Here is a 143753-nt window from a genome sequence, read left to right as displayed (position 1 = left end):
GTAGTTATGGGTGTTGTGGTTATGGTTGTTGTAGTTGTGGGTATTATGGTTGTGGTAGTTATGGGTGTTGTGGTTATGGTTGTTGTAGTTGTGGGTTTTATGGTTGTGGTAGTCGTGGGTGTTGTGGTTGTGGTGGTTGTCGTGGGTATTGTGGTTGTGCTAGTCATGGGTGTTGTGGTTGTGGTGGTTGTCATGGGTATTATGGTTGTGGTAGTCATGGGTGTTGTGGTTGTGGATGTAGTTGTGGTGGTTGTAGTTGTGGGCATTATAGTTGTGGTAGTAATGGGTGTTGTGGTTGTGGTTGTTGTCGTTGTAGTAGTTGTGGGCTCTGGGGTTGTAGTAGTTGTAGGTGTTGTAGCTGGCGCTCTAGTTGTGGTTGTAGTAGTTGGCACTGTAGTTGTTGTAGGATCTATAGTAGTGGTAGCAGTGGTTGTTGTGGTGGTGGTGGTAGCAGGTGTAGTAACGACGACTTTGAACCCTTGATCTCGTACTGGTGGTGATTCTGAAGAAAAAAGGAAGTAATTAAAAATATTGTTAAATATTGATTATACAAGTAGAATAATATATATTCCCATGGAGAAAAAAATGGGACTTATGTATTCAAAAATTGTCCTAACTTTTTGTGTAATCCAAGTTCAGCTCAAGAGTTTGGGGTGTATAATTTTTTATATTTTCAAGAAAGATTGCAAGGACAATGAAATGATTGATTGAAGTTGTGTGGAAGACGACAGTTGCATTCGCGATTACTGATCCAGGTCTGTGAAGGAAAGAAATGAGGACAAAGCAGAAGTAATAAACAACTTAATTTTCCATTGTTGATATATTATAATACACCAGGTTGTGAAATCAACAATATTTAGGATCTCATACTTGAAAGTCATTGCTGCAACACCTCCATAGAAGACATATGTTGGACATATACAGATGTCATGGCAGTTGTAGATGACGTTAAGCTGCAGAATCAAAGACAAAAAAAAAAGGTTTCTAGTATGACTACTTTGAGTAAAACAGAAACTGAAGCATGCTGAGTCATTGTTATTGTCATTTACGACCTGAAAGGTGTATCATTACATACTCAGTGATTACTGACACTTACTGATTACTGACACCAATTACAAACATGTTGGGGTGCAACAATACAAGGTAATAACCAAATGTATTTACTGATTTGACCAGCCACATCCATAAAATCAGAATTAAAATCCCTGATAACAGACACACTGATCATTTGAGTATGATTTTTATGAAATGATTTTTTTCCTTCCCTTTCATTTGATTGAAGAGACAATTAACCCATTTTGAAAAATGTGATATTATTTCATATTATTATTCATATATTATACCTTAACACTTGGCTGTTATGTAGGAGTGGTGTGTAGTGGCTCTATCTTCCTCTCAGTGACTGTGTTTACATGGTCTTTAGTATCCCGGTTTTGAGGCTTATCCCGGCTTTGAGCATATCCGGGATATGATGTTTACATGGAACACAGAGAAACCCGGTTATCCATATCCCTGTATACATGATAAATACCAGTAACCCGTTTTCTGATCACTGCATCCTATCTGCGCAGGCGCGTGTTGCGTCTTTTACGTCTTTTATTTACAACAGATTGAGCGGGAAGCGTGGTGTATTTATTACCGGTATATTTAGAAGTAAGCCAAACATGAGACCTCTGGGGCTTCTAGCGGGCTTAGCGTTAGTAAATACTCAGTAGTGCTTCTTCAATATTTTCCACCACGACCTAACTTGTTCAGCGGTGTGAGGTGGAAAACCAGCGTCATGTAGCTTGTCCACAGCAGGTCGGCATTTCTGTGTCTCCTGCCATCTAAACAGGAATGGCGCTTTTCCGCTAGCACCTACTCAGCTCGACTCAGCTCCACTCGGCTCGGCTCTACTCGGTACGACCGAAACCGAGGCGAGCCGAGTAGGTGCTAGTGGAAAAGCGCCAGTGGTTATGTTGAGTTCTTACATTATTTTCAGGCAAATTTCAGTCTCTTCATCGCTCCAAAAATGGGAAGCTCTCATTGCCGCCATGTTGCTTGTTTATCTGGTGCGTCACTCTGGCGCCTGCGCATACGGTGGGCAGCCGTCAGAAACCGGAATAAAGTGTATACATGCTCCAGTATCCCGGCTTCTATCGGAGTACTCCAGGTAGCAAAACCAGGTTTCTTGAAACCGGGATAAGGTCATAACCCGGTTTCTGAATTCGGGATATGGTGTTTAAATGCACAAACACAAAAACGGGATACTTAAAAAACCCGATCAAAACCGGGATACTAAAGACCATGTAAACACAGTCACAGTCATTGTTACTGAGTGCTGGATACAGGCTGGATGCTCCAAATGCTAACTGTTAGCCTCCTGCCACTGAGGTGGACTTCCCTCTGGCTACTGTAACATTCGTGAAATAACTGCCTTAATCCACTCTCTCCAAAACTACAATGCATATACAATTAGCAAGCACACACCCAAATCACTTTTATAACTGTATTTTTCCCGTTAGCAACATCGATCAAGGTCCGGTCATTTCTGAACTTTCTGTATCACTCCACACCAGAGTAGCAGAAGCTAACATAGAGACAGAAGTAGATTTTTTTGGGTTTGCTATTATTTGTTTTGTGTGTGTATGTTGGAGGACAAAAATATCAACGTGTCCAACACAATGGCAGGAGGCTAACAGTTAGCATTTGTAGAATAAAGCCAGTATTCAAAACTCAGTGCCAATGAGAGGAAGATAGCACAACTACTGTCCTACGGAACAGCTAGAGGGTGAAAAAAGGGTGAAGTGTCCCTTTAATTTTGTGTTTACATGACTTTTAATGCTCTTCTTTTTCACCTCTTTACATAGCTTGTATACTTGTTGTGGTGGGTTTGCATCCAAACTATGTAGAATTTAGATTCATTCCTAAGCAATTCCAGAATTGATTTGAAAATCTGATAGCATTGTGAAAAACATGGACATGGCACGATTTCCAACAAACAGTAAAAACTGTTCTTTATGCACCTAATATTAAGTTGAGAAATTACTTTTTCAAATCTACATGTAAATTTTGTTTTTATGGACTTAACGTTAGGCAATGTGAAACGCAAAAGTATTAGTAAAGAATAGTAAAGAATTAGCTGGAAAAAAAAAAAAACTTATAACCAACCTGAATCAATCACCAAGAAGTCTGATGCCTATGCAGTATCACTGGCTGGACTTCTAAATAAATCATTTGGTAGTTTGCCGATACATTTATTTATATTTTGTTCATTTGCTTTTTTTGTTCATTTGCATTTTGAAAGAAATCAAGTGAATTTGCACAGGCTTCAAAGGGTCACAATAAGAATTATGAATCTTACCAAGTCATTAACGTCTTTATACATGGCCTGATATTCTTCAGATGCAGGGTTGTGCAGTGCAGGGGTGAAGGCTCTGTTGGTGATCTCCATAGCCAGAAAATATGCCTTGGTCTCTGCAGGAGAGCCACTTTTCTGACTTAAAAATGAATTGCCACACTCTGGAACTGACTGGCCATATAGAGAGCCTGCAATTACCAGTGTGACATATGAGCTGTTAGAGAGACAACTGACAGAACAATATTCATCTCACATCTCATCTCACACTCATGTTTCCAGAGCAGAGTCTGGGGTTCCTCTCAATGCTTTGAGGACGTTTCCATAAATGCATTCAATGTGAAAATAGAAGACTGATTGTTTAATGAGCCTCATATTGGAGGAATTTGTAAAGGTTGCAAACCTCCACTGAAATGAAAAAGGCTCCCCAAAATGGGACATTGTAGAGGTCAAGGAAAATCTGAAGCCGTTGTTTCCAGATTGCATGTGACCATAACAGGCACAAATCTGGAGTATTTATTTATTTATGTATGTATTTTAAGAAAAATGGGTAAAATTATACCTCAAGCAGGATCTTCAGACACTTGCTCAGTTGAAGTTACAGTATCTCATAAATATTGCTGGTTTGGAGCAGCATGTAAGATGAATAGTCTTAAAACCAAATTTTTGAACAAGACCACTTTGAAAGAATCACCCAAATATGACTATTTATTTCAGTATAGCAGTATACTTTTGTGTTTTTAAGCATCCATCTTCATTTTAGGATTACAATAACTACCAGTAGCCCTGCTATAAGCTGCAGATTCACCAAAGATTTTATTCTTTCCAGTCTACTATAAATATGTGCATGTTTCTTACCTGAAATTGAAAAAATCACTAAGCACAGCGTGTTGGTCCTCAGCCATCTCAGTTGTTGTGCCATCTTAATTAGAAGCTGGTGAAATGTTGTCTGCAAGTAGCAAATGTCCAGCAGCTTGATATTGCTTTGCGGGTATATCCTTGTTTGATTACATAAAAGGTCTTATAGTCTTCTATCTCAAGGGTTTTATTCATTCAGGTTGCGTATGGGCAGGGATAAGAGGCTTGCCCGGAAATGAATCACACCTCTTTGAAACCAGCTCCCATTCAAATATTATAAAGGCACATTTGCTTCATCTACAAACTCACTATTTACTTTGGTGGTTCAGTCAGCTGAAATTAGATCTTTGGTTGAGTAAACTTTGTCTAACAATTATTATCTTAGTTTAAGTGTAAAAATAGCGGTATGCTGTATGTCTCATTGTCAAGCTTTCTTGTCAAACACATTGCCTTGGGAGATCACCAATCTGACAAAATGGTTGTGAAATGTGCACACATAATAACTTGACAATGGTAAGACCTATCAGCTGCCAGTGTCCTTGTCAGATTGTGTCTTACTAATAGTAAAGCCTTATAGTTGTATAGCAGCGTTGTCAAGAGATAACACCTTGATAAATCATCCTGTGCTTGAAGTACAATTTCACCAACAAATCTCTCCATTATCTTATTCTATTATTCTTCATTATCTCCTGGTCAAAAGCTTCATTTAACATAAATATATCATTATTCAGTAAAATATTTTAACCAAACTAAATGTATCAATGCAATCCAGCAAATTCAAACAATTAAAGGAGTGAAATCAGTTTAAAACTTGATGGAGCTATTTGAATCACCCACTTTAAAAATGTGTGCATGTTTTACCTGTGGGTGTGTGTTCCTCACATGAATTATGAAAGAGGGGACAATTTAACCTAACAGAGGAAATGATACGGCTCTTATGCAATCAAATTAATCAAAACAAAAGCACAGGGTCTGCCTTGGGTGAATATAATACGATCTTGTGCCCTCAAAGTAATAGTTCAGCCATTTTGAAAAATGTGATATTATTTCACTTCCACCCCCTCCCCGTTCTGTAGGACAGTGGTGGCTCTATCTTCCTCTCATTGTTACTGAGTGCTGGATACTGGATACCCCCCAGCTAAACACCTTGATCCAGCCACTGGGATGGAAATTTGAAATGGTGAAAATTAAGTATTCATTTTATTGTCACACCATATGTAATGCAGGACCATGTGTGGGGAAAGAAAGACATAAATTACCCAAAAGTGACAGAGAAGATCCGTAATAATAACAAGGTCACAGTCAGTGGCAAATCTTTCTGGGACTCAGTTGTCTGAGTGCCTGTCTTTATTAGCAATCAAGCACGAAAATATGAGTTGAAGTGTTTGTGTAAGCAAAAATACAGCTTTATTCAGTGAGACAAAGAAATATTAAAGCACTTATATCCTCAGTTTTGTATATTCTAACTAATGCAAAGCTGATTGGTCTATACTATGTAATATATTGTAATATAAACAATTACTGGCCACAAAATACTTTAGATAGTATGTGGTCATACTATCTAACAAGAAGGACAGAGCATCAATGATTAATTCTGCAGTCTTTGACAAGCCAAGGCCAGTGCACAGAACTGAGTATTAGACTTCCCTCTCCTCTGTGCACAACAGATTATAAATTCCACATATATATTACTTAAATATAACCCTAAGCATATAGGATTATAATAGTTAAACCTTTAGCATGAGGCACATTACAAAAACAGGTTCACCAGCAATATAAATGTGGTATCCTGCAGGTCAGTTGCTTCTGAGGTCAAATGCTGTAAGTGGTCATTTTCCATCACACAATACACAGGTTTCAATACAGGTTTTAATACAGTGATCTTTAGTAGTGGTAGCAGTGCTTGTTGTGCTGGTGGTAACTGGTGTAGTGGGTACGAAGCTTTCCACTCGGATCGGTGGTGTTTCTGAAGAAATAAAGAAAGCAATTAAAAACACTGTTAAATATTGATTGTACAAGTAGAAAATAAATATTGCCATTTAGGTAAAAACGGGAATTAAGAATTTAAAATTTGCTCTCACTTTGCGTGTAATCCAAGTTCAGCTTGAGAGTTTGGGGTGTATAGTTTTTCATATTTTCAAGAAAGACTGCAAGGACGATGAATTGATTGATTGAAGTTGTGTGGAAGACGACAGTTGCATTCGCGATTACTGATCCAGGTCTGTGGAGGAAAGAAATGAGGACAAAGCAGAAGTAATAAACGACTTAATTTTCCATTGGTGATATATTATAACACACCAGGTTGTGAAATCAACAATATTTCAGATCTCATACCTGAAAGTCATTGCTGCAACACCTCCATAGAAGACATATGTTGGACATGCACTGATGTCAGGACAATTGTAGATGATGTTAAGCTGCAGAACCAAAGACAGAAAAAAAGTTTCTAGTATGACTACTTTGAGTAAAACACAAATCACAGCATGCTAACTCATTGTTATTGTCATTTCCAACATGTAAGGTGTATCATTTTGTATTTACTGCCCTTCATTGAGTATATGTTGGGGCAGGAGAATACAAGGTACAGTATATTAGACCATCCAATGGCATACAACCAGAGCTGAAAACACTGATAACAGACACACTGATCATTTCAATACAATTACTGCAATTTAACTTTTTTCTTCCCTTTCAGTTGATTAAAGAGACACTTAGTCCGTTTTGAAAAATGTGATATTATTTTATATTGTTATTCATATATTATATCTTAACCCTCTAGCTGTTGTGTAGGACAGTAGTGGCTCTATGTTCCTCTCATTGTTACTGAGTGCTGGATACTGGCTGGATGCGCCACATGCTAACTGTTAGCCTCCTGCCATTCAGAATTTCCATGGGTTTTTTCCCCACAAATTTGTGAGTTTTTTTTCTTGCAATTGACCACTTTAATCTCAGATAATATTGATTGTTTTTTTTCTCTCCCTACAGTGGCCCTAATACGCCCTCATACAAATTACTTCAATAGGCCATATTCACATGGCGGCCATTTTCCTGTGACGTCATGCTCAGGGTGGGAAGCTTAACTTCTCTAATCATGTTGTACTGCTGTGTTCCAGGTTGTGTCTTCAGTAAATGTAGAGAATCTGGCAAAACGTTATCATTTCACCTCTCCCGGGTTGATCAGCGACTGAAAAAACGATGGCTAGTGAAAATGTGGACTGATATTGGGCCATCTTTCAGAGTAAAACAATGTGTTTGATCACCCATTAGCTACTGCTACACAACAGTCAACCACTTCCTAGCTAATGCTACTGTTTGATAGCTTCACATGATATGATAGATAAGATGTAAATTATTATGAAATATGAATAATAGTATTGGACACGTTTTTTAAAGTCCAGTTGCTAAAGCTTGAAATGAAATTCTATGTTCAACCGAGCAGAAGGTCACATGATGTTCCTGAGGTGAGCAGCAGGACAGCTAACGCTACACTGCTAACGCTACACTGCTAATGTTACACTGCCAACGCTACACTGCTAACGTTACACTGCTAACACTACACTGCTAACGTTACACTGCTAACACTACACTGCTAATGTTACACTGCTAACATTTCACTGCTAATATTACACTGCTAATGCTACTGCACATTCACAGGGTTTTACTTCCAACTTGAGCTCATGGACTTAAAAAGACATGAATCCAAGGTGTTGGTTGATACTTCAAAATTCATTTATGCATTTCATATTGAATCATGTAACGCTGTCAAATTGTAATGTTAGCTGGAAACAGCTGAATGCTAATGTCACCTTCTGTCTAACAGTAGCTAAAGGATTATCAAATATGTTGTTTTAGCTTGAAATATGGCCTGATTTCTCCTTGGATTTTCACTGACTTTTGTCTTTTCAGTTCCTGGCAGACTCCAGGCTCTGGGGGCTGAGCAGCCTGTGTGACAGCCAGGGACCGGGAAGATCCTCTTTACACACATTAGTCGAAGAAAGCTTCAAAATCCTGCAAACCTCCAAAACACCAAAGTAAAAATAAATAAATAAAGTTTGATTGTGGTTTTGACAGATTGGTTGATGAATGTGACTGTTAGTGCTGCTTGATGGAGGGAACTGATAAAGGTCTTTGTAAAGTGATAAATGGGGAATTGCGTCAATACTTGCGTCAAGACTGCCATGGCCTGCTGCTGATGTATGTCATTTGGAAAAATGTATTGTGTTCATTGCAATACCAGTGACACTCACCTCTGTCTCTCATGTGACCCTTAGAAGCCCAGAGGCTTTGCATCACTCTCTTAACAAAAGCATGTTATTTCTTTCTTCTTTTTAATTATTTTCTTTTTTTTTCAGGTTTTCTTTTTGTTAAAGTTTTCCCCCTGTGTTTTTGAATGAGAATTTGCTTATGCCTGAAGGGGTTAAGTGCTTGTGAAAGGCCTTTCATGAACATTTAATCGTAAGAAGTGTGATCTAGCATCAGTGATCAGAATATTAAATATATCATTGTTTTCTTGTAAAGTTTTGAAATATTTTTTGCTAGGGGGTGCTATTTGCTCATTGCCTTTTTCCCATGTTTTTGAAGGAAATCATGTGAATTTGCACGGGTTTCAAAGGGTCACAATGCATTTTGTTTCCACTGTGGTTTTAGTGTTAGCATTGGTAATTAGCATTTTGGCAAAGTTATAGCATATAATTATAAATCTTACCAAGTCATTAACTTCTTTATACATGGCCTGATATTCTTCAGATGCAGGGTTGTGCAGTGCAGGGGTGAAGGCTCTGTTGGTGATCTCCATAGCCAGAAAATACGCCTTGCTCTCTGCAGGAGAGCCACTTTTCTGACTTAAGAATGAATTGCCACGCTCTGGAACTGACTGGCCATATAGAGAGCCTGCAATTACCAGTGTGACATATGAGCTGTTAGAGAGACAACTGACAGAACAATATTCATCTCATACACTCATGTTTCCAGAGCAGAGTCTGGGGTTCCAGTACATCTTGGTGACACCTGGTTGTTCAGTCATAAATGATGCTGAACATGGAAACAGACAAGTGACAGACAAGTTAGTCTCAATGCTTTGAGGATGTTTCCATAAATGCATTCAATGTGAACATAGAAGAGGAAGGAGGAATTTGTAAAGTTTGCAAACCTCCACTGAAATGAAAAAGGCTCCCCAAAATGGGACATTGTAGAGGTCAAGGAAAATCTGAAGCCATTGTTTCCAGATTGCATGTGACCATAACAGGAACAAATCTGGAGTATTTATTTATTTATGTATGTATTTTAAGAAAAATGGGTAAAATTATACCTCAAGCAGGATCTTCAGACACTTGCTCAGTTGAAGTTACAGTATCTCTTAAATATTGCTAGTTTGGAGCAGCATGTAAGGTGAATAGTCTTAAAACCAAACTTTTGAACAAGACCACTTTGAAAGAATCACCCAAATATGACTATTTATTTCAGTATAGCAGTACACTTTTGTGTTTTTAAGCATCCATCTTCATTTTAGGATTACAATAACTACCAGTAGCCCTGCTATAAGCTGCAGATTCACCAAAGATTTTATTCTTTCCAGTCTACTATAAATATGTGCATGTTTCTTACCTGAAATTGAAAAAATCACTAAGCACAGCGTGTTGGTCCTCAGCCATCTCAGTTGATGTGCCATCTTAATTAGAAGCTGGTGAAATGTTGTGTGCAAGTAGCAAATGTCCAGCAGCTTGATATTGCTTTGTGGGTATTTCCTTGTCTGATTACATAAAAGGTCTTATAGTCTTCTATCTCAAGGGTTTTATTCATTCAGATTAAGTATGGGCAGGGATAAGAGGCTTGCCTGGAAATGAATCACACCTCTTCTAAGTCAAACCCCATTCACATATTATAAAGGCACATTTGCCTTTGCTATAAATTGACAATAAATTGACAGTGGTAGGACCTAACAGCTGCCAGTGTCCTTGTCAGATTGTGTCTTACTAATAGTAAAGCCTTATAGTTGTATAGCAGCGTTGTCAATCGATAACAGCTTGATAACTCATCCTGTGCTTGAAGTACAATTTCACCAACAAATCTCTCCATTACTCCTTATCAAAAGCTTCATTTAATATTAATACATCTTCTAACACACACAATTACCACAAATTAACACTCACTTTAAAAAAGTGTGTGCATGTTTTACCTGTGGGTGTGTGTTCCTCACATGAATTCTGAAAGAGGGGACAACTTAACCTAACAAAGGAAATGATATGGATCTTATGCAATCAAATTAATCAAAACAAAAGCACAAGGTCTGCCTTGGTTGGATATAATATCATCTTTTGACCTTAAAGGCTCAGCCCATGCTGTACACTTTTCCAGGGTTTTAGTTTAACTGTTGATATCCCTGCAAGATGTATTTGTGGTTTTGAGTATCTGCTAAATATAGCAGACCAGGTAGCTCCTCTCTCTTGGGTTCTCCCAGAGCTCTGGCCCAATAGTAGCCTATGTGTCTGCACACCCGGAGACTGCAGATTCAGACCCGCAGTTCGCGACAGTGCCACCTACAGGACGACTGTAAAACTGCACTGCGGTCCTGGACCCGCATTTCTAGACCTCTTGTTTTTTCGCGACAGTGCCACCTACTGGACGACAGCAAAACTGCAAGAATTTCCCTTGGAGATCACTAAAGGAGACTGATTCTGATTCTGATGAAGCTAAAAGTCTCCCTTCTAAGAACAGCTTGATGGTTTATTACACCTGTTATGAATACTGGGTGCAGGGATATCTGCTGGGACCGCTCTACCCTGGACAGCAACTCCTATCAGAGAGCAGACTGGACACAGAGATTTTCTTTCTCCCTTTATATAGAAAGCTTCGGGCATTACAGGATAATGCAGCTCTGTAAGTGGTTAATCTGTGAGCAGGACAAAGAAAATATTCATATTCTTGGATGTGACTTCTCCCGCCGTCTCCTCAGTGTAAACATTTAGGACCTAAAAAGTGCTGCCTACGGTAAGTGCCTGACTAAAAATGGAAAGGACCCGTGCCGTCCAAAAAAATGCCTGAACAAATGTAATAAACATATATACTTAAACCACTCAAAAATAGGGAATTTGTAACAACACCTTCAATTCTAACAGTTTAAATGTTAGTGCATGCCAATACTACACTGGTTGAACGTTTATCATACCAAAATGCTACATACTAACAACTGATTAAAGGTATGGTAGGTAAATAAGTTTTATCACACCCAAATATGTATTTTGTACACATTTATATGTAGCATTCACACATGCGCTTCAACCGGTAGCAGCAAAGTCTGGTACCGGTCTGAGTTTTTACTCAACTTTTACTTTATTTTTGTTGGATGGATACTTCTGTGGGGAGAGGAGTTTGTTCAGGAGGAACTTTTTTCATTGAAAACAGAGTAAGTGTGGAGGATGCCACCCTGATCCAGCTGAGATGGAGAGGTGTTTTTGTGGTTGCCGTGCTGGTGCAAAGGTAAAGGCTTGGAAGTGGAGATGTAGGCCCTTTCTGCTGTCAGTCACCATGGGATTATTCTCCATATCATAACAATACACATCATTTAAGCAATAAGCCCCGAGAAGCAGTGGGTTACAGTGATTTTACAACGGCTGAGGGGCATTCTAAGGCATGACGCGCAGCGGAGTGCCTCAAGGGGCTTATTGCTTTCATAAAACGGTTACCCTACATATAGCCCATAAAATAACCACACAAGAAAATCAATCAATAAATCAACAATTTATTGGTAATAATGTAACAATAAAATTAAGAACTATTCATTCTTCCACCAAGCAAGATAGAGTGAATGGTTGCCAAGCAACACAGACGCTAAGATTGCTTTTTCATCTAGCGCCATCATCATGTCACATCAGGCTATTTGGCCTCGTTAATGTTGAATTTCCATTAATAGTGCAATTGTTAAAATAGTGTTCAATTATGTTTGGACTCCTCTTTGCAGGAACTGTGACGCGCTTTTCGCGACAGGTGCGTTTTTGTGCAGACGTACACTGTAATAAATTACCAGCATTTCACAATAATTAACAGTATTATTTTACAGTAATTTGTTGTAATTAAGTTCCCCTGTAATATCCCAATGAATACCTGTAAAAACTACAGTATCCTTGGATTTTACACCATTTAACTGTTATTTTACAGTAAAATCCTGCAAATCAAAACACCCCTGTTATATCACAACAAAGTCTGTAATATCACAGCAACTGAATAGATGATTGTGTCATCGGCATAGAGACAAATAGTACCATTCATCTCTATGCCGATGACACAATCATCTATTCAGTTGTCCCTTCTGCTGATCTAGCTCTTACACACCTACAGTCTGATTTTCTTATTATAGAGCGATCCCTAATTGATCTTAAATTACTTAACCCCAAAAAGACAAAATTCATGTTATTTACTAGATTGTTATCTCCTTTACCATTAAATAGTGCTATTTTAACAGCTAACGGAACTCCTATTGAAAGAGTTTCCAGTTACAAATACCTGGGCATTTGGATGGATGATAAGTTGTCTTTAAAAACTCACGTTTCTGAACTAACAAAAAACCTAAAGGCAAAACTATCATTCTTTTATCGTAATAGAGCTTGTTTTACTTTGAAATGCAGAAAACAGCTTGTTCAAGCCACCTTTTTACCAGTTTTAGACTATGGTGATGTAATCTATATGCATGCTACTCTCTCGAAATTGAAGCCTCTTGATGCAGTTTATCACTCTGCCCTTCGTTTTGTCACAGGTGATGGGTTTAGAACTCATCACTGTGTTCTTTATGACAAAACTGGATTGTCATCTTTAACTGCAGGGAGAGAGCAGCATTGCTTGATTTTCATTTACAAGGCCTTACTTGATGTTTTACTTGTGTATCTTACCAGTTTAATTTCACTTAGAACTAGTAACTTGCACACTCGTTCACAAGAGATTTTGATTTTAAACATTCCTAATGTAAGGACAGAATTAGGGAAGACTGCATTTCAATTTTATGCTCCTCAGAAGTGGAATGACTTGCAGAATGTCCTGGGTCTAGATCACTTGATTTCTTTAGATTGCTTCAAAAGCTTATTGTTCAATCTTCTGCAACCGGTTTGTAATTGTGATTTATGATATTATGTATGTTTTATTGTAATTGTAATCAGGGCATCATTGGAAAAGAGAGCTTGCTCTCAACTGACCTTCCCTGAATAAATAAGGGAAATAATAATAATAATAACACAGTAAAAAAAATGCAAGGACTTCACAGCATTCAACAGTATTATTACAGTGAAATTTTGTATTCAAATATTCCCTGGTAAGTCATCCATGGTATTTTAAATGATATTAGCACTGTTAGCTAACTAGCTAACGTTAGCTAGCTGTAGCATTTGCCCGTGTGATCTGATATAGGCTAGCTAACGCTAGCTAGCTAATGTTAGCGTTTGCTATTTACCACAGCCGATCTTATTATTTAAATGTGAATACCTAAATACTGTACATTATGCTTTTACTGAACTGTTGAGTGTGTATATGATAAGATTATGAAGGATGATGACTCAGCTTGTTAAATGCTGCCTGCAATACATAAGTCTATTTCAAACTGAAACTATCTTTGCTTATTAACAGGTTCTTCTTGGGCATCAATCCTGAAAGAGGCTCAAAGACCAGGAAGCGACAACAATGAACCCTCATATGAGCACCTTTTGAGGAAACTAATTGACTTTGAGTGGGCATCATAGGTTTTTTTTGTTTGTTTGTTTGTTTTGCTGCAGCAGTTGTCAGGCTCAGTTTTGAGTAGTTCTTTTTGTACTTTTTTTTGAAGACAACTTTGCACTACAAGATTTTTGTACAACGCTGTTGCGTGTGGATTATAGAATGTTTGAGACTGAGAGGAGCGCCTGACCCCTTCACGACATCCCTTCATCGCTCTCTCCCTTCCTCTCTTACCTTGCCATGTAGGCCTCATTCCCATCCTCTTACTGTTATTGGGACACAGCTGGGGAGTTGAATGGCAAGTTTCTGCACAGTTTCTCTGCATTTTAAGATGCTTTGGAAAGTTTGACTAGGACTAGGAAGCTGAATTTCTTGAATTCTTGAATTTCTTGGCATTTATGTTGAATAACCCTTTATTTGTAAATAAATATGCCATTGGGCTAACATTGACTTTACCTCAGAGTTGTGTGTTGGTGTGTTAATTGTACAATGATTGTAAATTCACAGTAAATGGAAACTTCATCTGCATTACTTTCACAGTAAATTACTGGCCAATGTTTGCATGATTTCCACAGTATACATAGTAAATTCACAGTAAATTACTGTCAACTTGTGCATTACTTTCACAGTCCACACTGTAAAAGGGCCTTGTTGTAATGATGTAGAGCAAAAGGTTGTAATTCCACAGTAATATCACAGTAATTGCTTTGTCATTGAAGCTGTGAAGTTACAGTACACAGTTGTGCTTTTACAACAATGCATTGTAATATCACAGATGTGAAATTACAGTAAATTGCTGTGAGTACATTTCACAGTATATTGCTGTAATCCTTACTGTGAAAGTCATGCAAAACTTGCTGCACATGCTGTTATGACCTAAAATGAACAAGAATTTCTCATTAATTTTAATTTGCTCTGTTTCAGTACTCAGAAATTAGAATCATGTTTTGTGATGACTTAGCTGAGGCACAAAGGTGTGGTGCACCTCCAGCGCTTGTAGAAAAATGGCCCTGAACCTGGTCTTCATCATTCCAAAGGCACGCTCAATAATAGAGCGTGCCCTGGAATGATGGGTGTTAAAGCGCTGGGCTCCCACACTTTGCACAGGCTGTTTGTAGGTAGTGATGAGGGGAAGTGAAGGCACGGGTACCTGCCGTCTGCGAGGATGAAGTGCCCTGGAGGAGGGTAAGCAGCCTGTCTGTACAGGGGGCTGTGCCGGAGTACTCTGGCGTCATGCACCGACCCCGGCCAGCCCACGTACATGTCCAAAAAGCGGCCCTGATGGTCACTGACTGCCTGCAAGATGATTGATGCAAACAGCTTCCTGTTCATGTAGCACTGACCATCAGGGCCGCTTGGCTGCTTTACCCTGACATGGCAGCCGTCGATCGCACCAGCAGCTTTAGAAAAAGCTTGGTGTCTTGCCAGCCCTGCAAACCCCCGAGTTACTGCCGCCAGGTCTTCTGCGGTCTTTGGGAGGTGGATGACCTTTTGGCGAATGGCCACCACCTCCTCAGTAACTCGGTGGACGATCCGGTGGACAGTGGAGCGAGGCATCCCAAACACCCTGGAAACCACCCTGTACGATGCCCCACTCGCCAGCCAGAAGAGGAACACCAGGGTCTCCAGTGTGGCACCCCATCCATGCCTCCGATCCTGCTGGAGCAGGTTCAGCAGCACTGCCAGGGACTCTCTGTCCTGCCTGCTGTCTTCTCCATTAAAAAACCTGTCCAGGACAGGTACGGCCAGGTTTAGTCTGCAGTACATCGGTCTGTTCTGAAGGAGTGGAAGAAAAGGAGAAGAAAAATGACACACAACATATATATAACATTTATTTATTTATTAACTTTTAGTTTATAACAAGAATCTAGTTCATTTTAGAACTTAAATACATAACGCAAAATCTGTTTATCCATTTATCACTCCATCTAGGCTTATCAATCTAGTTTGGATGACCAAAATATGTAATCTAGGCTATTTTTTATTATTAAATCAAGGTCAGGGTTTTTAACTATTAATCAGGGTTATATGGCATTAACCACGAACCGATCTACAGTTAACCGGTCTAGCATTAACGTAATGTAGGCTATTTGTATACCAATGACCCCTAACCGTTAATTAAAAAGTCCAGCCTACCTCTACACGGTCCTCTCTCATCCGGAGATAAAGGACTCGCCGGCGCAGTGAACGGACCCTCCTCTCCTCTTCCTCCAGTGCGAGGAATAACAAAACAATGAGCACAATTACTTCTGGGTCCATCGTTCGTGTTCTGTCTTTCTGTCTTTTTGTCGTTCTTTCTTATCTTGATCCTTTCTTTCAGTCTCCGAAGTTTGTTGTCATGGCAACGGCGGTAACGGCGGTTACGCAACCAGGAAATACTCCGAAGGCTAGACCGTCCCATTTCGTTGACGGGGAGGACGCTTCGAAGTCCGGGTCCTTCGAAGGATGCAGACCCTGAATTGGGACACAGCTACTGATTTTACAATGGCATGAAACGCGGCTCAGCCACTCACATTTAAGGATGGGAAGCACCCGTTTTATAAAACAATACATCCCATCCATGGCTACTGCTGAAGTTCCATGTGAACTTAAGATAAGATAAGATAAGATAAGATAAGATAAGATAAGATAAGATAAGATATTCCTTTATTAGTCCCACGGTGGGGAAATTTCACGCATTACAGCAGCAAAGTGGATAGCAAGATATGAAGCATAATTTACATTATAAACAGTATAAACATAATAAATAGCAAAAAGCAATATAAACATTATAAAAAAGGAATATAGAAAAACAAACTTCTCCATGAAGTCGTTGCTAGGATACAGACTAAACATCCTGGGACACTTTTAATAATATCAGGAGACTTCAATCATGTTTCCCTGACATCACCCACATCACCTTCCTTGTGAATTTCATCTGCTGTTGATGGTGCCATGTCCAGGCATTCCTCTACATCTGTGCTCCTTACTTTTCTAAACAGATTTGAATGCGTTTGGTGGTGCGTTTGAAATAAGTGCCATTTGGTAATGTATTTGTGTGGGCATGATCTCTTTGTTTTCCTTTTTGGTGTCATATAAGTAAAGTAAGTAGCTAAGTAAAATTTTATTTGTATAGCGCTCTTCACAGTACTAATACACAGAGTGCTTTACAGTAAAACAGATAAAACAGAACAGTCAGGTGACCGTCAACATCATAATCAATATCGACATCATCACCAACAACAACAACAAAAACAACATCATGAATGAAACCAAGCAATGAAACCATTGCTCTTCCCAGCCGCCTATAGTAAGAAACAGTGGGTTCATAAATGGAGATACATTTTTTGGACGCAGGTGTTCCTGTTTTGGTGAGTATGGAAAGGGGCTTACAGTTGGTTGTGGCAAGATTTTGTCGATCAAGGCATAATTTCTTTTTATCCTCGCCAAACCACTTGCTTTTTACCATCTCTGTGAGTGTTTCTTCCTGTAGTGTAGGACAGGCAACATAAGATGAACAGTGTGTTATTGATTTTAGTCCAGTAATTTTAGGCCAAAATTGGGGTCAACCTAGGACAAATTGCAAGAGAAGCAAACTCAACTGATTTTGTATCCTCAGTTTGTCCTGAGTGAGGGGAAAAAAAGTCCCAAGAAATCCCATTGGTGGAAAGTTTTGAAAATCACCTATTTATGACCACATATTACCAAAAAACACTGTTTTTACCACACAGGGGAAAGGGATCAAAATTTTACTTTCAGATATCACTATAAAAATTCACAAGATGATTACACACACAAAGACAAGAAAAAAAAGTCTATTACAAGTTCTTTGAATTATTCTGTTTTCACATGCATATCACATATTATCTGATTTGATATGCGCTAATAAGGAATATAAGGAATTAATGCCAGAAGAGACATTTAAACAGTAAATTAAAAGGTTACTATATATATAGTATCCTTGAATTAAAAGGTTACTATATAACAGTGAATTCAAAGGTTACTATATATATAGTAACCTTTTAATCCACTGTTTAAATATCGTCACATTTCGGCTCGACTCAGCTCGCTTGGAGCCCCGGCCAAGTAGGTCCCAAAATAGTACCTGCTACCAGGTACTACCACCTAATGGAAAAGCTTACAAACCGATTAGAGTCGAGCCGAGTCGAGCTGAGTAGGTACTAGTGGAAAAACGCTGTTACACTCTGATCGTCTTCTGTTATTTGTCTCCAATGCAGGGCGCTGTCGTGAAAAACAAGGGGTCTAGAACTGCAGGTCCAGAACTGCGGGTCTGAATCTGCAGTCTCCGGGTCTGCAGACACATGCTCCTCCTCTGGCAGCACGGTTCGTTTAGCCAATCAGAGGAGAGAATCAGCAGCTGTCCACTGATTGGCTGACTGTTTTCTGAGTGACATATGGTCGGGCCAATCACAGGCAAGTAACCTTAACAAGCAAATGTCACAGTATGGAGTAAAGCTAATCAAAATAAAAATATCTGGTAAAAGGTAAAATGTTTTTGCAAAAATGAATGTGAAAACTCCATTGACATAACGACAGTCTTAGTCACTATCCACTCAATAAGATGCAAGGCTACTCTGTATTCAATACTCTACCTACTTGAAAAATTAGCAAACACTGATGGTCCAAAGTCTGGCACTTTTAGTTGTAACAAACATTTGTGTGTGAGTTTGTTTCCTGAGGAGCGGAGGCAGACTAAGTTCACTAGCTTGGGAGCTTGTTGCCTGGGGAGCAGAGGCGGGCTGTGGGCGGAGTCACTGTCTTCATGACATCATGAAGTAACAAAAGTGCAATCCGCTCGTTTTACAGGGAGAGTTTCAAAAAACTGGCTGTGTGCATTGCTCAGTTTATCACAGGTTTAAATGCATGCTGGATACTGGCTGGATGCTCCAAATATGAACTGTTAGCCTCCTGCATTGAGGTGGACTTCCCTCCAGCTAACATTCTTTAAAGTAACTGCCTTAATCTATACACTGACATGGAAAATTAGTTTTCATTTCATTGTGACACCATACGTAATGCAGGACCATGTTTGTGCAAAAGGAGGCGATATGAATGGTTTGCTTGGCAGCCACTAGAGCATGTGTTCTCAACTGAATATCTACTGTACTTTAACTGGCCCAGCAGTGGTGTGCATGGCCAAGTAGTGCGGGCTGCAGTGCACATGACCCCTGGCTGGACTCAGAGGTCTCAGCAATAGCATTATGGGTAAAACGCAGATGCAGTGTGGTTTCTGCCTGCTCACACAGCTACACAGCCAGAGGTGGGACAGCCAGAGGTGGGCCTCCCAAGGTGCTTTGTAAAGCCCCTTGGGAGGCAGTCAAGATGGACTCTAACTGGAGCGGTGTATGTAAACAAGAGCTCAGAGGAGGAGAGGAACAGGAGGGACACCTTGTGGCTGGTCTGAGTGCCTGAATCCACGGGTTTCTTCAAAACTATTTGCTTGGGCACAAATTACCTAAAAGTGACAAGGACGATCCATAATAAAAAACAAAGTCACTGTCAGTGGCAAATCTTGTTGTGACTCAGCTGTCAGAAACAGCCTGTATTAGCAATCAAGTAAGAAAAGATCACTTTAAATGTCTGTACAACATTAAGCAAAAAAAAAAAAAAAAACATTAAGCAAAATTATAGAAAAGATATTGTTCAAACTTGCCCATTTTCATGCTATAACTGGAGATCCCCCTGACCTTTTTTAAATATTATCTTCTTCATCTGAATTTCTTGTGGGATTTGCCATTGTTAAGTTTTTTATGCTCCTAAATGGACATGTAGGCCTACTTGAATTTTTCAATGATTAGTGGCACAGGTTTCAGTATAGGTTTCAATACAGTGACTCACTGAATTTCAAATTATTATAACAGGAAAATCCATGCCTTTCACCCCTCATGTACTTTTACAGGCAGAAGAAAAAAATGAGATCATTCACATTTTGGCACCGAAGTGTCGTTATTCAAGTTTTTCCAAAAATGCGATTGGAAGTTGAATGCACTGTCTGAGATTTTGATATAAAAATTTATGTTTCTGTGTAGTTCTTTGTTATTACGACTTTTGTATTTTGTGATACCGCCTTCCTTTCTGATCCTCCACCTTTCCTGCCATATCTTCATTCCTTTCTTCTTAATTGCAGCCTTTCCTTCTCCTCTCCCAAGTGGAGCTGGTGATGTCATTTCCTTTAATGGTGCTCCTTTTGCAAGTTTACCACCAGCCTCATTTCCTTTCACCCCCTCATGTGCCGGTACCCAACAAAACTGGGTACCGGCACTACACACCCTCTGTGAAGTCATAGCAAATGATAGTGGAGTATTTGGTGTCTGGAGGATGGAAGCGTATTGCTGCCACACCAGAAAAAGAAAAATGTATCAGTATCATGTTATTACATGAAAAGTTTATTGTTATAACATGTTTTTCGCGTTATAACAAGATATTTTCGCGCTTTAACATGATGTTTTCACGTTATTACTAGACGCAGCCTTATCACATTATAATAAGAAACTTATCTTGTTATAAAAACGGTCAAAATCAACCCCCCTGTAAAACTGCCATCCTCACTTACCCTTCTGTAGAACTTCTTAGTCATAGGTTTGATTTGGAGAGCAGGAACTGCACATTTTGTGATGAATGCTGTGAATCTACTGAACACATATTTTATGACTGTAAATTAATAAAAGCTCTGTGGGAAGATGTACATTACTGGCTGTATCCTAAATTTGACAGTTTCTATGAATTGACTAAAGAAAATGTGATGTATGGTTTAATAAGAAAAGATAGAACACAAGACATAGCAATTAATGTTATTATTATCCTAGGAAATTCTTTGTGCATAAGAATAGATTCCTGAAGACTGTACCTAGATTCTATGCTTTCCAGAAAGAACTTTATCATTATTTCTTATCTCTGAAATGTATGAGGAAAAGGAATGCATTGAAACTTTCTAACTTAGTGAATGAACTGAAGCTCAGTGAGGATCTCTAGTAGTTTACCTGTTTTTTGTTTTCTTTTCTGTCTGTCTTTATGTTATCCCCCCCAATTATTATTTCTGATGTTTGCTCTATTCCTTGTATGAATGCTTGAAAAGCTTGTGTGCTTTGTAAAGGAATAATTGTTTAGGAAGAAGAAGAAGAAGAAGAAGAAGAAGAAGAAGAAGAAGAAGAAGAAGAAGAAGAAGAAGAAGAAGAAGAAGAAGAAAACACGTCATCAGAAAGTTTTATTTTGTAGTCCACGACGCCGGTTCCCCGTACGTCACTTCCTTGTACACCGGAAGCTCTGTGTATCTGGTGCATTAGCAGAGAAGACAACGCGGTAGCGATCGGTGGAATTCTCTCCTTACGTTTTTCTTCTAAATATCAAAACGTCGTACGCAATGAGGTATTTTCACCTGCAACGTTACACTTATATGTATACAGAATTCTCACACAGAGTCCCATTGTAAATATGGGATGTTATCCAAAGACAAGGGGCTGTAGCTAGCATCCCTAGCTTAACCTGAATGGAGCTAGCTCGCATTGTTCTACACGACTGCTAAAGCTAGCTAGTTCTCTGTTAGTGGGGAAGCAAAAGAATGTGTCGTCCAAAGTGTGTTTTCTCTCTGAGAAGAGTTTATGGGTTTCATGTAGCTGCTGCTTAGTAAGTTGTCTGCCACCAGTAACTGACTCAGTAAGGGTAGGTAGAATGACGCCGGCTGCCTCGGTGGTCATTCATTTATTTCAGAGTGATTGCCTGCAACAGCTGAGCAGAGTGGGTCAACGATGGAGATGGAGATAGTGTTTTCCAACTAATGTATTTAAAAGGCCTTGTCTGAAGTCATTAAGAAAGAAAAGAACAACATTGTTTGCAAATAGATGAAGCATTTAGTCATTAAAACCTCAAGTAGTGCAGAGGAGAGCATTGAAAACAAGACATAGGCCTACCTAACAGGAAAGACAAAAAAACGCAAGTGTATGACAGTAAACTCACTTTATGACTGAAAATATTGTTGCATACATTAATTCTTTTGATGGCTTTTTTGTGAGGGAAAGTTTTTTGACATGTATTGTTCCATTTTCTTCACACATACAAAAAACTCCATCCTTTTTTTAGTTTGAGTTTTTGTTTGAAAATTTGCACTTATAAATGTGAAACTTTGCAGGAAATAAAATAAAATTAAGAAGGAAAATGCATTATCATCTTTGTTACTGTGAACATAGCAACCAGATATACTGTTTCTATAGAAAACAGTGAAATCTTGAAAAATGTTGTTGGCTATAAAATTAACATCTTTCCACATCCCATATGCAAATTTACAGAACCAAAGTAAGTGAGAACAAGTTTCAGGAAACATTTTTTTTTTAAAAAAAATGTAAGTATTCTGTAACTAGTGAGATGCAGTAGCTCATAGGTTGAGACATGAAGGAATCACTCTCATTCAGTGGTGCCCGTGTGTCTGAACATGATGTGATGGTGCTGTGTTTGTGCTCAGAGGAGACCGTGGCAGGGGCCGGGGAGGCCGCTTCGGTTCCCGCGGAGGGCTGGTCCAGGGGTGAGTTGAGCCGCGGTGCTCTTCACTTACATTCACCACTTCTCTGCTGTCCAGATGCCTTTATAGTGACACTGTGATGATGTTGTAGGGATGAATATTTGCAGTGAGCTTGAAGGTTTTGCATTGACAGCAGTTGAAGTGCAACTGTACAACTGCACTACACTGGCAACGTGGTTCCTGTACAGGTTTTGGCACGACACAGCGGAGTAATGTAATTTCGACGTGTATTTAATGACAGATTATTAACATGTTGCTTTCACACTAGGGTTGCATGATATGGACAGCATCAAACATTATGATATCTTTGACCAAATATCTCAATGTCAATATTGTAGAGATGACTGTTGGTTTACTATTTCATAGGATGTTTACACAATAATTGTGCATCAGTGGGTGTTTGAGTACACAGTTGCAATGCTTGATAGCAGTGTGAGGTTTTTTCATGCCATATAACAAAGCGCAGCTAGAAACAGAAGAGGAAATTGAAGCTGGAACAGTAGCTGCCTGTGTTACCCAAAAGAATATGTCTCCCTCCACTCCTTTGTGGTTTTGGCTTTTCCCTATAAATATGTTGTTTTTTTTTAAAAAAAAAAATCTTTGGCCTTTTAATTCCAGCATGGCATGTTCTGCAGCACAACACCTGCCGCTGCGCAACATCTTTTTTGAAACTAAAATAATTCCACACCACCGACTGAAGTCTCACTTGTGTCAGTTTGTGACTGCTCCATGGAGCCAGAGGCCGTTGCACAACAGGGGGGCAGGATGAAAAGTTGGTGCGGCTGAGAGCTGTAGCTTGCGTCTCGTGACCAACTTATAATCGCGCAAATTGCGCTTCTTCTTCCTGTCCCCCCATACCCCTTTTTTCCTTTAGCATTAGCCCATCATTATGAATTGAGAATGTTTGATGAGAAATTGCAACTGCAACTGGTGTTGTCAGTCAGACTAATTATTCCATTGCTCTCTATTTAATACTGCCACTGCTATAACCTGTCTGCTTATGATAAAACAGTAATGATTATATCTAATACCTACAATATCAGGATACCACCCAGACACAAGTATGACACATTATTATCCACATCCTATTTTTTCTCAGTTGCCAGACATACTTTTGTGTTCACAGCTGCAGCCAGTATTGCTACAATAGACTCATTTTTTATTTGTCCCTGCTCTAGGTACCGCCCTTTTGTCCCACACATCCCCTTTGATTTTTATGTGGTGAGTAAAAAATATTGCGGTAAGTTTACACCAGAGTGAGATTAAAGGGAAAAATCCACTCATATAACACTTCATCATTGTGGAAAAATGGCTGTTGGCCACTTATCTTGAATTTCTGGTTCGTGTTTGGTGTATTTTTTTTAATTGAATGTGGGCAGGTTGGAAAGCTACACATAATTGATTCAGGAATGAAAGTAAATAGGGCTAGAGCTGTAAATACAGCTGTTCTTTTACCCTTCCCTGTCTGGAATTGGTCCAAATTCTTTTGAATTTAATTTTCAACCTCGTCTTTTTAAAAGTATCAGACACTTTTGTTGTTTCATCCTAGGCCTTTCCAGGTAGACAGCCATCTACCCAATTTCCCCTCAGGGATGAATAAAATATTTCTGATTCTGATTAATCTTGTCCCGTAACATAATGGAGACAGGGTCAAATCTGTATCTGTATAAAGTATATTGAGTGCACATCCTTGTTTGTCACCAGTGTGAGATGGCCTTTCCCAGAGTGAAGCCTGCAGCTGATGAGACAGCTTTCAGTGAGTGTCTGCTGAAGAGGAACCAGGACCTCAGCCCCACACCTGCAGAGCAGGTCAGGCCCTGCACACACAACATTCACTGCATTCAGTGTTTTTTTTCTCCGTGTCACTCATTTATGTCTTTGTGCAGTGTCCAGTGTTTTCTTATCCAAGTAATATAGCATTGCACCCACAGATGGAAAATTTTACCTCTTGGTCGTTTTTTTCCCATTTAGTCCTCCATCTTGTCGCTGGTCACAAAGATCAACAATGTCATTGACAACCTTATTGTTGCCCCTGGCAACTTTGAAGTGGTGAGTAACATCACTGACAGTTCACACATTACATTAGCCATGCACACTTCATAACATGTTTAATTGAAAACAGGATAAATAACTGAAGATTAGCTATCCTACCTAAGAAAAACAGAAAATGAGATATGTTAGATTGTGTCCTTCAACACTGTCACTATGTCCAAACACGGCATGCTGCTAATGCTGAGCTTTCTTCTCTCTAGCAAATTGAAGAGGTGCGTCAGGTTGGCTCTTATAAGAAGGGCACAATGACAACAGGACACAATGTTGCTGACCTGGTTGTAATCCTTAAGATCCTCCCTACATGTAAGTCACCAGCAAGAAATGGAATTGTATGTTTATAGCAGATAATAAGGAAAAATATACCCTAACACACTACAGCACAGTGGAAAAGAAGCTGTACTTGGATTTGTGGGTCCATTTTGTTGCTCGATTGTGTATATTTCTTTGTAGTCAGAGGATGTGATGTCATTTTGTGATATTTGCAGCACAGCCTCAATGAAGTTTGACAGCAGAAGAAGGCTAGCTTAAAAAAAAAACATACAACATATCATGACAAAATACAGTGCATTCAGAAGAGTCCTCACGTGTTTTTTGCAAACTCCAAGCAACTTTCATGTGTTTTGCACTGAGGAGAGTCTTCCATCTCGCCACTCTGCCATAAAGCCCAGATTGGTGGAGGGCTGCAGTGATGGTTGTCCTTGTGGAACTTTGTCTCATCTCCACACAGGATCTCTGGAACTCAGTCAGAGTGACCATTGGGTTCCTGGTCACATCTTTTACCTTTTTGGTGACTGCTCACTTTTGCCTGCTAGCCAGCTTTAGGAAAGGTCCTGGTTGTTTCAAACTTCTTCCATTTAAGAATTTTAGAGGCTAGTGTGCTCTCAGGAACCTTCAATGCAGCAGAATTTTTTTGTAGCCTTCCTCAACACAATCCTGTCTCTAAGCTCTGCAGGAAGTTCCTTCGACCTCATGGTTTGGTTTTTGCTCTGATACGCATTGTCTGCACGGAGACCTTGTATAAGCAGGGGTGCACCTTGCTTGCTTGTTGAATTTACCACAGGTGGACTTCAGTCAAGGTGTAGAAACATCTCAAAGATCAATCAATCAATCAAACTTTATTTATATAGCGTCAAATCACAACAGAAGTTATCTCATGACGCTTTACAGGTAGAGTAGGTAAAGACCACGCTCTACAAATTATAGTAGAAAAACAAGAAACCCAACAGATTCTCTCCTGCGCACGCTCTTGGCGACAGTGGCAAGGTAAAACTCCCCTTTAACAGGAAGAACCCTCAGGTAGAACCAGACTCAGGGCGGGCGGTCATCTCCCCTTCCCACCGGTTGGGTGGGAAGGGGAGAGAGAGAGACAAAGAGACAGAGACAGGGGGATAGGGACAAACGGGGACAGCAGACAACAACAGAAACAGCAGGGTATCCTGAACAGGTAATCTAGATGGAAGTGACACGCAGCATCTAGCCATCTCATCTGCAGCTGGATGATCTTCCAGGATGAGCATGACAATATAACCTAGACAAGACACAAAAGGCACAACGAAAGCAAAGGGGCAGTGGACTCTGGAACAATAGCATGCACTGAGTAAAAAGGAGGAGGGTATGGGGGGACAGGAAGAAGAAGAAAGGAAGAGGGAAGAGGAAGATTAGAAGAGAGGAAAGTGCTCAGAGCACGATATGAAGTCCCCCGACAGTCTAGGCCTACAGCAGCATAACTAAGGGCTGGTCCAGGGCAACCTGGGCTGGCCCTAACAATAAGCTTTGTCAGAAAGGAAAGTTTTAAGTCTACTCTTAAAGATAGAGAGTGATTCTGCCCTCTGAACTGAGATAGGAAGTTTGTTCCACAAGCGTGGAGCCTGGAATTGGAAAGATCTGCCTCCCGATCTAGTTTTAGAGATTTTGGGAACCACCAATAAACCTGCATTTTGGGAGCGCAGTGCTCTGGTAGGGTGATAAGGAACTATGAGCTCTTTCAGATAAGATGGTGCCTGCCCATTAAGAGCTTTATAGGTGAGGAGAAGAGTTTTAAATTCTATTCTAGATTCTACAGGAAGCCAATATAAAGAAGCCAATATTGGAGTAATATGATCTCTTCTCCTAGTTCTAGTCAGCACACGTGCAGCAGCGTTTTGGACCAGCTGGAGAGTCTTTAACGACTTGCTGGTACAACCTGATAATAAGGAGTTACAGTAGTCTAACCTAGAGGTAACGAAGGCGTGGATTAATTTTTCTGCATCACTCTGAGAGAAGATATGCCGGACTTTTGAGATATTACGCAAGTGAAAAAAGGCGGCTTTAGAGACCTGTTGAATATGGGAGGTAAAGGACAAATCCGCATCGAAAATGACTCTGAGGTTCCTTGGGGGCCAAAGTAATGCCATCCAGAGTAGCTATGTCATTAGAAACTGATTCCCTAAGGTATTTAGGGCCGAACATGATAACTTCTGTTTTTTCTGAGTTTAATAGTAGAAAATTGGTGGCCATCCAGGCCTTATCTCCTTAAGGTAGGCTTCAAGTTTACTTAGCTGATGAGTTTCATTGGGCTTTACAGATACGTACAACTGAGTATCGTCCGCATAACAATGGAAGTTCAGAGTATTTCCAGATAACATTACCTAAAGGAAGCATATACGAGATGAATAAAATAGGGCCAAGCACAGAACCCTGAGGAACACCATATTTTACCTTTCCACAGGAGGAGGATTCATTATTAACATGATCAAACTGATGTCACTCTAATAAATAGGACTTAAACCAGGTTAAAGCTGTTCCTTTAATGCCAATTAGGTGCTCTAATCTCTGTAATAGAATGTGATGGTCGATGGTATCAAAAGCTACACTAAGATCCAATAACACAAGTACGGAGAGAAGTCCATTATCTGATGCAGTTAGGAGGTCGTTTGTAACTCTAACCAGAGGTGTCTCTGTGCTATGGTGCGCTCTAAAACCTGACTGATTTGAGATTATGGCCATTTACTTGTGTCTATGTAATATTTCAGTTTTTCCTTTTTAATACATTTAATAAAATTTCTAGAATTCTGTTTTAGCTTTTTCATTATGGGATATTGACTGTAGCATAAGGTTGCAACATTACAAATATGAAAAAAAGTGAAGGGTGTCTGAATACTTACTAAATCCACTGGATCTTCTGGAATGCTTGAATGATATACAACACTGGATATTTCAGGGTCAGTTTTTCCTGTATGAGATGCTATGTTTAGAGCCCTTGCTTTAATCTCTATACTCTTGGGTGCTGTTGAATGTTGGATATCAAAAATGTCCTATCTGTTACAGTGGAGGCAGTTGCTGCTCTCGGCAACAAAGTAGTGGAGACCCTTCGCACACAGGACCCAACTGAAGGTGATTTGCTCAGGGCTGTTGTTTTATGTGTTGGTACTATCATTATTTTATGCCACAAAAGCTTTTGGATATAGCCTGTCAGATTCAATGATTTGAGATGTATCAATGTGTATGACCCAAAGTCTATGTTTTAAGTGAAAGTAAGCAAAATAATGAGATTACCCTTAAGGCATACTTTAACAACAACACATATGTAGCAAAGATGTATGTATGTAGCAAAGATTTAACTCAATTTAACTGTAAAATCAATGAGGAAAGCAAACGTTTTTGAGGGTCCTAAAATTAACAATTTCAAAATGCTAATCTGATAGAGAATCACCAGGAAGCCTTTATGAAATCGGACCACAATGGACCAAAATAGTTGACTAGTCTGTCAGCAGCAAATTGGAATTCATTGAATTTTTTCCCCTGCTGAATTCATTTAATATGCTATAGGCTATTCATCTTTTTTATGATGATGTCATAGTTGCCTAATTCATCAGTTTTAGAAAGGCTGTTAAAGGACCCTTATTAAAGTTTCATTCATTTAAAATCAGTTTTCATGCAGAAATTGTAACGTAGGTTAAGGTTGCATATTCGTGATTAACATGAGCATAGTTCAGTGCAGGAGGCTAACAGTTAATGATCAAAACATGGATAATGTGTTGTGTGTGTATAGTGATCTGAAGTGAACTGACTGCTCACTGTTGTCTTCTGTTGGCAGTGCTGTCCATGCTTACCAATGAGACTGGCTTTGAGATAAGCTCAGCTGATGCTACTGTCAAGATCCTCATCACCACGGTCCCACCCAACCTGCGCAAGCTGGACCCTGAACTGCACTGTATGTAACCATGTTCTGTTTAAAAAAGGAAGGGAGGGGCACACTGGTGGCTCACCAGTTAAGAGCACGTACCATGTACCAGGGCTTAGTCCCGATTGCAGCGACCGGGGATCGAATCCGAGCTCGGGTCCTTTGCTGCATGTCATCCCCCCCCTCTCCCCCTGCCTTTCCTGTCTATCTCTACTGTGACTGTCAAAGCAGAAAAAAAAATCTTAAAAAAAAAAAAATGAAGGGGAGATGATGGATATTGACTTAAATCTTGAGCTGACATAAGTTTGACACTCTTACCTAAACTCAAGGTACATATGCTTAGCTGATATGGGCAGTGTGTCTACCCTATTTAATGTCTTGGTGATGAGATTTATCAGGAATATCTCATTAGTGTTGAACTTTTGTAACTATGGAACTGTTGTAAGCATGGTGCCTGAGAGGGGTCGTGGCAGTTCAGAAGTGCTCTCTACAGTTTTTGGTCCAAAACCACTCTACAGTGGTTTTGGACCAAAAAGGTTAGCTTCTGGGCAAAATGACCTGTATTTGACAGGTGGTGGGTGTTGATGTCCCATCATGGTGGTAAGACACACATTTTTTTCATGCTAATGCATCTCAACATTTTTTTTGTGCTCCTACAGTGGACATCAAGGTCCTACAGAGTGCACTTGCTGCCATTCGCCACGCCCGTTGGTTTGAGGAGAACGCCTCCCAGTCAACGTGAGTAATTCACTCTCAGTCCTTTTAAGCCTGTTTCTTTGAATTGTTGGAACTGTTTCCATGTATAAAATGACTACGCAATACTCTCTGAAACATCATGGAATATTTTAAATTGGTGTAAACTTGTCATGCAGTGTGAAAGTGCTGATCCGCCTGTTGAAGGACCTGAGATTGCGCTTCCCTGGTTTTGAACCCCTCACTCCCTGGATCCTGGACCTACTAGTGAGAGCACAACTCCACTGTTACACTCCCTGTTTACTTCTAACATTTGAGCAAACAAAGCACATCAGAGTGGACTGTTTACAAAAATTTAAATCACATTATGTGTATATTTGGATCACAGTTCAGCGACTTTTCAGGATGTGGGGTGGGGGTGCGGATGCCACCTCTAAATAAACTTTTTGTAGCTTCAGTTAAGGAAAGTGGAAAAAAGGAAAGTGAGAAACCGTCAGAAAGATATTTAGCTAATAATGGAAATCCCATCATCTGAATAACTCCAGAAGGTGATTTGAGACACACACACTTTACCCTCTTACCTAAGCATATCTCCAGTTAGCTGTGTCACAAAGTGATGTTTGTTGGAAGAACCATCAAATCACGAAAATCATGAAATCATGAAAGATCTCAGGTGCTGTTTTGACAAAGTAATATTTCTGCCACTTCAACAATGGAGTTTAATAGGAGAAAAAATTTCAGTTATCTAAGAACATTAAAAACATCAGGTCTTGGTGACTGGCGCTCAAACTCAGTCTCATTCTAAGAACAAGAGCTATGCATCTTTCTAATTTCCTTTTAAGCTATTTGGCTGGACATTTCTAAATAATGATTTTATTCAACAAAAAAGCATCCTGTTTATATGGATATCCCAAACCTCGTATTACATATTGGGTTGGTATTTTGTTAAATGGTGTGTTAAACCTAGTCCTTGGATGCTTTTTGAATTTGTGGTCAGGCACAGTGCAGTGAACTGAGTGTCTCCTAATGTCCACAGGGCCATTCTGCAGTGATGAACAACCCCTCCAGACAGCCTCTGTCTCTGAATGTGGCTTATAGGTAGGTTCTAAGTCAGTGTCTCTGATCTGAGTAATGACTCACTGGGAAACTGATGTTTTCTCTTTCAGCATCACATTGTGTTGCATTGTACATTGTTCTTCCACAAATGGATCTATGTTGTGCTTCTGTGTGTTTTCAAGGCGCTGCCTGCAGATGCTTGCTGCTGGTCTCTTTCTGCCAGGCTCTGTAGGTATCACTGACCCCTGTGAGAGTGGAAATTTCAGAGTGCACACAGTCATGACTCTGGAGCAGCAGGTAAACCTGTTTTCATCCCTTTATTCCATGGGATTCTGGGTGCATGAATTCATTGTGTCTGTCAGGTGGACATCCTGATACCTCTGAACTTTAAGGACTTAAGAAAACTAGCATTGGTCTCAAATAGGCCATCATGCATTTTTAAATTCATCCAAAGCATTTAGAGTGAGTCACAGATGATAATGGAGCAATGAATTCCTCCTTGAAGGAATTGGAGTTAGTTAAAATTGGAGTTAGGTTTTTACATGACACCTGGAGTTTTACTGTAGCATTGTTTATGATATTTGAATTAGTCTGTAGTAGATTGTTGTAGTCTGTTTCTGGTCATGGACCAGTGGACCAACTCTTTACCTTGGTCATGGTAGTGCACCTATCCTGTTCATCTGCCTGGCCATGGTTCTCTGTGGTTCAGGAGTGAGGGTTAAATGAAGTAGGAGACTGTTGCAATGACGACAAGGTGAAAAGTTAGAGATACACAATAATATCTACATCTGACTGTGTACATTGTGAACAGCATTGTATGTTACATCTGCATCTGCCAGAGGGGCATCATGATAAGAATAGGCATAATAATATGTTAATTCCACTGCAGGAGGGACTTGATGTCTTCTGCAATTGGGTGGGGAAAATATGTGCATATATCAATAACAGCAATCGGCCAAAAGAGCTGGAAAATATCTGCATGTTGGATAATGGCAAAAAAAATCCAATATTGTGCATCCCTAGTGAAGAGGGAGCTGAGCCTGAAGGCAAGGCTCTTGATTTACAAGTCGATCTATGTCCCAGAAAAAGATCACACATTTGTAGCTGAAATGAGCTTCCTTCACATGATGGCTGGGTTTAGCCTCAGGGATAGGGGGCAAGACCTTGGAGTAGAGTCACTGCTCCTCCACGTTGAAAGTTCAGATTAAGATTTTGTGAAAAAACCTTTTGAACTAGAACCCCCTTATCTCCAACCTCAACAATCTGTTTCAGCCAGAAATACACCAAATTAGAAAAACAAGAAACAATTGAAAATCTGTTACTGGCTAATTATCTTGTGACCCAAGCAATGCAGAACAATGCTTTTATTATGTTATTATGTTCATTTGTATGCTCAGTTTCGTTGTGAAAATTGGGAACAAATTTAGTGGTTTAATATTATCTTGCATTTGCCCCAACTAAAGTTTTAGAATTGCAGATTTTTATTGGATGTGATTTTTCTCCAGGACATGGTGTGTTTCACAGCCCAGACACTAGTAAGAGTGCTGTCTCACGGAGGCTACAGGAAGATCCTGGGGCTGGAGGGAGATGCCAGCTGTAAGATAATCTCCTCTTCCACATTGTGCATACACAGCTCGAAATCTTGATTCAGATCACTTCTGTATGTAAAAATACATTGGGTGAATTCTCAGAAGTTTTAGTTTCACATCTGCTCTCAATAGAGAAGTCAGTGGGAGCAGAAACAACACTCAGAATGTGCCCTGTGTATTCTTACATACTGGAGTGCTAGGGTATTTTGTCTGTGATATAAAAAAATAAAATAAAAATCCAACCATTTGGTTGTAAGGGTGCAGAAACTTTTTAGCTTGATTATACAAACCCTTAGTCTGAACAGAATCCTCTGAGTTGAGTCTGAATAGAGAGAAACCAGAGAACTAGCAAAAACAAATTGTGCAGAAACAGAATATTTATTGAGGTGTAGAAATGATACATTGGAAGCTTTTTGTGCACTTTTTTGATTTTAGCATCTTTGCACCTTTTTGCACCAGACAGTCAGGTTGTAAGCAGTTTTTCATATTCTTTTAACCCAAGCATCTGAGACAAGCACTGTTATCTGGTTTTTGGTTTGACTAGATTGTTACTTATTGGCACCAATATTTAACTGTCATCTTTCAGATCTAGCATCAGAGATGTCTACATGGGATGGTGTGATTGTCACTCCATCAGAGAAGGCATATGAGAAGCCTCCAGAGAGGAAGGAGGAAGAGGATGAAGCTCTTGAAGAAGGAGGAGATGGAGAAGATGAGAGCATGGAGACCCAGGAGTGAAGAGGAAGAATTTTGGGTTGGAGCATTTCATCATTACACCACCATGAACCCATTTTTGTCAGTCTCTCTGTTCTTTTCTTGGGGTACATAACAGGTCAGAAACCACAGCAAGCAGATGGGAGGCTTGCACAAAGCACAGCTGTCATTACAGAAAGCAGGAGGTGGCAGTGGTCTGTGCCTTAACCTCCTGATGTGATGACAGCTGTGCCTTGTAGAAGGAATGTTGCATCTTTCTCTTTGCTATGCAACACTAAAGTGGCAAGTTGTGTAATTAGTAAGCTAACTAACCTGAAGTAACAAGGGGATAAAGATCAATTTATAGGTCATAGCTTGGCTGTAGTGGCCCATTTCTTGTTCTGTGAGTGTCTGTGTACACACTTTGTGTAAATGTTTTGTCGGAATAGTATATTTTGCTTGCTAATTATCAAAGGTCTTATCCAATAACATGACCCAGTTTATTATTATTGTGTAATTGTAATGTCTAATGTTTGTGAAGTCTTGCTGTACAATCAAATATTGTAACTCATCATGCAGTAATTCCTAACACTATTTTGTCTTTGTTTCCCCAGATTACTTTGGTAACCTTATCTGAAAAGGCCCGTTCGATTCAGCCATCATCCATACTTTTCATGTCAACTCACTACTGACCCAGACCAAATCACACCAGCATGATGAACCTGCTAACTGGCAGCAGTTGGTCCTGTGATGTCTTCAGAAAAATGTCAGCAAACTCTGGTGTCAATTTGTATTGTTTTGTTTTTGTTATTTGCATTTTACTTTGTTACAGTAGTAGATTGAATTAAACATTTTTTATTTAGCTTGTGTCCTCTGTTTTATCCCATATGCTGTTGGTGATGTACCATGTTAGTCCATTTCTTTTTAAGAGGGGTGGGCTTCCATTGGACTGACATTTTGAAATTTGAGAGACAAGTGGAAGAACAAGACATCAACAGTCTTAGGTTGGTAAAGGATTACAAATCCCATGGTGCTTTACCTCTTCTCAATTGAGAAGCCACTTCTCATTAATAAATTTTTTTTTTGTTTGTTTGTTTTTTCGCACGCAGTCCCTGAATTTGAAAACTGCTCCTTAAGTGTATGAACCAACAAATTACTGGTTCATAGCTGAAATAAATTATGTTGACAGTATGTGTTGTAAAAGGGATAGTTCACCCATTTAAAAAAAAATTGATATTACTTAACTTAGCCCCAAAATGTTATAGGACATTATCAGTGTGAGCTTCCTGTCATCATTACTGTGTGCTGGCTGCTCCATATACCAACTGTTAATATTCTGCCACTGAGGTGGAAAAAACACATTTTCCACTTGTGTTGACATCATTTGACACTTGAGATCCGGTCCAGGTTTTACATATAACCTGTTAATTGTTATGAATATTGAAGTGTGCAGGTTACACACCTAGTGTGATGATCATGCAGTGTTCATTTAACATAAATGGTGATAACTGTCTTAAAAACCCTCCAGACAAGTCTTAGCTAGCTAACTTTGTTTTTGCATGTTAAGAGACCCAGGGCCATTTATTTGCCATCTTCTTTGATTTATTTTAACACTACAAACAGAAACTGAGGAAGAACGGAGTCATAGAATAATTATGTAAGATATATACAATTTTTTTTTTCTTTCGTTGTCAGTGATCTAAATGTGAACGTGAATAGAATTTGATGCTGTCATAGATGTAGTAAATCTTTCCATACTATCAAGATCTACACATATGCAGTACCCCACTTAAAAATACACCCACCACCACTTTAGCCAACAGTGATCCATTTTATTTTTGAAAGTTAATAAAAAATAAATTAAGGAAAATAATAATCATTGAAGACAAAATATGACAACATTACTACTTCTATTATATGGTGTTACAATGTCACTGAAAACTACATGGCAAATCATGAGGCTGTGCCACAATTTAAATCCCATTCTAATTGTCCTGTAGCTGAGTGGTTAAAAAGACCACACTACAACTGGACAACTTGCATTCTCTTGCTCCAGGGGTGCCGTTCTGTAGGTGACCTTCGACCTCTGGAGTGATACATGAGAAAAGAGAAGTTGTCAAAGAAGACAAAAAAAGAGGAGCCCGCCGACATTACGCCACCCCTGAAAATGCACACAAATCAAACTGTACTTGTTGGCAGAAAATGACAACAAAGGGCCGAATAAAAATGGCAGCTTTGCCCATTGAATTTAAAGAAATCCAGTGATTGGCAATATATACATACAGTATATGGCTCAAAACATTTTGTATTCATGGGAAAACGCACTGATTTCTACATTATGTTCTATAAAATGTATATGTGATCATCAACTAGAAAAATGAAATTCAAGGAATTTATCTTAAAAGATTGAAATTCACATAAAAGAATGACAGACCATTTTACAGTAACAGGAAGAATATAGTTCTTTGTGAAGATGTCAGCCAGAACAAATCCTAACAGCTGCATTTTGCCTTTTACATCACAACAAAATGTGCAAAAAGAGGTCCAAACTTCTGAGCATGATTGTATCTAGGCCTAAATGGATGGCATCAAGATTCCTCTATACCAGTTGTAAGCCTACAAGGATCAAGTATAAATAAAACATTACAACCATGAGATCAATGCCTCACACAATATCACAATGCACCATTTAAAAAACTAGATTACTTGCAAATCAGAATATGCAAGAAATGTCGATAAACAGACAGATAAGTGAAAAGTGAAGTGAAGTGAGTGGCCACTCGAAACATGCATGGTATTTTATTATACTAAATGGCAAATTGTTTAAATCTCAGTAACATTTTTGTTAAAGATCCCATTAGACAGCTGACTGATGGATTATGTAATGACCACAAACTACTCTGAGGATTTCTCTGCATTCACAGGTGGAAATCACAATAGATATGGCAATCACTAGCCTACTCACTAATACTGACCACTCGCTTCAACCTGTCTGCATGCCAAGGTGGGGTTTCTCCATTAAGGAGTTTTTGCTGATATTTATGTCACAGGGTGACGAGGTGTGCGTGTGTGTGTGTGTGTGTGTGTGTGTGTGTGTGTGTGTGTGTGTGTGTGTGTGTGTGTGTGTGTGTGTGTGTGTGCGCGCGCGCGCGCATGTGCCTGCCTGCCCGTAATTGACGCACTCCCTCGAATGCACGACACGTGTGTGGGTAATTAGGCCACAGGTGTGGGCAGTTTGGCCTCTCTTGGTCCTGCATCTCTTTTTAGGTGACGGCAGACGAGCAGAGCGAGAGCGGCTGAGTCGACGGCAGCCGATACATCGGGGAAACGCCGTTGAAAGGATACGGTTTGGACGGCTGTTGCAGCGGACGGGCATCGTGGTCCAGGTGCGGCGGACAATGAGAGTGATTCACACCGCGGACGCCGGAACGGAGGAAGTTGCCGTTGCCGCTGCCGCCCCGGGGGGACAGGTCGCCACACGCCAGGAGAGACGACGGGGACGCACGGTGTGAGAGGGGGAAGCCGTGGATGAAAGTGGAGGGGTGGGGACATGTTCCACCCTTCCTCCAGCTAAGTACCCCTCTACTGTCGCTACATAACACATTGTTTAGAATATTAGCCTACCTGTAACTGCTGTGGCCAGCTTAAGAGTACAACTTTTTATCCTGGGAACTGCCTACAACTTTGGGCATTCCGCTATTAGTCACTCCATGGACAAATCACAGTAATTTTGGGTTGGGCTTTACCTTAAGCTGCATGGAAGTTTTCGACCCCTGATTTGTTTAGTTTAGTTTGCATTGGTTGGATTTTTGTTTATTTGATTTTGATTTGCTGTGTTTATTTGATTTAAATTCCCACCCAAAAATCTACTATTTTTTGCCCTAAATCAGCCATTCCGGCTAGAGACTTATAAGTGGATGGGTTACCCTGACGGATATTTTGTTGTGCTCGCTCCTCAAGATTCTGGGCCTCTGCTGCACTGGGACCCATCGGACGAGGATTCATCGTGGACCGCAGCGACTGTGGGACTCAAATTTTTAGACTGGACTCTTCGGAGTATCTTTTTATTATCTGTTTTTTTAACCTTTGTAATGAAGTATTTTTATAATCTTAATCCTCTCCTGGGTTTGTAAGGTGCTTGCTCCCCAACGGAAACAGTGGTGTTATAGTGGTAGCCTACAGTCCCTCCACTTGGTGACATTTACCTTAAGATTTTTTTTTTTTAGTTTGTAACACATACTACATTCTTGTGAAAGACACTGAAGAAAACAAACAACTGTTTCACAAATTTTGTATCTCTTGTCCCGACCCTACATTTTCGGGTCGAGCCTAAAATTTACGTGAATTGGGCGGGTCGGGGCTTCGGGTTCTGTGGGGGATTTTTTTTTTTAAATAAAAAAAAAATAGAATTATGTGTTCTGTTATTGATTATGACGTTTCATTTTTATGTGACTGGTGGAGAGAGTGAGAGACTGGATTGGATTTGGAGGCTAAACTTTCAGTGACAGACAGACAACCAGCTGTGCGAGCACAGCGCAAACAAGTGAGAGAGTTGCAGCAGTATCCCGCTGTGCTGGCAGACTCGGCAGCAGGGACGGCTTTTGCTATGAGCAGTGCAACTGCCCAAGGCGCAATCTACTTGGGGGCGCACGAGAAAGAAAAGTTTTCTAGACTACCGTATTGACCAGCACATGCCGCGGCACCATCAGGCGGGCCGGCCGCGGCACCATCAGTCGGCATCAGGCGGGCCGGCCGCGGCACCATCCGGTGCCGCGCCCACCCGGTCAGGTCTGCTGGATCTGACAAGTGAGCTGCCTGATGCCGGCCGGTGCCGCGGCCGGCTCGCCTGATACCGACTGATGGTGCCGCCTGATAGTGCCCCGGTGCCGCGGCCGACTGGTGCCGCGGGGGTAGGGGGGTTGGAGTAGTGACATGAAAGGGCGCAAGCCAGTAATTTCGCCTAGGGCGGCAACATAGGCAGAACCGTCACTGCTCGGCAGAGTCATAAATAAAAGACACTTTACAACAGAAGTAGAGAACGGAGAAATTAATAGCCTACTTTTATGTTTTATGAACAACTGAACATTTGAAGCTGCCTTTCGCCAACTATTATGTCCGTTCTCTCACTGCTCCTAGAATTTGAGCCACCTGCGCTGCTAAATAATGGCGAATTTGGCGATTTTTTTTTTTTTTTCGGGCTGGCGGGCCTTAAGTTCGGCTAATTAGTCGGGTCGGGTATGGCCTCGGGCTGGCCCAGTCGGGCCCGGTTCGGGTCGGGTCTTAATTTTCAAGCCCAATGAGAACTCTAATCTCTTGTCCAAAGGAAACACACACACACTAAGTAATTAATAAACCTCCTTCCTCATTTCAGTAGTGTGATCAAGGGTGCACACCTGTAGTTGTATTTTCATTAAGGCATATGTTCACACAAAACTTTTATTCACTTAACATTTGTTGCAGTGGTTTGGCCCTGCCCTGTCACATTTACGAGTTCGGTTGGCAAGAAAGGGGTGTAAAACTTTCCTCTGTAAAATATGTTCTTGCATGCCTTTATGCTCACATAAACTGCATAACTGTTTGTAATACTCACTTTTGCCACAAATAATTTGTTATGGTGGGAGAAAAATGTTTATGAAAATCTATTATCCTTGTTTGCACTGAAGCTGAAAAGCATTTATTTAGTAGGAAAATGTGTAATTGTATTTCCTTGTGTAATTATTTAATCCTAATTAATTAACCCTAACCCTAATTAAGCCTAGTGGGAGGGGACACTTGTTTAAAAACTGGCTTGGACACAGAGGAGGTAACATCTCTTCATTCATTCATTTATTCATTCATGCATGCATTTTCCAAGCCACTCCTCCTCCTTAGGGTCAAGGAGTGCTGGAGCCTACCAGGTAACATCAGCTTCCATTTTGAAATTGCTTTTTGGATTGTATTTCTATGAATAACATTTGAGTTATTGAGGATCTCTCTCTTGCAATATTTCATAAATCGTGTGTATATTTTTTAAACTGTTTTTCATCTTTTCGCACATTTTTGTGCCAGTATACCAAATCACACCATCACATTTTCTGACTACGCCTGTGTTTTGCCAATTTTTGAGGAGACTGAAACAGAACCCTGCAACAAAGGACTGCACACTCTGGCGGTCCCAAGTGGCAGAAGAGACAACTCTCAATGTTTGAGTGTGCAGGACTTCATCAACCAGAAATCCCATAAACTGACATCTTTTCCGTAATGTCAAGTTGTAAGGTTAAGCCTTTGAAGGTCAGTCCTAATTTCCCTGGATGGAAAGCTCACTCACACAGCTGTCTGAGGAACACCTTTGAGTTTTATTGTTGATTTGACTTTCTTTGTGGGGAGGATTTTCCACCGATGTCCACTGCTATGTTACACCAAAATTTTATTTGAATAAATAGGGAGAATCTACAATGTCTCAAATGGGAGCTTTCTGTGTTACAAAAATATTTGACTTGATTGAATTTAGCCAAATAAGACAGGTAAGTTTTTATGTAAAAAAAAAAAATAAATGTAGAAAGTCAGAAATTGGGATCCACTGCAAAAACCAAGTTCCTGAATAATATTTATGACCCTGCACACCCGAAAGGCAGCCTTAAGGTCTATTCACACCGAATCCAATGCAAATAAACGGCATTCACAAACCTACTTTTGATCATTCTCAGAGGAAGTTCAGATACCTAAATGAAAGTGAAGAAACAGACTGTCCATTCCACATTAAATCTTATATCTGTGTCTCAGGTTTCACTAACCTCTTCCACTTCACAACAGATAAATGCTGATGGAGAGGCATTAGCTCGTTGGCAATGCTATCACCACTAGCCAAGGTTATGCTGGAGAAACTACAGTGTAAATATAAGATGACACATTGCAATAGAAACTCACCATCATGGATTCCCATCTTGTCAGCAGCTGACTGCCATATTGGTTGTTTTTGTTCCACTTGATCATGGCCGTTACGGCTTTTATCATATCACTCTCTATTCTCAGAGACCCACAATATCAAAAGCTCCTGCAGTTCTAGACTAGAGGCGTTGTTTTAAAATCTTGGCGTGCACATTTTTCATGTGCCAAAAATTCAGACTTGGTGTGAACAGATCTTTAGGTTGCATTCAGACAACTGTTTATGCTTGCATTCAAAAGACACTGAACACATCAAAGCACAAGACTGCACAAGGAGCTAAGAATGTGCCCCACTACAAAGCAGAAAGGGGTTCTACTTTTGAACACGCACAATGATGAAGGGTACGTTGCCTGCTGATGGATGTTATACCAGAAGTGCAACTGTGGTTCCACCGCACAAGATAGAGCACAAGCTGCAGCAATAAACAAAAATTTCAACACCAAATTGGTAAATTAAATAGTCCACTGTAGGCAAACTGATATACAGCTCCTTGAATCAGAATGTAAAATATGTAAACACAACGTGGTATCCCCATCATCTCTGATATCTTTTGCCATGCTGACACTTTTCTTTACAAGTCACAGTACACCTTAACTAGCAGTAAAACAATGAGCTGCTCCTCCATGAGTCTTTGTTGACAAATTCACACTAAAAATTCTGCCTGCAGTAATGTCATTGGAATCACCTCATAGAGGTCAGCGCACTGGGAGGTTTAACTTCAATTTAGCTGAAAAGCATGGATGTTTGCTTTCTGTTGTGCAGCCACCTTGGAGAGCACAGCCATGTCCTTAACAATAGACCTCAAACTGAACGCAACCATAGTGACGTGAAGTGTGTAGGCTGCAAGTATTTTAGCCATTAATATCTATGATCCTGTTCAGACCTGGTGTTTTGTGTCAAGATACATCCATATTGTGACAATTGAGATGGAGTGTAGTTCACACCTGGCATTAAAAATACATCTCGAGGGTCCACCTGTGCTCAGATACCACATCCCCACCATATATGCAAATACCTACTACATCACTTCCATTACTACAGCACCTCTATTCATTTCTCTTCCTCCATCCACACTCCAAATCAAAATACAGACTGCCTCCACCACAGACCATGTTTCATGCACTCTTACTTTATTTTTATGGACTATTGTCAGTTGTGTGATATCATGGATATCACACATACATCCATTACGTTACACGGGGACACATACGTGCTCACGCTACAAAACATATTTGGACAAATTTGTCCCAAGCCACCTCCAAATGAGGGTTGAGTGATCAGATCTAAATGCATATTCATATTTAGCACTGTCCAGTTGTGATCAAACCACACAGGAGGGATGTTAATGCCAGGTCTGAACAGCCTCTGTGACTCGCAAGCTGGTGTGAACAGTACTCTCAGGTAGGAGGCCCACATCATGCCATCTGTCCCATTTGACATGGCAGTCAAATGGAACTCTATTTCAGTTAGCACAGGGTGATCTAACACTAAACTGATTGTGTGTTCATGTTCAAGTCCCTAAACCCGTTATTTAGCGATTTAGCATTGCGCAAGAGGCGTTCCCCCACAAAAGTTGCTATCTTGGCACCTCCCGTTATCCCTAAAACACCTGCGCTACCCGCTATATTATGCATAGGCGTGTTTTGGGCGTTACGCCAGTTAAACCAATCAGTGTGCCAGGTGCCATTGCCTTTAAGGGCAGGCTGCGCTATCCTAAATCCTAAATCCTAAACCCGCGATGGAGAGAAGGAGGTAGATTTTCTCAGGGGTTCTACTGAGGCTAAAGCAAGTTGGCTTTATATATATATACATATTATATATTATATTATGGGTGAGTTAATTCAGGAGGTGGAACCACATGTGTCCAAGTGGACATGTCACAAGGTTGTACTGATTGAGTAAAATCCCCGGGCCACACCACACACACACAAGAGGCAGAGGTGGAACTATGTGTAAACTAATTTATTGACAAGGTAGATTGGGCAAATAAAATATTAAAAATAAAAATATAGCACAGCTGCTGGCTTATGATAAAACAATAAAATGTGCTGGCGTAAGTGTCCAATTAAAACAGTCTTTCCTCTAAACAGTCTACACTACTCACAAAAAGTTAGGGATATTCGGCTTTCGGGTGAAATTTCAGGATGAACCTAAAATGCATTATAACCTTTACAGGTAAACTTTTGAATGCACATGTCCAACTGTTCAATGTTTCAGTACTTTTTGCACAAGTTGCTGTTCTCTAACAAGGAGTTTAACGGCAAAATTCACATCAGGTGTTTGATGCTCCAGCTCATCGAGGTCGTATCATTAGGGAACGGCTGCTGGAGACTGGGGTACCTCAAATGGAGTGGCCTGCACTTTCTCAGACCTGAATCCCATAGAAAACCTATGGGACCAGCTGAGTCGCCGTGTAGAGGCTCGGAGCTCTGTACCCCAGAACCTCAATGTCCTGAGGGCCGCCCTTCAAGAAGAGTGGGATGCCATGCCTCAGCAGACAATAAGTCGACTTGTGAACAGCATGAGACGTCGTTGTCAAGCTGTAATTGATGCTCAAGGGCACATGACAAGTTATTGACACTGACATTTTTTGTTGTGGTATATCCACCACTGTTGTTGGCTTTTGTTTCAAGAAATTGTTTGAGATGAGGAAATCACCAGTGTATGCTTCTACTTAAATGCCCTACTTTCATGATATAATATCACTGTAGCGTGAACTTTTTACATTTTCCATAAATTTCACCCAAAAGCCAAATATCCCTAACTTTTTGTGAGTAGTGTATATGAGTAATACACTCAGTCCATTCCGGCGGCGTCCCGGTATCAGTCCGACCATGTGCGTGGCGAGGCTCCGTCGGGGCGTGCATTGAAGCTGTCTGGGCGCGCTCTCATAACAGCCCAAACTTGTGTGTGTGCGCAAGATAGCAATTTTAGGGATAGCGCAAGAAACACGCCCACAGACACACCTCCAGGCGCAAATAACGGAGTCTGCATAACGGATAGCGGGTAGCGTGGGCGCAAGATACCGTTTAGGGATAGCGGAAGTTCCTAAATCCGCAATTCGCGGGTAGCGGCAGCGGGTAGCGGATGGCACAAGATAGGACCTTATATGCCATATCGACAGGTCTATATAGACCTGAGTGACCAGGGAAACTTGGCTAATTTATAAATGGTCAATAACCTTGTCAGCCAAGCTAAATCAAACTGTTGGTGGTCACCAGCTGTCAACAGCCAATCAGACTTCCACACATCCTTGTTTCCCTACTGACATGATTTTGTTTATCTAGTGCAGTGACTGTTCAAAATGTGCCTGTCTGGACTCTGGTATTGTGTGCAATACCACTTTCTGGAGAATTGCTCATCCAAACCACTTCACATTCGATGAACAGTTGATGAACAAACAGACATACAGACAGCATCCATCCATTTTAGTTACATGAGCAATAGTTCTGCATGACAAATGAAAAATAAACAAGATGTTGATTAAAGCCATCCAAAGCTTCTAAGTTGTTTACAACTTATATTGGAAAGACTACATGAATAAATGTCTGAAGAAGAATGCTTGGAGAATGGTTGTATCCATCATTGGAGTTGTTGGTGAGCTATTTTACTAAGATTTTTATTTATTTATTTATTTTTAAATCAGTGCTTGCTAGCCAGCAGTTATCTCATCCAATGATGCAACATTGTTTAAGGCAATACCAAAGTAGCAAAATTATACTATTTGCCTGTTCACAACATGGTAGCTTTGTAGCACTACCCACAATTTGTCAGAACAGAACAATCCATTAAGTTGGTCACAGTGTGTAAACACAATTACTGGGAGCTGACATCACCACTAATGTGATAATTTTTTACGTTGGCATTAGGTGAGTTCTTAATGCCAGAATAAACTATATGAACTGAAATATAAATCACCCCCCATGTCTTTCCATCTACAGATGGACCAGCATGGCCTTCACCTGGAACTCAGATCCTTTTTTTTCCTTAGTTATTTAATCCCCACCCCCACCCCCCTCAAAAAAATCATCTTCTCCTGCTACATCATCAAGACATAAAGTTCTATGATTGCTACAGACAGTACATTCATGATGTTCGTCCATAAAACTACTTCAGTCAAGTGGCTGAGCTCACAGCTTAATACTAACATTGCTGAGTAAGGCCAGTTTTCAGGGCATACTACATTACAATTTCGGCTTAAGATCTTGGTAACTGTTAGCCTCTTGCTGTTCTAACCCAGATACAGTCATTGGTGGCATTGTATGAATTGTGGCTACCAATGTCTATGGCAGGACAGTATATCCCATGATGTTTCTGTCAGTGCTCAGAGTGCTGCTTTTTATGGAAAGTGAAGCGCATACGACCCCAAAATGAGTGTCTTCTCCTGGTCTTCCTCTCACTGCTGCGCACAGACTCAGCCTCGTGCCGGCGGATCTGGCGGACCAAGGCAGCAAATACCTCGTCAATGTAGTACCGGAAGGCAGCAGAGGTTTCAAAAAAGGGGCACTGGAACTCTCTGGCCAGTTCATGACCCTCCTCCACTGATACCTGGAGGATACACATACAATATCCAAAAGGAGTTCATTCAAAAGGCATTTCATCTGTATGGTGGCAAAATCTACATAAAAATGTAAAAAAAAAAAATGTATGTTTAAAAAACAACAAAACACAAAATGTGTCCTTCAGTATTGAAATACTAATTCAAATACAAATATCAACATAGGAACTGCTACCAGTTTTAGTATGTCTTGATTGGTTGCCTGCCTTCAGAATTTAAATGTTATGTGTTTATTACATAACACATAACATTTTATTACTTTCAAACCACGGTCTGAACCAAACCATGACTTCTGTGTAGCGTTAATCTACTACAGCTGTCCCTCGCTATAACGCGGTTCACCTTTCGCAGCCTCGCGGATTTTTTTTAGTGCAATTTTGCATGCTTTTTTTTTTTTTTTTTTTTTTTTACTTTACACACAGCGCATTGTGTTCTGCGTCCTGATTGGCTAAGGGACTGTAGACCATTGTCAATCAATCAATCTCCTCCGTGGCATGTCTCCTGTATAGTACAGAATGCGTTCAGCTTGCCTAAAGTGTGTAGTGAGGGGTTTTACAACCTTAAAACATCTATAATTGTAAAAAAATAAAGCTGACTACTTTGCGGATTTCGCCTATTGTGGTTTATTTTTAGAACGTAACTCCCGCGATTAACGAGAGACCACTATACTTTAAAACCTTAGCAAATTCACTTGGTTCTTTAAAAACAAACAAAACCAATTACAAAAACAAATACCATAAAATTTGCAAATAATAACATGAAAATGATCAAAACAAATATTTAAAAAATTTTCAGAAAACTATCTTCAAAAATTATTTAAACAATATATTAAATGTCAGATCAGTGATGCTGGGTCAGTGTCAGATTTCTTGTGCTTTAATGCTTGTGAAAAGCATAATCAAACAGAACTAGTCTTCATTTTGCTAAGGACCCACTGGAAGACCCTGAAGGACACCACATTGAACACCACTGGTCTAGCTGGGAATGTGTATGTGGAATAAACGAATGATCACAATCAACACGCGTGAAAAGAGCATGGAACTCAAGCTTTCCGATGAGGTAAGCTATGTTTCATGAAACAAACTCCTCCTCCCCGCATAAACTGACCTGTCGAAGGTGCGCCAGGTCAGATTTGTTGCCCACCAATACTACTGGAGTGTCTGCGGTGCGTCGCACTCGATCAATAAGCTGCTTAAAGTGCCGAACCTCCTGGAAACTCCGCCTGTCTGTGATGGAGTAGGAGATGATGAAGCCCTCACCTGCCCGCATATACTGGTCCCGCATGGCTGTAAACTCTGCCTGCATGAAGGAGTGAGTGTTAACCAATGTCTGGAAATCACATCTAGGATGCATGACAAGACAATTCCAAGCATTTTTGAATCAATAATGATTATTATAATAGAACAGGGCAGATTGTAATGAATCTTCGAACAGAGTGATGTTAACAAGAGGTAGCTTTGCAGTGCATGTAGTAGGTATTATAGGTTTAGATTGGAAAGTAGCAGAATGTATATTATATAAGTTAACAGCATTCTTTGTGTAACCTGATTGTGATTCTATTTCTATTAGAGAGGTTCTCTGAGGAGTCTCTTTCATTGAGGGGATTTCTTGTGAGGAACTGTAGGTATTTATTATAATTGCACCTCCTTTCTAAGTAAATCGAACAAATTTACATTACAGCTGCCTGATTCACCCACCAGCAATTAATTCTACAAGGCTCAGAGAGAAACAGAAAGACAGTAGGGACATATCCGTTCCACTGAGTGTTTCAATGAAATTCTTTACCTGTCCTGCTGTGTCCAGGATATCCAGGTTAGCTGGTTCATCATCGATGCGGATCTGAGTTTTATAGGCATCCTCTGAAAGGTAAGGGTTAGGGTTATTTTTACAGGGTTATTAGACATATGTTCTTACAACTAAAAAACTAACTTTCATCCAAGTAATATGAAATACAAGGTATAACTAGGGAGCCAGATGGTAATCTTTTTCTTCTTGTTTTCCATTGTAAATCAACAAGCTGAGGGTGTTTTGTACTGTTTCCTTGGGCATCTAATTCCATCTTACCAATGGTGGGGTCATGATCCTCTGGGAAGCGATGGCTGATGAACTGCATGATGATAGCTGAGTGAGATGGAAAGAAGAAGGAGAGAAAGAATGATGGTAAAATTGGAGTAATAGCAAGTGTTTATGGTACAAATATCTAGCAAATGTAGCATCTCAGAAACTATAGAGAATATGGTAGGGACATAACAGAGCAGAGGGACAAAACACAGCAGAGGGAGGTATTACAATGGATGTACTGGATCTGCATCTAAATACATAGATATGTATATATGCACACATACACACATACACACGCTCACATATATACAGTGAGCATCACCAGTGATGCTTCACAATTCGATTTAATCATCATTTTTAAACAATTGCCATAATTCATCTGATTATCAATGTAGAAATCTCTGTATGTGGCCCAATTATTGTGAGCGTTTAAACTTGGCAGGTGTATTGCTCAGGATCCTCCACAGTGCAGTGTCAAGTTTAAGTATTTATAGTTCATAATCTATAGAAATCACTTTATAATGTTATTCTTGACATGATGTGAATTTCCTTCGGGATGAATAATTTATCTATCTATCTATCTATCTATGTCAACAAAAGACGGAACTCAATTAAAGTACAAAGGCAGTGCAATACCTGGACAGTCTACAGCACAATTTCTCAAATGTGGGTACACGTACCCCTGGAGGTACGTGGAGGAACTCAAGGGGGAACGTGAGATTAAAAAAAATATATATTAAAAAAAATAGCTTCCATGCAAGGTTGCTTAAAAATCATTATTTAGGCTAATAAATATTCATTAAAATATAAATGGAAGTTCATAAACAGAATTTTATTTTTAATATTCAATTTCACCATCCTGAAAACCTCCAAGCCCCCCACCGCCCACCCGCTCATTTGGACCTGCTGACCAAAACGGTGACGTACAGTGCTAGCGTATTTGTGTGTGCGTGTGTGTTGACTCACCACTCTTCCCTACACCTCCTTCTCCCAGCATGACCAGCTTGTACTCACGGGAGAGACTTCCAGAGCCTCCAGTTGACTCCATTCACACTGTATGAAGACCCAGCACATTAGTATTAAACACAGCAAAAACACTCATGCCTGCTTGTTACTTACAGAATAAATGTGGGCTTATGCAAGAGCATAATAGGCATTTTGCTGAAATAGAAATGACTAAGGAAAGGAAAAGAATGAAAAATGTACCTTCTTAAATACAACAGATGTTGACAAATTTTTCCTTTGTGGACAAAATTTGCAGTTGAAAAATATCACAATATGTTATTGCAATACTCAGCATATTGCAAAATGTTTAAAATCATAATGCTATCATAGAATGACTTAGGTCTCGTGACAATACTGTATCGTGGGGCCTCTGGTCATTCCCACCCCTAGTAATAGATCTATGAGAGGTAGTGGAGTAAAATCTGGAAAATGGGCACCAGAGGGCGCCAACAGGCAACATTGACTTTACAGAAAATGGACTCAATGAAGACTTTGATGTCAAGCCTTTTCTGTAATGCCTATGATGCCTGTAAGCTCCCTCTGGTGCCCATTGTCATACATTACTCCATTCACTGCAAGTATTGGAGGCCGACTGTGCCCTTGCATTGTTTATTAAGGTACAAAGGCATTTTTATTAATGAACTACATAAATTTACTATGATACTATGATATCTCTATGAAAGTGTGCAAATAGCCATAAACCACATCACAGATAAAAAGCATCTTATTAAATATAAGAGCGAAGACTCCCCATGGAGAAATTAGATCATTGCAGTGGCAACTCATTCAGCAGAGCAAAAGATTCAGAATCACACAACAGATGCTAGCAAAAAATGAGCAATAGAAATAGTAGAAATTAGTAAATCCAACAATAAATGCAACAGCTGTTTTTTTTTTTTTTTTTTCAAGTGCAGTACAAACTATGTAGATTTTAGCTTAGTAGCAATCAATCAAATCAAATAAAAATAGCATTACAAACCAAAACATAAATCAGAAAGATGGACTGGTTTGTCTGAGTTGTGGGGGACCATAAGAGCCCAACTATCAACAATAGCCCCTTTTCCACTGCAGGAGCTATCCAAGGAACACAAGAACCTTTGCTTCTGTTTGTACTACCACTTTTTGCCCTGTGGGTCCAAGCAATGTGAAAGTTTCACCATCATACCTGATTTTTTAAAATCCAGAGCGTGTGACTGTAAACATTAATAATTTAATGATTGTTGCACCAAGAAGATGATCTGATTAGTAACTGAGGGAAAAAACACACTTCACCTAAGTTTACAATTACATGACCTATCACAGCTGATACCATTACACAAAAGCTATCTCCTCTATTTAGCTCTTGTTTTTCAAGCATCTTCAACAGCTTGATCAATCTTGACAAGTTTCTTCTCCAAAACCACATTCAACATTACAGTGGCACAGTAAATGCTCATAAATATAATGACAGCTTCAATATCTTCCATGTTTATGTTTACAGTGCAAAAGGGGCATATGGCTTAGGGCTGAAACAATTCATCAAAGAACTTGAATAATTTGATTATTCATCGTCGATTCAAATTCTCTGCCTTGAAGCGTCGTTTCATCAGTAGAACTCTATAGCGGACTGTAAAGTGCATGGACGATAATTAATTTGACATTAACGCTGGATTTGACTGTGCAAGTAGCAAATTGTGGTAGCAAGATGGAGGAAGAGCAAAGCGAAGAGCAAAAAGAGGCAGGGTCATCTAGTAAAAGTGTCCATTTGGGACGATTTCAAACTGGAACAAGAAGAAAAAGCAGTACAATGGATCCACTGTAAAATGGAACTCGCGTCACTCAACAGCACAAAATCAACGCTACAGCATCTCAACAGAAAGATCCTGTCAGCACACATAGTGGAGCTGACACCAGGTAAGGTTAACATGCACATTCATCATAAATTCATATGATGGCCACTAAAGAATGTAAAATTAATTACCTCCACCAAGGAGGTAACATAATTGTCTTGTCTGTCTGTCTGTGAACAAGATATCTCAAAAAGTTCTGAAGTGACTTTCTTGACACTTTGCAGAATGATTGGCTCTGAGCCATTTTCACATGATTATGCAATAAAAAAAAAAATGCTGATTTCTCTAAAAGGAAACAAAGTAATTGTTCATTTTTAGAAAACTGACCTACTTATTTTTGCATATTTACTATTGTTCTTGAATACTTCTTATCAAATTACTCGATTAATCTAGGGCTTTTCCCTGCCATGATTTAAAGTGGCTCAGCAGCACGGTATATGGTAGCATGCAGTATTAGCGCCCTTTTTTCTAAATTACTTCATTTATCATCATTTCAGTGTTATATAAATAAGCTTTATTGTTAGGATATTATTAGGGTTATGTTAGAGAGAGAGAGAGAGAGAGAGAGAGAATCATGAATCACAGACATAAAATGTTATTATGGTGTGTGTGTGTGTGTGTGTGTGTGTGTGTGTGTGTGTGTGCGTGTGCACACACGTGTGTGCAGTCTCTCTCCCTCTCCTTCTCTGTCACTCACTCACTCACTCCACACAGACCCCACATATACAGCGGACCCCCCTACCCCACATCCACCAGCAACTCAGCACCTAGGGCATCCAAAAAAAAACAAAAAAAAACAGGGAAAACCGTGGAAAGCATGAGTACAGCAGTTGTGGTGGATGCTTGCCATCTCCTGCGGTTGGCTTGTCAATAGAGCAGTATTGCAATACTGCACTTATCGCAATAGCTACAGATTTATTGATGGGATAATCAGTACAGAATACTTGATTACTAAAATAAATTAAAATCAATAGCTGCAGCCCTAATATGGTTCCTGCAGAACTTGGTAGAGAACAACACAAAATTTCAACAAATAGGTTACCAGCATGTGAGCAGCTGTTTAACAGCGCAATCAACTTCAGAGTGACAACTTGCATAGAAACTGAAACCGGTGAAATGCAAGATGCAACAATATGCATACATGTAGAGCATCGAATTGTAACAGTGTACTTACAGGTCAAAATGCATGCCTGCTACGCAAAATGCGTACAGATTGGCAGGTCTGCATCTACTGCAAATTCTTCACAAATATGCAAATATACTATAAACGTAGATACTTGATTAAGTTTCAGCTTGCATTTTAAACCTTAATTCTTTAAGCCCTGACCTGAAACAAGCAACACATCCACACTTCCCCAAAAAGCTGTCACTGCTTATGACCATGCTCATCAGCTATAGCCTAACACATAACAGCACACATGCACAATACAAGAACAGTAAAGATTATTCATTTCCGTTTGTTTGTTTGTTTGTTTGTCTGACAGCAAGATAAGTAAAAAATTCTAGAGTATCTCAGTCAAAGGTCAAGATGGCCCAAAGGTCAGAATTCCCAGGTCAGAATTGGGGCAATATCACCACAATGAATAATGGTAGAAAGATGAAGCTGGGTGTGTGATGTTGATGTGCAAGATTGTGTAGCATGGCGGAACCTGCTGTCTCCAACTGCTCGTTATAAACTGTATTAAACAAAATACACACAGACAGATAGTCAGACACACAAACACACAGACAGACAAGAGCATAAAATTCATTTAAATGCACCAGTCTGTTGGGATAAACTAAAAATATGACAAAAATTAGATTGACTGCTTAGTGTAATGCTATAAAAATCCTCATAATCTTAATGTACAATAAAGTCACGAGATCAAGCCACACAGAAACAATAAAGTATAAACTAAGTACGAAAGTTACACACTATGGTCTGCTTTCCCTTGCAATTAGCATTTCGTTTGCAAAAAAAAAAAAAAAAAAAGATTTCAAAGGTAAATAAACAATCAAAATTCACTAATACTAATAGTGATGGATGTATTTTATTCTCTGGGATAAAACACTGTATATCTCACAGATATAAAAGAGAAGTTAAAACTGTTATCTATTAAAATATTCAAAAACCTTTTTATTTTATTTTATTTTATTTTACAAAAGCCTCTTCATATTTCCCTTAGACATTTTGAACTTCACACCAAATGGTGCAGATGCTAATCTATGGCATGCAAAATGATGAAACGATGACTTCCTCTTATGGCCTCTATGCCACATTAGCACTTTAAGGAGAACCGAAAATAAACAGTTCAATATCACCAAATTACACAATTATGAGGAAACACAAAGTTGTGATAGGCAAGTATCTATGATTAATTGTGCAGCCCTTTTGGACACAATAACAATGCAATGAACAAAAATATGAGTGGCTAAGATTGTTAAAAATAACTGCCTTAACACACTCAAATTGTTAAAGAAAGAAAGTATCATTTAAATAAATAAATAAATCAGCTGTAGAACTATTTTCTTGTGTGGTGTACACTCTCTCAATTTACTCCATCTCTGTAGTGGCTGCTGCTCCTCTGGTGTGGAGTGATACACGAAGTGCAGAAGTTGCCGGATCTTTGTGGATGTTGACAACACTAAAAGTACAGTTATAAACAGTAATTTGAGCAAAACTATCAACCTTGTCTGCTTGGTAATGTGCGTTTTAGTTTGTGAAAGTCACACTTGTAAAGCAATGTTAAATTTTCTCTGAGTGGATTAAGGCAGTTATTTTTCAGAACATTAAATGGGGGGAGTTCCAGCTCAATGGCAGGAGGCTGACAGTTAGTATTTGGAGCATCCAGCAAGTATCCAGCCACTACTGTCCTACAGAACAGCTGTGGGGAGGAGGGAAGGGGTGAAATAATATCAACTTTTTAAAAATGGGTGAAATATCCCTTTAAACAAAAGCCTCAAGATAGTACTGGTGTCACAGTAACCTCCAGAATTCACTGTTGATGATTTGATGCCAACTCTATTCTCCAACTAAATCATGACAAAACAAGAACTAAACATTATAAACACTTCCAAAGATATGTTAATTTAAGCATTTTTTTTTTTTAAAGGTCTTATTTTCATTTTAACTTCACTATGCTGCTTACTGGGGTGGAGCGTATAACAAATTTACTGGAGAATTTATATCAGTCAAGTGTGTGTGTGTGTGTGTGTGTGTGTGTGTGTGTGTGTGTGTGTGTGTGTGTGTGTGTTTTAGGAAAACTCTACCAGCGAATGAGACTGTTTTATGCCAGAGATGAAATAATGAACACTGTCTTTGCTCATTACCCCGAGAGCCACGAGCCAAGGTCCCAGCCAGAAACAGCAGCTCACTTTTCACCTGTTTGCCCTGTGCAACTCTCGGCTGCTGTTTCCCCTGTCAGATACAGTCAAGGGCAAACGACTCGGCGTTCCAGTTCAACTAACCTACTGTCAACTGACACGGACACACAACGCTCAAGTTTCTCAGAACTATCTGCCGCTTCATTGAAAAACATTCCCAAAGAATAAGCAAAGCTGAAGCAGCCTTGCGGTCCTTCACAAACGTTTGAAACTAGCACGCCGCTCAGTCCAAACTACGAGTGTTTGGACGGTCTGATGGTAGTCTGATGATTCATAGCAGTAAGTTAGCTTGAAGTTAGCTCAAGTTAGCTTAAATACTTAGCCACAGGTAGAATACAGTCTGCCGCCTGTCATGTTAAGATATTTGTCTGACTATGTAACGCTTACCTGTCTCACAAACTGGTAAGCTTCATAAGTGCCGGAAGACTGTAGCTAGCGGTTGTAAAGTGGTTACAATGTATGGAGTGTAGTTGTGCTGCCTGGAGTCAGTCGGCCTCTTCATCAAACTAACGGCAGTGGAGGAACGGCAGCCCCCAGGGTCCTGCCGCCGGTCCGCTCTATCCCCTGCTCTGCTTCTTCTCCTGCGTCTCTCTTGTGTCATGGCGCCTGGTAAACATCTTCACAGCGCATTAGCGCCACCAAGTGAACAGGAATGTGGACTAGGACAAGTGAATTCCAGTGGAGACTTGTTTAAGACAGAAATACTCTTAAGTTATTTTCATTACAAGATTTAACTTAATTTAAATGAGTCCTTTCTTTCTTTCATTCATTTTTGTATGTTGTCTTTGCTCAACCTGAGTGAGAAGATTCTCTATAATTGTTGACGTCTTCCATGTCTCTTATAACCTTTGTGAGTTCTGGGAGGTGCCATGGGTACACCTTTCTATCTGGAGTTATCTCGACACAGGCGAAATCAATCTTCCCTAAATGCTGCTACAATCAGGAGGGAAACTCATCGTTCTGTTTGCCCTGCCAGCCTGACCTGTGTCGCCTTATGCTTGTCGAGTGTGTCTCAGAGTAAGTTATTCTTATTGTTTGACTTTGGTAATGCCATGTATTTACTTAGCTGCATACCTGATGAACTCCAGTGATAAAATGCTGCATTATCTCTGTCTAACTATTCCTTTAGTTTGTTCAGAGCCACTGATCTTTTGTTTGTCAATTAAAAATGCTTAAATGAGGAAACACATGGAATTAATTCCTTTGTTACAGACCACTACCTGATGATATATATTTATACCTAATATATATTTATACCTAAACAGTAATTGTACAACATATTTTGCCAAAAAATAGAGGGGTCAAGTGATCCCCATGGGTCCTTGAGGAGCTTCCAGGGGGTCGTCAGCAAAAAAAAGGACTTGAGTTTAATTGTAGATTTTAATTCCATAGTAATGGAATTCACTAGAAATGGTTACAGCAACAAGTGATTATAATATTAAATTTAAAGCAAGACTATGTAACAATTTTTGCCTTAGAATAACAGCTTCAGCATCATTTTAATGTTACACTGATGTGTACTAGATACAATGGTGCCTCTGCCATGGCCACTCTGTGCCCTAAAAGTCTGTTCCTGCACTGTGAAAGTTTGCTGGACTGGGTCGGGACAAGACATAATGCTTTACAGCATGACACCACCACGTCACCAACTCACCAGCAGCAACTGTGTCCAACAAAAAGCCGAAAAGGGAATTCCTCTGATGGGATTTTGAAGATGAAAACACACTTTCTTTGAGCTCAGCCTTACCGGAACCCCCGTGTTGAGTCTTTATGCCAAGAACCTCTGTTCTAGCAGCTAAGAGGACAAAGTGTCCACAGCGGACATATTGAAAGCTGTCCACGAGCTGACAAGCAGGTTTACATTCCTCAAACGAAAAATAGGTGACAACACAGCAGACATTATGGCCATTACAGAAAATGTTGAAGTGACTGATCACCAGATGAAGATAACTAATGAGAAGGTGCAAGCCATGAATCGGCAGTTCTCTGATCAGGAGATGAAAATTGAAACAGCGGAACGGTACAGTTGGTGCTGGAATCAAAATCCTGAAAGAATATCATAAAACTCATAGTGTTGTTTAAAGCCACGACTTATCTGAGTGAGAGATTGTTGGTAACAGATGCATGGCACTTTTAACCCAAGCTGGAAAGAGTTTTTTTGGCCAAATGGAAGGGGAACATTGTCATGGTTTTGTGTTGCTTGTGTTTTGTTTGGTTCTGTTTCATGTGTTTCTGTCATGGTTTTGTTGTATCTGTTTCCTGAGTTTCTTTTGCCTAGTTCCTTTCAGTCATTTCACCTGTGTCTTGTTTGCTCCTCCCTGTGCCACACCTGTCCTGTGTCTGTTAATCTTCCCTGATTGTTTTGATCCCTCCCAGTGTTTCCCTCAGCCTATCCTCTGTGTTCTCCTGTCTTGTGCTCCAGCCCCTTCCCCAGGTGTGTCTTGTTTGATGATTAGTTCTCATGTATTTAAGTCCTGTTTGAGTTCTGTTCTTCGTCGGTTCATTGTACTGTTTAGTTTTGTGTCCTGTTGCGTTCTGCCTGGTTTCTTGCGTTCTTGTATATATTAAATTTTGTTTTCCATTGAGCATTTTTGCCTGCGGCTCCTGCTTTTGGGTCCTCCACCGTACGCCACCGCTTCTGTCAGAATGAACCGACCACTAAAGGACCCAGCGGAGCAATATTGCTTGTTTGGAGAAGGCTCTTATCTGGACTCTCATCGGCAGAGGCTTGGAGAACTGGCTGACTGCAACCGGTCGGTGGCGGCTAAAATCGCCCTGATCTCACAGCAGGTCGCGCAGATCACCTCCTCCGTCAGGACGATGGTTGCATCCCGGGCTCCGGCTGCTCCTGTGAGTGCTCTTCTCGGGGGTGTCGGCCACTTGCAGGCTAGCCGCAATCCAGCCACCAGCCTCAACATCCCAGCAGCCTCAGCTACCAGCCTCATCAGCCCAGTAAGTCCAGCCACCAGTCTCAGCAGCCCTATAAGACCAGTCAATAGCCTCAGCAGCCTTGCAAGCCCAGCTACCAGCTCTAGTAGTCTAGCAAGCCCTGTTCCCTGTGTTCGACTGGCTGACCCGGTCCCAGTCCCTGTCCCAGTTCCCCGAGTTCGACTGGCTGACCCGGTCCCAGTCCCTGTCCCAGTTCCCCGAGTTCGACTGGCTGACCCGGTCCCAGTCCCTGTCCCAGTTCCCCGAGTTCGACTGGCTGACCCGGTCCCAGTCCCTGTTCCAGTTCCCCGAGTTCTACTGGCTGATCCTGTCCCAGTTCCCCGAGCTGGACCGGCTGCCCCGGCACCAGTCCCTGTTCCTGTCCCAGTTCCCAGAGTCCAACTGGCTGCTCCAGTCCCAGTTCCCCGAGCCGGACCGGCTGCCCCAGCACCAATCCCTGTTCCAGTACCAGTTCCCCGTGCCCGACTGGCTGTCCTGGTTCCTGCCCCAGTTCCCAGAGTCCGACTGGTTGCCCCGGCCCCAGTCCCTGTCCAAGTTCCTCGAGTGGACACTGCAGCTGCCTGGCGGTCCCGAGTCCACACCGCCGCTGCCGCTGCCCGGCAGTCCCAAGTCCACGCTGCCGCTGCTGCTGCTGCTGCTGCCGCTGCCCGGCGGTCCCGAGTCCACGCTGCCGCTGCTGCTGCCGCTGCCCGGCGGTCCCGAGTCCACGCTGCCGCTGCTGCTGCCGCTGCCCGGCGGTCCCGAGTCCACGCTGCCGCTGCTGCTGCCGCTGCCCGGCGGTCCCGAGTCCACGCTGCCGCTGCCGCTGCCCGGCGGTCCCGAGTCCACGCTGCCACTGCCTGGCGGTCCCGAGTCCGCGCTGCCGCTGCTGCTGCCTCTGCCGCTGCCGCTGCCCGGCGGTCCCGAGTCCACGCTGCCGCTGCCCGGCGGTCCCGAGTCCACGCTGCCGCTGCCCGGCGGTCCTGAGTCCACGCTGCCGCTGCTCGGCTTCCGGGGATCTGCGTTGCGGGACTGCGTAGTTGGCCTGCAGTCTGGTGCCGCCCGCACTGCCGCCATTCCGGGAGGTTCCGCCTTGGCCGCCCGCGCTCTGGCCGTCCACCCGAGCGCCGCCCCGTGCCTGGTTTCCGGCGCCAGGGCCGTCCGCCCGAGCGCCGCCCCGTGCTTGGTTCCCGGCGCCAGGGCCGTCCGCCCGAGCGTCGCCCCGTGCCTGGTTCTTGGCGCCCTGGCCGTCCGCCAGAGCGTCGCCCCGTGCCTGGTTCTTGGCGCCCTGGCCGTCCGCCAGAGCGTCGCCCCGTGCCTGGTTCTTGGCGCCCTGGCCGTCCACCAGAGCATTACCCTGTCCTTGGTTCCCTGCGCCCCGGTCGTCCGCCCAAGTGCCGTCCCATCCTTGGTTCCCAGCGCCCCGGCCGTCCGCCCAAGCACCGCCCCGCCCTTGGTCACCTGCCCTCCAGCCTTCCACCTGATTCCGGCTCTGAGCCCTGTGCTTTGGCCTCCTCCTCCCCCCGTCTTATGACGGCCATCCATCCCCGTGCACCAGAGACTGTTTTTGGGACGTCAGGAGCCGTCCCTTGAGGGGGGGGTACTGTCATGGTTTTGTGTTGCTTGTGTTTTGTTTGGTTCTGTTTCATGTGTTTCTGTCATGGTTTTGTTGTATCTGTTTCCTGAGTTTCTTTTGCCTAGTTCCTTTCAGTCATTTCACCTGTGTCTTGTTTGCTCCTCCCTGTGCCACACCTGTCCTGTGTCTGTTAATCTTCCCTGATTGTTTTGATCCCTCCCAGTGTTTCCCTCAGCCTATCCTCTGTGTTCTCCTGTCTTGTGCTCCAGCCCCTTCCCCAGGTGTGTCTTGTTTGATGATTAGTTCTCATGTATTTAAGTCCTGTTTGAGTTCTGTTCTTCGTCGGTTCATTGTACTGTTTAGTTTTGTGTCCTGTTGCGTTCTGCCTGGTTTCTTGCGTTCTTGTATATATTAAATTTTGTTTTCCATTGAGCATTTTTGCCTGCGGCTCCTGCTTTTGGGTCCTCCACCGTACGCCACCGCTTCTGACAAACATAGCAATCTAGGATAGATTTATGGGTAACTTCTACTTCTTGCCTGGAATATATATCTGAAGTTTCACATTTTTATGCTCCATTATCAGATCATAAAATGATTTAATCAGTTTCAAAGAAAGTAATAAACTACGTGGGCACTGGAGAATAAACAGCAATCTACTTAAAGACAAAACCTTTCAAGATTCCGTTAAAAAAATGGGGCAAACTATTTTTAGAAAAAACAAAATGACTAATACTCAGAAACTAGCATACTTCAATTTTAAGATTTGAGAGATAGCTATTAAACATAGTAAAGATATTTTTAAAAAGCTAGCACCGCAAAGGAAATGCAAACTATGGAAAGTCTGAAGGTCTTGGTGAATAAAGAATGCCTTCCAGAAAACGAGGAATTTGAATTTGGAAGCCTTGAAACATGAAAATTGGAAAATCTTCTGGGACTGATGGCTTATCTACAGAATTCTACTTGTCCTTTTGGGATGTTATTGAAGCCCCACTTATGGAAATGTATAGAGAATGTATTGATGAGGAGGAGATGACTGCAACAATGAAACAAGGATTAATTATAGCTTCTGCGCAGCAATGGTTGGGGCCGGGCAATTTTGAGCAACAAGTAGAGAATAGGAAGATGAAAAGAAAGGTGGCTTTCTAATGTGCATTTTGCATCAATTGAGGCTTGAACTCACAGTTTCTGGCCTGCAGGACAAGGCTCTGTCTCACTGAGCTAATTGACAAGTGTCAATTCATGTGAGGCTTCACAAATTGACTAAGCCAGTCACATGACAGCAGCCACCTATGCATGGAAAGACAGATTTCAAACCACTGTAAAAAAAAAAAAAAAAAAAAAAATCAGTCATCAAGACAAAAATCTGACAATAATCATCTGGCATGGAACTGGACCAAAGTTTGGTGAGTTTTCGCACCTGGGAGGCTTGAACTCACAATCTTCGACGCCAAGGCCTGGCCTCTATCTCACTGAGCTAAAACTTTACATGTAGCTTCACAAACTGACTGAGCCAATCAATGACATGCAGGACAGCAACCATCCATGCATGGAAAGGCAGATTTTAAACAGCAGTCAAAGATTAAGTTATTAAGACAAAAATCTGAAAACACACATATTATATCTAGACAGCATGGAGATGTTGATCATTTGTTTTTAACAATGATTGACTTGCTCCATAAGTGAAAAACTGATGTTTAAAAATGCCATTCTTGCATTGACTCCAATTGTTCACATGAGCTCAAAATTCAAAATGCTGTCAAAAATTGAGTTTTTGAGATACAGTTCTGAAATTTGCCACACATCATCTACCATGACTCCAAAATTTTGTCCATTTTTTTCATGAACATTGCAATTTGCAAGTGTATGTTTATAGTACCGTTTACAGTCAAACATTTTGATGCACTATAGGCTCAATATTTGATAAATCAAAAATCTGTGTGGATCCTTTGTGTAGGACAGTCTGAAGATGCTCTGTAGCAAGTTTGGTGACATTTGAGCAAAAATTGTGGGAGGAGATAGGTTTAACAAGTTTTACAGTTTTTGAAAAAAAAACAGAGTGATGTATTTCATAATTTGCAATAGGTTTAAGTGCACAAAAGTTTCTTCAGTATTAGGGTTATATTTTGGTGAAAGTTGCAAAGCTGTAGCAAATATGGTTGATTTGTTATGAATTTTCAAAGTTTTGAACTTTAAAGGCTTGCTACAGCGCCACCATCAGGACTATTGGCTTGTGTTTGCATCTGAGGTAATCTGGCATGGGACTGGACCTTTGTACAAAATTTGGTGATTTTTCATGCATGGGAAGTAGAACTTCCTTGGAAGAAAGAAGAAGAAGAAGAACACGCAGGAATACAAGAGGGTCCTTGCAGCTTAGGCTGCCCGGCCCCTAATTAGTTTGATACCTAAACCAAATAAAGATATTCTGTTAATAGAAAACTGGAGACTGATCACTCCTTTAAATGTGGATTATAAATTATTATCACTTGTATTTGCTTGGCATTTAAAAAGAAATCTTGAAGAGATTATAAATGAAACCCAAACAGGATTCAAGGCTAGTCAAAATGTAAGTGACAAAATAAGATTGGTTTTTTTGTTTGTTTGTTTTTGTTTTTTTTTTTTTTTCCAAATTACACAACTAGCAGATGACAGTTTTGTTTCTGAAAGATACCAAATTGAACCAACCATACATCTAATCAATGAATCTGTGAAGGTGAAATCTTAAGCCTAACTGATGCAGATATTGAAAGCATGTGCAATATTTCTGTGAAATATCTGACAATTTTGTCTGATATTTAGGTATTGAGGTAACTGAAGATATGATAACTAGACAACAACGTAACTTTATTCCTGGACTTAAAAAGACAAAGAATATTTTTCATATTTGGCTTCAACATGATCTTTCTATTTTTGGTAGAATGCTCTTAATGACAGCTGCAGGTATTTCAAGACTTGTTTATCCAGCATTATTTGTCCAAGACTTAACATCTAAAGAAATCAACCACATAATTACTGACTTTATCTGGAAAAATAAACTCCAGATTCTATGTGGTATTTCATTCAAAACAATATTTTCAGAAAATTTGGTGGTCTTCATTTGCTAATTTCAACATTACCAAATTGCCTATAAAATCATAGGTTTTATCAACAGGCCCTCCTAGCTTGGAAATTATGTTACAGAAAAAATTTTCCCCCACACAAAACCATCATATGGAATAATGGAGACATTAAGGTTGGAAAGAAATCTATATTTAAGCAAAGTTGGGCTGATAAAGATATCATTTATATAAGTGATCTTTTTGAGACCAGCAATTTTTTTTTTTTTTTCGTTATGAACGATTCCTTCTTGTACAATCCTTCCCTGTAACAAGCAAAGAATTTAAATGGCATGGCTAATACCAGATAAATGTTGTATAATCAATAAAAGAAAAGAAGTACAAATGAAAGTTTTATACAACATATATCCTACAAATTTATATTTCTCTAAATGTTCTGATATTGAAAACAAGTGCAATTTTTGCAGTGATGAACCTGAATCTATTATACATTTATTTTGCCATTGTGTCTATTCAGTTAATTTTTGGTCACAAATGAAAGAATACATAGTGTAAAACAAGTCATATCAAAACTTAAAATAAAGGTGTCATTACTTGTCACAAACAAGATGAATCTAATATTGATATTACAGTAAATTTATTAATTCTATACAGCAAATTCCACATACATAAATGCAAAGTCTCAGACTACCCCCATTTTTTAAAAATGTTGGCAGAGTTGTTGACTTGCTGGGTTTGGTTAACCCTCCTGTTATGTTCAAATTCACTAACATCTTTTATGTTTGGGGTCAATTTGACCCCAGCAGTCTAAACCTCCACAAAATTATTAAAATTAAAATTGTTACCAAAGTTTATGTGTCAGCTACTTTATGTTTCTTTGTTGACTCCTAAATAGCCCTTTAAATAAAACATAACTCCCCAGGTTCAGGTTACCTAAGCTAACATTACTGTTCTGAGTTGTGTGTGTTATGCTTATGCAAGAATGTATTTCTACTTAAAAACAAAGTTTCCAAGCCAAAACCTGTTATGTGGCCACCAATTTGTGTTTGTAGTTAGCATGAACATCAGACAAGATTGCTCCAGAAGGGATTTCACATTTCTTCCAGGTTCTAGTTTCACCCTCACATTGCTGTTGTACACTAAATATCATGCTTTGTATAGCTGTAGCTATATTTTCTCTCCAAGGTGTAGACGGTACCACAATAACAAGTCCAAGTTGGGAGTGTCTACAGCTTGAAGGAGACCAAGGACTGCAGCTCCATCCCAGATGAATGAAAGAGTATAACCTCATGAGACTGTTAGTGTTATATATTATGTAATCAAAAGTCACCCTGCTCATATTTTGACGTTTGAAATACAAATTATACATGTATTAGTTTTGTCTGGTTGGACGTGCATGTCAGTAATGTACATGTAGGCCTATGTAATAAAAACATAACTCTAGATTTCTCCTCAGCTAAATTTCAGTTATGTGGTTAATTTGATTCCATGTGATGAAACTGTTTGCCACTCTGTTTAGTTTCTCATTTCTTTGCTTTGTTTTACAGAAAGATATGTCTCATATAAAGTTCATACTGTAGGTAATATTCATGAATCATTTTTATACAGGACATATTTTGATCAAGAATGACCACTTTGGATCAAAAGTATTCAATAATATAGACCCTGTTGCCCCTCAAATTGGCTGTGATTTTTGATGACAGGAAATATGTGCAGATAAAAATGAACAGTATCTATATATAGTCAGACAGCAGAGCCTCAGTGTGATATTGGCCCATCTGGGACGTCAGGACCCAGAACCTCCACTGACGTCAGCACGTCACACAGCGGGCCTCCGCTCTGTCTGTGCCCTGTTTGTGACGAGGCTGATGACAGCTAGCTTGTTAGAAGTTTCACTGTCCAGTTCTGTGCAGCCCATACCATGTTATTCTGTTACACACACATCAGCCCACATTCAGAGGCTTAGCAAACAATATGGGCTGAAAACACCAGCAGCATTTCAGCAGCAGAACTAAGACTATCTGTCGTTCTTTTGTGTTATTCCTTTTAGGCCAGTCAATCTAGCCCAAAAAAAGAAAAAAAAATTGCAAAAGATTTGTCTCATAGTTTTTATTGGTCCTAATATCCTCCTGAATCATATACTAAAAGTCTTAAGCCGCAGATGGAGTGGAACATATTTCTTTCGAGACTAAAGGCCAAAGTTGTGCCCAAAACTCTAAGTAATTGAATAGAGATAGGGGAAATTTTTCAATTAATAGCTATCACTATGAAACTTCTCCAGCTGATTAGTGACATCATACCAAAGAAAAATGTATTGGAAGTTTTTGTGATTTTATGTTTATATATGCAAATTAGGCATTTCTTTGTAAAATATACCATAATTTGCATATATAACAAAACACAAAATCTGAAAATTGGAGGAAGCCAGATTAAAAATTATTGTTTCATTATATTGACACATTAGCAAAAAGACAAAATTAAAGAAGGGACTGTGGCTGTTTCTCTATCATCCCATACATTAGAAAATACTGTCTAGAGTAATCAAAAAATCTATTTTCGTCATGTTTTTGGTGTAAAATGAAGAAAATACCAGGCTAGTGAAAATATATCAACAAAACCCCTCCCTTATCAAACACAAAATATAGATAGGAAGAAATCTGTAGAGAAAAGTTTATGTAGGTGCTACTGGGGATTATTTCTCTTTCCTGCCACCCACTAAATCTATCAAAATGATAGAAGAACTAAAAAATACAACCCAGTAAAAGAAAAGAGTGGAGGTCAGTGGACCCTGAGAAGGCAAAACACAAAACCCCCCACACAAAAACCTGGTTTATCCTTTCAAAATACCAAGAGAGCCAACTGATGTTGTTCACTCTCACACACTCACAACCAAAAAAATAAAACTGAACTGAGCAGCAACTGTTCCTTATATAACCTCCCAGCCCTGCTGATTAATCAAAGACCTTCAGCTGGGAGTGGACATCACAGGTGCACCCACTTTCTCCTAATGAGCAGGGGGATTCTTGTGGGGGGAAACAAAACTCTAGTACTTACCAAAACAATTCATAACAGGGACCATGCACATTTCACCACTGCTTAAACACTAAATTATATGTCGAGGGGCTGATTAAAGTGCAGAGTGCTACAGTGTAAAGTGTATTATTATATTGCAAATTTTCACTAGCCTGATATTTTCTTCATTTTACACCAAAAACATGACGAAAATAGATTTTTTGATGACTCTAGACAGTATTTTCTAATGTATGGGATGGTATAGAAACAGCCACAGTCCCTTCTTTAATTTTGTCTTTTTGCTAAGGTGTCAACATAATGAAACAATAATTTTTAATCTGGCTTCCTCCAATTTTCAGATTTTGTGTTTTGTTATATATGCAAATTATGGTACATTTTACAAAGAAATGCCTAATTTGCATATATAAACATAAAATCTCAAAAACTTCCAATACATTTTTCTTTGGTATGATGTCACTAATCAACTGGAGAAGTTTCATAGTGATAGCTATTAATTGAAAATTTTCCCCTATCTCTATTCAATTTACTTAGAGTTTTGGGCACAACTTTGGCCTTTAGTCTCGAAAAAAAATATGTTCCACTCCATCTACGGCTTAAGACTTTTAGTATATGATTCAGGAGGATATTAGGACCAATAAGAACTATTGCAATTGCAATTTTGTTTGTTTGTTTGTTTCTTGGGCTAGATTGACTGGCCTATTTTGTTATGTTTGTGTTCACCTCCGACGCTGACAAAAAATAAAAATATGCATAACCGCATTTGTGTAAAATCGTGTAATATTCTACCTTGTCCGTCGACATGTCAGTTAGCGTCTGGCGTCTTCTTCATTGGTTTCTAGTCCTCCAGCTTGTAAACAAATGCACATGCTCTGGAGTTTACCACAGTGGTGGAAGAGGGAATTGCACTGTAGGGGCGCTGTTTCGCAAAAACAGCAAATCCGACATAGTGGGGCCTTAATCACTTGGAATATTTTATATTATTCAAGTACAACATCCAAAAACTTTAATAGTTTAGTTTCTAGTTTCTGGATCCCCTTGTCTTTGCAATATCATTTCATTTATGTTTTATTACACAACTCAATTTTAATATCTATATCTATCTTTTTGTTGCCTCTTGTATTCCATTATTTCTGAATGTGCTGCTAAACAAAAGAATGTTTACAATAATGCCTTTATCTTTTGAATCCTGAACAAATCAAACCATTAGGTCATCTCACTGGTCCAACTCACTGTAAGGCTAAGAATAGAACAGACATTTCTTGTGTATATGCCATGCTTCCATCATCTAACATCAACTTTATTGTGTCTAAACCAACAAAATGTCTTTTAATGCAATTCTGTCTGCTGCCCATTTTGCTTCAGGCACACATGCCATTACATTCCATTTTTTTGTGCATTATCTACTGTTAACAATACGATCTCCCCAAGTAAGCCTGGAATCAAACCATATTCCAAGAATTCTGAACCAAAATATTCTTTGAAAGTCTTTTCATACATTTTTGAGCTGACGTCCTCACCCACGTTTTTTTCCTAAAGAAAATCATTGAGTTTTCTCTACCAAAAACTTTTAACCTTTGTTGACTTTGTCAAGCACTTCTTAAAGGTCTTTCATTATTTCATTTAAAGTTCTTTCATAATTACACCAGGCTAAATGAAATATATATTCCGCTTATTTTTATCCCTTTTACTTTTAATCACTATCACCACATTTTATAGGATTTAACTTGAAGCAGAGCTGGGCATGGCAGATGGCAGAGGCAGGGTGAAGATAGACAGCCAATTGCAAGAATGGGATCAGGGAAGATACATGTAGGAACAGAGAAGGCAGTAACTTTGAGGATGTGATTCTTGGACTTACTGTGCACCAAAAACAAGATTCTGATCTTTATTTTTTTTAATTAATGTAGTTATAATTCCAGGTAAATATTATATTCACAAAGCTAAAATCAGTAAGAAGCCTTCATTTACTCTTTTTGTCAATGTTAAGTGTGAACATAAAGTGACCTCAGTCCACTTCGCATTTTGCTTTTCCCTTGAGGCTTGCTGTACATACGCACCACATGCAGTAACCATGGTAACTGGTAACCACAAACAAGAAAACCAAGTGGCAAGCCATGGAGAGCAAGGGGTCATGTGTGCATTCACTTCTTTCACACATTTCTGGTGATTCAGTTCAATGTTCCCCTCTCTTTATTTCTCATAAGCTTCTTAAAAATGTAACAAACACTGGGTTTGCTTTCTTGAAAAATGTTGTGAGGGCAGAGTTCTAAGTTGTTTTATTAGTTTAAGAAAAGGGCAGCAGGGTGGTACAGCGTCTAGTGCTGTCTCCTCACAGCAAGAAGGTGCTGGCTTTTCCCCAGTGTGGATGTTCTTTCCACCAGAAGCCCCGGCTTCCTCCCACAGTCACAGCCAGGTAAAGTGGAGGTATTAAACTGCCCTTTGGTGTGGATGTGTCTGTGTGTGTCTGTGAATGCATGAATCAATCAGTTTAAGGAAAGATAAACAAGGAGTAATGCAAAAGGGTTTCCCAGTCCATGGCACATACACACACATGCACACACACACACACACACACACAATTCAGCTTTAAACATTTCTTTTGAGAACAATTACAATATATGTCATGCCAAAGTGCTGTTAAAAGAACATTTACATAGCTGAAAGTAAGCCAGGATTCCACTTTAGTATCCATTTGGTTCAGGTGGACAGGCTTAAGGAGAAAACCATCCATGGCAAAACAGGCTATAGATGTTGGAGAGAGAATATGAGAGATTGAGCCATTATTTGCCAAGACATCTGCTTTATTACACTGTTTTATTACATGACCGGACATAGTTACATTTTTGGTCGTTCTCTCCCTTGCTTGTCTAACTTGCTGATAACAATGCTTGGCTCTTGCAGTGACGATAGCAGCCACTCTGAATGGACAAATCTTTACCTTTCAACGGATCTAACATGCGCTAATAATTGGAGGGAGCTGTGAGGTGTTTCGGTGAATTGGGTACCGTCCCCAACCGCTTTGACAACAACTACTATGTGGACGAAATGGTGATTCATACAGTACATATAATTTGCAAATGCATGATTATGACAGGTGAAGAGGCTCTAATTTTTTGACCTGCACTAGTAGGCAGCTCTTCTGCTCATTGCACAGAGTTAGTGAAGAACATGGCATTGAGGTTTGGTTATTTTTATTATATAGTACAGTCATCTTCACACAAACCTTTAGGGTGGTCTCTCAGACAGAGATGTGAGTAAGACAGGCCTTAATGTGGAATAACAAATCCTATGCCACAACATGACTTTCCAAAGCAGATGGTAATTTCAAATCAGACACTTCTGGACTCTGGAGTCCTCAATTAAGTTAAAAGTGATAATCCACCAGATTCAAAAATTTCTTGATTTGGGCACCACCTCTGATGTATTTTTGGGGCACTTTTTACCATTTTGTTTGGCAATTTTCTGGTCATTTTCTAGTTGATTTCCTGTAATTCCTTACTAATTTCTTGCTAATTTTCCAAGTCACTTTTGTGCAAATTTGCTCATTGGCTTTTATGCCATGCCATGATACAGTGAAATAATTAAAAATCCAATGATGCTCATAAATTTAGAGCTAGAAAAGTGGTGTGGAACTGGAGGAAAGCCGGGATGGACGCTGTTTCTCCTTTGACAAACAGCAGCAATCTGAAGTTCAACTTGCTGCCTTGGAGGTTCAATAAAAACCTTTCTTCTTTTACGTGAGCACCAACATTAATCTTCATGATCCAGAAAGTCTTAATCCCTCGATACCACACCTCGGTGAATTTGGGCAAGAGTATTTTTATGTTACTAATTTATTCACTCCGTGTTTTTCCTCATTTGTTTAGACATGCAGTAAGTATGCACTGTACTATGTTACAGGGATGTGGAGTTGGAGAAAGGGTCTAATCCCTTTTCTTTTTATTATTTATCTCATTAATCACTGGCATAAACATCCTATCCTTAGAGCCATGCTGAAATGAGTGACAAGCTGTACAGCTGTCTGTTTTCATTTGCATCATAAAGTTTTAGGTTCCTGTCTTCTGTAAGCACTTTATTTATATGGACTTGTGGCTTTGTGTAGAAGAGGACCAACTCTGTGCCATGTTGAGGAAAGTAACCCTCTGCAATATTTTCAAATGCAAAAACGTGCTATTTTCTACAGCTGACTGGATATAACACAAAAGCAATTCAGACAATATCCATTTCATGGAAGCATCTGGTAGCTCTTTCCTGGAAAAATCCTCTGCTGAACAGGAAGTGATGCATTTAATGTTTTCAGTCTGTTTGAAATATACAAGAGAAGAACTGGGTAGTAGAGGATGACATTTTTTTCAGGACTCCTGCAGGTCACAGGATTCCTGGGGGATCAAAGTCAAGTTCACTATTCATCACATGACTGAGACAGGAAAGGAAAGCAATTCAGCGGGAGCAGGCAGGATGGGAATCATAATAACAACAGCCCAGTTTATGTATGTGTGTGGGTGTCTGTGTGTGTGTGTGTGTGTGTGTGTGTGTGTATACACACCTACCCACACCCACACCCACACACACACACACACACACACACACACACAGACACACTTTATTTTGAACATAATGCTAGTCATTCTGTTCTGGTCTTTGGTTGCTGGTTGGATGGATCCAACGAGCCACCTGACCAGTGTGTGATGTGTGTGGATCGATGAGCATAGACTGTATAAAAGTGCGGGCCATCCTACAGGCCAAATGGTGTGAATAAAAAACTGTCCAGTAGAGCACAAAGTAAGTAAAGAAACAATCCCATCCGTGTCCGGGATTGGGACAGGACACAATTTTTTTTTTACTCTGTCAGAGGATGGGACACGACAGGAGTATATTAGTAGGAGTGGGATGGGGCAGGAGTGAAAATCCACTCCCATGTAAACCCTATATTGGGTATTTAGCATGAGCAGTCATAGCCACCATGGCTTAACAGACAAAAGCAGTGCCACCTGCAGAACCTTTAACAGAAAATCCAAGGAAAAAGATGTCCCACATTGTTTGACTGACAGATAATCTCTAGTAAGTGCAGTGCAGAAACACTACAACAATGATTGCTTAGCACCAAAGAAGGTGCCAATATAATACAAATAAAAATAAGAAAAGAAGAGAAGAAGGCGGATGATAAAATTTTACCACTTAGTACAGTTATTCGGAGCAGTTTTAATACTCGTCCAGGTTGTGCCACTTGGCGATCTGCCGCCCGGGGTTGTCGCACACCTCCCGCCAGTGGGTTGCACCCGTGGGCATGTGGCTCTGGCCACCCAGGACCAGCCGACCCACCACCTCATTCTTGATGGTCCGGTTGAAATCTACCAGCAGGAACTCCATGGAGACGTCAGTGAGCAGCTCAGCTGGAACCTTCACGATGAAGGACTCATTGAAGACGGGGTTGAGTGTGCACTTCTTAACATGAGTTTTCTTCTTGGCGATACGCTTGTGGCCATAGTGGATATTCACCTTCACATATGGGTCTGGGGAGGGAGAGAGTGTACAGTGTGTTGGGACCCTTATAGCTGATGCTAGGAATTTTGTGACATGATTAATGATTTGTGGTGTACATCCACTTGCTGTATCTACTTAAAGGGAAAGTTCACCATTTTAAAAAATACATAATATTTCACTTCTATCTATTTTACTTGATCCACTCAAAGAAGGTTTAAGATGACTTTATAAGTGTCACTTTCAGAAACTAAAACTCCATTACAATTACAGAGTGTACACGGATGATAGTTTTGCTCAAATTACCAATGTAAATTGTTTTCTTCCTGGTCTCAACAAAGATCTGGTATCTTCTGCCTTTCATGTGTTACTCCACTCCATCTACACCTACACCTTCTTTCCTCCACTCCCCTCTATCACATGTTTCATGTACCTTTCAGGCTCCTGCCAGCCACCGTAGTAACTGAGGACCAGCACAGAGAGCTGAGACCACACAAGAAAGTAGTCCTATCCAATTACATTTTTAACAGTTAAAACAGTTAGCATGTGGAGCATCCAGCCACTATCCAGCACTCAGTAACAATGAGAGAAAGGTACTGCCACTACTGTCCTACACAACAGCTGGGGGAGAGTGAAACTATATCAATGTTTTTCAAAATGTGTGATCTATACAAAAAAAAAAAAAAAAAATTCCCTATTTTTCCATGTTTTCCCAATGCCTTCCAGCAAACCCCAGAGAAGGAGCATAAACTTGTTTGTTTCTGTTAAAAATGCCTTTTTTGGCATTTCTGCTTTATTTGACAGTCATGGTGGAGAGAGACAGGAAGGGCAGAGGGAACGACATGCAGTGAAGGGCCTAAGATTGGATTTGAACCCAGGAGGATGTGATCAGGACTCAGCCTTGGTACATGTTATGTGATCTTATCCAGTGAGGCACCAGGGTGCCCCCACAGTTGTGTCTTTCAAACACAGATGGTCCCTTGGCCATATGAATATAGCTCGCTGGCCAATAACCTTATGAACATCATTGTGTATTTGATGGTGGCCCCGCCTCCTACCCAAAACACAACATATCTTGTGGCTGCATTGCATTGTGGTTTATTGAGAACACAAGCGATGAAGAAAATGTTATCGCTGCCTATTTTATGATGGATTTTCTCCTGTTTATATTGTTACACATCAATGCAAAATGGTGGCTCTATGAAGAGGCCCTTGCTCAGAGCAATTTTTGTCTTTTTCATGATGCAACTCATTCTCTGCCACAAAATGATTTTAGTGGAAGTGTGCATGTGTGTGTGATAGAGACTTACTGCCCGGCATGCCAGTGATGTCCAGGGATGGTAGGTGTTTGGCCTTCATCACCAGCACACTGAGCCTCTGAGAGTTGGGCTGATAGGACAGAGACACCAGGAGCTCTCCTCTGCTCACACTCTGCAGAATAAACAACCATGCATTGTTTCTTCAAATACAAAATGTCATCTATAGTGGAAACTGTAGTAGAACTGCTTTCTTTAATTAAAAAAAAAAAAAAAAAAAAAAAAAAAAGAGTGGCCAGAATGTTCTGTGATGCCTGACCCTTACTGGTCAAACATTGGGTGCCTGGTCTTTTGTGGCAGGTGATGTCACCATCTGTTGTACTGTATGGGTGGTGACATCACCTGCCACCATAAACCAGGGATTTGTGTTTAGGGTTTACCTATTCTTTAATTTTGAGTTACTGGTACTGATCCGAGCCCAGCAGATATAGTAGTTATTTTGTGCTATGGAACAGTACAAGTCTTGTACTCATGGCAAAAAAAAAAAAACATCCGAGGGGTGCTGATGGGGAAAATTCTGTAAATGAAGGAACAGTGTTACATGAGCGCAATCAATGTTGCAACTTAGTTCTCAAACCTAACTAGAAAAATGTGCAGAATTTTAATCTTACTTTTCATTTTTGTTGCGTTTCGTTTATTAATTGAGGGGAATGCTTTTTGTTAAAACAAACAGTTGTGTGTGTGTGTGTGTGTGTGTGTAGTTGATTTAGGGAGTATTTCTGTTGCTGCAGTTATGCACCTTTTTGTGTTAGGCCACACCCACCCCTTTTGGCCAGTCAGCATGAAAGGTTAATCAGCTCTTCCTTGGCCCATGACCAAGCCCTCCACAAAATCTTGATATGATATGAATCCATTTGGAAGTCATACACTACCGGTATGTTGTGATAAGCTACATCCACTGCTATGCATCATTTTGGCCAACCTGTGTCATCAGCCCCATGACCAAGCTTTGCCCTAAATTTTGCCAGGTCCATTCAGAAGTTATATGCCTTTTTATGATCGCCACCACACTCCCATTTGATCTATCAGCATGAAAAGTGAATCAGCTCTTTCTTGGCCGATGACTAACCTGTCCATAAACTTTTGCGGAAATCCATTCATAACCTTTAGAGATCCTGCCGACCACCAACAGACAAACATGTGTGTTGGTACAGACAGACAGCAGACAACTGAATGCAGCGATAACCCCCATCCAGCTCCATTGGTCGGCGTAAAAAGCAAATAATGAAGCATTGTGTTGTTTCAGTATTTAGCATGGTGATGCATTTTCTTCGGTAAACATCTCTGTTGGACCTCTGTTGTAAGTATCTAGTAAACTCCTGTGCATTATGAAAAAACTGACTTCATTTTGTATGCACTTGTAAACTCTGCCAGAGGCCTGCTGATGTTGTTGCAGTTCCTAATAGTTAACAATGGAGGTTGATAAAAGCCTTATGGCCCCTATAATAAGAATTAGATTTGGGCTTTGTCTTTGAGTCATTCTCACAGTCTGGCTACCTAAGAGTCTCTGTCATTGCATGTCTCTCTCTCTCATTACACCACTGCACCATAGCAACAGAGCGTGGGAGGCATCCTGAACTTTAGAATAGAGAAAAACAGAATGCATTAAGATAGAAAGACAAAGATAACCAGCCAGACAGAGAGAGAAAGAGAGTGTGTGTGTGTGTGTGTGTGTGTGTGCGCGTGCGTGCGTGTGTGTGTGTCTGTGTGTGTTTGCATGAAAGATTTTCACAGAAACTGCTCCATGTCAACCCTTGATTTATTTTGTTCCTGTTCATGTTGCTAGCTGCTAACTACTACTACTGCTGAGTTGCTTCTGTCTGTTCTTAACTGAGTCCATGATGTGCCACGGGCACATAATGTACTAATGTGCTGGGCTATGGCAGCTGCATCGGCCCCAAAATACATGGTGCTTCCTGTCATGTTCATATAGCAAACAAACTGCTCTGGAGTTCTTTTGTAACCGTGCCAAGACCACCTCCTCAACGGGGGCCCAGTCCGGGTGTAAATGCTGATTTCATACTTGCCCAAATGAACTCCATCAGGGGGGAAGTGAACCAGAGTTTGATTCAATTGGCCTAAACAAGCAGATGTGAAAACACCCTTAGAGCAGATTACAGAAGGCAAGGTAATACATTTTTCCAACAAACCAACTGTTCTACATTTAACACCCAGAAGCTGAGAAAGCTGTTCTCAGAGATGAATACTGCCAGCTGAAAATATCAGGAAACAACTCTGTCTGACAGCTGTGTACAGATACTGTGCCCAAATTCAGTATACATTTCTAATCCTATACTACATCAGAGGGCCTGAGCATCTCAGTGAACAGCACTGTAATTGAACCACGCAAACAGTAATGCCACTTTGTATAAATTTGCCCTGCACAGTGGCACCCTACCAAGCAGAGCCCTCCCACTAGCAATGCTCCATTTAGCAGAACCATACCCTGGTTCCAGACCAGAGACGTTAGTGCCCGAATTGCAATCAAAAATTCAGGCAGTGCAAAGGAGTGAGGTGGCAGCGTAATCATAAAGCCCACAGTGAAGGCAAAATCTGATCAGTGAGAAAGAAGCCGGGGGAGCTGTAACATAAAGGATATATTATCAAAAACGTTAAGGGCCAAGGTTCAGTGTTTTTTTCTCTCTAAAATGTGTGTTTTTGCTTGATACTGAAGAAGATTTGTTTGATCTTTTTGGCACAAATGTGACTTCATAGACATGCAGCAAATGGGCCAAGGTCAGATTGGAACTCTGGTCACTGCAATCAGGACTCAGCCTTAACACATGGTATACGCTGCCGGAGCACCCCCATGATTTTTTAATGATCCATACAGATCTGATGTTGCCCAATTCAAATGCAATTTCTTGGCTGAAAAACTGATCAACCAATCAGCGCCATCGTATGGTGGGACAAAGATGAGAAAAACATTCAGTGCCTTAAAAGCCTGTGCACTGAAGGCATTTCTGAGAGGGAGGCTTACAGTTAGGTTACGTTTTTTGTGTGTTCTGCCAATGGGATATGGCAAACGTTTAATTAAATTTATCGACTAGTACTGCTGGAAAGAACCTCCAGTCCCTGTTAGAATTTGCCTATCTCTGTTCCTGGTAGTTAGTTTCTGTGGCTGGCCTGTTGTTAGCCTAGAATCAGCTAGAGCTGCACTGAACCATTTGTCCAAACATCCAAATTGACTTGGCATAAATGGCACTGACATTTTTGTAGGTGGCTAAAGTTGATTAGTTGAAATGGCTCTGTAGTTTGAAATAGCACTGTAAACTGGCTAAAGCAGATAGCACGGTGACTGAAAATGACATGGATGGACATGTCAGTTGCTGATGGTTGGTTAGCAGGATTCAAATCCCCAGCAGAACTCAGCTAACATAGGGCCAATTTCAGACTGAATAATGGAATGGAAACATAATGGTCATTCAGTCTGAATATCAGGCCAGCACAGCCCTAACCAGGAAAGAGGGTTCTTGCCGTCAACATCAGCCATGCCACGCCTGTACCTCCTCAAAAGATGCTCTCTGGTCTGGCCATTTTGTGGCTTCCAATGGCGCACTGGTTGGAGCATGGCCAGATAGTTTCTCTGAAAATGAAAAACCTATCCTCACACAGCCAGATCAGGCTGGGTGGAAAGTTGACTTGGTACAGTCTGTGGTGTAGTGGAGGGTATATGCAGGTATACAGAATATACCCACCTCTTTTCCAGGCTTTTTACAGTAAACAGACCTAACAACCAAAACAGCCATTGAAATATGTAGGACAGTACACCCACATCCTCCTCAGTAATCTACCAGCTGGTATACTAGTTTGGTATACTGGTATACTAGGCCTCAGCAACTAGCCCTACAGCACCTCGTGCCTGCTGCTCAGTACAGAGGAGAGTGTTTTCTCCACAACAGAACAGACTGACAAGCTCCTTCTTTTTACCTCTCTTCCCTTAATCTCCTATCCTCTTACCACCACATTATGTATGTTTTTGGGGTTGTACAGACAAAGTCACTCCAACTGTGTTTCAACTAGCATGTGGGTAGTTAATGACAAAATATTCATTTTGAGGTGAACTGTTTCTTTAAATTGTGTGCCGTATATTTCCTGTGATGTAATGCATGTTCAGTGTGATCTAATGCAGTCTCTCATCCCCTCCTCCGCTCATGAGAAAGGGGGAGAGTGATTGTCTTAAAGTCTGCATCTGAAATCACATACTACAGACTGTGCAAATAATCAACATACTTTTGTATAAATAGCTGTTTGGACATGTTGACTGTCAAACTGGCATCATTATTCGCATCACTTCCTGTAAGCCCCTTTGAAGACGTGTAGCCATGGTAACCTGTGCAAACCTCCACTGAAAACTGACAGCAAGCGTAATGCATCTGTTTTTGTCTTTTGTTCACTTATGTGGGAGTACTGAGGGTGTTAGAAAATACAGCAGCCAAAGTCTTTCTGTAGCTCTTTGTCACCAGTTAATCCTTAAACTACTGAAAAACGTAACTAACAAGTACTGTAATACACAGGGGGCAACACTGCTGAGATTTAATGTGTAGGCTGTAGTTTATGTGTAATTTAATGGCTAATTTCTACTAAAAAAAAAAAAAAATACTGCACTGCATTGTGGGATACTTATGCCACTGTAGTGTCCAGCAAACTATAATATTTCAGCTATAACAGATATAGTATGCAGTTCACACACTATTTGATTCATACCATGGGTTTGGACATACTGTACTAAACGGCATGTTAGCATGGAGCCTCTGACGCAGCCAGAGTCTAATAAAGGCTCTTGTTTCCTGCTGATGTAGATCAGTGTCTTCCTGTGGCATCTCCTAATGCACATACAATCAATAGACACACTCCCAAGGTCCACTAATACACTCATAATGTTTGTGTGTGAGTGTGTGTGTGTGTTTTGGTCAGGATGTCAGCATATGTACCACTAGACGCTGAACCATTCTACTGAAACCCACAGTGTTACGTATAGATTATAAAATAGCAGAATGATCCACAGTATTTGAATTACTATGAAAGACCTGTATTTAAAACAATATATGATCAGGCATAGGCCTATGTAAATGTTATTTCAACAACATTTGAAAATATGCTGTAAAAACATTTGAGTCAGTGACTGATATCTTGCTGATATCTATTTTTTCCTTTAATTTAATCAAAGTTAGATTATGAAGACTTATATAATGTTTACAGCGACTGGTTACTACTTTGTCTTTCAATGTTCAAATTATGGATTTAACACACACAATTTGCTATTTTAGCAATCACTGTTAGCTGACACAAAATTTATCTGGCATCTGCTACATTAAAAATAAAAAAGGCATCTTCCATCATATCTAGGCTCCTTGCTAGACTGAGCCTCCAGTCTTCATGGAACAAGATCAACCAAGTGGATTACTTGAAGGTCCCTTTAGTCAAAACTGACTTTGGTAAGTCGGCATTCTGTTTTAATGCACCTCACACATGGAACTCTTTACAAAGGTTCTTAAAACGGACGTTTTGATTTCTTTTGAACATTTTAGATATTTGACTTTAGAAAGGTCCCAAGCTGATTTGGGGAAGACCCAAGGAGGTACAAAGGGAGTGCTGTGTTTGATATACAACACCAGAGAAAGACCAACAAGGGGAGAGCAACATTGCTTAACAGAATGCAGCATGAATATCACTTTCTGTAAATTTTCTAATATTCATGATCATGGGAGGCCATAATTATAATGGAAAATGAAATTTGATTACTGGTGTAGCCAAGTAGATAAACAGATACAGTTTTAAAACCAGATGTAAGGTCAAGGACTGGAGATGGTATCGCCTCACCTGGATATGCCTTTTGGTGATGTTCTGGCTGATGTGGACTTGTCCAGTACGGGGATCCACCCCTGCCAGTGGCACTGAAACCTCCCCAATCACATCATCATGGGCATACCTATCAAAGCTGAGTACTAGGAAGTACAGTATGAGGTTAGGCAGTGAGCCGTAGTCTATTCCATAGAAGGTGAAGGTCTCGTCGAACAATGGCTCCAAGGTCTTCCTCAACACACGAGTCTAAGCAAAACAGAACATTTACATTCAGACACACACGGGTGTGCATACTACTCATTTTATTAAACTAAGTACTTTTTAAAACAGTTAATGTTAGCATGCAATTCCTCTCAATAATTTCTGTATGAACCGCATATTTTCTCAGTATAGAATCCAAACATAGTCATATTCATTCGCTCTGTGGTTCATTTCAAAAGACTATGACTCATGTTAAACTAGGGATATTTAGAGCATGTGTCACCTTTCCACCTATTATTCTAGTACACCACCTACATTTTTAAAATACGCAACAATGTCAGGTCAAATGTTTTTCAGCACAGATCTTTTAGAATTAAACCATTTTTTTTTCTTTATTTTATTCTAAAAAGATGCAATAGCAGTCTAACGCAGAATTAGTGGAAGACCAAAAGGTGATTTCAGAATGAAAATATTAGAAGGAAATAAGCTGACCTTAACACGATGCTTCTTCTCTGGCAGGATGATCATCTTGACATAGGGGTCAGAGCTGCCTGCCAGCTCATCCATGACCGGCAGCCCGTGGGCCCCTACGATGGTTACAACCAGGGCTTTTTTGGGGAAGTTGTAATCCACTGCCAGGACAAGTGTTCCCATGGTGGTAGGCTGCACGCTGGCTTTTACTGGAGTCAAGTGTGATGCCGTCTTACTGTCCAAGCAGCAATAATCAGCCCGGACAGGCAGTGCCCTCTCTAAGGGTGGCTGCCCCAAGTTGGGGGGACGCAGATGGGTCATCTGCGAATTGACAGAATTACTGAACAGACCCACTTCAGGAGTGGTGTTCTCCAACACAGACCTCCCACTTCCTGTCCCTCCTTTGTGACTCTGTTTGATCCAAGAGCCTCCATTTACACATGATCCAGCTCGTCGCTGGACACGAACAATTTTCTTATTGCTCAGTGTCTCTGGATAGATACTGATGCCTTTCAGCATGTGGATGAACTTGTAAGGTGGATCCACTTGAGAGTCACATATCCCTGATTGGAGCTTATAGCTGCCTCTCAACTGCCGGTACTGGCGCTGGCAGCAAGTCCAGAGGAAGACTGCCACAGTGGCGGAGACCACCAAGACTCCTGCACCAAGGAAACCGGCCAGCACCGGTGACACCTCTGGGGAAGGTAAGAGGAGAAACATGATTTAGAAAAGGAATATTGATTCACTGATGTAAATATATATATATATATATATATACACACACACACACACACACACACACATACATATACATATATAGATATAGATAGATAGATAGATGTGTGTGTGTGTGTGTGTGTGTGTGTGTGTACACATATTACATATATACATATATATATATATATATATATATATATATATATATATATATATATATATATATATATATATACATATATATACACTAGCGAAAGGAAATTTCCTTTTGCTAGCATTTACCACTTTGAACTCTCAAAAACATGGGGAAAATGGTGCAAGGAATGACCCAAAAATTAGAAAGAAATTCATAAAAACTTACAAGAAAATGATCTGAAATTTGGGGAAGAATAAACAAGACAATTGCCAAAACCTCTCCCCAAAACTGAAAAATATAAAGAACTAAGGGCGAAAAGGTGCAATAAAAGTGCTCAGGCTGGTCATATTTTGGAGCTATGTTGATCTATACATGGAAAAAAAAAACACAAGGTTCCCCCAAATGGTTCTTATGCCTAGTCTGGCCCTGTTTATTATGTTGTACTGAAATCAAACCCATAATAACGTAATCACTTAAAAGCACACAAAGAAAACAACATTAATGATGGATGTAGTGCTGAGCAGAGAACAAGCACCGGCCTGCACAGCAGTTAGATACGCATGACCACATATTTAGGACGATTCGGCCTCGGAAAAACACAATAGATTTGGCGATCATATTGTGGCATTATGAGCGCAAAAAGCAGCTTCATGGACAGCACACAGCCCGTTTTGCCAGCTGATGATAAAAATGTTTTCTTCCAGATGGCATGGGAGATAATGCTGTCCAGAAAGCAGCCTGTCTGCTATAACAGCTGCATCAACATAGGATGATTGTCATGTACTCACCATATGTTGGTTTGAAATGAGTTATCTCGGCCATGGTACTGATTCAACGGTGTTGGGAAAAGAAACGAAAAGAAAGATGAAAGGGCAAACGCGTCGTTTTATTTGATTTCCATGGGTGTCGGTGCGGTGGGCGGCAGCTCTGCTCCGTGATGCTGACGGACTGGCAGAAATCCGCAGCTTCGCCCACAATAAACCGTCATCTGATGCCTTCCAGGGACACCAGAGTGTCGGAAATCCCGGAGTCCATCTAAGAAAGCCGCCATGGGCTGGCACTCTGTCTGTGTTACAGGCTACTGTCTCCCTCTCTTTCACACTCTGGTAGAACTGATGGTGGAGGGATGTGCTCCTGTTTTAAGGTTTGTCATGGCATGGCCTGCTTTATGAGCTGAGGGCTCACTTTCTGTTCTGCTATTGTGCTGTGAAGGCGTTTTTTGTTGTTGTTGTTGTTGTTGTTGCTGTTTTAGATGGATACATGCTTTGACAGTGTATTGTAGGGGAAGGGGAGGGAGGTGTAATATTTCGAGAAAAAGAAATAAATTAATAAAAATTTCAAGATAAAAATCTAAAATTTACGAGACAAAACTTGGAAAATCTATGAGAATAATGTCGTAAATATGGGGGGGGGGGTCACACATTTATGAGGAAAAAAGTGAAAATTCTGAGGTTTCAAAGTCACAAATTTAGGAGAAAAAAAACTGTGAAAACTAATTTTTCTTCTGCTATAGGATAAAGTAAAGAGGAAATCGTGCTGGTTTGAGGCCAGACTCACAATCTCCTCCTCAGCATCTGGACTCTGAAGAGACTTGGCTGTGACTTGGGCCAATTCAGAAGAAAACAATTTTGTGATTCTGGGCTAAAATCAGCAGGATTTCCTTGTTCCTAAATCCCATGTTAAAGTGGAATTTGCTGAGGTGGTCAGCTGCAGGCCTGAGACATGGCTTCATTGTGCTTCCTTGGCCGAAAAACATTGGAAGAAAAACTATTTTTCTGGGCTTTTTTCTTGTACATTTATGACTTTAATCTCTCTCTCCCCCAAGGAGTAGTTTTCTCCCCCCATGTTGATCCAAACATACAGCCACCGGGAGGAAGAAGTGAGCAAGAAGCAAGAAATGACCTGAACATCAGAAAGAAACTACTAAGAGGCGACATGAAAATGTAAAAAAAGAAAAGAAACACACACACACACACACACACACACACACACACACACACAAAAGAAAAAAAGAAAGCTATTAAAATAAATGCAGTATATTCCAATTAAATCACAAGACGATTACAACAAAATGACCCCAGAAACATTTGAAACATAAAAAGAAACCAAGAATTTGGTTCAGAGGGTGAATTAAAACTTGAGGAAAATTTTCAAAATTATATGGTTAATATATAGCCAACACAGACAATAAAGTGATACAAACCTGTTGCTAAATGTAGGCCTTACCCCTGAACATTCCATCCCCCTTTTGAAATGACGACCACGCTCCTGCCTATCAGTGAGCAAGTCATGGTTTTCACTTACACCTACAGATGTAGGCCTAAACTAAACCCACTGCCAAGCTGGTCACTAACCACACAAAAAAGAAAAAAAAATCTTCTTCTTAAAGGCAGAGGAAAGATGTTGGCATGTTACATCCCGGTTGCAGGCATGTTTTGTGTACAGTGAAAACAGAGTGCCCTCTAGTGGCTCCCTATCCCACATACAGCAGCGTGGCCATGGTGCCTCACCTCTCTCCAACTGCTTATAACGGTCAGCTGTGAGGATTTAAGGCAACAGCGGTTTCATTCTCTCTGTCTGATGTCTGACATGGAAGCCCATTTCTTCCCCATGAAAAAAGGCTACATTGTGAGATTTTCTCACTCAAAATCTTCCAATTGTGAGTTTAATTCTACATTTTAACAGTCATGCCGTTTATTGGCTATATTCATGTACAAGAGGTTGTACAGGCAGTAGCTTCAGTCTGCAATGCAGTCACCTAAAGGTCTAGCCTTTTCTGTGCAAGATGGACAGCACCTTATGATAAATCACTATTTTCATTGTGTGACAAACGCAGACATTTTAACATCACTGGAGGAGCCACACAACATCACTTGGAGGCTGGGAGAGTGACTCACTAATGTGAACTGTGAGAATGGTGAGAAATATATTAAAACAAAAAATAAGGAGTTTGACTTCATCCCATTCTTCTTAAAACCAGCAGCATGTATGGTGGACATGATCACTTTTGAATATAAGAACCTGACACAGGAACAGTGTTTGCACCCCATGGTGCTCCTGGTCTTACAACGTGGCAACTTAATGACTCCCAGCAGACAGCAATACACCATTACAGATCCACTGTCCTGTTTAATAGTGAGCAACAAACCTTGGCTGAAGGCTTGATCTGGCTTTTTCTAGATTTCTTGGTTGTCTTTGTGTTCTGGATCCAAATGGCTCGTGAAGAGCAGTCCTGTCTGAAGTGGATAAAGCAGAGGTCATGGAGGTGTTGGTCTGTCTGTTTCTGTCAGTGAGCTTCCACAAACCACCGCTGCTCCCCTTTGCTTATGCAGTTTATATTTGGTGCATGTTGTCATGATTTACGAAACGTCTCATCTTGCTACAATTATTGTACAGTTTTGGTGACTGATTGTTACTATTTTCCTTCGGGGATCTCAGTTCCCTCATGTTGCTCTGGAAAAACACAAATTAGGCCCAGGACACACCAGGCTGACTTCAAAGAATCATTGCCAACCAAGGCAGCTAGATTGTCTCACATGTCCTGCTAAAGGCTGCCTGTAAACACAGCACACACACAGTAGCTAATGGTCGATATGCATACACATTGTGCACCTGCACGAAAGAGAATAACTCTCTGCCAGGACCAAGCAGTAGTCTCAAAAATATACACCATAAGACGTTACAATGCAGAAAAAAACAGATTAGCTTTATGCTTAATTTTAATGCCACACTGAATCTCTTTAAGGGTGGTCGACATTTCAGCCTGAAAGCCTTTTTTTGTTTGTTTGTTTGTTTTGTTTTTAACTTCAAATATAATATAGATTCAAATAAATCAAATCATTTTATCATAATTCTCTATCATTATTTTCTTGAGATCTGCAGTTCCTCGTGCAAATCCAGTACATTTTGTATTACTTTACTAAATTATCGTGCAAAGTAAGGCATCTATCCTCAATCTTTCACTAGATTTTAGATTAATTCTGACAAACCCTGTTCTAAATCTAAAAAACGCTTGTGCCTCTTGCTGATGTTGTGTTCCATGTGTTCCACTGAGTAACAAAGCATGTTTATTGTCACAATGTTGAATGTCACACCAAATGACATTGTGGAACACCACAGGAAGAGCCGCGCCACATCACAATTTGTCAGTGCAAAAACGCAGATTTTTTAGTTAAAAAAAAAAAAAAAAAAAAAAAATCACCCAAGAACATTATGCCACTAAACACTGGACAGCAAACATTCATTTATAACTAATTTAAATTTTCAGTTTTCATTTGAATTGATTTCATTTATTACAAATGTAAACGTGTTAAAAACACGTGTCAATCTTTCTTGTTATGTCAGCTGAAGATTTTGTGTCTGTGTGATGAGCTGTGACAACTGTCTGCTCCCCCCCTCGCAGACAGACCCCCCACCCCCTACACTCTCTCCTCCCCCTCCTCCTCTCTTTCTCTACCTTCCTTCTTGCCTTGTTCTCATTTCTCTCTTTTGTCTGTTTCCTCTTTGACCCTGTCTCCCCCATCCCTCTCCTCTACCCCGTCTCTCCTCCTCTCCTCTCCTCTCCTCTCCTCTCCTCTCCTCTCCTCCTCTCCTCTCCTCCCTTCCTCACCTATCTTCTCATCTCCATCTTCATAAATAACGGCATCATATTTTAAGAGTGAGGCAAACCGACTGCATGGCTTAGGTTCTTATATTCCACAAACAATTTGATTGAGATGATAGAAAATGCAGTCTGACTTGTTTAGGTAGACAATGGCATTTTTCTCTCCAAATTGTTGCATACAGTTCAGCTGCAGATCCTCCCCATCATATATGCCTATGATCTCTGTCACATATGGTTTGGCATCATATTTAACATTAACAAACTGTCCCTCGATGTATTTTTCCTGTTCATTTGAACTTGTCTCAAGATTGAGCTCACGCGATGTGACATCTTCTGACTGGACTTGGGCCTCTCCAGTGGGAAAGCTACAGTGGCTTGACTGAGCACATGCAAGGACAAAAAAAGGACAAAACATACATTAAACTTAGCTATTAGTTATAAAATATAAGAATAAACTGCTGGCTAAAATGAATAATTATTCTGTCTGTAGGAAAATACAGTTCATATCATATGGAGACACACCATATGAGCTTTGATGCTCTTCAGCACAACACTGGGCCTTGAGGTGATATGCCAGCATGCCAGCAGCACACCCACTGCAACATGGTAACTAAGATTTAAATGTAATAATAACAAAAAGGTCATTTATCTTTGCCATTTTTAGATTTTAAAAAAATGTCACAGCAAAAGACGCTGGGAAAAGGCACTGAAGTGGGAGTGCCAAAAAGATCTGATGTACTGAAAAATAGATAAGAGACAACTCCCCTTGTAACCCCCTATTGGTCCATCATTTTCTGAACGTCCATGTTGGACAAGGACCCCTCCTCCCCAAGGGTTTCCAAACAACTGCCCATAAAATATCACAAAACCGTGTCACACCAATTTTTGGGACAAAATCTTTTTGATCAGAACTGGCTCAAAATATTATGCCTGGACATGGAAAAGACTAGCATCACAAATAGACATCTGTATTATCAACCTGTACTTTGTTGAGGAGAGTTGCATTTATTTTTCTTAGTTTTATTCAAGTTGAAACTTTGTGAAATGTGCTTGGGACTGTCACACCAACTGAGTTTTTTCTTATTGGATTGAAAATTGTGAAGAAGTGAGTGATGAATTCCATGAATGTTCACATAAAGCAGCATGTTCTGAACAGTTTTTTTTTTTTTTTGACAAGTTGAACTTTTATTTATTTGTGTTTTTGAACTATGGACAACAAAAAGGCTACATCACATGAACCACCCTCAAGCAGTTTCATTAAATGAATAAAGAATTTGTTTGATGAGAAGCTGCAGCTGTCACAAACAGCACTGCTTCAAAGTCTCTTGCATGTGGAGGAAGCTTTCTTTACCACAACCAGCTCTCTCTGGTCATGCAGCTCTGTGCTGACTTGGCTTTGACGCCACTGAGGAGCATGGGCAAGCAGTGCGGGACCCACTGGACAGGCTGCCAGCGCTCGTCAGACACAGAGGATCCAGTGGCCAAAAGTGATTGTCAGATCACATTTAAAGCTGACACATACTGCTGATTCGCCCTCAGCTTAACAGTTCTGACCTGTCTGATCACATCCACCTGGAGAGCTGGACAGCTGACTTGTTTGTTGAATTTTTCCAAGTTGCCTTACCTTCCTTTTGGTAAAAGACTTTTTTGATCCTTTATCACCACAAGTTGTTGAACATGATTAGGTACATGTCAAAGCTGTGTTCTCTAACTGGAGATATTATTATTATTATTGTTCATGGGCTTTAAGTTGCCAAGAGGTTTAAGCAGGGATATTTGGAAGAAGAGCAATAATCCAGTTTGTTAAACACATTATAGTCCTAAAAGCACTGTTTTACATACAATGCGGATAAATGAATCTGCTCCTGTAAAAACAAAATTAACAGTAACATGGTCAACAGAAAATATAATTCCCTGCCCCCCCCCCCCCCCCCCCCCCCCCCCCCCCCCACTTTCGTCTTTGTAACAACCCAAGTGAAGGGGAAATAAGTTGATTAACTGTGCCCCGTGACCACCACCAATCACCAAAAATGGATATGGATTAACTCATCATACATTGTGGCTCCTGCATTATTATTATCATCATCATTATTCGCGGTATTACTATTATTATTATTTCATGCAGTGTGTTATGTAGGTGCATCCAAGAAGTATGTAGTTTGTAGATTATTTCTCAGAAAAACTCCATGCATTTTACAGCTTCTATGTGTGTACATATATACAGGGTGGCCCAAAAAAATGGGAACTTTTTAACAATCCAATAAAACCAAGAGTGATGGAAGAAAAATATTTTATTCATAGTAACTGAAACCTGAAAACATGCCATTTAAGAAACAATGATGGAATTTTCATTTTTTAAAAATTGTGCTGCCACTTGATCATGTCTGCCAATACGCACTTCAAAAATTCCCGTTTTTTTGGGTCACCCTGTATACACATACACACACACATACATACATACATACATACATATATATATATATATATATATATATATATATATATATATATATATATATATATATATATATATATATATTCCACCCTCATGCCCCCTTGGCCACCCGATTTAAATAATGCTGGAGCCGTCACTGCGTCCCCACCATTGTCCACTAGCCTCTGCTAGAGTCTGCATGTCCGCATTATATTCTCCACTAGTCTCCTTCCAGCTGGATAGCTTTTTCAGCGGCTGTCTGGATTGGTGGCTGGTTGTAATTGTAAACGCCAGACAGGCCAGTCTGTTGCCTCTGACCGCCATTGTCACCAGCAACAACCAGACTCTCTCCCTCCCCCATGGCTGGCTGAGCGGGAGGAGGGGTAGGGGGGAGGAGGAGGAACAGGGTGGAAGCCAGCCCACATCCCATGGCAAAGAACAGTCGGCTATTCTTCTGGATGAATTGGAGGAGAGCGCATCGGGGGACATATTCTATAGCATCTCAGGATGTGGGAAATACATTTGTCAAACGGAATTGCATGTATATGTCCAGGGAAGAGCAGGATGAAGTGATGGAGTGCGGCTATGAGGGTTAGTATGGGCCGGTGCTGACAGCAGGCTGCTGGACCAGTCGTCCCCTCCGCTCCTCGGCTGCCGGCTGGCGGCTCAGCTTTCCCGGCGTCCCGTTACTCCCAGCCCCATGCAAAACAGAACTGTCCCGGGAAGCTCCAGCAACATAAACTCCAATGTTCTTTGCTCATGCAACTGCACCGGATCCCAGCCACAGGGCATGGATATATGTAAGTTACCGCCTTGGTTTTATTAAGCTGTTTGGGCACAAACTAGACAGTTATGCGCATTTCCGGGCGAGCTAAAGCGCTTGAGTGTAATTGGTTTACGGCCAGACAGACCCTGCTCCTCTGTAACTGCATAAGCTATTCTATCAAGCTGCTGTCTAATCCGGTTAGTAAACACGCTGGACCCCAAACTGAACTAAAATCGGATGTGAAATTGTTTAGGATAGGTTGGGAGTTTGGAAAAGCTAGCCATTGTGATGGCTCCCTTGCTGTAGCCCCCTGGCTGTCGAGGCCGGATTATATCTCGGTTGCCTTTTTATTGAACTGTCTATGGCTGGTCACACAATTTCATAGTTGTGTAGAGTTGAATGCGTGTCGGAGTGTGTTTACGGTTAAAATGAAGCGATGTGAAACTGCGGTTTGTGCTGAGCCAGGGCAGGGAGGTAGGTTTGGCTAAGTTGGCACAGTCTGCTCTGATAGGCGCAGAGTTGGCCAGACGTGCGCTAGACTGCGGTAGGTTAGTTTTCAGCCCAGTTCGGCCTGTTTGTTGTGTGTGTGGACAGGCCTCCACCCTCCCCCACATCACTGCACCCCCACCGCCAGGCTGCTGCCAGACAGCCCGGTCCCAGCAGGACAAAGACGGTAATGGAAACCAGTGGAGCCTCACTGGGTGACAAATGGCCAAACGCATTGTCATATTGAGATGAGCCACTGCTCCAGACCGGCTCACTCCATTTGCCTGGAGCTGGACACCAGCTCACTCTCTGTCAGCAAAGCCCAGCCTCAGCCTACACTTGTTTGGTTTTTTTTAACTGTGTCCCAAATAAAGGATGCTGCTCATTCTCAGATCTGTTCTAACAGTGTTGTTACAACTGCTGGAATAACTTAGCCTACCTTTAATGAACTACTAACAGTCATAATGAGTTTCTTATTAGTAATGAAAATGACCGACATTAAATGAAAGAACCGTTTTCCTGTTCGGGACCCCCAAGTTGACGTTCAGTGAGCCGCAGTGATTTTGCCCTGTAGGGACCCTGATGTCAAGAGGTTTGTCAGATAGGCTAGACAGGTTTGTGTTCATCATGAAATGCTTGTGAGAGCATTCACATTTTTTTTTCATTTATTTATTTATTTATTTTATTATTTTTAATGCAGATTTTCTGAGGTTTCCCCCAAAATTTTAAAAAACATTTTTTTCTGATTTTTTTTTCCTAATCAACTTTTGGCCCATGGCTTTGGAAGAAACCAAGTGAATTTGCACAGGTTTTAAAGGGTAATGTTGTTTCTGTGTCATACTCGAACACTGACAAATTGTGGTGAGATTAACCAAGAAAAAAGAAAATGTAAACAAGGTCTATCATGCATTTTTGCATTGTAACAGTCTTTAATGAATTAAATTTCAGTGGAATGAAACTATTGCTCATTTTGCTGGGAACCCTCCAGAAGCCCGTCAGAGATTTGTTATAATCACTATTTTGTCTCAGTAAGTTAGTTTTCAGTGATGGAAATAGCATAATAATTAAAAAAGAAAAAAGTAATAGTAGTAATAATAAATTAATGGTAAGTGGCATACACTTAAAAAATGTGAGTCTTCCTATTAATGTAAAACAGAATTGTTGGGCCTACTCATTATCAGTATAGATGAGACTAAAAATCCATATAAATGTATGTCATTTTGATAGTCTTAGTGGCTTAATGACGCCATATAATAGTAATTTAGCCTCATGCACACCCGCCACATCAAGGTGTTTACACTGGTGGGTAAAAGCAGTATGAGTGTCCCTCTTTCCTGCTGCGTTTTTACTATTACATTAGACCTGTGCTCAAGCAGTGATTTACATTAAAGGACCATATCACTGTTTTCACTTGTTTTAGTAAGCTACTACAACCAAATTGTTTGCACACCTTACATTATGAACAAGCGTTTGTCAAAGCTTATCATACTGTTTTGTTTTGTTGTTTGATTATACATTTTTATTTTTTATTTGATTTTTATTATATTTTTTTCTATTCAAATTTTCAAGAAATAATAATTATTTTAAAATTCTACATTGCTCTTTTTAATTTAGATCTTAAACAGTCTTCTCCTCACAGACTATTTTCTGGTAGATATACATTCTGTTGTGTTTTTTACAGTGCAGCAGTGAGGAATGCTTTACTTTACTGTGAATTCCGCATTCTGTTCAAGTCTTATTCAAGACTATTGAAACCATTTCTGGGAAATGCTCTCATGTATGCCGCTGGCCTGGGCTTGTTCTTTGCCCGAGATCACTCATACACTCACTAAGTCTAACCCTAATCCTGTACTGGGCAGAATTTAAAAAAAAAAAAAAAAAAAAAAAAATATATATATATATATATATATATATATATATATATATATATAATTATGACACTTTCAGAAGCTTTCCATTAGCATTGAGGCTATGTGGTGATGACTGGTTGTAAAACCAGAGGGAAAAAAAATCCTAAATGTTTTCAGATTTCATTCATTTAAGCTCATAGAAATGTATCGTCTGATCATTTTCACCAATGCACAGTAAAAATAATTATAATCATTTTAAGAGCTGTTTTTTTTTTGTTTTTTTTTACCCCTGTTCATTTGACTCTGTTTAGCCCAGTTTCAGCCTCTATGGGCCCCCCTGGAGGCGGAACAACATATTGTTGCCAAAACCTAGAAAAACACGAATATGGATGGAGGGTTTTATTTAAGGAGCAATTGTACCATAAACCTTCAACGCCTCTGTCTAGGACAAGATGGTCAGCACAAATTTGTGTTGCTGACTGTGTTGAAAGAGCCATGGATGAATTCAAGCTACAGAACTGCATCTTGTAGCCTTCATCTAAGAGCCAGTATTGTCTCTGTGAACCAGCTTGATATACATAGCCCCATCTGAAGTGATTTTGTCCTAGAAACACTGACAGCAAATTAGGAAGAAGTTACCAGCTCTATCTATCTATCTATCTATCTATCTATCTATCTATTTATCTTTTTGCTGAGGGCCCCTAGAAGAGGATCCCTTAAGGATCCCTGGCGGTCCCCAGTCCTCACTTTGAAAATGTTGTTTGTCTAGCCGTAACAATATTACTGCACTATTTCAGAAAATGATTATCCATGCGTTTGGGTTATGTTTTTTTTTTTTTTTTTTTTTTTTTTTTGTGCACTGAGGAGCCACTACCTGCTTCTTTTAGTTTGTAGCTCTTATCTGCCAAAAGCATTCTAACTGGCAGCCATTTTCAGAGAGAATATAAGTCTATTTATAGATGGCTGCTGAAAATGAGAGAAGCATCTCAGCAGTTACATGGTTGTGAAGTTGTTACTACTTTATTTAGACAGGTGTATACATCGAGGCTTCTTTCTGAGGAACCCCACTGTCAAATACCATGTAGAACAACATTTTTCAAGGACTGGGTCAGGAGCCAAAATTTGGTTGCGGAAATATAAAAGTGGCCAGAATCCTGATTTACATAACACATCCTGTTATAATGCAACTTTAAGCTGAATGAGTTCTCCAGGCAGACTGCACGATTCATCCCAGTCACATTTAGAAAAATGTTGTAATTGAAAAGTCTGCTCTTAACTCTCCACTGTTGGAAAATGGAAAATAGCGGTGCTCAGTATCTGGCTCTGATCACATTAACTAGGCAGGCAACTGTGTGCATCTTGCTTAACAGGAGGAAAGAAAGCCAGCATTTTGCCCTGGGCTTTTGTGTTCATTGTTCAGTAGGGCTGAACAATATAATGCAAAATAATCAAAATTTGTTTTTTGTTTTTTTGTTTTTTTGTTTTTTTTGCATGTGGAAAATGCAATTTGTATGCCAGAGCACTCTGTAGCACCATGATATTTGAAACAATGTTGTGTCTCCTGCAATGTGGGTATTGCTCTTGGCCATATTGCAATTGCAGTAATATTTTTGATTAATGCTTCGAGTCCTGGTGCTCAGTAAGAAACCTTTTATTTGAATAAAAAAAAAGCTATGTTACAAATTGATATGATTGTGGCATGGGTTACTGTTGTCAATATTCAATTTTGTTTTAGAAGGACCAGGGCAGTTTCAATTAAGGATTGATTGTGTCATAATGACCATGTTGATTTGGACCATAATAATGTTCAGGATAAGGGCTGTAGCTTGGGTTGGGTTGTGGGAAGGAAAAAATATATATTTTTAAGTATAATAGATATATGAGGCGGTAATGCACCGAAAGACAGATGCCAACCGCCATTAAACAAGAAGAAGAAGAAGAATAGATATCCAGTGCAGTGCTATTATTTGATTATAATTTGGTTGTACAGCTCAGTGAGTGGCAGTAGCTGGTGGGTTTTTCATCTCATTATATCAATGATAACATAGTGTGCATTTTTTTTAAAGATTTTTTGGGCATTTCTGCTTTATTTGATAGTTACAGGAGAGACAGGAGGGACAGGGGAGAGAGAGGAGATGACATGCAGTGAAGGGTTTGGGCTCAGATTTGAACCCAGGCTGCTGCAGTAAGGACTCAGCCTTCATTAGTGAGCTATCGGGATGCTCCCATCGGCATAAAATGAATTACCATGTAGAACTTATCAAAAATCTCTTGTATGTTAATACCTTGTGAAGGTACCAATAGTCACCCCTCTCATCACAGTATTGATATCAAGATATTTACTGTGTATATTGTGGTATGTGATTTAACCAGTCATTCTTTGTCCATGCTAAAGAAGTGTTTATGGTAACTCTACTTTTGGACCTCTGCTGGTGGTATGTGCTGCACATTATGCTCACTTGTGTAATTGTCTTTGAATTGGCCATAGTGTTGTTCTCCACAGAGCCACAGAGTTCTGCTTTAATCCCCTTGTTTCCACTTGGCTTCATGTCGTGCTTATTAACTAATAACCTGAAAAGCAAGATTTGTTTGAGGAAATTTATCACTTGACAGGAATTTTTACTGGCATCAAAATGACGGAAGAAGGAATTTTCTCACCTGCTTTCTCCAAAACCATTTTTGTGATGAATTGCCACAATTTTCTTAATCAGTTTAACCAATTTCCCATCCCTGGTAATCCATCCTGGTCATTTTATGTCAGAATGCAATGGATTGTGGGTAGATCCCTCAAGTTTTTTGTTTTTTTTTCTCAGTAGGAAAGCCCTCACTCCTTGCAGACAAAGTCAAAGTCTGTGAGTCTGGAGGTGTGGACGAGCCACAGCTGCCTGTGGCTCCTAATGCTTAGAATGGGTCAAATGCAGAGAACAAATTTCTCTACGGGGATGAATAAAGGATAACTTCACTTAACTTATCCTCTTTAGCAAAACAAAACCCCTTCCTTCTTTTACCATACTTGTTTGAGCCCTCTGCCACCCCTTCACAAATCAGCTTGGATTCCTCCACTTTGGTATCACTTATGCAACTCAACAACTGGCACAGACAAGTGGAGAGAGAACAGGTGGAGCGATATTTGGGAAAAACAGCACGTTTCTTAACAGACTTATGTGTCACAGTTGTGTTTTGTGCATGTAATCTATCATTTATAACCATGTTCAAATGGATGCTTAATGTGCATGGTGGAAGATAAACAGACCTCCTGGCATGACTGAGGATGATAAAACTCAGGACAAGGACCAGCCCTGTGATGATAACTTTTGAACTTTTAACCAGCACCGGGATGACACACTGCCAGTCATAACCATTCTTTATGAGACCGTCCAACAACCCAAACAGGCAGCGCCCATTTTCAGGTTGTGGTCAGTGACTAGTGGGGCTTTGGTTGTTTGATTAAGTGATCAACAGCACACTTGTGTGTCACTACTAAGAATCTCTGTGTGTCCAAGAATCCTGAAATTGATCTTAATTATGTTAATCAGACAGATTTTTCTTGTAGCTCAGTCATGGAAAATGAGAACCATGTGAGTTTTCTTTGTGAAGCAAGAAAGAAATTGTAGCAAGACGAGTTCATTAGCCTTACTTGACATGGCATGTCCTGCAATGTGACTATTGCACATGCGCACGTGGTGATGTCACTGCTGTGATGGTGACTGGTCCCTGCAGTGCTCTGCTTTCAGGTCTACTAGCCACTGTGCTTTGGTGTGCTTTCAGGATTCTTTCAGCCTTATTCTCTTCCAGTGCTGTTCAGTTCAGCTCTCACTATTGGCCCTTTTCCACTAGTACCTACTCAGCTCGACTCGGCTCGACTCTACTCGGTTTAAGAGCTTTTCCATTAGGTGGTAGTACCTGCTAGCAGGTCCCATTTAGCACCTACTCAGCCGGGGTTCCAGTCGAGCTGAGTCGAGCTGAGTCGAGCTGAAATGTAACGTTAACGCCGTGCAGGCAACTGATTGGACAGGGAGTGACGAGAGCGACTCCTGCACGAAAACAAAACCCGACATTTAAAAAAAAAAAAAAGACGGCAACAGCAGCCGTGCGCATTGATCGTCAGTGAAGTTGTCAAAGTCGGAAAATGGCAAGCCATGGCAAACCGCGACCGCGGTCAAATAAAGACGTGGAGACTTTTCTGAGCTTGGTGGCGGCCCAAAGAATCCAGAGGGAGCTGGACGGTGCGCCGGCGACTCCACCCGCGGCGAGGTGCTACTCAATTGTAATGGAAAACCACCTAAACCGTGTCGAGGCGAGTAGAGTCGAGCCGAGTCGAGCCGAGTAGATACTAATGGAAAAGGGCCATATGTTGCTGCACTGCAGTTGGGAGTCCACTTTTTACACTTTGGGTTATTATCGCGTATCTCTTTAGTCCAGCTGCCAGTGGCAGGAGCCTTTGTTTAACGGCCTCCAGAACTGAAGTCACAGACATCCTGCTGTATTTATTCATCAGCCAGGATCTGCCCTGGCTATTGACAGCCATTACCTTCATGTATCTGTAGCTAACATATGCCCCTTTTCCACCAAAAAGAACCTGGTGCTAGTTCGGTCCTGGTGCTAGAGCCGGTGCTTAACTGGTTCCAACAAAGAACCAGTTTGCTTTTCCATCGGCCAAGAGCCAAGCGGAGCCAAGTCAGAGCCATGTCATGACGTCAGCGGAAAACGTGATCACGTGGGTGTGTGAGACACTCGCTCGGAATCACAACAACTAACATGGACGACAAATGGACGAGCCATCGTAGCGATGCAAATACTGCTTGTGTGTTTACAAGCCTACATTGCGATCCAGAGGCGAAAAACGCAATTATTGCTGGCTACCCGTCGTATTCGTGGTCGGAACAAACGGTGACTACGTTTAGCTATACGTTTATAGCGTTCGCTGTTCCCGTTTGGGCCTGTAACCCCGCCCACCAGTGACGCGGTGGGTCGCGTCATCGGTTCTTTCTCTGGCTCCTGTTTAGCCCCTGCTCCAAGTTGGGGCTTGCCTGGAACCGGTTTGGAACCAGTTTGGCCAGTGCCTGGGCGGTGGAAAAACAAAGGACCGGTGGGGCACCGGCTCCGAACCAGTCCTGGAACCTCTTTGGTGGAAAAGGGGTAATAGTGAATGTCAGCTATCACTCATCATTACATCAGAGAAGACTTTGATCAGGTGTATGACCTCATATTTTGTAAGAATTTACTATCCAACCTTACTCGTTTTAATCCATTTGGATTGTATCCACTCTGCCTGGGTTCATTTGGATCCAGATTTGATCATTCAGTGCAACGCTCCAGCTCTACTCTTTCCACCAGGGAAAAAAAAGCTACACAAGTCTGTTCCATTTTAAAAAAGACATTCCACAAATTAACTTTTGCAGTACGTGCTGGGGAGAATCATTTCATGCCAAAGGATTGAATCTGATTTTTAAAGTCTGATATACATATTACCTTACATCACTGCTTTTTTTAATCTTAACTTGATATGGGAAATATGGGCTCACATGTTGGCAGTATTACCACAATACCTGACTTTTCATAGAGCAGCGCTGTATGAAATTCATCATGCCTCCTAAATGATTAAAGACAAAGGGCTTCCAGACTTTTGATTGACCTGCAGTGCTATGCCAGAAACCCAGGGATTCATTATTTTCCAACACCATGAACAAAATAAAATATGTCAAAATATGCCAGGACAAAGTATCAATTCAGGGTCAGAATGGCAATATGAAAATCAGCATAACAAAATTGAAATTAGTCACTGAATCTATCTTTTTCTCATTTCTACTATGTGTGTGTGTGTGTGTGTGTGTGTGTGTGTGTGTGTGTGTGTGTGTCACTCCATTTTTATATATGTTTATTACCCTCTGACAGTAGCAGCTGAGGTCCCTTAAGTCAGCCAGCCTTGACATTGGCCATGCTTCTGTTTGTGTGTGTGTGTGTGTGTGTGTGTGTGTGTGTGTGTGTGTGTGTTTGTGAGAGGGGGTTTTCTGGCTGTTTACAGATTCAGTGTGTGTGTGTGGATCTGTCTGAGGTCTGGGTCTTGTCTGCCTCGGCTAAATGACCTGCAGGCTAATTGTATTGTGTTGGCTGGTGGTTGAGCAGCTGTAAGCTCCCTCCTATAGAAAACACTGAACCACTCCAGACCCTACATACAATTCTTTGTGTCTGTATGGTGTTTTATTCATGGATTCTTCATTGGCTGTGAGCAGCTCCCATGTTGGAAAACAGCAATGTGAATAAAGGTGCTTTCACACTCACCATGTGTGGAAATGCTTATTGGAACTCTTGAATATTTATCCTTGTACTTGAGGTTGTTCTCTCAGGTGAAAACCAGGATCGCCCCATATTGATTTTTCAGGGCTGATGTCGAAGCAGATTATTAGTAACATTTCTATAGTAGTTAAAAAAAAATTCCAAAAACAAATACAAGAAAATTATGAGAAAATTTGTTTTAAAAACAGAGAGAGAAGATAGTGAAAAAATCATAATCTTAATGCCTTTAGGCTGCAAAAAAACAGGTTGCAAATATTTAACCACCATTTTAGCATCCTTCATCCATATGATATCAGACATTCTATAAATATGAAATACCTCAGCTTATCCTTCTAAACCTCACACAGTTTCTAGCCCTGTAACTTACAAACACCATATGGATAATGTAAGAGACATCGAACTATAAGGCCAACTGTAACAACAGCACAAAGCCAGCTGCATGTTTCTGATCCTCAGTCGCCCAAATCGTCGTGACGACAGCAGCCACCTCCACGTAGAAAACTGTCTGAACTGCAGCAGATTGTGGGGTGGGCAGATTTGAACATTTCTGTGGTCATAATTCAACTACAATTATAAGATTCAAAGATATACACTTACACAATTGTCTGAAAAATCACATTTTTCTGATGTGGTTATTCTATGATTATGTGATGTCTTTGTATTGCTTAGCTAGCGTCTTTAGTAAGCCAGAGTCTACACAACAGCACCGTCTAAGCTAGTCTAAGTTGAAGATTGGTGGAAATGTGAAAAATGTGACCCTCCACCCTTTACCCTTTGTGTCAGGTAACGGTAACGGTAATCCGTTACCTGACACACCCTCAAACACAACAGGATTTGACCATCGTCTTGAGTTGGAATTACATTTCAGCTGTTACTTCTTCTTTCCTCCCTGTTTGTCCTGCATCATTGAGCTTATATGTACGTGATACAGAGATTCTCTACCTGGAAGTTATTATAAACAAACAAACAAAAAAAAAACAAACAAATAAACTAAAATGTTAAACAGAAAAGTATTTGGAGAGCTGATAAACACTGAAGTGTGGACAGTATGGACGATGCCTTACAGGAGAACCTGCACTCCTCGTCTGATTTTTCCTCTTCTTTAGTTATAAGGGAAGGTCAGGCAAAGAGGTGGGCTTACAGCCGATTAGACAAGCCTACAGATGCTAGACACACACACACACACACACACACACACACACACACACAACAGCAAGTTCATTACCAATGCACCAGACTCCTCATTATAATCTGCCTGCTGTTCCAGCTCTGCCCCTTTCACCCCTGAGGGTTGAAAGGTCAAGGCCTGTCAGTCATGGCCAGTTATTCCGCCTTTGTCTGCCCCCCCACTCCCACCCCGTCTCTCTGTCTTTGTCGCCACAGTGCAAATGAATATGAAACACCCACATATACTTTACAGTTTGGAGGTTTCATAGCCCCAATTCACACTTTAAGTGAAAACCCACTGAATTAGGCAGTTCACTCACTCAGAGCTTTCTATATGGTAGCCATTCAAATAAAGGTCCGATCAAAGAGCTGCAAGAAAATGACGAGGAAAAAATGTTGCATGAGAGCATGAACACCTTGTATTGTGACTCTAATCAGTGCCGTCCCTAGACATTTGGGCGCCCGAGGCAGGAACTCATTTGGGGGCCCTTGCATTTTTCCATAAATCAGACAGAGCCAGAAATAGATCCACATCCCTAAAACACAACAAATGAACAACCCATCTGACACAAGACCATGACACTTTGTAGTGTCAATATTGTGTCATGTCACAAACTAAGAAAACAAACAAAAACATTTTCTCTGATATTTTTGACATGAAGAACATAAGATTCAATAATGCGTCTCAAATGTGACTCAAACAGCTGGGCTCACTAATGTACACAGCATATGTGTGATAACATATTTATTCAGTAAATGGTGGCAAAATAATACCATTTTATAGAACTGATTTGTGAGGTGAACACTACTGATGTGTCAACATAAGGTTTAACTGACATTTACAGTACAGTTTCCTAGTGTCTGATTATTAGATTTAGGCTCTTTTAGCTTTTTTAAAAAATGAAACATTAAGTTCCCAATCATAGTTTAGTCTAGTTTCATAATGCTGATGGTTTTCAAGTTAAAGCTGTTGTCCAGTTAACGTCTCCTGTGTATTGTCTCCCATTGTTTTTGTCTGCCAAGATTTGCCCCCCCATTATCCCAACTCCTCACCCTCCACCCTCAAAGACTCCATTCCCAGCATGCATTGTGTGGGGGTGTTGAAGGTCAGCCCTGGGGCCCAACCCTCATTTATTTACCTGTCAGGAGGCTGATTGGGTCACGCTTGTGCTCTCATGTTGCCCCCACAGCCCTCCAAGCCCCTGGTTCCACCCCCATCCCCTTCCCAGCTGCCTGTATGCAGTGGGCTTATCAAGGCAGTGTGTGACGGTGCTGCATGTGTCTGCTCTCTGAACTGATGTGGGTCAGTGTTACAAGATGCTGATCACTAATAGCTAAACCTCTTACTCCACTGCTTCCATGACCTAAAATAGCCTCAGCACAATACACTGCCAAGTGGATTGATCCTTTACTTGGCTTAAAAAAGGTGTTAAGAATATTCACCTCTACACATTGTAACTCAAAGATAACTTGAGTTGCTTTGTCTGCTCTAATGTGGTTCTGTTGTGTGGTTCTAATATTCTAACAGGCTGTTAAAAACACAGTTGTCACAGACCAAATGTAAAAGCTTGGAACACTCTTGGTTACTTTCCCTGGGATGTTCAGGCTGCACTTTGATTTGCACAGTCTAACCAGTTTCAGACAGCCCAGCATGTCATGCTTGGTTATTAGCATCAGTACCGATGGGTTCATTCTAGCTTTAACCTGATGTTGGCCGAGGATGCCGGCGTCCCTGTCGGACTTCATCATTTAATCACACATTCAAAAGTTTGAGCCCAGTTCACAGGAAATTAGCATAAGCCCAGAGCATCCCATAATGTTCAGCAGTGTTCAACAACCATCATGTAGGACAGTATGTATGAGTGGTAGGACTATTTTCCTGTGTGTGTGTGTGTGTGTGCGTGCACACGCGTGCATGCAAACATATTGATTCTGCATCCTCAATAATTCAACACTAGCGCAGTGTGTGTGTGTGTGTGTGTGTGTGTGTGTGTGTGTGTGTGTTATGCAGTGGGGGCGTCTAGACATGTGGCGCCTGCGTCAACCCCACAGTACTAATACCAAGCCAGTGTAAGTTACAAAAGTGTCCAGTCACTCTGTGTGTGTGTGTGTGTGTGTGTGTGTTTATTGACAAATATATGCAACACTGCTACCAGCCTGGGTGATAGAGGAAGCCTTGATCTGGAATAAAGCCGACTAGTTGCTATGTTTGTGTGTGTGTGTGTGTGTGTGTGTGTGTGTGTGTGTGTGTGTGTGTGTGTGTGTGTGTGTGTATGTACCTTCCTGTCCATCAGCCATAAAAACACAAAGCAACACTGTGGTGCACTTTGTATGTCTCCCCCTCAATGACCAAGAATATAGTCTGTGTTTGCACATTGCGAGAATTTCTGACACTGTGTCAAACAAGTATTTTCCTAATGTCGTGTTCTCTGTGTCTCTGTGTGTTTACAGCTGAACTGGAGTTTGTTCAGATAGTAATTATCCTGGTGGTGATAACGGTGATGGTAGTCGTGATCATCTGCCTCCTCAACCACTATCGTCTGTCAGCCCTGGCCTTCCTCAGCAGAAACAGCCAGGCCCAGAGAGCCCAGGCCACTCAGCTGGTAGGTGGCAGTGGAGCGACACATGTACCTGTTCAGTCATGTAGATTGTTTATCTTAGATGGATATATTAAAGAATACTCCCAGACTGAGATGTTTGATACCATTTTCACCTCTGTACATCCAGTGGTTCAGGTCCTGTGGGTAGCATTTCCTGTTAGCTTAGCATAAATACTTGATGTCTATGGGAGTCGTTAGCCTGGCTCCATCAAAATGAAAAAATAAACCTTACAGCAAGACATGTAGTGGATGCAGCCAACACACACACACACAGACTCATTCACTCTCTCTCTCTCTCTCTCTCTCTCTCTCTCTCTCTCTTTCTCTTGCTCACACACACACACACACACACACACACACCAATCACAGGGCTGCAGCAGGGACTGCTGTTGTTAGCACTTCATGCCAGATGTGGGCAATTTGAACTGAATTTTAACAATATTTATTCTCTTTCTGTTTGTCTCTCTCTCTCTCTCTCTCTCTCTCTCTCTCTCTCTCTCTCTCTCTCTCTCTCTCTCTCTCTCTCTCTCTCTCTCTCTCTCTCCCTAATTCTCTCTCTCTCTCTCTCTCTCTCTCTCCCTAATTCTCTCTCTCTCTCTCTCTCTCTCTCAGGATAGCAGTGTGTGGTCAGACAGTGTGTTGACTCAGCGGGGAACCACTGAAGTAAGTATGGCTGTTGAGCCACATTTGCTTTCAGAATGCTTTAAAGGACCATACCAGTCAGTATAACATCTATAAAAAACATGTCACATTTCTGCTAACCTTTTCCCAAAGCAAGCATATTTTAGAACTCCGATATAGTTTTTCCTCCCTATTATCCTGCCATTGGCTTCCGTTCATTCCACTCCAATATGAAAATGAACTCTCAGAGACTTCAAACTTTCTTCACACCGTTATTTCATCACCATCATAAAGTCGTCCACATTAGTTTTCTGAAAAGCAGCAGCACTGTTGTGTTTTGATGACTTGCAATTGGACAGATTGAAATTGTCTTTCAGCTGGAAAATAGTCCCCCTATTTAACACAGCCATCTGTTCTGTTTATCAATAACAATGACTTGATGACTTTATAACTTTTTAGTATTATAAGGTGATTCTGATTGCATGTTGTGAAATCTTCAGTCCCCCAACATGATTTTCAAAATGGTTTGTTTTAATGTAAAATATGGATAAATTGTAGTAAATGGGCCAAACAGGCCACTGAAGGAATATCAAACCTCCTGAGCAGCTTGTCCATAGATGATAAACAACTGTTTGCTGAATAATCTGCTAAAAATAAATACTGGCCATGGAAACTAATGTGTCTGCCCATGGATGAGTGAATGCTGGAGTGAACAAAACAAACAAAAGAATCATTGAAATAACAAAAACAAAACATCAGGTTCTCTATTCTCCAAATAAATGTACAGAAAAAGGAGTAGGACCACTGACATGTTCAAATTACATTCATAGAAGCAGAAGTCGACAGCATATTAATGCTGTAACTCAAAAATGTTTACATTTCACTTGTGTAATGTAATTTCTCTTGGTCATTGCTTAAGGTTATGTATTAAATGATATCGCTGTGTTTTTGTGTGTCCGTGTGCCTCCAGGTGTTGTGTGGGCGTCTAACCAGCAACGTCCCATCCTACATGCAGCAGCAGCAGCAGCGTCTATGTCGCTTCCAACCCACCTACCCCTACCTGCAGCAGGAGATCATCGACCTCCCCCCCACCATTTGTCTCTCAGATGGGGAGGAGCTGCCGCCCTACAAGGGTCCCTGCAGCCTGCAGCTTCGCCACCCAGAGCAGCAGCTGGAGCTAAGCCGAGCCTCGGTGCGCGCACCCCCCAACCGGACTATCTTTGACAGTGACTTCATTGACATTTATATCCATGGCAGGAGTCTGCAGCCACCCAGCAGTAACTCGGGAGTCAGCGCAGCCAACGCCAGGATGGAAGGTCCACCACCCACTTACAGTGAGGTGATGGGACAGTACTCTGACTTCACAGTCTTTCACAGCCAGTATAGCAATAATGTCCCGCCCCCGGGCTGTAGGTTAGGAATCAGCAGTTCCCAGACACTGTTCCAGGCTGACAGCGGTGGCCATGAAAGCACAACGGCGGCCACCAGTGGCAACAATAAGGACAGTCAGCAGGAGAAACTGGTGTGAAAAAAGGAAGAGTTGGGAGATGGAATGTACTAAACAACCTCAATTTACTCCCTTCTGTCACCTTATTGAGGAGCAGCCACCAACCTGAGCTCTTTTCCCTCCCCTTGAAACACAAATGGAATAAAAACCGAGGAGCCAAGCTTATAAAAAGGGTCTTTTTTTGTAATGTTTGAGCTAGAGCTGTGAGCTTTCGCTTGGATATTATGGCTTAATTAATAATCATTTTGTTTGTTTTTGTATATTTTTGTACGGTTATCATTTTTATATGTTCAGATTGTGGGCATGTTGGACTTGGAAAGATGACTCAGTCCAGGCATTGGGAAAAAAAATGGGCATTTTTGTTATTTATTATTTCCCAGATCCGTGCACAAATCTTCAAAATCCAGTCAAATCTAAAATTTTGTAGTGCCATGATTCACAGCATCATTAATCAGAGGAGTGTATGTAACAGAAGCAAATCTGAAGTTGCACTAACTTACTGTTTGAAAGCAGAGAATGCTTCTGTAATTCTGATTTTCCAGTCAATGAGTTCCTCAGTCGCATTGTTATTGTATTTGTTATGGGTTTCTTTTCTTTCCATCTGTTGAGAGACTCTGTTCCAGCCTAAAATATTCACGTTAATAGATTCAACTGTTTTTCTAGTTCTGTTTCCTGAGGGAGACGTTCCATCCAATCATTGTTTAGATGTTAACATCTCTGCAAGCCAGTCCAGTAGCACTGTGTGTGTGCTAGTCCATTGTTTTCACAGGGGCCCAAAAGCAATTGGAATTATGAGAAGTTTAGTTTACATATGGTATGTCCCTGTGGTTTTCTGTACAATACCCAGCATTGCTCATGTGAAGTACAGATTCTAAGGAAATGTGCTTTACATTTCTTAAAAGGTCCTCTTCAACGTCATGCATGGCAACGGCTGGTCAAAATCAAAGTTTTTCAGTTAAATCAATACTGAACTAGACATTTTTGACCCTCTGGTTCTTGAATTGGTTCTGTTCAGGATTCTTGGAACCAAGGTGCTAACTAGTGAAACAGCCCACATTTGCACCAGTTTGGATGCAACCGAGCGGTCGCTGAGTCGCTGGTCACTGACTCCAGCGCTGCTGTGGCTGAACTCAGTCCCAGTCTGCTGGTTTGTTGGTCTATGACCAGCACGCCATCAAGAGGTTAATAACCCTCTCCCATATTACCCTGTCCACTTTTCACTTTCCACTAGATCCCAGGAGTCTCTGTACTATCACTACTTCATTTTTTTTTAACTTGATTGTGTTTTTTACAAGATACAATTTACTTTTTCCAGAACTCCCTACCATCTTTTCCTGAATATCCAAATCAAAAGGAATCTATCTCCAGCTTTCCCTGTAGAATAACACATGTCCACTCTTGTTATCGCCATGGTTCCCACTTAAGGTCCTACTAATTTTTTTTCTTGTTCTTGGTGAGAGCCATCTTTTTGGGTTCCAAATCAATTCATTTTTGGTCGAAAATTAGGTTTGCAAACAGGAACTGAACCAGTTCCTCAATGGTCAGTAAGGCCAGTTTGTGGACTTAGGATAAACAAACAAGTAAAGATTCAGTCCAACAATGTTAGAGAGTGTTATTTCTACTTCTACCGCTAGTTTACACTAGCTAGTTAAAGCTGATGTCCTTGTCTAATTTATGCACTTTCACTAGCTACCCTTTGGTTAGGAATTTATTGAAAACTTTGCACCAAAAGACTATGTCAGAGTGCACCTGTCTGGAATTGGCTTCAGTGTAGTGCTGGTAGTATGCTGTCTGATATTATACATTACATGTTTGCTTTTCCTAAGTCCACTCAGATGTACATCTCAGAGAGCTCAATCTGAAAGGAGGAAACTGAATTTGAACTGAGAAGTTTTTAAGTAATTGTTCAAGTTAAATTCAAGAATAATCACATTCAGTTTTGATCCACCTGTATTAATTTAAAATTATACTTTAAACCTTTGAAATTATTTACTTTACCTTTAAATATTTTTTAAAAAGTAATTATTTAGTCATATTTTAATATAGTGGTTCAGTATGAATAAAACAGATTCAAGTTTATGAAGTTCAAATCCAGTCTCTGCTGGCACTGATCTCTTTATGTACATGGCCTCACATCAGACCTAACCTTTCATCTCATCTAATACGGGAAGAGCCTCATTCCAAAATGAGATATTCTATAACTGGAAAATATGTTCATATAAAGATTAGTGATTGAAGTAAAACTCATCTATTATTAGCTAGCTACCAAAAGACATGTTCCAGCAAAATACAATTTTTAACAACTGAATTGTTTTAACTTTTGAAATATGTCATGCATTTTAACAAGTATTCAAAAAAAAAAAAAAGGCTTTTTTTTAGATGATTTTTTTCAGCATTTCTGCTTTATTTGACAGTCACAGTGGAGATAGACAGGAAAGGCAGGGTAGAGAGGGGGGATGACGTGCAGCAAAGGACCTGAGGTTGGATTCGAACCCTGGTCACTGCGGTCGGGACTATGCCCTGGTACATGGTACATGCTCTTTACCAGTGAGCCACCGGTGCGCCCTAATGTGGCATTTTTTAAATTAAATCTCTGAATGACTTTATTGACTGTGTTAGTTCTTCTGGAGAATTACAGATGTCAGTAGGAACAAAGGGGAAAATCATTCACCCTTTTGATTTGCTATAAATTAAAGCAAAGGCTGATTTGGATTTGTTGACAAAGATTTGAAAACTGAAGCTTTGGCCCATGTGTTTCACAGAAAATAATATGACAATTGGTATGGAGTTGGATAAAGAGTGAGGTTATGAAGGTTTTGAATGCTTCTGAGATGTGGACTACTTTTTACAAAAAACACTTTGTGGGCTTTCTGTTTTAGAAAGAACCACATAAAAAGAGTATTTATTCTTATTTATTTTATGTAACATTTTAAGGGTATGTTTTGTTTTTGTTGTTTTCCATAAATGGCAAAGCCATTTGATGACTGGTAGCTATAAATTTAATTTGTTCATGTTTGGGCAGTGAATTTCATTCACCCAAGTTTGTACATCCATGCTCACTTGCATTATGAAATCTGAAATTTGAACTGAATGAAAATGGCCATTGTGTGATTCCAGCAGACAGGAGCCTGGCCTTAGACTTCAAACTTGATTCTCCTGGTTTCTGCTCCTTGTCACTCATTCTGAGCACCCAGCTGAAGCTCTGGTATTCAGTATTGCTGCTGCTATGCGCTGCTGCTTCTTGCTGCTACTGCTGCTGTTGTTAATGTTAGTATGTCAGCTTTTCCCATCAGTATGTGTTGAAGATGTTATTTAGAGGAAAAGTATCGAAGGTCAATGTTAGTGCTCTTTTTTGTGTTTCCTTATCACCAATAGGCATTTTGTTTTCATAGTTTACATATATAAAGTACATGTTTTTCCTATTTGTTTTCAAAAGGGTTTGCATGATATATATATATATATATATATATATATATATGAGCTAATTCGGTGCCTGATGGTGACGTTGGAGCAGCTGTAGGAAACCACTTACACTCAAAAAGCCCCCACCTTTTTTGTGCCTCACTTCCAATGGTGCTTTTTCAGTGGTCTGACTCTGTTTATTTGTACAGTGCTGTATATAAGTTTAATATATTATGCACATGTTCTACCCAATGGGTAGAAAAACCACAAGAGAAACATTGTTAATACTGTAACATAATGTAAAGAAAACATTAAAGAAAAATGTAACGTAAGTGGCCTCAGTTTTATCACAGTCTACAACTGTCTGTTTTTGTGTCTTTGTAAGGAAAAGCAAACGTTCACTATAGATGTCAGAAAGCAGACATAGTGTTGACGACAAACATTTGCCCACATGGAATTCTGAATCCAAAGCATTTTCTCTATGGGGAAAATACTTTGTCATCCCTGTTTAAGCTGGCAGTTAAAACTTGGACATTTTTATCTGCTTGTCTCTCCCTATAAGAAGGACTGGATCCACTGATTTCTGCTCCTGTTTTCCAACTGAAATAATAATTTTGCTAATAAAAAGCTAATACTGTACTGCAGTGCACATTAAATACAGCAAAAGTAATAAGAGGCAGATAATCACCACAACTTGTAATTCTGCAATAGCTCATGAGGTATACTTGCCACTCTCTATTCACTATTTGCTTTTTAAAAATTACTCATTTTCAAGTCATACAAAAATGTGTATTTTTTCATATACAAATGTCATGATATCACATATTTATGTATAGAAAAGAGTAATTACTTAGAATGGTTATGATAAATACCTAAGTAATATGGTTATGTATGATATTATCAGTTACCTTCTCTTGCACTGAGCTGTTCATTGTTGGAAATTATTTCATTTTCTTTCTGTTTGTTTTTATGTTCTCTTTCCTCATGATAAAAGTAAGAGTTTGTTACAGACAGTTTGCCCAGTCTGAACGTGGAATTACACATCTTAAACCTTAAACCTTAAACCTTAAGCCTTAATCAGCCTATTTAAAGGACCATACCAGTGATTTAGCATGTTTAGTTTAAGATCTACAAAATGTATATCTAGTAGAAATATATAGTAACAATATCTACAAAATACTTCTGCTATTTTTTTCCAGAAGCAAGTAGTTGTATTTTCTTTCATTCACTTTCCAAACCCCTTATCCTTGTATGGGTCGCGGGGGGTGCTGGAGACTATCCCAGCACTCACTGGACAGAAGGCAGGGGAACACTCTGGACCGGCTGCCAGTCCATCACAGGGCAGACAGACAAACAAGCACATTCACAACTTGGGGCAATTTAGTATCTCCAAACTCCAATTCACCTGTTTTGCATGTCTTTGGACTGTGGGAGGAAACCAGAGCCCCCAGCAGAAAGCCACGCAGACACACAGAGAACATGCAAACTCCACACAGAGAGGACCCTGACTGGCTGGCCAGGAATCAAAGCCAGGACTGTGAGGCGACAGTTCTAACCACTGCAACACCGTGCCACCATGCAGTCATATTTTATAACTCTGACATCATTTTCCTCCCTTTTATCCAGTCATTGGTTTCCATTCATTCCACAAAAATATGAAAATGAACTTTCAGAGAATTCAAACTTGCTTCACACCAGTCTTCAATCACTGTAACAAAGTCGTCCACATTAGTTTCCTAAAAGCAGCAGCACTGTTGTGTTTTTTTATGACTTGAAAGTGGGCGGAGTGAAATGGACCCTCTGGAAATTGACTTGAAATTGAGTGAAACAGTCCCTCTGCCAAAAAAAAATAGCTCCTAGGGAAATGTTTGCTTTACACAGAGAATTATCAGTTCTGTATGAATAATGACAATTTTGTTAGCTGCAGAAGCAGAACTTTATAAGATGATCAACCAACAATTCACATTTGAAAATCAAGGGATTTTGTTGTGAAATAGTGTGTTGTGCATGATGCAGGAGCCTGTTTTTTTCTGGGATTTTACAGGGTTATGTCTTACCAGGTGTGAGACCCTGCACGGGGACTATGCTGACGCAGTCCTCCTAGAATGGAATACAGTAGAAAATGCAACCCCTTAAGGTTTCCATTGAAGTTGAAATCAATACTGTGAGATCAGCTCTGAACTCTGAATTTACTCTGATATATCAAGGTGAAAACAAAAAGTGTGCCATCCAGCCCTGGTCTACCAAGGTGCTCTCTCTCATACCAACCACGCAATGTTCTATTAGGGCCATGTTGTGTTGGGAATCCATCATTGTAAGTGTATTCTGCTCTGGGCTAAGGGGTGTTGTAGTATCTCTTTTTTGGGAAGGCCCTGTTAGTGTTTGGGTTTAGGGTATGGATTTAGGTGAGTGTGAGTGGTAGGGGTTAGGGTTAGGGTGAGGGGATGGGTGAGGGTTAAGGTAATGAGGTTAAGGTTAGAGAGCAGACATTTGTAATGGTTATATTTTACGAAGGCCGACAGTTACATACATCTATTATTATAACCATGAGGCAACTCCTGATGCTCAGGACTTGGTGGCAAGAGCTGTCAGTGTTGGTTGAGTTTTGTGGATTCAAATAATCAAATAATATTCTTTGTATGTTTCAACAGATTTGGGCCTTTTCCTCATATTTGATTCGCTATACATAATCTTGGTAGTTTAATTCCGAAGTTATTATTTAGTAGTTATTAAAGGTCTGAGTCTGGGTATGGTCAGTGTCAGATTATGGCTGCCGTTCTACTCTAAGCGGGTGAAGGTTAGGATTAAGGTTTTAGGCACCCTGAGGCCACGGTTCCTGTGTGCTGTGTCTCCAAGTGAGACTCAGGAGGGCTGCATATGTACCAATAGCACAAGTAGGACTCTTTGTTGTCACCGTTAGGTTTCCTGAGTCTACCCAGACCTATTTCTGTGTGTTCTCCATTTTCCGGGGGACTTCTCCCTGGCAGTAGTTCAGGCTGGAAACTTGAGCTCCTGTTGTTCCTGTGGCAGGCAGGGACCTGGAGGCAGGGGCTTGGGGGGATCCCCAGGGTTTATGTGTACCCCTAAGGTACACATAAATGTGTCTGCTCCTGGTCTTGGCCCCCTGCGCTCTGTCAGCTCAGTCTGCTCTGCCTCTCTGCAGTGCTCCACACCTGCTCCTCATCAGTTCATCAGCTCCCAGTAGATCTACTCTGCACTGATCATCTGTCCCCACTGGATCGTCTCTCTGCACTCTGTGTAGCACCAGAGAAGTTTAGCCTGTCTTTAGTCATTTTGTCTGCCAGTTTGCCCGTTTTTCTAATTCTTCCTTCCGTCTCATGCAGCTCTTACCAGCCAGCCTGCCACGCCAAACAAAGCCCGTCAGCAGCTCACCATCCCAGATACCCATTACACCTTATACCCCTCTTGGACAGTTTTCCCCGTCACTATCTCAGTTAGTATATAATATTGTTTATTCTGTCAAGACTGTGTCTGCTCCTTGGGTTCCTCTGCTAAACCTGACAATATTATTTCACCAATTTCAGAAGTACGACCGATTTGTGTTATCTTTTGCAAAGGCGGATAGTTACATATATCTCTTATTATAACCATGTGATGATGCCTGGGACTGGGAGACAGGAGCTGTTAGTGTTGGTTTAGTGATCCCATAATCCCCCTATCCCTTGTATGTTGCAACAGGGACCTCTCTCCTATCTGATTAGCTATACCTATTGTTGGGAATTACTATTTTAAAAAGGTCTGAGTCTGGGTAAGTTTATTTTATTTTGAATTGCTTAAGATTAGGATTTGTTTTGATTTAGGTTTAAAATAAATTAACAACAACAACAACAACAATAATAATAATATAATAATAATAATAATTATTATTATTATTATCATCATCATCATCATCTTAATAACAAACACTGTCGTCTTTGGCATTACAATTATGGCAACCAACTTCTGAACGAATGCTACTGTAAAGTTACTGACATATTTCCATAGTGTACCTTTACAAAGGAAAATTAACGGGAACATGTTTAAGGGTCTAATTCAGAGACAGAGACAGAGAGATTTACTTCAATGTTCTTGTGAAATCTTCGTACATAGCTTTTAACTAGATGAAATATATGTATCTACTGATATTTACTTAGTTGAAAAAAAAAACAAAAACAAAAACAAAAACACCTTTGTAGTCATTTAGTGTTTTTCACGATGCACACTCCAAAGAACTTGGTGGCGGTAATGCGCTAACGAGCTGGGCTGGCGGCTGCCCGAAATGAAAACGAGGAAGAAGAATTGTACTCAACACCATAGTAGCTTAACCTCTGCAGCTAGCACGCAGCTGAAGTCGTCGAGCCACTAAACAACTGTTTTTAAGGTCACAACGTTCGGGACTGGATAAAAAACTGATCAAGTCGGGGCTAAAGGCCCTGAAGCCTGGCGAAGCCCGCCGGTTTGAAAGCTCGTAGATAGCGGACGTCAGCTGAAGCAAAGCAACAGGCTGCTAGCTAACTAGCAGCTGAAAGCGTTAGCCAGCTAATCCAGCAGCTCAGGTGGAGAGAGCCGAGCGCAGGGCAGCATGGACTCCTGGGTTCGGTTTAACGCCCAGAGCCAAGCCAAGGAGAGAGTTTTCAGGTAACGAGAGTTATCAGCTATTTACAAAACCGTTTTTTACATGTGACGGTAGGCTAGCTGCAAGATATCACTAGCTATGGAAAAATTGGACAAATTGCAACTAACTGTCAACCAAATAAATGTGTTTTGTTTTGTTTTGTTTTGTTTTGTTTTGTTTTGTTTTACTGAAATTCTATGGTAGCAGTTGAGGTGACTTGCTTACCTGCAGTAAGGTTGAGGTTAGAGGTCTGCAGCAGGTGAAGCTGTTGCTTCGTGGTTCAGGCTTCTTTGTAATTGGCAGATGTATCAGTGGTGGTTAGTGTGTGAATCGCTCACCAGTGGTCCCTTTAATACAAGCCAGTCTCACCACACTGGCCACAGTGAGTCTGGTAGTTGAGGGAAAAAATTTCCATAGAAACAAATGTAAACGTGCTGCACCTGTTAAAGTTAGCAGGTTATTGTGCATGCTGTTATTGCAGTTAGTATATGACTAATATTGATAATTGGCCAGTTTAATTTTATATTGCTCATCTTAAAGTCTTGTAAGTAGTAGCCCTCCACTATGGAAGAAATGTCATACCTTGATATTTATGTCAAATATCTGGATAGTGATACAACATACACTGGGTTCACACTCATTTGAAACTTACTTAGTGTAACAACGTGAAAATGAAGAATTCTTCAACAGCATAATAATATCCACAGGATGCCTTTGAGATATTAATATCTTGCATGTTCATATCTAGATAGCAATATGGTGACAATATATTGGTGGTGGTGGGGTTGTTTGGTGGAACAAACTGCTTCATCGTGGAAAGCCTCATGAGAAAAAATGATTTGTTTTGTGTTCTGCCAGGGCTGCTCAGTATGCCTGCACTCTGCTGGGCTACACCCTTCACAAGGGCGGGGCGGGAGCTGAACTCTTAAAAATCATCAGTCAGCTGGAAGCGCACATGAGCCTAACAAGAAAGAGTGAGTAATCAAGTCTGTGTGATTCTTTCACAGGAGGATTTTCACTGCAGATGTCAAGTGAAAAACTTTTCACACGATTTTCATTTCAATTTTTGCAAGCACTTAAACACAAGAAAATAAATTCCGCTCTCCTTTCCTTTTTCATAGTGCAGTGCAAAGCTATACAGTTGCATGAATCATATTTATTTAGAGCCAGTGAACCAGAAGGTGACACCACTGCTTTGTTGCTTTCAACATGATCAGCAAAATTCAAGAATAAAGATGCAGTTTTATACAGATACAATTCAGTAACACATAGGGTGTCATTGGGAGGCTGATCCAGTTTCGCTCAGCTGTTCACAGAGTTGGATCTTGCCAGTTGAACTTGACATCTCCATGGTAGCATTTCATGTGTTGGTGTTATTCAGTGATGCGTCTGGGGAACTCAGCGGAGGCACTGGAGGCAGCCAAGCGGGCGATCCACCTCTCTGACAGTGTGCTGCGGCTCTGCCTGACCGTTGCCCATCTCAACAGGGCCATGTACTTTGCCTGTGACAATGTCCTATGGGCTGGAAAAACAGGCCTCCTCCCTCAGCTGGACCAGCACAAATGGAGCCAGAGATCTTTCAGGTGAGTGCAGAGGGGTGGAAGCTTGTCAAGATGACAGTGATAATCTTGATTCCATCCTAAGGAATCCATCCTTACCACACATCTTCAGAGCTTTCAGAGGAAAATTATATAATATTTTGTTTTTATGGCTTAAGCCAGCATCACGTCCACTGGCAGACCTTTTTTCTCTCATGTAAATTCCTCTGTTTTGTTTGTGTGGTACTGGTGTGCTCAGGAAACCAGATGTTTATTAAGGATGTAGCTCTGCCTGTATGTTCATGTGATTTGCTGGATGTGAGCCTGCTGAAGTGAACCTTACTCCTTTGGCTGCTTGTAACCCCTCTGTGTTGGTCTACAGGTACTATTTATTTGCTCTGATCCTCAACCTGACCCGTGATGCCTACGAGCTGCGTGTCCTCATGGAGCGTGAGGCCCGCTGCCTCGCCGCCAAAGCCCCTCCCTCACCTTCTCCCATCACTTTACCCAACGATGATCTGTCCTCCTCCTCCTCACCTGCCTCTCCTGGCGCCCTCATCCTGCCTATCTTGTCGGCCCGGCTACGCAGGCAGCTCCACCTGGTGGTGACCGTGCTGTACAGCAACCCACCACTGCTGCTGGACTTGCTGAAGAACAGTTGTGATATCTTCATTCCCCTGGACCGGCTGGGTATCTACCCTGTGGGGCCAGGATTTGTCGGGGCCTGCGGCCTGGTGTCATCCATCCTCTCCATCCTCACCATTGTCCACCCATGGCTTAAACTCAAGCCATGACCGTGAACTGTACCTCCAGGTCTCCATACGAGGAGTTGTTTAGATCAAAGGGCACACCAGAGTTCTCATATGATTGACTTGCGATGGTTCAATTCTTTTTTGAAATTTCACAGCTTTGAAGCATCAGTACAACAGTTTCAACAGGTTCATGTGATTAAGTTTTCATATCAGTGGAATAAGCCTGTTTACAGTTAGTGCTGCTTAAACAGAGGCAAAGTCTGAAATCCATATAATATTCTCAAAACTGCTAATAGCTGGGACCTGGCAACTAACCTCCACTGAACTTATTAAAACAGTTATTCAGATTCAGATTCTGATTCCTTTATTGTTGTCATTCAGTCAGTACACTACAATGTACCCAGAACGAAATTACAAGCACAGGCAAAGACACGATCCAAAAACAACGGTTTACAAAACTACAGTTATTCTTCAAACTAGCAAGTTTAAGGCTGAATTCCCCATGTACATTTTGCATGTCTGATTCTGTATGGATTACATGCACCTGCACCTCCAAAAAAATGGAAATAGAGTGTTTTGTTCTAAGTTAAAGCCATAATGTGTGAATGCAGATGACATGGACAGGGTTCCAGCAGTTATGCATGTGAAAAGTTAGTTTTTTAATCGAGAGAGCAAGATATGAATTGAATATTTCAGGTAGACAGACCTTCTGAAGTGTGTTTATAATAAACTTGTATTGAGTTTCTAAATACTGATTAACTGAGATACACTATAAATTTATACAGAAATGATCAAGTCAGTGGGATATATTATATGTAGAGCCTACACATATTTTCAAAGCTAATAACTGAACTGTCCTGGTCACATAACTCCTCTAGCCTGCCTCATTAACAAAAGCAGTCCTGTTTTGTGTGATGAGTATGTGGAACATCATCACCCATCATCTTCAGTTAATTTTATCTTTTGTAACAATGATGCAGAATCACAAACTGGAAAACATGTTACAGAACATAATCATTTTACAGCTTCTCAACACATGGCATGGTTAGGATGACATCCTGTGTCAGTGGTATTGTATGATTTCTTACCTGTTTAGGAAATGATTTTAACCATTGTGGTGTTGATTCTTTATTCTTTAAAGAAATTTGCTTTGTATGGTCATAGGTGGCGTAATGCGCTACAGAAGTACAATACAACAGTAAAAACCATTGTCACAAGACAGGAATACACAGACCATAACATATCAAGTTGTTATTAATAAAGTGTGGGAGTCATTTTAGTTCTTGTTCATTTTTTGTTTGCAATTAAAATCTCTGAGCACTTGGTGGAGTACTGGTGTCCTTTGTTGGCATCGTTTAGCCAAAGGCTCTGTCTGCAAAGAAGCTTCTCCAATGCAGCATGGTTTGTCCAAAAGACTACATGAAATACAACCCTTTTTTTTAAAAAAAATCATAAACAACAATAAAACCCCTCATCCTAAAATAACTGACAATAGGGTAATAAATCAAGTTCCAAATGTATATTATGAATGAACTGTCATTTTACAAATCCTGAGCATGTGTCTATGTATGTTTATTTGGCTTTTCAATCAGGTTTGTCTGTGTGTGTGCATATCGTTTGCTGGGAAAAAAAATCTGTTATCAGCTGATAGAAACATTCAGTCAACAAAATTTATATAAAAATCACAAAGCTATATTTTTATTTAATTTTGATGTACAGTCAACATTACAAGAGCAGCACATTTTTACAATAAAATAACCATAATTTCAACAAGAATAGAAATAACAATACCCACAAAATAGCCAAACTGATTTATTTCACACACATTGTCTATATAGATTGTTTCAAATTAAATAGGTTTTATGTATGGAATGATTTCCGGCTGTCTATGTCATGGGCTATACAAAGAGGGTGACTAAATGCCTGGAGATATTAAAACAGGCTGTAATAACAAATGGACCGTCAATGGTTTTCGTAGGGGGCCAGATCACTTTCATACTTTGTCCAGAAATGTTTGACATTTTGTACTGTATTTTGTGTAAACTGACCATATGTTAAAAAAAAAAAAAAACATACTTGAGAAAATAACCAAATTGTAGTTCTATATGAACATTTTTGAAGGTCTAGAACATTTTTGAATGCTTGTAGTTGTACATCAACTTGCACATACAATAAACACACACAACTCAGTTCAGGTGACGGCCCATCAACCAACCCACCATCTACACATATCTCGGCAGGCATTCATTGCTTTTTGTGTGATGAGCCAGTGGGAACACTTTGTTGACTATTCAATACTAGGATTGTAATTTTTGGTTGGTGGCTTCAAATGGCAGTGAAGTGTTGCTAAAAATATGAACTTCATTACCTTGAAATTTTCTAGGCTGATGTGGAAAAGGTGATGGGATGGAGTATGCTTTAGTGGGAGTCCAGATGCAGAATAAAGCAATAACAACATCATCACTGACAATTTTCATTTTAAATGCTGCCTAAATGTCATAAACGTTATGCAGATATAGGAGGATTCATGGCATGTTCTTAGAGGTCTTTAATGGTTTAAAATTATGAAACTCATTTTCCAATTTATCCTCAATAGCCCTATTTTCCTCAGTATGTGATCAGGGAATCTGCAAGAACAAAACATTTTCTCAGTTGCTTTTTTCTTTAACTTTAATCTTAAAAAATGGAAAAAATATATTCTCACAAACAGTTTTCATATATTTCCTTAGTTTTCTTCTTACATAAACTTTACTAACATTATTATTGTTGCTCTTAAGGAAAAACTTGAATGGTATTCTTGAAAACTTTCAACTTTCAATTCTTGAAATCTGTTGACCAAAATTACTTCAGGCTAGATTTTGAGAAGCTTGCAAGTGGGAATAAGAGAAATTTGTAACAAATGAGTTAAAGAAAACATTGAGGGATTGTGCTTAATGCCTTCCTAAGAGCTTCCTAAAATTTCTGTCATTTCTGAAGATTTATCTTAAGAGTACCTACATTGGTGAACTGTTGCTTAACCTCCACATTTGCCTGTGACAAATGACACTGGTGTCTAACTGTATGAATGTCTCTGGATAAAATTCCTCCTTAAAATGAACACAATTGTTTCTCGCTTTCCATGTACTTGCAAAGAGTAATCCTTTTTGGTGGTGTTATTATTTCAGTACAAAAGGATTCTCAGTTGGATTAAAGATATACGCAACATACGAGGGATGATTGATAAGTTTGTGGTCTAAGTTAGAAGGCAATGAATTGTACAGTTTTCTCTGAATTTGCATGCAGTTAAACTTGTTGAATGATTACACAAAAAGTTTGACAGTATAAACATTACGTAGTAACTGTCCAACCTTGGTTTCAAGTGCTTTACACCCAAAGACGTCCACAAGGACATGGCCACACTATAAGAATGGAGTGGGCTGCTGAGTTTTAACATAGTAGGGAGAGCCTGGAAGACAACCCTCATCCTGGAAGACCAATCACCGCCACAACTGAGAAAACCAGACTGATGAGTAAACAAGTGTGACATTGCCACCAAGCTGGGTACATTCCTGGAACATGACCATGCATCCCAAACAAGCTCCAAATGTCAAAGGTGTAAGCTTGGTGCGTGACAAAGGCTCTTGATCAGAAACGGAGTCAGCATAAGTAAAGGGACATTGTTGCCATTTTGGGGCGGATCCGAGGTTTTCTCTGGCAATTTGTGACTGTGGATGACACCTAACTTCCAACCAGAGACGAAAGAACAATGGAAACAGTGGAAACATCCAGGTTCTCCACCACCAAGGAAAGCAACAAAGTGATGTCTGCAGGCACGGTGATGGCTACCGTTTTGTGGGATGCAAAAGCAGTGCTGCTGGTGAACCACCTGGAAAAGGGTCCCACTATCACCACGTCCTTCTAAGCTGATCTCTTGAGACAGCAACAGGAGAAACTGAGGAAGACTCAGTGTGTGGAAAGCTGACAAGAGGGTGCACTTCCACCAGGACAAGGCTCTGACTCACATGTCCACAGTGGCCAAGGCCATGATCCAGAAATGGCCAGTGGTTGTCTTTTTTCGTCAGATGATGACAACATAAATGCTGCGGACCACTTCCTGGGGGCCCAAGACAATGGCCTCTACAAAGAAGGGATCTACTTCATGACCACAGGTCTAAGTATGTGTGTGTGTGTGTGTGTGTGGACTATGCTGAAAAATAAATTTGTTTGATTTTCTAAGACTGACCACCAACTTAGGCCACAAACTTATCAATCACCTCTTGTACAAAAAGTTTACTGTGTTCACCTAATATGCTTAATGGTGACTCCATGTCTGGTACAGTAAGTACATGTATAGACAACAGCTTGACCTGCAACACGTCAAATGTCACATGATATTTTGGGTATTAAGGTTAAAAATGTTGACGCAAATGTTAGCTAACGAAGCTACCAATGTGTGAAGCTGCCTAGTACAACTTAAACTTGGAAAGTGGACAGTGATTTTAGTTTAAAATAAAAGTTAAAAAAAAAAAAAAAAAAAAAAATTAACCCCAGTACTCTGCCAATAAACCTTCATATAACCTTTCACACATTCAGAAATGTTGATATAAAACTACAAGTTGAAAAACTTTTAAAATGATGAAGTTATATAGACTTTGGTTTATTTTTTTCAACATTTTTAGCGCATTTACAAATAGTGATGTAAAGAGTAGCAAAGCACAGGAACTAATTGCAAAAACATCATGGACACATAGAAGTGATTCAATGTGAGCAAAAGTTATGTAATGGGGCAAAATAGGAGGAACATTTGATAACAAATGAGCTCACCAACTGAGTGAACGTAGTTTAACATTTCATTACTCCCCTCAGTGTGGGAGAAGGAAAATAGATAAATCTGACATAAATTTGGTTCATTAATATTTAACATAGTTGCTCATAGAATAGCAAGGCAATAAACAACACCAATCAGGTGACATGAATGCTTTAAGTTATTTTTATCCGAAGGGACCAGTTTGATGCATTTAATACAGTGAATTCTAAAATGGGGCTATACAGATACCTGAGGGAACCACATATTGTCCATCTAAATCCAACCTGATAGTATGACTAATATAATATTGCTAGAAGACAGTTCACTAGTTAACTAGGTGTGTGGTTCATCTTCCAGTTTCTTCCGAGCAAACATACTCAGTGAAAGTGAAAAACAACTCTATGTGAAATGTGATAGAAACGTCTACATTTAAGGACTAAGTTTGCTTTACAATCTAGTTTGGTGCATCTACTTTGATAGTTGACAACTAAAGGCACAAATCACAAATATGCATGTGGCTGATGCTTGTAAAGCAGTTCAATCAGATGACAAATGCTTGAAGGCTTCCTCATATTCCTTTGCTCGTGGCTGAGACTGCAGTTAGGCCTCTCAACCCCATAAACCCTGGCTTCCTTCTAAGGAAAAATCATTGGTGCATTCATTCACATTGGGTCTAGTCAAAGAAATTATATGATTCCAAGTATAACACAGCTCTGATATGTCAAAACATTTCACCTTTCAAACATTGAATATATGCATTTAGTTACTCAAGTCTAGCGTATGCAAAGAGATAGCAGTTCTATAGTAAATCTGTCACTATGAGGTAAGGCTGTATTCACAACAAGCATTTTTGGGGCAGTTTATACTTGAACTAGGGCAACATGGGGGCTCCGTTGTTTGCACGTCACCTCACAACAAGAAGGCCCTTGGTTCACATCCTGGCCCTGGTTCTTTCTATGTGGAGCTTGCATTTTCTTCCCAGGTGCACCGGTGTCCTCCCACAGTCCAAAGACATGCAGGTTTGCTGAATTAGAGACTCTAAATTGTTCTTAGGTGTCAGGGTGTTTGTTTCTCTTTGCCCTGTAATGGACTGGCAAAATGTCCAGGGTGCAACCCTGCCTTCTGCCCAGTGCATGCTAGGATAGGTTCCAGCCTGTGCGACTCTGATTAGGAATAAGCGAGTACAGAAGACTGATCAGTGGACGGATTGGAGTGTTCTGACTTTAGTTTGTTTGACCAGTTGAGAGCAATGCCAGTTGAACTTGGCGGCACCAAATCACCAGCCCTGAAAAATTGGCCGTTGTCCCCAGAGGCTAAATCATTGACAGACAATAACCAGTAATATGAAACAAAATAAATTTTTCTTTATGGTTCTTACCAAAGACCAAAACATTTCTATTGGAAGATGACTGGGATTGGTCTTTTTAAGTATCTGGATATGGTTATTTGGTGCAACCTGAGTTAGAATGGTGTTGTTCTCACCTGGTCAAACAAACCTGACTAAAGTAGGACACAGATCAGAGTTTGAAGCAAGTGCTCAAAATATGCGAGGTGTGAATACACCCTAAGAGATGTTCTAAAAAGCCTGACTAAGAGAACAGAAAGGCACTAGTATCATATGTACAGAATGCAGTTTGACATTTTGCCTGACAATACAAGCGCTCATGTTTCTGTCCCTGGATTGGCTCATGGTGGTTTTCTGGCCACTAGCAGTTACTTCAAATCTATTATAGTTCAAATGTCCATGATGCTATAATACTGTTAGTAGCAAATAACTAATGTTCCAATGTGATACATATTATTTAAAGGGATAGTTCACCCATTTCTATAAATTTGATAATATTTCAATGAGTTTGAAATAAGTTTGCTGTTGTTTGGTTTTGTCATTGAACACATATTGGAGGAAAATAACACCTTCCTCCGGTATACTAAAAGATAGCTGGCAAGTTTATTGTTGTAGCTAGCTTCTTCTTTTCTTCCTCTCTCCTTTATCAGACATGTTCCATGTACTTTTCAGGTACCTGCCAGCCACCACAATTGAGGACTGGCACAGAGAGCTTAGAACTCACAGTGACATAGTTCTACCATTGATTTGTGTGTGTGTGAGTGTGTGTGTGTGTCTGTGTGTGCGGGCGTGTGTGCGTGTTTGTGCCAAGCTATAGAAATTCTGCTACACATCATCAAACCCAAATTTAATTTATTTAATAATTTGAGTGGATTTAGGTGGGTAGTTTAAAGAATGTTAGTGAGGGGGAAGTCCACATCAGTGGTATAGGTAGCTAACAGTTAGCATGTGGAGCATCCAGCCAGTATCCAGCACTCAGTAACAATGAGAAGAAGATAGCACCACTACTGTCCTACAGAACAGCTAGAGGGGAAATGAAATAGTATCAATTTTTTCAAAATGGGTGACCTATCCCTTAATCTAGTCCTGTCAACACACAATACTGATAATTTTAAAACTAGCCTAAATAACTACAGCATTGCAGTCATGATCAAATCTACGGGTCCCACCATAGCTTAATGTCAGACTGTCTGTGACAATCTTAAAAGAGGAGAAAATGTTAAGTGTCTGAGGTTTAGGCAGAAAGACATAAAACCGTGAGTTTTCACTGTTATCATGAGGTATTCTGGCTTTGGTGAATTCCACCCTATGGCAAACAGTTTGGTTACATACATGGTAGCACTGTTTAATCACAAATACCAACAACACTACTTTAAAGCTTAATGTTTTTGGCTTTTTTGTCTTTTGGTAAGAAAATAAATTAACTTGAGGATGGTTTAGCAGTATAAGAGGGGCTAACCAGCTGACAATGATAACTAGCTTTAGTTTAGATCCATACACTGAAGAGCACAATACAAGCACAGAAATGACAAAATATTGGCTTCCTGAATCTATATGGATTCATCTGTTATGTTCTTCAAAAGTGAAAACTTTTAATGTTGTTGTTTTTTAGTGTGAATTCACTAAAAGCATGTTTCAGAGGTCTGGAAAGCCTGCATTTGCCAAGTCGCTTTACCAGATCTCATTTCATGAGTTACTTCAGTAAAGTTTTTTTGTTGTTTTGTTTTGTTTTTTATTCGCCCCTCTATAATATGAGTTCAGTCACCTCTGTGTCTCTGCTTGTTTTTTAAGTGTCTGTGAATATTTCATGAATAATGAGCACAGGGCCTGTCTTTGTTTGTTATAGAATACCAAAGTGCATATATGAGGGAACTGGATTTCTGAAACACTTCCCTGGATTTCTACAGTGCATACAGTCTTTGTTTTAAGAGAATAGATGGGCACAAAGACAGAATTGTTCAGTACACATAAAATCAAAATCTTGAACTTCAGAGGTCCAGCTCCCTTTGTGTTCATGTTTAGATTGGAGAGAATAAAGAAAGAGGAAAAAAAGACATCAGTAGTTTTATGTCTGCATGCCAACAAACATATTTTGGTTACCAAGGGTGTGTGTGTGTATATGTGCTTCTTTGCATGTTTGCGTGTGAGACAGAATGAGTGCTTAGGCTGCGTGCACTGATTGTTAAAAGCAGAATGTATCACGGGATGTATGTGTACTGTGTGTTTTGTGTCCTTTTGATTCATATTTTTTCTGTATTAATGAGAGTGTATTTGGCCTGTAGCAAAAATATTCCAAAGGTGTGTTTGAATGGGGGTCTGTTTGTGCAAGTTCACATAATTCATTATGGAATTTTAGTATTATCTCTCTCCTCAGTTAACAGGCCCTGGGTCTGCCAAGGGCATAGTGTGCAACACCTCATCCAGAAGCTGCAGAGCTCGGTGCAAATGGACTTCTACCCAGCAAGGGGTGTGTTTGATGCTCTGCCGTGGATAGTCAGGCCCCCAGCCCTTTACAAAGCTCAGCCGCAGGATGCATAGCCGCCGAAGGTCATCCACACCAATTCCCGCTGCAGCAGACAGACCTGTCAATAGTCAACAGAGCCAAATTGGAAATGGCAAAATGTTGTGCCCCTAACTGTGCTAACAAGAAAATTGACAAGGCAGTCCATTCATTTAAAGTGTAAAGGTCCTGTTTATACACACCATTACTGATAAATTATATTGTTTTCGAAGCACACAAGTCCCTGGCATCACAGTGAACACGATGTGTTGCACGTCTCTTAAGTGCAGCAAAAAAGATCAATTTAGATAAGATCCATCTATACATTGACCAAGTTCTCATTTTGAGTGGGCATGTGGGGGTGCACTTGATGCACTTCAATGGCAGGAGGCTAACAGTTAGCATTTGGAGCATCCAGCCAGTATCCAGCACTCAGTAACAATAGGAGGAAGACGGCACCACTTTTGTCCTACATAACAGCTAGGGAGGAATTTATATAATATTAGCTTTTTCAAAATGGGTGAACTACCCCTTTAAAAACTACTTCTTTCATTTGGACTAATTATGCGTGATTTTTGTCATTAATTAAACACTTTTTCGCTGCTGTTTTTGTAATTTTCAGCCAGGCTGTATTCAGCAGGCTTCATCACTTTACCATACTACACCAGTGCATTTAGCATGTCAAATTGAAATGTCAAATATCACCTTCATTTAAGCTACCAAAACTGAAATAAAGAACTCCAAATATGGACTGTTAATGTCAAATATTGTCAATATCACAGGCACTTACTAACTGCAGGTGCGATGCCTCCAACACTGCCTGGACCAGGGATGCTTCCTGCGACGGCGGCTGCTTGTGCTGCTGCTGCTGCCTGAGCTGTGGCTGCCTGCTGCTGCATCTGCCTGTGGCACTGCCTCAGGTCAAACACCTAACCAACACACAACCACATCAAAACACAACTACATTACACTACTACAGCACTATTTATTCTTTGTCAATATACACGTTGACAGTGTAATACCAATTTTAAGATAAAAATGTACTTAAATACCAGTGTGAGGACAGGTGTTACTAATGACAATTAAGATTCTGTTCCATGTGAGTCTTTCCAGTGAGCCAGCATGCACAGCAGCAGGGCTCTGGCTCTGTTAGATCTAAATGCAACACAACCTTCATTAATGTCAATATAATAGCTGTGTTTGCCCAGCCCAACAACGTCTTTCCTTTTTATGCAATTATTACATTATTTAGGTTTATTACAGTAAAAGGAAGGTTGATTTCAAATTGTCTATTATCCTTTCATGTTATCATATTGATGTTTTACAATCTGGCAGTTTCTATGTTCAGAGTAATGTAATACAACAAAATAACAGTACATTAACAGAAAAATTAACAGAAAACTGCTATATTAATGGTAGGGAATCAATACCATATTAAACATCAAGTTATTACATGGACAGGATTAACTATTAACGCTTAACTGCAAATAACTTAGTGCACAGTGAGTAATTATGAATACATTGTAAAGGCATTACAGGCGTGTCTGCACAATTACTATACTACTAATAAAGGTATGATAATAAACCTTTATTAGCACAGCACTTTTCAAAACAAATGCTACAAAGTTCTTACGATATAACCAAAGTGAGAAAGCTGTAAAATATAAAAAGTCCATTTGCATTAATAAAATCAAGGCAGCTAAAAATTAAAGCAAATACAAGCAGGGTGACCTCCACTTGTAGCATGTATACATGTGTATATTATTCTTGTCTATATCTATGTTTGCGACCTGAATTCAGACCTTTATGTAAGCTCCGGGGTAGATCTTGTGCACAGCATCACCCGGTGCTCGGCCTGCTTCTCTGTCAAGGTAGTAGCTCTGTACGAACACAGCATGGTCGCTCATACAGCGCATCCAAACATCTCCCTCACCACGACACTCCAGCTGCACACCTTTCCCTATGTGTAACCTGGAATGGGCAGAAAACCAGCAGGACAAAGAGGGGCGGAACAATGAACTGACTTGCCAGTACAATGTGCACAACTCTGCATTGCTTTTCATGATATCAGAAATTAATTTAAGGTTAACACAAATAAGCTTATACAATAGATTATGTTTCAGCAGCTACATTTTTTTTCTTCACTGATAGTACAGATTCTAAAAAAATCTTTGAATGTTTTTGGTTTTCTGATGTTTTTAAGTGCTTTGCATCTCTGCGTAGTTTTGCATGCTTTGTTTTTACAATCACTGGAAAAGGGCACCACTGGAAAAAAAAAGATTTTGATTGTCAACATTATTTTTCATATCAGTAACTGATGTTAAAAACAGAACACTTGCTTGAAAATCCTGTGCTGTGGCTTTTAATTGAATTTTGACATTATATGATTTTCAATATATATTAATTATCATTGGAAAATTTTGCCAATGTATCCATGCATTCAAGAGGCATCAATGACATGCCTAATTGTAAATGATAAATATATAAAAAAACAAAAAAAACAAAACAAAACAAAAAAAAAACAAATGCAAAAGTAAACTTAAAACGTACCATATCAGTGCTTTTAAATGTATCCACATTTGACATTGCAACAAGCCATTTTACAAAGCATGCAGAGGTATTAAAGATTTCACAACATATAATCAAAATCTCTGTATTTTCAAATTTGAATTTTGGGTTGAAACAGTCACCTTATAATGTTTGGCTTCTGCAGGTTAGAAAAGTCATCAACATTCATAAACTACAGAACTGATAACTGGCTGTGGAAAGCAAATGGTTTCCCAGGGACTATTTTCCGGCAGAGGGTCCATTTCACTCCACCCAGTTTCAAGTCATAAAAAACACAACAGTGCTGCTGCTTTTACAAAAACTAATCTGGATGACTTTATTAGTGATGGAATACTGGTGTGAAGAAAGTTTGAAGTCTCTGAAAGTTCATTTTCATATCATAAATGAATGGAATCCAATGGCTGGATAAAAGGAAGGAAAAATGATATCAGGCTGCATGCTTTGGGAAAAGATCAGCAGAAATGTTAAGTATATACATTTTGTAGATACTACGCTAAACATGAAAAACTGGTATGGGTATGGTCCTTAAAGTTCAAATCAAGACAAAGAGCAGAGATGACTGAATGATTGAAACTTGTATGTCCTCAGACCTGGCTCTTTCACTGGCGTCTGTGCGATGGACGTTACTTAGCTGCCCCAGGCAAAAACGATCCCCCCCCGAGGGGTCAACGTAACCATCCACTGTCACTACAGGGCAGCTGGATGGCACCTTAAACATCTCTCCAACTTGAACATCCATCTCAAAGTAGGAGATAGAGCACCAAAACTCTGGCCCTGCAATGAAAATAAACTGAGTGAGGGACAGTGTATGTAAGTAATAATATAATTTACCAGAACTGCATCTGATGTAATTGTCCATGTGCTATTTATCCAGCTAATTCCGTTATCCACATATTAGGAACAAGGCCCAGCACTATGAGGAACTGAAGTCTGCCATAATCTTGTAGCTTGTAAGCATTTCTGCATTGATATAAGTAGTACAGTTATGATAAAGTGTGACAACATAATCCTTCCTAACCAGGATGATTGGATACAGGAGGAAGGAAAGAGGCTGAACCATGATGTTGAGACCCTGAAAAGCAAAGAGAAAGAGATCAGTCAAAAATAAAGTAGAAAAACATTAAAGCAACACTTAATAAGAATATTCTTCTTCTCAGTATGAAGACTCTTTTAAATAAGGCTAAAGGCAGTTAACATCCAAAATTAGCTGCCCACACTGCCAGATATTCCACAAATTAAATTTATAACACAATTTATTGTACTTGAAAACAGGTAGAACTATTGAAATGTGTGATTCTGAAAGAAAAGTAATAGTAAAACAATGGCACCTGATAAATAATTTGTAGATCACCTAGAAATACAATCAACTTTATCATAAACTCTGATTTATTAAACTAATGAAAGTAAATTACTCCAAAGTTAAAGAGCAATTTGGGTAAAATTACAACTGTCCAAAAGAAAAACATTTTCTGGAGGTACACTGCTTCATATGTTGTATTTCTTTAAGCTTTAATTCTTTAAGCAGGAAATCAGCTGTTCAAAACAAACACAGTTATGCAAAATCATGTTCACTTTTGGCTTGTGTGTAAAATATTGTAAGTGTCCCTTCAACATACTGAGGTTAAATTGATCAATTTACAGTATTATCTACAAGGTCAGTCATGTTGTTTAGGGGTGATTCAAGTATCATTTATTTACAGCACTATACGCTGCGTAAGAGTTCTTAAAGTGGTGGAATGGTAAAATAAATAAATAAATAAGAAAGAATGTTGCCTTAACTGTGTTTTTACTCATGTGTGATAGGTTGAAACATTCATTTTGACAGGTAACACGAGATGGGAGTGAGATGTTTCATTTATGCTGAAAAAAATTGATGTTTTCTGCCAAAAAGCATTTTACTGCATAAACCAACCAAGTGGCAAACAATAAAATTATAAACAAAGCACTTTGTTTTCTTTGGATGATGAAAAATGCAGCAAATACTGAGGCCAGTGTCAGCTCTATGACAGACACAAGTTTTGAAGCATATCTTACAGAAGTGGTTTGGATGATGGAGGGGAGGTTGTTGATGGCCACGCCCATTCTGCTGGGGTCCCATTGGAGTGTAGGAGGCTGTGCTGCTGCCTGTCCAAGTTGCTAAATTTCAGAAAAGTAAAGAATGATGGCACATGTAAAAAAAATCAACACCTCAAAGTACAATGTTTTCATTTTCTCTATATAGCGCTTGCATTACTCCTGCACACAGTGGCAGAAGCATACAAAGAGACACAATGTTGTTCAGTACTGACCAAAACAAAATGACAATATTTTTACAGATTGTTGTAATTATTATATATTCTAATCTCTCTCTCTCTCTCTCAATACAATACAATACAATATAATTAAATTGTATTGTATTGTACTGTACTGTGAATACAGATTACTGTGACAATGTAGTATGACAGGGGTTTTCAAACTACTTTCACATACTTGCTCAATTCTTGGGATAGCACACCATAATTAGTCAACTACGCAATAAGGCCTTACCACCTGAATCAGCTGTGCTAGTTATTTATAAATATGCTGCTAAATGTAACTAATCTATTTTAAAAAATTGAACAGAAACCCCTGGAATATGATAAATCCATAACAAAATGCACCATAACAGCTGTTATTAGGCTAACAACTAATCATGTTGCCAAGTCAAATACTGACATCCTTTACAGTTTGCATCCAGCGAAGATGGACATGCAATCGTAAGCTCCTCAACATAACAGAGGGGAGTACCTATACTTGTCAATATTTAAGGTTTAAGCTAATAACAGAAGAAAAAGACAAGAATGGCTGATTTCTTTTAATTAACTGTGATCTGAACAGGGTCACATTAGTTAATTTATATGACCCCAATTATAATGAACCTCATTTCTTTAGTGCTCTATGATTGAAACTTGTGCAGTACCACTGCCAAGTTGGCAGCAACAAAGGACAAAGATCAGATGCCAAAATAACAAAAAAGAGGTTAAGTGGCCACTTTATTGGGTCCGCCGGTGCAATCTAATACAATCCAATACAGCTGTTCTGCCATAAAGTTTCCTTCTCTGCTACCTATAATGCTCAGCTTTTCTTGTGTTCATTCACTTCTGTGTTTGGCATTGAGTTAATAGTTAGTGCTGCTGTTGGACTGGAGTGCATTTTATTGAGAGCTGTTTCTAATATTCTGTCCCCCTCATGTATATAAAATAGGGAGGACAAAAAGCTAGAAACACCTCTCAGTGTAATGTAGTCCAGTACAAGACCTCTGCAAACTACAACTTGAATAATAAACATAGAATTGAATTTACACATTCTCCACAATGGCAACAAAAAACTGAACATTCTAAACTTTCTAGAAAGGTAGAATCTATGGCAGAGCTGTTGCAATGAACTGCATTACATTGTACCTAATAAAGTGACCACTGAATGGTCACTAGTTAATAGTTAGACCAGCTAAATAGGTGGTCTAGCTGGTCAGATTGTGCAAAAATAAAGGAAATTAGTTTTGAATGGTAAAAACATCCACATGCCCCCTAAAAATGCAATAGCACTGAAAACATGTAAGGTGACACATTTTGTATGACAAATATAGCCTATATATTATTTTTCAGCCAGTAAAAATTAACCTTGGCCAAAACTTTACTCTACTTTACCAGTCTTTGGCAGGTAAACCAAAACGCTCATTTGTATGTATAGTATGTACAGCATGTACTCACTCTGAAAGGTGGCCTGCTGGCTCTGGGTGTGTTTGCTGTTGCTATATCCATTCTGTCCTTGGGGCTGAGGAGGAAGTGATGGTGGCTGAGGTTGGGGTGGCAGCGAGGGCTGTTTGGCAGCCTGCTGCTGATGTGGCCCATGGGTTGGTGTGGAAGGGCGTGGTGTTGGGGTTACAGGGGTCATGACCTGAGTCTGAGGAGATGCAATCTGTAGTAGACTTTCACCATGCCCACCTTGCATAGATAGCATGGAACTGGAGCTGGACACTGAAAGGCCAGAGAAAGCAAAAAAACTTCAGCAGTGATAATCAGAAGGAACAGGTAACTGGATCACTGAAAGGGATAGTCCACCCATTTTGAAAAATTTAATTAACATCCCAGGTAGTCTCTAGTGAGCCATTAGTTACTATTCACTAATTCTTGTGAATTTGGATAAATCATGTCCCACTAAGAAAAATGCAATCTCTGTTGGAAATTTACAACATTTTAATGAATAAAAAGAATCAAGGGCATAATCAGGGGGTCCTTTGCACATTTGTAAGGTTCTTTTATAGGTTTATTTTTAATTTGTATTAATTTAATGATTATATGTTGGCCCATTCCCTACAAAACCAGTTGTCCTCGGATAGGAGATAATCATTTCAACTTGATTAAATCCACAAAAAGTAATAATTTCATTGAATAATGTATTTACCACATGAAAGAGTACATCATAATATGTATTAAAAACTACAAACGATGGGTTTTGAACAATATTTACTATTATTTTGTGGTTGCTCAAAATGTGTCCCACATATTCGTCACCACCGTCAGATATAAAAATAATAATAAAAAAACTGCAAGGTCAATTACATTCCTGAGGAGCCCTTTTCAAACCTTCAGCTCTACTGCATGCTTCAAGACCACTCAGGCTCCTGGAAGTTTGCTGTTTTCTCTTAAATCTCTTCATATTTTTGGACACTGCTACTGTCACAACCATAACATGTCAACACCGTCACTTTTGTATAAAAAATATTAGATTAGATTATGGAATAAATGTATACTTTTTAAGAAGAGGTCTGATGTAGGTAGCAACAGGAGGGAAACAAGATGGCTAATGTGAACAATCATGCTTATTATGTGAAAGAGCAGGTTTTTGTCACCACCGTCAGACGTCACCACCGTCAGGTTTTCTGTGTGACGGTGATGACTGAAGTCTGAAAAATGCTTATAACAGTGCTCAGGATTCGTATTTTTTGTACCAAATAGTTAAATAAAGTTGTTAAGCAAGAAGTCATTGACCTGAGTGGTATAAATTTTGGAATTGTATGTTGTAATGAGGCCACTGTCACCACCGTCAGATTAATGTCACCACCGTCAGAGGCAGTTATATTGGTTTTAAATGAATATGCTTACAATATGTCTCTTTGGTGCTGTTGAGTTATTGAAGTAATAGTCTCTTTTAATACAAAAATATGTTTTTCAAATAAAAAAAAACATTACGGTGATGGTGTTGACAAAAACAAAGTAGCCTAATAACTGGAAAAATGCCTATTTTATGAAAAAAAATGCAAAATGAGGCGGTTGCACCGGTACATTGCTGAACAGCCAAGACCTTGGCCTATAATGATATACCTTCAGAATTTGTAATTTAACTCACTTTTTGTTTTTCAAAATTAAAACCTGTTTTATCCAAATTCCCAAGAATCAATGTATTGTTGATATTACTGACTATCAAGTGCCAGTGTCACAATTAAGAGATAAATTTAAAAAGGCAAAAAATTGTATTGTGACTAACCTCTCAGTCAACAAAATCAAAGTCAATACCCCTGACACAAGAAATCGTAAAAAAAAAAAAAAAAAAATCACAAAGTTGCTACTTTTCATTTCTGCTTTTGAAGAATGATGCCAAAGCTAACGTGGCCTCAATATAGAAGTGAAGTTGGAGCACTCTCCTGAAATGCCCTCCCAATCGCACATAGCATTATGTCTTTTCTTGTCATGCAAAGCAAAGCTAGTTTGCTGAGCAAAACGTATATGACCAAAAGAGTGAGTGAAGAAACCCACAATGTCTTCAGTAGCAAGAAATCTATCCAATTCATTTTTTTCTTCTCCTTGTTTTGGTCCATTTCTATTGACATGCTCATACTAGCAGCCATGTTTGAATTTGCTTACCCATGTCTGAATGAAAGTAAGACCATTGTTGACTCAAGCAAAAACAAACAAAAAAACAGAAGATATAGCTTATGAAGGCAAAATAATAAAAATGCATAAAAATGTATAATAACAGATGTCTAATATTTCATACCCAAACATAACCTAACAGCCTGATGCTGAAGACATAACAGACCAAAAGCAGTGGTCTAAAAATGCAGCTCACACCAAACATACAAAACAACTGGCAGAATGCAAATGATGCATGTGCTCTGACCTGTAGGTGAGATGGGCAGGTTAGGGTATCGGGTGACGGATGGGGGTCTGTGGGGTTCAGAGGGCAGTTGCAGGGGTGGCAAGGGCTGGCCATAGTGTTCAGGAGGTGGCAGCTTCAGGGCCCCCTGGTGATCAGATGAAGATATCCCCGGTGGGAGGTCCATCTGACTACACTCATGGATGTATTCCTCTTTAATAAGTCTGCCTGCGGGGGCTGCCAAGAGTCAAGCAGAAATTGCCATGGATAGATGTGAATGAAGGAATCATTAGAGCCATACACATACAACATAACTACTTCCACATACTTAGTGCTAAAAATTTCATTCAAACTTGAAAAAATTCAGCTTCTTTGTGTGATGTTTGCTTGTATTCAACTTTTTGAAAACTTTAAAACTTTTTGAATTATTAAGCTTTATTTACACCTTTTTCCCCATAGGAAAGAATGGGACAGCTGCTCCAAAATTCAGCAATATTCAACGATTTGTTACTCTGTCATACTTTGAGCTAGAAACTTCATTCAAATTTTAAACTGTTCAGCTTAGAATTTTTCAACTTTTCAACCTTCTCAGAGCTTTTACAACTTTTTTTTTTAATTGATAATTGTTTTCAGCGTCTTCAAGCTTGCCCACGCATTTTCCCCAGAAACTGCACTTTTCTATTTTGTTTTTAATATTGCTGGATCATCCCTTTAATTGCTGATATGCAGTCCGATCACCAATCGGTACATGTCTAATGTGATGCTATAGAGCTGAACTCACCTGTATTCTGCAGGCTGAGACCCACTGCAAGACAGAAAAAGACAACAAGGGTGAGGCAAAGAGAGGTAATGAGTAATCCCACAGCGTATGAAGTATCAGTAACAAGCAGGAGTAGATCCATAAAGCTGTTTAAATGATTGTTGCATTGTTTGAGCTATTGAGTTAAAAATGCAGTTCTAATGATGTGTTGAGCTTTGAGGCAGACATACCGATGCCCGGTGAAACCACCCTCTCGTAATGGTAGGGATTGACACACACATTGTCATACTTCAGGTCAAAGGCATACTGGCAGAACTTGACATGCTTGAGTTCATTTTTGTGGAGGTCAGGCCAGCGCCATAGCCGGGCATATATAACATGGGGAAAACCTTTCCTTCCTGCGACCTAAAGAGAGACCATAGCATTATTAGAGTTGCCTTCTTTATGGACACTGTCCATGATGTACAATTTGCAACCTTTATTATCTTTCATTATTTATTGTTAATTGTTTCTGCATTGTTTAAACACATACTCCCACTTACCAACTAATGCTTATAGGAAATATCCACTTAAAAAAAATTAACTGCTAAACTAAATAATTTTAAAAAAATGGCAATGCACCTTTCTTAGACTGATCACACGTGCTTCCAAATCATCATCAGTAGTGAGTAATTTTTCAGTCAATAGACTGTATGATATGTGTGTGTTTTATATCTTCACTCACAATATGATGATAAAGAGCCATATGCAAACTCATGTATGCACCACTGGCTGTTATGATATACTGAAATGACAGAGATACAAGAATGATGTGTACATTTTGCCTTTCATATTATTACCTTTTTTTTGGCCACGTTACCATCAGCCTGCTACCAAAAACTGTGTTTGCGTAGAAGTTTTTTTTTTTTTTTAACTAAATGCTAGTGCCTGTGTAGAAAATGGTGTAGCCTGTACATGGTTTTTTGCATACATGTCATTTATGTGTCTTTATTGCATAGCCAAGTAATTCTGGCAGAAAAATATGGCACCTGATATCATGACAGAAAACTGTATCTCAAAGAGACCCTTCAGAAATTAAAATGGCCTTTCTTGGGGCCCATCTAGGGACAAATATCGCAAATTAGCTGAAGCTCTAAATGTTATGATATATACCATCAGAATATTTATGAAATATGTAAATATATATGTATCTGTACCTAACAAAAAACATTAAATACACAAGAGAACCCTGCTTCAGAGAGATCTGTTTAACAGGCAAAACTTGTTTTGAACATGACGCTGCTGGCTTCTGACGGCCATAACATTCAAAGTAGGTGTTAGTTTCCTTCACACTTTGGCTGGATAGAAGAGAAGACGCTTAACATTTTGATGAGTAATATGTAAAATATAAAAATAAAAACTCTGTGCTCTTTGCATTGCAAATAATAATAAAAAAAATAATATGTATGCAAGAGAATACGATTTGTTTACATACTGAATAATAAAGTACAAGAAAATAAGCACAAAATTACCCCAAATTTGTAATGTGTAAAAACGGGGAGGGGAAAAAGAATAAATACAAATGAATGAATGAATTAATGAATGAACGAAAACAAAAGTCTTACCCCTGAACATTCCACCCCCCTCACTTTTAGAACACTGGCTGCTGTGGAGCTCAGTGTAACCCAGTATGGTGCTGCCATCTAGTGGTTCTCTTTTTTAACTGCATCCCCCACAATTATTGCGGATGGGCCAAATTTAATTTTTTATTAAGATAAATTGGTAAGTTGGATCGATTTGAAAATTGACACACCACTTCTCCACCACTTCAACATGACACACATTTTTCATATTTTGTGCGTGGATGAAGCACTAAACATAGCACAAAAATAAGTATACAGAATAGTAGTATGTGTCTGCTTTGCAGCAGGCCCTGAAGTATGCAAGAGAATAGGATACACTGCCTTTTCAAGGCAAGCACATAATAATAATAAAAACTGGCAACAACATGAGTGTGCACTCCTCCAGCTTGCCACTAATGCTACTACTACTACTACTACTACTGCTACTATTACTACTACTACTATATAATAATAACTAGCACAAAAACAATAGGGTTTCAGCCCCAAGGGCTTGAACCCCTAATAATAATAAACCAGCACAAAAACAATAGGGTTTCAGCCCTACAGGTTTGAAAACGTAATAATAAAAAAGCACAAAACCACAGGGTTTCAGCCCCATGGGCTGGAACCCTTAACAAAAAACAAACCTACACAAAAAACAAACAAAAACAGAGATACTACACAAAGCAAGCATATTCTTCCAATCAAACCATTCAGAAGAAATTTAAACTGATTCAACAGTGCATCAGAACAAATGACAAAAGAGAAGTCCTTTGTAAAAGATCTGCTCCAATGGATTTCTTTGGGTTAATATTACATAATGCACTGAGCACCTCAACCTGGAAAAACTGTCTGTATGAAAACTTCTGAGGACGTGTCATAGTGTTTCTCTGGTCTATGAACGTTCTTTGACATCCAGGTCATAGTCATCCAAGGAGAGATGAATCGAGGGCAACTGGTCTTGTTTGTAGATTCTTATAGACATTCCTCTTCTCATCCACACAGCTTCATCAGTTCTGACATGTTGAGTCTAACATGGGCAGACCCAGCTATTTAACCTGTGTGGATCCGTCCTGCAGCTTCTAAGTCGCACCAAATCAGATAAGTTCTTTATTTGAAGATCCAGCAGACTATGTAAGGCTTCCTCATTTCTCAGAACATAATCAAAGTTTTATAAGGATCTCCCATTTGGCAGCATTAATCTTGCGATTGGCAGTGTTCATCGGCCCATTAATGGGTGTCCCAGGTCTTGCAGCCTCCACCTCATTATGACACTGACCTGCCCACTCATGTTTCTTCAAGCTCCAGTGCATGTCTAGCCCCATGGTTCTGAAGATGTACTAACCTGAACTAGTGAACTTGATGTGTCACTTATCAAGGTGTATGTTGCACACGCTTTGCAGTATAATTTTCCATCTGGCAAAAAGATGCCGGGAATCTTCGCCTAGGGCCCTATAATTTCCGCGATCACGGAATCGCGGAATTAGCCAAATAAAACGTAATCTATTTTTAACACGGAATATCGCGGAATTTGACATAATTTGAATGAAATGCTTTGCGTGGAATATGAACGTATGTCTGGGGAAAATTACATGGAGGGAAGCAAATCTGGGTGTCACAACCCCTCCAGTCGTTTCACCTGCACCTGCACTACCAAGGAAAAAACATTACAACAACTGCACCGGCACCGTACGAGTCCAAAAGGCAAAGAAAATTTCCAGGCTACAGCAGCGCACTGACATGGATTGTGTAACAAAGCGAAGAGTTGCTAATCCGCTCTATTTTCACTGGCTAACAGCAGCACACTGCCTTAGCTTGTCTATTCAGAGAAGCAGTATCACTTCGGCTTATTTTTAAATCTATGTTATCACATGCATGCTACTGCTCATTCACTGGTAGCTGAACTGTTAGGTCTGTTTGATAAGTAATTTACATTTTTAAAACAAATAATAATTTAACATATTGTTCAATCACTAATAACATATCATTTTCACCTTTTATTGCTATAACGTAATTGTTAAATATATAAATAAAGTGTTGTTTATTTGTTACCTCAATTAATTTAAGGTAATTTCTATTCCATTTGTGTGCATTTTAGTCATTAACATTAAAAACACACTCTTTTTTGGTAGTAAAATAAGAGTAAAAGGTAAAAAATGGAATTCCCAAAAATTAAAACGGAAAAAACGGAATTCCCAAAAATTTAAACGGAAAAAAATGGAATTTCCAAAAATTAAAACAGAAAAAACGGAATTTCCAAAAATTAAAACAGAAAAAACGGAATTTGGGAAAAAATAAAACGGATTTTATAGGGCCCTATTTGCCTCCCAAGACTTCACAATTTTTTTTTTTTTTTTTGTTCAGGCTCATCAAGTTCTTTCTCAGTTGAACAAATCTGCACAAATTTAAACAAACTTGTTTCTGATGTTGATGGTTCAGTCAAACTTTTCATCCCACAGTCAAAAAACTTAATTTGCCTTGCCATTGCCTCTAAAACAGATGCCTGTGTGCACGCAAGTAAACACACCAATTCTGGTTCTGGTTGCTCTTCTTCTTCTGTGAAGTTTTACAGCAGTTAGCATCCAGGATGATTCCGGTTCCGACTGTAACAGCAACATTTAACCCTTATTCATCCGTCCGTTTGTCAGACCCATTTAAGTGAGGAGACAGGGGATCTTTAGGGAGTAATAAAAGGTCAGCAGTAGATACCACAGAAGTGGTAAACATCACCTGAAAGCTGGGAACCTAATGATCAATTGGAGATACAGCTCAGTACTGTGTGTCAAGTTATTACAGCATAAATCTGTAATAAAGATAGTGTTTTGGTTAGGCCCCTAATTACATTTAATTTTTTTTAGTGTATTCAGTGTATAAGGGGTGGAATATTGTGATGGGTGCATATGACAGCTGTTAAGATGTTCAATTATATGTCATAAGTTGTTGCAGAATTTTTTGGGTTGATAACATTCATTAGGGTTAGGGTTAGGGTTAGATTTGGTGCAAAATCTAATAAAATTTAATAAAAATGGTCAAGAATTCCTCCAAATACCACATTAGGACAGCAAGACCTTTAGGAACACCACAGAAAAAAATCATGCTGTGATTTGGTGTCAAAAGTTTTGCAATTTGGAGATTTCTGTAAGAACTGCATTTTTTGTTGACTGGATGATGGGCAATCTGTTCTGGAAATTGCTCAGAAACTCCCTTTTATTGTCAAAATACCTGGATAACCATACATTCTCTGAATGATCTCTATTTCTAATTTGTGGTTATAAAGTTTCATGAGGCTGTGATTATCCTAGAGGTCACAATAGGTCATTTTATACAGTGATGTCAGGTTTCAAAAAAGGGTCTGACTACAATGAAATGGCTAGTCTGTTAACATTGACACCCACAAATCATATGTGGCTAACTGATTCCAAAAGAGCCTCAGCTTTCCAGTCAAACCCACTTTGTGCAACTCCAAGACTGTTTAGGCCGCAGTACACCATCTGAGAATAGGCTGAACTAACACATTTGTACTGCATGCAAATAACTGCATGTTTTGCGTCCCAAACTGCATGGGATTAGTATAAGGTGGGCATGGGCAATAGGGAAGAGGCCATGTGATACCAGTGTTTTCAGTCTAGTTTTAAAGCTGAGCCCTCTACATCCTCTGAAAGGCATTAAGTCGGCTGGGCCCACGGGTTGCCCATTGGGACGATAAGAGGTTAAATATCACTAATGCAACAAATATTAAAAATGTATTTATTTTGGGGCGCACACTTTACTGTTTGCTGTCCCTGTTTTTATATGTTAAAAGTGGTTGCCACTGATGGCAACCACAGGCAAACAACTGATTTTTTTCTCAGAATGGTTGCCAATGGCAACCTGGCAACCATTACTGTTGAGCCCTGCAGTGCACAGCCAAACAGTAGTCCATGCAGTGGAAAAGGAAAGAAAAGGTATCCCCCAAACTTCAGGAGTTCTGGCAAGTTCCAGATTAAGAGTAGTTCCAGGTTTACTCTTGGCAATCAAAAATGGCTAAAAGTCTTTCTCTTTAAGAATTGGTATTATGGGAAGTGCACTGTTTTCCTATTAGTCTCCAACTACAAAAAAAGGCTCTAACTGGCCACCACTTTCTGCTACTTAGCAATAATCAGCCAATCAGCAAAGCCCATTGAGAATGGTTACTGGCACCTGATAATTCAACATTATTATTTTCAGTGTTTCAAAGGGTAACATTCTGCTGTAGAGCACCACCACAAGTGGACCATACATTACCAACAAAATAAGAACTAAAATTTGCATTACTGACCTTGTTATTGAAGGAAGCTTTTGCAAGTCTTGTAAGATATAAATCACAAATTACACTACATAAATGAACAAATAACCATGAAAACTGTAAAGCATGAATGACACAGCTACTTAAAAAAATTAAAAAATTCAAAAGAGAATTGTCCATCACAGTTTATGATATGGTACAAGCATGAAAGTAGACTTAAAAGTGAGTCTATAACAGTAAGTTGAAATGAATAGTAGACAAATACAGTAATTGTGTGTCATGCTAGCAGCAAAATACAAGTAAACAGTTTTTCATCATCTTACTGACCTGTAGTCGTCCATCCAGTGTCCTCTGAATGGTGACACACTTGCTAGGATGGACACCATTGGTGGTAATGGCTGTGATGAGTGAGTCTAGCTCATCCTTTTTCTCCTTCAGTTTCTTCACCAGGCTTTCAATGGCCCTCTTAGCAAAGCCCTCATTCTCTCCACCCTGCCGGTGGCACATCAGGCTGTGGACAATGCTGAGGCAGGCATCGTTGCTGCTTGGAGGGTTAACCGACATGATGCTGGCCAACACAGGACAGAAGAGGAAGGCCAACATACAGTTAGGTCCTTAAGTATTCATAATTTTGCCCTTGTACACCACCACAGCAGATCTGAAACAGAGTAATCAAGACGTGACTGAGTGCAGACTTTCAGCTTTAATTTAAGAGGTTGAACAAAAATACGGCATTAACCATTTAGGAATTTTGATTACTCCATTTCAAATCCACTGTGGTGGTGTACAAGGGCAAAAATATAAAATGTGTCACTGTCAAAGTACTTATGGATCTAACTGTAAGTGTGCTAGGCTGAAAGTACAGATATTAGTAAAACTAAACATTTTAATGTTTGGTTGAGTGAACTAACTGAAATGCAATTGGGATGTCTACATTTTTTTTTTTTTAAATTATGCAATTAAATTGCAAGATATTTCATCTTTAAAAATATGTACGTCTATGTCAAATTGCTAATGATACCTTAGTATAATATCTACAGAAACATCATGCTCCACTCAATTGACTTCAGTTCACCAATGTGACTAGGTATCTGGGATAACAATCATCAACATTGTTGTTATTTTATTTACCAGTGGGTGCACGAAGATTTAAGAGGCAAAAGTAACCAAGGGAAGCTAGAAACAGTTGTGACAAAGATCAACTACACTAGTTCCAATAAAGGAACCACAAAGACAAAGGCAACCCAATCACACGTGATACTACAGAGCAGGCGTCACCAATTAGCAGACTCCAGTCCAGGTCCGGACCCATTAATGTTTCTGCCTGGACTACAAAACAGTTCTCAGCTGTATAATGTTGAGGTTTGTTGTGGCTACTGCATTATAGTAGCCACAATCATTAATTCAGACCTGGTTTTTGTTGGTCAATTGCACAATTGCTTTCAGCTAACCACACCCCATTTTAAGAGCAACACCTCCATGGGCACATGGATGGGCACTTTTCTATTTACTATTTACAGAACCAGTGTGTTGAACAGGAAAATGACAACTGTGTCAGTTGGAATCTAGCAGCTTGGTACTGCATGCAAGATAGAACCCTTTATGTTATTGGCAGATTACTGATAAATGCTCAGGATAAAGACAGTCTCGTTCAGATGAGGACTGAAGTGAGATGTACTTCATTTTCATTTCTATTTTTAGTGGAAACTAATTTTGGTAGTTTTATTAACTACTTAATACTATTTATTTGTGAGAATGACTGCTTAATTATTTTTTCTTTCTTAAAGAAAAACTTTAACTGAATACCCCTGCTTTAGAGCAATCAAAGAAGGTGATGGAGTGGGGTCTGGTGTGTGAATGTGATTCGTTTGGCTAGAAAGCTTGGGCACACTGCAGAGTTGTTATTTATTTTATTTATTATTTATTTATTATAATTTTTTTTGGCATTTCGGCTTTATTTGACAGTCAGAGTGAAGAGAGACAGGAATGGGAGGGGAGAGAGATGGGATGACATGCAGCAAATGTCCTGAGGTCAGACCCGAACCCAGAACACAGTAATCAGAACTCAGCCAACAAGTGGTACACGCTCTTATCTGGTGAGCCACCGAGGTGCCGCATTTTTGTTTTTTTGTAAGCATGTGCCAGAATTAACTAAAAACCACCTACCTATCACCTATCTCTGGCATTACATTTACCTCATCTTCCACAAGCCTTTCACTAGCAGTTATGTCTTTATCAAAGCCACATACATTTCTAGCATGTAAAGGCCAATGTGATTTAGTGGTAGCTTGGCTTCAACAAGCTATTTCTACCAGCCACCAACGAACAAAATGCCAGCATTTAAAGTGAGAGAAATTCTGCCCTCATATGACTGATAAAAATATATAATGGATCCAAATACAGAGAACAGGAAGTGACTGATGTGATGCTTTTGTACATAATCTGGACATTTTACATTTTGGTATTTATCTGCATACAACCATGCATTAAATCATCTGTATTTGTATTTTCTGGGGACCCCCTGGCGGTCCCCGGGCCCTAGGTTTAGAACCAGTGGACTATGCGACATCAAACTGAATGATTAGATCATATCTGTGGTTCTCTTTTTAGCCTCAAGGCACACCTTTTATAAGATAAATATTCCAAAGTACACTATTTCCACTGGTAAATTCCACATAACATTGTAATCTCTCATACATAAAGAACATAGCTCTATTCTGTGTGTATAATGCTTACGAGGCCTATTACTTACAGTGCATTCAGAAAGTATTCAGACCCCCTTTACTTTTTTCACTTTTGTTATGTTGCGCCAATCATTTAAATTCATTTTTTCTCTTGTTAATCTACACTCAGTATCCCATAATGACCAAATGCAAACAGAATTTTAGAAATTTTTGCAAAAAGGAAAAACTCAAATATCACATTGACATAAGTATTCAGACCCTTTGCAACAACACTTGAAATTTAGCTCAGGTGCCTCCCATTTCTCTTGATCATTGCTGAGATGTTTCTACGCCTCGACTAGAGTCCAACTGTGGTAAATGAAATTGATTTGGATATGATTTGGAAAGGCACACTCCTCTCTATAGAAGGCCTCACAGCTGACGATGCATATCAGAGCACAAACCAAGCCATGAGGTCAGAAGAACTGCCTGCAGAGTTCAGAGACAGGATTGATGCAAGGCACAGATCTGAGGAAGGCTACAAAAAAATTTCTGCTGCACCATAATTCGCAAATGGAAAAAGTTTGGCACAATCAGGACTCTTCCAAGAGCTGGTTGCCTGGCCAAACTCAGCAGTTGTGGGAGAAGGGTCTTAGTACGAAAGGTTACCAAGAACCCAACGGTCACACTGACAGAGCTCCAGAGATCCTGTGTGGAGATGAGACAAAGTTCCAGAAGGACAACCATCACTGCAGCCCTGCACCGATCTGGGCTTTTTTGGAAGAGTGGCTTGACGGAAGCCTCTCCTCAGTGCAAAACACAAGAAAGCCCGCTTGGAGTTTGCAAAAAAGTACCTGAAAGACTCTCAGACTGTGAGAAACAAGATTCTCTGGTCTGATGAAACCAAGATTGAACTGTTTGGCCTCAATTCCAAACATTATGTGTGGAGGAAACTAGGCACTGCTCATCACCTGCCCAGTACCATCCCAACAGTGAAGCATGGTGGTGGCAGCATCAGGCTGTGGGCTGTTTTTCAGCAGCAGGGACTGGGAGACTGGACAGGGTTGAGGGAAAACTGAATTGAGCAAAGTACAGAGATATCCTCAATGAAAACCTGTTCCACAGCACTCAGGACCTCAGACTGGGCCGAAGGTTCACTTTCCAACATGACAATGACCTTAAGCACACAGCCAAGACAACACAGGAGTGGCTTAGGGACAACTCTGTAATGTCTTGGAGAGGCCCAGCCAGAGCCCTTACTTGAACCCTACCCAACATCTCTGGAGAGACTTGAAAATTGCTGTCCCCCAACGGTCTCCATCCAACCTGACCGAGCTTGAGAGGATTTGCAAAGAAATATGTATGTATGAACTGTATATGGACATTCCAGCTTCCAGCCACGGATCATGTAATCCTGTGTCAGCGAGGTTAGAAGCTAACAGCTGGCAGTTAACTATCTAAAGCTGCTAACCATCGTGACTGCAGCAGTAGGAGGAGCAACCAGATAGTGTTTCTTTGTATACCAATTTATGCTTCTCCATTGAATCTACAGTGTAGGGTACAGCATAAACGCATACACTATCGTATCATACCCTGCACTGTAAGTTACTCTGTAATCTGAGATGCATCTATCCAGAAATGTAAGAACTTCTATACATTTCTGGCTGCTTCCTTATCTGCTCCATCTTCACCAGCCAGTTGAGTGAACCACAAAACAAATCAAGAAAAGATTAATTGAGGAAGTCTGCAAATATGTACATCTGTATAACTCGTCTTCACAACATTACAAAGACTGCTAGCCTCTCCTTTCTATTTATTTCCTCGCCATTGGTCAACATTCAAAGTTTTCCAGCCGACTATCACTGGCCATGGTTCTTACATATATTTCCCAACTGGAAACAACTAGTGTTAGGCGAGGTGGTTAAGATTTAAAGTTATGTGGGGCTTGGGAAGCCCAGATCTATGATCAAAGACCGTTTTTCCAGATTGGCCAATTTGAAGTTCACCAACTGAATCATGCTTTTTAATTTTTGTTTCCTAAGTGCCTTGGAGCTGTGCTTACCAGTCTTGTGGATCTTACTATATTGGTCTAGATATACAGGGTGTCCATAAAGTCTCTTTACAGTTTAACAAATTTATTAAAAAGCAAATAAATAGACAAATCTGTGGAAATTATTACAAAATGAGGAGTATATATTGAAGTTTTTTTTGCCTCATTTAATCCACCTCTATATGGACACCATTAGTTGCACGAAGCACATCAAGATGGTACTCGATTTCTTGCCATGTTCACTGCAGCAGAGCCTCATCAATGGTGGCAATGGCATCAGTGATCTTTTGCTTAGGGTCGTTGATGTCAGGTGTTATTAAAAACTTTGATAACCACTGAGTACATAGAACAAATCTGATTAATATATCTCATCAATTGCTTTTGTAATAGATTTTTTAAATTGTAAAGAGATTTTGTGGACACCCTGTATGACCATATAGGTCTACACAGCGATGTGTATGTATTGGTACTTATAAATTACCTTTATCTATTTTAACCCTCAATGATTTTCTGTATGATGATGATTTCCTGACATCCTGTAGGAGCCTCTTTGTGGACTTCTGCTGGTGTGCAAGCATTTTCTCTAATGTTGATATGCACATGTTGTCCAGACGCACATAATATACACCTTATGAAGCCTTGAGTTAAGAGTACAAACACTTTTACTCTTGTTTGACTTGCTTTGTATTTATAAAAGGCAATTATGTCTTGTTTCTGCAATGCTGTGGTTCTTTCAGGAATATATAAAAGTATCAAAATGTACAGGAACCTTGAGATGGCGTGGTCAGCTATAGAACAGTACATCACAACTAGGGATTCAGTGACTTACTCAGCAGGACAGCTACCTGATGAAACAGGTGCTTGGTTGAAAGACATTCTCCCTGCTCACTAGGCTACACAACAGGTAGTAATGGTAGCATAAGGGTATGCATCACAGACTACGAGAGACAAAAACACTGTGCTGGCTGCTTGTTTTTTTGTCTTGCTTACCTGGTATTAAGTTGGTCAGTCAATGAATGGCCAGATAGTTCATTGGCATCATGATGGCCCAGCTCTGAATCAGTCCCTGTCGAGGTAGAGAGAAAGGAAATACAGGGATTAATGGAAGTCTTGTAAATGTGTATATACAACAGTGAACACATTTAATAAGCTATACCGCAACTCAGGGGTTTTCAAACTTTTTCATGTTCAGGACCCCCTTGATGACTTTCAATAGGCTACAGATGCCCATTTGAAGTGATTCCCTAAGCAGAACCTTATATCAAGAGATATTTAGGTTTGTATTCAGTATTACATGCTTGTGAAAAATCTGACATCCATCCAGCCATCACTGATCTACGCTTTAACTATATAATTTTAATAATTATACAAACAGTTTATTTATTTGGAAAATGTTTGTTTTTCCTGGTAATTTATTTGTATTTTTTTTAATGGCCCTGTCATTTTTTGTGAATTTGCATTTTTTGTTAACAGCCTCTTCCCCCATGTTTTGGAAAAAATTCAAGTGAATTTGTGCAGGTTTCAATTGGTTGAACTTATTTTATGTCATATTTGAACACTGACAAATCATGACGAGATTAAACCAGGAAGAAGAAAATGTTAAAATGATCCCTCAAACATTTTCTACATACTGACAATTTCTAGTGAATTAAATTACTGTGAAATTAAACTGAGGACCCCCTGGCAGCCCATGGGGTCCTTTCACCTCCTGACACGCTTGCTATTGTGGCAGCATCTCTCAAAATTGCAAATTAGGAATTCTACAACATTAGCTAAGTAATGACAATTGACATGTGGGCGCGCACACAACAGGGTAGGCATCCTTACCACCAGGTAAGCATCAGGTCATTTTTTAACCAAACTGAAACTAAATGGTAGGTCACAGTTGACAAAACATTTAAATTAAAGCTATGGCAGCCAGTTCCATATCCAGTTATTAGAGACTTTAGAAGTTAACAAGCTGGCAGATGTGCTGATAGCAAGGGGTAACTGTTGCTACCTCTCCTCCTCGCCATCCACGTCCCCTCTTAAAGCTACTGTTCACATACAGGCCCCAACCTTACAAAACCAATATGACACCCAGGCACCTCTATTTTAACAAAAGCGATGAATGGGATGAAGGCTCCTCAGGAAGCAGAGGGCAGATTGCACCGTTACCATTCCGTTTAATCGTGTTGCCGCAAGTCAAACAGCAGTTTTCGGGCCTTACATTCACTTTACTGTCTTTCCGTTTTTGGTTATCATGCGTCACTAAGTCTGCTGTCTAAACATGTTCAAGAAACCCAGGGGCTAAACAATCACATAATACTGACAACGTTTAGCATCACAGTGACAAACTAGAATTCATCGCGGACTAATTCACCTGGCGGCTTGAAGTTGCATGGACAGAGATAAATATTTCATGGGAAGTGTAGTCACAGAGACCAAAAAGCATCCGCAGCATACAGAGTCAGCCAGCCAGTCCATTCAGTATAACGAGCAACATTAACAGGCAGCAAGCTACCATCTGTAGAAGGAACGTTTTACTAAGCAACTATTTCGGCTGTCTGGACAGGAGTCAGACTTCCTCCTCCTCCCCTCGGGTATTTGGTCTAGTTGGAGCGCTGTCGAGAGCTACAGACAAACCGCAGGATGGGAGAAACTGTTTATACTCACACATCAGCCGGAGTAGAGAGGATGACCGGAGCACAAAACCGACTGTTCCACTATGTGTTGTGCGCCGCAATTTCTGTGTATTCCCCTCTGTGTTGTACTGAAGTAGCTATGTATTTCTCTATCTATATGGCGTACAGAGACGGTGATTCCTGTGTATTCCTCACCGTGCTAGTATGTATTTCTCAGTATAACGTACTGAGCTAGCTTGGTATTCCTTAGTCGTTTTCTCCTTGTATCAGCCTATCAGCCGTACTGTCTCCTCGTGCATCCTGCCTAGCTTGCTTCCCTCGCGCTCGCTACAATAACAAAAGAGTGGAGACATGGTGCGCGTGAGTGTCTCGCCAAGTTCCAGCCAATGGGCGCTCAGGTCTCAGAGGGACGGCAGACTTCAGCCAATCGCCGAGCGGCTCTCACAGCTGGAACGCGAGTCGGGGTCTGTCTGGGTTGCCTAGATTGACAGGTCTGCGAGACTGTGTTTTTTAAGGTGGCGCCGCTGAGATTAGCCCGCCCCTCCCCCCACTACTACTAGCAGCACAGCCAGAGCGCTCCCTCCCTACAGCTGTGGCTGTGGAGGGGGAGGGCTTACATACACGGTCTACTGGAGAGCATTCCACCGCTCCTACTGCTGTAATGGTTTATACTGGGACACCCCCACCCCAACATACATGCCACCACTACTATTACTGCTGCACTGATTTTTAAATACATACTAGGAACCAGTTGAATGGATATGGACTAATTCCTCTAGTCTTATCTAGAAAACCAGACTTAGACCAGTGGCTTTCAAAGGGGGGGCCGGGGACTCCCAGGGGACTGTGAGGGTCTACCAGGGGATCCCCAGCAAAATGAGGAACAGTTTAGTTTCACTATAATTTAAATGCATGTGAAAGGTGTGAATGCAGCCCTGCATCACTGATGTGATGTTTAAATATATCATTTTAATAATTGTAAATATGGTTTTATTGTAATTTTTAAAATTCCATTTATTTATTGCTACTTTTCAAGTAATTTCTTGCTTATTTGCTTATTGCCTTATAGCCATGTTTCTGGGGGAAAAATGAATTTGCTCAGGCTCACAAAAATATATATGAATGATTTTTAAAATTATTATTAAATAATTATTTATTTTAAGTTTTGTGGAAAAAAAAATATTACATTTTATCTGTTATTTTAATTGAAATTTTCTGTTTTAATTTTGCCACTTCAACATTATTTGACAAGTATGACAGAAAGGCAGTTTAATAATTAACACAAACCTAAATATCTTCAGATCAGGGTCCAGAGGGCAAAATAACTTAACCTGGGGGTCTGGAGCTTAATGTGAGTCAACTTTGGGGTCCAGAACATGAAAAGTTTAACCCCACTGTCTTATACCAAATCTAAGTTGTAATAATTGTTTTTAATATGTAATAAGCATTTTTGGTCACTGAAAAGGCATTTTTTGGCACATGCTCTCCAGAGTGGATTTTTAAAAAACTGTTGTCCTTTTGTTGCATGCACAGGTGAAAACAGTACAGTTTGATAAAGCTGACACCACTGCCTCAACTGTTTCTTTGCACATAGCAGCTCACCTCACACAGTTGCTTTTAGCATGGCAGACATTCTCAGTTCTTTTCAGAAATTTGCATTCATTTTCTTTTTACGAGCAGGAGCCCTGTTTTTGTTTTTCTCCCCATTGTTTTTATCAGTTGTCCTCATTTTCCACCCAGTTTTGGACATTACTAGGGCATTTATAACCATATTTGTACTTGCATTTATAACTAAGCAGTGTCAGTAAACCACTGGAGTCACACCTGAGCCACTTTGTGCATGCTCATAATGCAGAGACTCATGCATTTTGGGGGTTTAGGGTTAGGGTTAGGGTTAGGGTTTGTTGAAAATGCTCACCTGTAGGCATATTTGTCTGTTTGTCTAAAAAGTACAAATAAAGTTAAGTTTTCAAAAATATTAACAGTCATAACAAGCATGTGGTCAAGCTAAAAACATATTAAACACACACATTATATTTTTTCCTGTATTAATTTGGAGTGTGGAGCAGTCAAACACTTGCAATGGATTCTCTGGCTGCAGCACTTATGTCATGTGGATCTGCTTGGCACAACTTTGGAGATGTGATTGACAGATAGGTTGATGATGCCGTCATTATTAGTGTTTAACAATTTCCTGTTGTACATTCTGGGGGCTAATATGCCACCATGTCAGTCTGTCTGTCAACAGTTTGGTCCAGAGCAGCATATCTTAAAATTTCATGAAATTTGGTGACAAAATTAATCCTGGCGAGAGAATGACACTGGACAATCTTGGTGACCACACGACCTTTCCTCTAGCGCCACCAGCAGGCCCAGCAGGACACCTGCATTCCAAACAACATGCTTGTTTCTAACTGACAATATGTTCCCTCTGTATTTTTTTTTTTTTTTTTCAAACTGAAGACAGCCCTAGTGTTGCTCAACATAAAAAGAATACATGTTCACATCTCTGGTTACTGGTATATTATCATAAATGCATAATCTGATGTGTGCTCTGTAAATTATATCTGAAACAATGTTTATATCTTGAGTGGCTGATAACAGCAGTAAAGTACCTGAAACCTGAATTATGTCTGTTCTCTTACTCTCTAATAGATGTGCACAGGTGCACAGAGTCAAAGAGAACAAACCTCTATTACAAATAGACGTCTTCAAAGTAGCTGCTGTGTCTATG

The 143753-nt window shown here is 40.1% G+C and overlaps 8 protein-coding genes across 11 annotated transcripts; 3 read left to right on the top strand and 5 right to left on the bottom strand.

Annotated features, from left to right (window-relative positions):
- Positions 1 to 159: 159 nt before the first annotated feature.
- Positions 160 to 4282, bottom strand: LOC115367320 (ABC transporter H family member 4-like). Its single transcript, XM_030062991.1, has 6 exons — positions 4196 to 4282; positions 3344 to 3528; positions 871 to 953; positions 618 to 757; positions 364 to 502; positions 160 to 328 (listed from the first exon to the last, which is right to left on the bottom strand). Exons 1-6 carry the CDS (start codon positions 4257 to 4259, stop codon positions 160 to 162), a joined length of 780 nt encoding a protein of 259 aa, XP_029918851.1. The 5' UTR covers positions 4260 to 4282.
- Positions 4283 to 6000: 1718 nt separating this feature from the next.
- Positions 6001 to 9909, bottom strand: LOC115367492 (uncharacterized). The gene is made up of 5 exons (XM_030063278.1): positions 9800 to 9909; positions 8901 to 9085; positions 6530 to 6612; positions 6277 to 6416; positions 6001 to 6161 (listed from the first exon to the last, which is right to left on the bottom strand). The coding sequence occupies exons 1-5, from the start codon at positions 9861 to 9863 to the stop codon at positions 6025 to 6027; spliced, it is 609 nt and encodes a 202-aa protein (XP_029919138.1). The 5' UTR covers positions 9864 to 9909; the 3' UTR covers positions 6001 to 6024.
- Positions 9910 to 21101: 11192 nt separating this feature from the next.
- Positions 21102 to 33510, top strand: ilf2 (interleukin enhancer binding factor 2). Of its 2 annotated transcripts, none has more exons than XR_003928921.1 (15): positions 21102 to 21256; positions 22347 to 22406; positions 23582 to 23624; positions 24108 to 24212; positions 24375 to 24452; positions 24656 to 24758; positions 27762 to 27827; positions 28531 to 28647; positions 29277 to 29355; positions 29490 to 29577; positions 30347 to 30408; positions 30549 to 30663; positions 31872 to 31962; positions 32542 to 32750; positions 33263 to 33510. XR_003928921.1 is itself a non-coding variant. In XM_030063255.1 (15 exons), exons 1-14 carry the CDS (start codon positions 21252 to 21254, stop codon positions 32691 to 32693), a joined length of 1164 nt encoding a protein of 387 aa, XP_029919115.1. In that variant the 5' UTR covers positions 21102 to 21251; the 3' UTR covers positions 32694 to 32709; positions 33263 to 33510. The 2 variants fall into 2 exon arrangements, 1 of the variants encoding a protein (XP_029919115.1); XM_030063255.1 differs by having other exon boundaries at positions 32542 to 32709.
- Positions 33511 to 42986: 9476 nt separating this feature from the next.
- Positions 42987 to 52947, bottom strand: rit1 (Ras-like without CAAX 1). Its single transcript, XM_030063277.1, has 6 exons — positions 52777 to 52947; positions 47159 to 47245; positions 46196 to 46252; positions 45917 to 45990; positions 45239 to 45430; positions 42987 to 44121 (listed from the first exon to the last, which is right to left on the bottom strand). The coding sequence occupies exons 2-6, from the start codon at positions 47238 to 47240 to the stop codon at positions 43891 to 43893; spliced, it is 636 nt and encodes a 211-aa protein (XP_029919137.1). The 5' UTR covers positions 47241 to 47245; positions 52777 to 52947; the 3' UTR covers positions 42987 to 43890.
- Positions 52948 to 65971: 13024 nt separating this feature from the next.
- Positions 65972 to 78102, bottom strand: syt11a (synaptotagmin XIa). Its single transcript, XM_030063251.1, has 5 exons — positions 77895 to 78102; positions 76275 to 76948; positions 75600 to 75827; positions 69771 to 69891; positions 65972 to 68492 (listed from the first exon to the last, which is right to left on the bottom strand). Exons 1-5 carry the CDS (start codon positions 77926 to 77928, stop codon positions 68182 to 68184), a joined length of 1368 nt encoding a protein of 455 aa, XP_029919111.1. The 5' UTR covers positions 77929 to 78102; the 3' UTR covers positions 65972 to 68181.
- Positions 78103 to 84542: 6440 nt separating this feature from the next.
- LOC115367483 (protein TMEPAI-like) lies at positions 84543 to 103186 on the top strand. 2 transcript variants are annotated; one of them, XM_030063260.1, is made up of 4 exons: positions 84543 to 84734; positions 97161 to 97312; positions 97922 to 97972; positions 98901 to 103186. In XM_030063260.1, the coding sequence occupies exons 1-4, from the start codon at positions 84572 to 84574 to the stop codon at positions 99456 to 99458; spliced, it is 924 nt and encodes a 307-aa protein (XP_029919120.1). In that variant the 5' UTR covers positions 84543 to 84571; the 3' UTR covers positions 99459 to 103186. The 2 variants fall into 2 exon arrangements, with proteins under 2 accessions (XP_029919120.1, XP_029919121.1); XM_030063261.1 differs by having other exon boundaries at positions 84543 to 84943.
- A 3913-nt stretch (positions 103187 to 107099) lies between these two features.
- Positions 107100 to 111067, top strand: pex11b (peroxisomal biogenesis factor 11 beta). Its single transcript, XM_030063272.1, has 4 exons — positions 107100 to 107477; positions 108313 to 108428; positions 108836 to 109037; positions 109375 to 111067. The coding sequence occupies exons 1-4, from the start codon at positions 107422 to 107424 to the stop codon at positions 109784 to 109786; spliced, it is 786 nt and encodes a 261-aa protein (XP_029919132.1). The 5' UTR covers positions 107100 to 107421; the 3' UTR covers positions 109787 to 111067.
- Positions 111068 to 114359: 3292 nt separating this feature from the next.
- smad10a (SMAD family member 10a) lies at positions 114360 to 141334 on the bottom strand. Of its 2 annotated transcripts, none has more exons than XM_030063239.1 (13): positions 141051 to 141334; positions 139386 to 139461; positions 134010 to 134250; positions 128048 to 128222; positions 127839 to 127862; positions 127082 to 127294; positions 124672 to 124938; positions 122978 to 123079; positions 121962 to 122015; positions 121534 to 121717; positions 120178 to 120346; positions 119166 to 119304; positions 114360 to 118457 (listed from the first exon to the last, which is right to left on the bottom strand). In XM_030063239.1, exons 1-13 carry the CDS (start codon positions 141052 to 141054, stop codon positions 118246 to 118248), a joined length of 1860 nt encoding a protein of 619 aa, XP_029919099.1. In that variant the 5' UTR covers positions 141055 to 141334; the 3' UTR covers positions 114360 to 118245. The 2 variants fall into 2 exon arrangements, with proteins under 2 accessions (XP_029919099.1, XP_029919100.1); XM_030063240.1 differs by having other exon boundaries at positions 118246 to 118457; positions 141215 to 141334.
- Positions 141335 to 143753: the final 2419 nt, after the last annotated feature.

Source organism: Myripristis murdjan, chromosome 11 (genome assembly GCF_902150065.1).
Source record: "Myripristis murdjan chromosome 11, fMyrMur1.1, whole genome shotgun sequence".
In the NCBI taxonomy this organism is placed as follows: Eukaryota; Metazoa; Chordata; class Actinopteri; order Holocentriformes; family Holocentridae; genus Myripristis; species Myripristis murdjan.
Note: the sequence above shows the minus strand (reverse complement) of the source record. Positions and strands in the feature narration are given on the sequence as shown.

Excerpts from the sequence above, each read along its gene's own strand:
- LOC115367320 (XM_030062991.1), bottom strand. The coding sequence starts at position 4,259 with ATGGCACAACAACTGAGATGGCTGAGGACCAACACGCTGTGCTTAGTG. Across the intron at positions 3,529-4,195 it reads AGTGATTTTTTCAATTTCAG|GCTCTCTATATGGCCAGTCA; the intron begins GTAAGAAACATG and ends TGGTAATTGCAG. Across the intron at positions 758-870 it reads GTTGCAGCAATGACTTTCAA|ACCTGGATCAGTAATCGCGA; the intron begins GTATGAGATCCT and ends TTTCCTTCACAG.
- LOC115367492 (XM_030063278.1), bottom strand. The coding sequence starts at position 9,863 with ATGGCACATCAACTGAGATGGCTGAGGACCAACACGCTGTGCTTAGTG. Across the intron at positions 9,086-9,799 it reads AGTGATTTTTTCAATTTCAG|GCTCTCTATATGGCCAGTCA; the intron begins GTAAGAAACATG and ends TGGTAATTGCAG. Across the intron at positions 6,417-6,529 it reads GTTGCAGCAATGACTTTCAG|ACCTGGATCAGTAATCGCGA; the intron begins GTATGAGATCTG and ends TTTCCTCCACAG.
- ilf2 (XM_030063255.1), top strand. Across the intron at positions 23,625-24,107 it reads TCCCCTTTGATTTTTATGTG|TGTGAGATGGCCTTTCCCAG; the intron begins GTGAGTAAAAAA and ends GTTTGTCACCAG. Across the intron at positions 24,213-24,374 it reads GCCCCACACCTGCAGAGCAG|TCCTCCATCTTGTCGCTGGT; the intron begins GTCAGGCCCTGC and ends TTTCCCATTTAG.
- rit1 (XM_030063277.1), bottom strand. The coding sequence starts at position 47,240 with ATGGAGTCAACTGGAGGCTCTGGAAGTCTCTCCCGTGAGTACAAGCTG. Across the intron at positions 46,253-47,158 it reads AGGAGGTGTAGGGAAGAGTG|CTATCATCATGCAGTTCATC; the intron begins GTGAGTCAACAC and ends CATCTCACTCAG. Across the intron at positions 45,431-45,916 it reads TCCTGGACACAGCAGGACAG|GCAGAGTTTACAGCCATGCG; the intron begins GTAAAGAATTTC and ends TCCTTCATGCAG.
- syt11a (XM_030063251.1), bottom strand. The coding sequence starts at position 77,928 with ATGGCCGAGATAACTCATTTCAAACCAACATATG. Across the intron at positions 76,949-77,894 it reads TCATTTCAAACCAACATATG|AGGTGTCACCGGTGCTGGCC; the intron begins GTGAGTACATGA and ends TACCTTCCCCAG. Across the intron at positions 75,828-76,274 it reads AGAAGAAGCATCGTGTTAAG|ACTCGTGTGTTGAGGAAGAC; the intron begins GTCAGCTTATTT and ends TGTTTTGCTTAG.
- LOC115367483 (XM_030063260.1), top strand. The coding sequence starts at position 84,572 with ATGGCAAAGAACAGTCGGCTATTCTTCTGGATGAATTGGAGGAGAGCG. Across the intron at positions 97,313-97,921 it reads GAGCCCAGGCCACTCAGCTG|GATAGCAGTGTGTGGTCAGA; the intron begins GTAGGTGGCAGT and ends TCTCTCTCTCAG. Across the intron at positions 97,973-98,900 it reads CTCAGCGGGGAACCACTGAA|GTGTTGTGTGGGCGTCTAAC; the intron begins GTAAGTATGGCT and ends GTGTGCCTCCAG.
- pex11b (XM_030063272.1), top strand. The coding sequence starts at position 107,422 with ATGGACTCCTGGGTTCGGTTTAACGCCCAGAGCCAAGCCAAGGAGAGA. Across the intron at positions 107,478-108,312 it reads GCCAAGGAGAGAGTTTTCAG|GGCTGCTCAGTATGCCTGCA; the intron begins GTAACGAGAGTT and ends GTGTTCTGCCAG. Across the intron at positions 108,429-108,835 it reads CATGAGCCTAACAAGAAAGA|TGATGCGTCTGGGGAACTCA; the intron begins GTGAGTAATCAA and ends GGTGTTATTCAG.
- smad10a (XM_030063239.1), bottom strand. Across the intron at positions 127,295-127,838 it reads TCTCAGCCTGCAGAATACAG|CCCCCGCAGGCAGACTTATT; the intron begins GTGAGTTCAGCT and ends GACTCTTGGCAG. Across the intron at positions 124,939-127,081 it reads CCTGCCCATCTCACCTACAG|TGTCCAGCTCCAGTTCCATG; the intron begins GTCAGAGCACAT and ends CTGGCCTTTCAG.